The following is a 100,962-nucleotide window of genomic DNA, read 5'->3' as shown; positions in this document are numbered from 1 at the left end:
TCGACACCCGCGAATTATAAAGCCCATGAGTTATACAGCCCACACACTACTAAAAAGCAAATAAGGCCCATGAGTCAAACGGGTGCTGTTCGTTATTCCGAAGGTTCGCTATTCCGAAGGTTCGTTATTCCGAAGGTTCGTAAATCCGAAACACACAAATTCCCTATCTAGAGGTTCGTTAATCCGAAAATGAAAAGGGGTTCGTTAATCCGAACATCTGTGGCGTTATTCCGAAGGTTCCTTATTCCGGAGATTCGTTAATCCGAAAAAGAAATTCGGAACAACGAACCTTCGGAATAACGAATCTTCGGACTAAAGAGCCTTCGAAATAGCGAACCTTCGGAATAACGAGCTGTAGGCTTCTAACCGAGTCAAACACTAGGCAATCAAAAGGTCCACAAAGGAAGTCCGACAAGGCACACGAGACCGACACAATAAGCCCCGTGAATATCGGTCTTGTGGGCCGTGTTCGCCTGGTGTGGAACTCGTCTATGGGTGTTTTTTGCTTATATAGTGTCAAACACGTGGGCTTTGTTTGCCTAGTGAGTCAAACTCGTGGGACTTGTTGGCCTTGTGTCGGACTCTTGGGCCTTATTTGCCTATTAAGTGTCGAACTCGGGATGAGCTGTAGTGCCCCGATGACTCTTGCGGGACTGTATGACTCTTGAACTTTTTTTCAGTGTCGACTTCGTGGGCCGTATCGTCGCGCCAGTCTCTCGTGGGATGACCCCGTTGTAATCCATCATTGTATAGGTCCTACATGACCATATGAGATGTGGCATAATCAAATCTGACTAAGACCAGGTAAATTATCAAAATACAAAAAAAAAAAGACTTCATAGAAAATCGATATGCATCAGACCTACAATTATTTTGGTGTGACCTAGTAATTTGAAAAGAAAATGAATACTTTTTGGCTACTCAGCCATTTTCCAATGTACGAAAAGCAGCAGTGCAGATCGACGGTATGCGAAAGGATAATTCCATATATGCCAAGTTAAAAAAATAATAATAAATATGTTACATGACTCGGCATCTCCGCGCGCGTGCATGGTGCGTGAGCGAGGGAGCGAAGCGACTGAGCGAGGGGAGGGTATGGGAGGGGGGTGTCCGCCCTCCCACGGTAGGGAGCTTTTTCTCGTGCATACTTAAGTGACTATTTCTTACTTATTTTGAAAGACAAAAGGGAAATACGCCTTCAATTGCAACTCTCACTTTAAATCTTTAAGCTATGCTCCCAATGCGAGAGAAGAATGGGTGTCATGCGTGAGATCGTGAGACAAACCCTTAATGCTTGAGTCTCACTCACAAAGCGTGAGACTTGGTAGCTCTGTAATTCAGATAGCTTAACACAAGGGAAAATGGAAATAAATACTTATCAATATGGACGTATGGACGTATAAATGCGGATGGACGTAATATGGACGTAACAGGCCTACTTACTAGTATGTCCATGTAACAATCGTAATACTTGAGATGTATTAAATACTAACATAATAAATTATCAAAAACACAAATAAATACGATATTTGAGATTGCATGTATACGTCAGGCACACTCTACAATCGAAATCGAAATAAAGAAGAATAAAAACAAAGAACAATATTGGACACCATAGGAACAGAATATTTTAAATCCCTCTCCCCTTTTCAGCGCATTTCCCTTATCTATGATGCAGAATATACATTACACCCAATGTTACAGTTTTCATGGGAGCAGGTGATACATAGTCCACGACCAGTTAGCCGCCATAGCAGCATTTTAAGATGTCGCTGTGATGATGCATGTCAATGACAAATCTCTCTCTTTACAAAACAACAGCAACGACGAGGACGACGACGACGACAACAACAACAACATAGGCCTATATAACTACATTGCTTGATAAGGGAAGCAAAGCGTCCTCATTCCATAACATAGACATGCAACACGAGAATGTCAACGACAAGGGCACGGGAGAAATGCGTTTAACCAAAATGTTACATCGCAGGAATGTGAAAGAACGCGTTTGTGAACGAGTATGCGCGTGTTGCGCGCGCCGGATATTTGCCAGGCCAGCTACATTATTCATGACAATGCTCACTGAATGGAACCAGTCACCGGAAGGTTATACCAGGGGCCCGTTGCATAAAACTCCAACCGGATTTTTTTCCGGTTGAAATCACAAAATTCCGGTTGGAAGCTCCCAACCAGAGTTTTTATGCAACGGATTTTACATTCTTAGGTTAGCAACCTTAAAAAATTCAGGTTGGGCAAATCCCAACCTGAATTTTTTAAGGTTGTGAAAAAAGTTTTATGCAACGGGACCCAGGTGTGATGGTGTCGCCATGTACAGAGGTATTTGCTTCAGCTCTTATACATACAGGGAGAAACATTTTTTTTTTTTTTTTTTGGCGTGTTAGATGGTGGTGGAAATGGAAAAGCAGGATAGTCAGCAACACAAAACAAAGTTTTCATAGCTCTACAAATTACAGCACTACTTTGCTACCATATAGGTTGATGATTATTATAAACGTTGCACAAGAGCGCGATAGGTATTAAGATTAATATTTTACGAATTGAGGAGGTCCCTTGAATCAAAAGTTCAATTCAATTCGATTCGATTCAAATTTATTTCACATATCTTAGATATAAAAATGACATCGCAAAGTCTAACGCCATACAAACAAGGGCAATGGCAAACAAACAAATAAAGAAACAAAGTAACAAAGCACAACCCAAAGGCCCTCGACCTGTGTCAAGGCTTTTATAATCCCCGGTAAAACTACAGTTATATGTCAATACAAAATAGCACATAACAGACTTGAAATATGAGATTATATTATACATAAATGAGTCCATCACAGACTTAGCATGATTACTAGATGCAAAATAAGCCTACATTACAGGCTCTTATAGATAACAACACAGGCTATAAATGACTAGTTTAACAAAAAAAAAATATGTAAAATTTCTTCGAAAAAGATCCATACAGATTTACTTTGTTTAAACGTTATAAAACGCATCCCAAAGTTTTGGCCCAAGGAATATAGTATTGAAGTTATAGAAAATTATGGTACTTACAGAATGTTGTTTGTTACTTTATACTATGATTTAGGCCTACTTTGTAAAAATGTAGAAATCAAATCAAATCAAATCAAAATATTACAGGATCGGGTTTCATGGCTTATTATTATATTGATGCCCCTATAACTATACTTATAAAACCATCAATCAAAATGTTATAGGTAAAATATCTTTTGAATATGAATACATGAAAATGCAATTTGAAATTGATGGATATCATGATATATTCAATAAATTTAACGTCAAAAACAACTTTTGTATATGAGCTAAATAATGAGATTGCACGTTTTTGTAGTACAGATTTTGCACTAAATCAGTTGCACATACCCCATGCCAGATTAAAATACATTAGGCCTACATGTTACACAATAATCAAAATATAAAGTCACCTAAAATCTTAATGAAATAAATGTTTCATAATCATCTAAAGTCCAATACACTTTGAAACCTTCCTATGCAATTATATTCGACGTGTTCTTTCCACTTCAAATTTTCGTCACTTATGCATTACTCAAAGAAAAGATAGTAGTCACCTACTTTTCACTTGTCTTATGAAAACTGCATTGATCTGTAATTTCACATTATTTCCGGTGTCATTAAATACATATTAATCTATATATCATGCAATATAACAAGTTTTTGACAAATTGATTTGTAATTCATTAGCTTGTATAGACCATAAATGAACTATCTCCCCTTCAGAATTGATAAACCTCCCTTAAAACCGTAATATCTTCATGAGATAAGAAAACTGGTATATAACATCAGCAAATAAAACATAGACATGTAAACCTGCCTTACTGCAAATCATTAATGAAACGCAAAAAAAAAGAGAGGAATAGTCCAAGTTTGGATCTTTGAGGTACACCTAAAGAGATACTTTCACATTGCGACTTAAAATGGGGTCATCCAACGAGTCATTATACGACCCACGATTTCGCATTGAAAAAAAAAAGTCCGCGAGTCATACAGCCCATAAACTTGACATTCGGCAAATAAGGCCCGTTAGTCTGACCAGGGAGGTGTGAAGAATCTCTTGGTCTGACGCTAGGCAAAACAAGGACAACGAGTCCTTATACCGTAGCAAAAAGACTCACGGGGACTCATGGGCCTTATTTGACTATACTCAGTATGTCACTATAGGGTGTAGAGCTCGTGGATTGTCTGACCATGGAGCCGATAATCATAGCTCTAGGGGCTGTATGACTCGTAGGCTGTATGACTCGTGGGTTGTATGACTCGTGGGTGTCAAGGTATTAATCTATACACACGTATATATTGCTGCCAATTACCTAGATAACTTTATATATATTACAATGCACTTCCCCGTATAGGAGACTATTCCGCATCATTGTAATTATTTTATCTAGTATTAAGACTAAATGATCGATACAATAATGAGTAAGTCATTTATGCATCTGCTGAAAGGAAAATTGGGACGTTATGTAAAACTGTAAGAAACCTTGTTTTATGTTTTCATTGCCATTGGGGGTCGATCAGTTTTAAAGATTTAAAAAAGTAGATGAAAGTGTTGTGCTGGTATTCTTCATTATAGTGTAATCCATACTGTATTCTTTTCATCATGTCCACGAAGGGACTGTTCGAGAAATTAAAACAAACAAAGAAGCACTCCCTCCCCCCCCCCCAAAAAAAGGGGGGGGGGGGACAGAGGGAGGGGAGCAAAGTGTTCGTTGTCATAAATGTCTATGCTCAGTAGTCCAAATCCACTCCCAAAATGCCCTGGTGCGCGACGCCGCATGCAACGCGTCGTCCGTACTTGTGATATTGAAATTAAAAAGAAAAAAAAATAGCAACTTGATGTCTAATAGTAACATACCATCGAATAAACTTAATTGCTAAAATTGTCTCTTCTTGGATTATCGCTTATTATTGCAAACGAATACATTATATCTCTCTTGATTGCGGTTTCTATCCTGTTCATTGTAAGAGAATCGGTCGTGTTAGGTCTCATCATTGTCCTTTCTGATTCCCTCACATGCTATGCATGTATAATATTTTTGTCTCTGTCTTCTTTTTTTCTCTGTAAACGCGATATGCAATATGTGTATGTGAATTTGAGTATTCTTTTCACGTGGAATAATGAATTGAATAGAATTTAATTATTGCTTGCCTGGTTTTGTTAGACGTATATAAACTGTCTGTATACTAGTAGTCCCGAGTGAGAAACACTACACCGCAGAGTTTTCATGAGAGCGACCTCACACTGACCAAAATGCGGAACTCACTGCCACAAGAACCACGCATGCGCCTGGACTGAAAGAGAGTGCAATGCATTTGGGCAAAGGAATCGCATTCTACGTACGTACTAGTACGTGTGTACAAAGTGTGTGTATGCATAGTGAGTGGACTGTGTAGGCTAGGCCTTGGATATTGTTTCTCACTTGACTCGTAATTGTCATTGACGAAGCCATGGAAGCCAGCCTAAAATCTGTGCTCCTTACAGTCCACTGAAATTCGTTGAATTTAGCGTTCCCTGCTGTTGATGGTTGAACAACAACCTCATACATTTATGCCAAGATTAGTTCGCTTCGAGCTATTTCTCGCGATAATTTCTCATGAAGAAGCAGACCGGAGTGGAGCTGTTTAGTGTACGAGTCGAGTCTTTCACAATGATCGAGTGTGGATTAGCACTGACAACTTCGCAGGTTATCAACACAGCGACATGAATGCCATGCAAAAACTCATCCCGTTGTTTGCGAGGACAGTCTGCGATTATCTAAATTGTTCGATTGTTTTGTTAGGTTTACAAGAATCAGTTAGCTGTGGTAGGGCACCGATACACGCGTGTGATCGTTTGGGACATTTTTCGAGTAGATTGAGCTGAGCGGAGCTCGTCCAACTCCGGTCAGAAATGGCCACCGTCGACTTTGAATCAGAAGACTACAAGAAATGGAGGGGCTTGTTTGTGAATGCCTTGCGGAAGGTAAGCATGATCAGTGACTAGGGTCTACTAGTACTAGTAGTGGCTGAAAAGGTCTCCAATATCCCCAGTGGAGGCCACAAGAATTTGCATGATGTGGTTGCAAGTGTTATTCATTGCATATCATTGTGAGTGGTTGTGTTGTTCACTGCCTACACTGGTTTTGCTTTTGACACCCATAAAAGTCACAGTGTAGAGCTGGAGACCTTGAGAGGGATCACTTTGTCTTCATAGACATGCAATGCAGTGTGTGTGATCCTAGCTCCAGCCAGGTCACAGTGCAGTAGTCATGCTAGCTCCACTGAAGCTTACTAACTTTGTGTAATGTCATTGTTATGTGAAAAATTTGCTCTCAAACTGCTGTTTTGCACATCTGTCCCTAACTCTTCATCCCTTGAGTTTTTATCAATTTAAGTTTTATTTACTTTTGACAGAGACCTGGCACTATCACATGTAACGTTAGGTGACTTTTTCTGATGTCATGTGATGTAGTGAAGTCCAAGGGTCACAAAACACGAGTGATGAGGTAGAATGATGATAATGATTTGCAAGGACAGAATTGGAGAACTGCAATGTCAAATTTTACATGTTGAACATAGTGTAGATCGTTACATACTTACGCACTACATCATCTGTACTGTCAAGAATCCATGTGTAGCTGGATCTAAACCAAATGTTGCAGGTATAGGTAGGAATGTCTAAATGTGATGCTTAACAGATCAAGGCAGTTGCGAGACGGACTAACAACTCAACAGGACAACAGCAGGGAGAAATTCATACACTTTATAGTTGGCTGTTTTTCACTTTATTATTATTGTTATTATTCGACAATTCAACATACAGTACAAGTGGACATAGAATAGTGTATACGCTGTAATTTTCGCGAACAGATATTTTCGTGACTGATGAGGTCATAGACATTTTCGCGAGATGTTTTTTTCGCGAATCGACGCCAATGCTTACGTTAATGCTCTATGAACACAGCACGTGGAGTCATTTTTGCGTGTTGTTAAATTCGCGATCCAACTGTGATTCGTGAAATTCGCAAAAATAACAGCTTATAAAGTACAAACAGAAAATTGTATTACACGATATAAAAATTGTGGTGATTCCAGGTGTATGATGATGGTTGCCATTGTGATGACTTCTAACAAGAGTTTGCTCCACAGCTTTAATTTGATTGAAACTACACTTGTACCTCTGCTAGCAAAGGGTACACAAATAAAGCTTAGCAATGTGAATCCTTGGACGAGAATGCCTTTCCAAAAACCCTTTGCAGACTTAAAAAAAATCCATTGTATGTGGAATCAAATGATATGAATGTTTTATTCAATAAATTTGCAAAAAATGAGCTTACAAATGTCACATTCTATACAGTTTTCCTACATTGTGATACCTTATAAGTTAGAGAAACCTACTATAATTAGACTGTGTCTGGCAAGTTCATGTATTACTCCAAAGTTATGGAAATGACAGTGCTTCACAGACAATGTGCATACTACATTTATTTAGCCAATCATTCTGGAAAATATCCAGCATTATCAGGATGTCCCCACAGTCTGCAGTGGTTGATGTTTCTTTCTTGGTTTGTGTTGGTTTTAAGGGTGTTTCTTTCAAACAAGGTTGGTTTATTTTATGATCATGATGACCTACCTTCACCTTGAGCTTGGATCAGATTTTTTTTTTTTTTTTCAAGTAGGCCTATGTGCAACAAAACATTTATCCGAAGTCATCTGTTAGTCAGCAGATAGTCTTGGTCTAGCATATTCGAGTAAACTTCTTTTATATCCTCCCACAAGTCCCCACTTTCAGCCATACTGGGATTCTTATGTGATATTAATGTCAAGCTCCACTATCAAAACAAGGAATTACTTCTGTTATCATGTTACTAACTTGTGTCAAATAATATTTTCTGATGAAGCACTGTCCATAGAGTGCAACTGTTCAGAAATTTGCAGGTGATGTAGGTTTATACCTCAATTTTTGTTTTATTTGAATTTAATTTGTGTTATGATTCAGCACACCATATACTAGGGTACCGTCATACCCTTGGTTGCGGCTTTGAGTAGTGCCATTTTGTGTTAAGATGTACAGCTTTACACATTTATCATGGCAGCCAAATTTTAGCAACTGGTGATATTGATCCTGATGCCAATTCACCCCTGTTATAACATGTGTAACATAAATGTACGATAGTAATAATAATTGATTTTTGATCATTTCTCATAAAAATGCTTGTACATGTATAATTTTGGACAATCATTCAATTCAATTACCTACATGTAATAAGTTACAGTATATCCATCCAGCAGAAGATATTACATAATATAGAGTGTACATTAAAAAAATTATATTGTTTTGTAATCAATTCAGAATAAATTATATTACTCTTGATTAAAAGTGATATAAAGATATGATAAAAACAAATGAAGGGGATGGCTAGTAACTGATCAGTGGGAATCAGTGGAAGTGCTTGAGGATGATTGTTCCAATCCTTGTGGGATTCATTGAAGAGTACATTATACATTTGTTGTGTGAAAATTATTTGCTTCAGAATGGTCTCATATTCAAGTAATGTGCAATTTAATGTTTCCAGGTTAGCATGCCTGGTCAGTGGCGGGGCATTAATCTGCACATTACTTGAATATGAGACCGTTCTGAAGCAAATAATTTTCACACAACAGTAGATATTCTTAATGTACTCTTAAATGAATCCCACAAGGATTGGAACAATCATCCCTCAGCATTCCCACTGATTCCCACTGATCGGTTACTAGCCATCCCTTTCAGGAAAATCGGACAATCCATTCAATAGTTATGAATTTTTGAAGTTTTTGTGCAGTCACTGCTGGATGAGAAGACTACTGCAATGTATGATGTAACATGCGTACAACAATATAAGGAAAATATAAAGAGAATTTAACAAAATTTCATCTTTTGAAAAAAGTACACATTCCCTTGACTCGTTACTGACATGTGGGCAATATTATTCCCATTGCCTTTAGAAAGAGGCAAGTCAAGTGCTCTTTTATTATGCGAAAAAAAGTGAAAATATGTTGAATTTTCTTTACATTTTCTTTGTACTGTTGTACTCACGTGACATCACGAGCCTTAGTAGTCTCCTCATCCAGGGGTTCCAACACAAAAATTTTACAAATTCATAACTTTTGCATCGATTGTCCAATTTTCCTCAAACTTTCACTAATGTGTTCTACTAATATTGCTGCATTCTCTCAAACCTTATGTTTATGAAGGTGAACTTGTCCTTTAAAAAAACACCTGAAATTGAAATTGAAACACCAAATGCTTAGTTAGTAATGTGAAAATAGCATGGAAATCAGAGGTCCAAAATGAGTGTGTCAGCCATGTAGGCAAACATATTTTTGTAATCATGTCATCATTACCTGGTAGTTTGGCTGACTTGGTATTGGACAATGAGATACAGGAGTTGGGTATTATTCATATTGATATGTTCAATATTGTTTGATTTGAAGACATGCAGTCAGCAGAAATTAAATTTTTTTAGGTTAATAGGTCATGTGAATATAGAAATGAAATAATGTCTGATCTTCTGGTAATATGCTATGAAATACTGCATTTGTTGTTAGAAGTAGAAAAAAAAATGTAGATTTAATGTACGTGCATCTTCAGGCTCTAGTATGGAATGCCTCGGGGCTGAAATGGATCTTGCTGCGCTGGAGCTATTGTTCTCCTGCATTGATAACTGCATCATGTAGAAGTATAACTTTTAGGTCCTTTGTTATGAAGAATAATGGTGGGTCACCTTTCTCCAAGCAAAAGGTGTTTCACTACGCGGTGCTTTTATTCATTGCCTTGCTTGCAGAATTGCACAACAAAAGAGTGCAGAGGACAAGGCTACCTGGTCAAGGAGGTAGGATGGAAGAGGGGATAAACAGACAGAAAATAATAATGTACTTGCAGGCAGTCCTATTGTATGTTTGTATCAGACAGTGGGGATTTACTGAATCAGTGAGCTGTTTGATGCATCGAGGTGCCCTACATTTATAAGAATAAAAGAGTCTGTAAATGGAAGGGTGAGTGTGACCTGTTCACTTGCTTTGTGCTTTCTGCTGTGGCCTTGCTTTTAGAGGATGCTGTAGAGCAAGACCCCATGCGTTCTACTTATACAGTATGCCTGTTTCAAGTAATTTCAGGTAATTACAGGTGGTACATTATGCTTGAATGAATCCTATTACTATTGATAAGACATAGTCCAGTATACACTTGTATCTACCAGTACCAAAGGCCACGTACTGTAGCTCACCAAAAAGCCAGTGTGTGTAGATACAACATGTATCATGGTAGAAAAACAATTGAAGAAAGAAAAAAATGTGTGAGTGCAGAACAATACTGTATACGCTATAATTTTCGCGTACATAAACTTTCGCGAATTACCGCTGTCACACATTTTCGCGAGTGGTTAAATTCGTGATTGGGGGACCAGAGAAAATATGAAGTGGCAAAGAAAGTGTGAATTTTCAACTTACGCGCAAATAAGAATGATACTAGTTATACACTGCATGAAAAAAACTTACCAAACTCTGCGAACTAGTAAGTTAGAATTCAACATTTTTGAAGTGGTTAAGTCCATCGCGCTAGATTTCTGACGAGTGGTACGAGGGGTACGAGTACTCAATACTTTAGTATTCGTAAGTAGACGTGGACTAGCCCGACCACCCTCAGACACTGTTAATACGCTGTACACGTGTATGTTGTGCGAATGCTACTTACAGTGACTGGACTGTGTATACTAGTAGGTAGACGTGGACGTGCTATATGTACGTAAACAAGCTTAGCCAGTATACAAATGATGCACAGGTCTGAGTGTGTCAGTCGGAATTGTGTGCATAAGGTGACTATGGAATGTTTAGGCTAAATTCCATAGTTACTGCATGCACACTATATTCCGACTGACGCACGAAAAGACATGTGCATCATCTGATTTATAAAATGGGTAATTTTCTTGCCAAAAACCCCTTTTTCTATCGTGTTACCCGATGACAAAATTACTGGATGCATTTCCTTTTGGCTAGGCATACACATACCATGCATCAGTTTTTACTGGACGCACGGCCAGCCATGCATCAGTAAATATTATATACCTCATACTTTTATGTAGAATCCTCTGATCTGATTGGTTAAAAGCGGAGTCATGAAAATAGCTGTGCCCCATTTTTGATCTGTGCCCGGCACAGTAAATCAACTGTGCCCTGTAAATAGGTTTGGAGACAGTCGCGACCCCGTACACATAGTTCGCTCATATGTACGCACCAATGATACGACCGCCGCGCATTCGATCAGCGTGCTGTAAAAGAGACTAGCGGTCACTGTGCCCTGTAAATACGTTTGGTTATGACTGTGGTTATAATCATTATTTTTATTACTATTGATAATACCATAATTATTGTTAGTATTATCATCATCATTGTTGTTACTAACTTTTTTTTTAACTAGCCAGGCGGACTACGTAGAATTAATTTTGACACTGAAGCAATATTTTGGCTAGCCAAAGGGACTAGTTACTACAGAATTTTATGATTTTTAGCTAGACCGACGTGATTTTGGGTGGCCAATGGCCAGTGGACCATCGCCAATTTCGAACCCTGTAATACCAATAATTTCTTGTCACTCTTAGACTTGTGTAGGAGTAGCAATGACAAAAAGTGTTCTGGTTTGTAATTTGTATTTTAGAGTTGTTTTTATTCATGTAGACCTAATCAGAATAAGTACATACTGTAAAGGAAAGCTGACCAGGTGCACAAAGAGCTTTGCAATCATTGTAATTTGCAATAATTGCAGTACCAATGTCAACAGCCAGAAAATAAACAATAAAAAGTACAAGAATACACTGTTGTGATTACTGTAAAACACTATTTTCACAGCATGAAATTTTGGCGAATGGGAGCCGTTGGCCTTATTCGTAACATGAAATTTTCACGAGTTGCCTCTAACATTCAATGCATACATAGTGTAGACAAGATCTTTAGGGTGCATTTTAATTTCGCAAAACTTGGCTCGCGATATTTGCGAAATTAAAATGCACGCGAACATTCCTCGTTTTACAGTAATGTAGTCAGCGTAATTAATATGCCACAAGCAATGTGTTTTTGAGATGCATTTGTATTCTTCAGGATCCCCAGTGCCACTTCCCAGTATGTACAGTATATTCCAAGAGAGCCAAGATTTGCGAAATTGAAATACATGCGAAGGCTCTTGTCTACGCTACACGCATTGAATGCCAGAGGCACTATGCGAAAATTTAATGCTGTGAAAAAGGCTGTCGTCTCCAGATACCATATTAGTGTTTTTGCTCAAAATTTAAGCCACTTAATTCCATTTAATGGGAAATTTACCCACTTGATGTATATTGTACATATTGCTCATAATTTTGTAGGATGTTAATACATGTGTACATCATTCTGTGTGCCCCTAAATATCAGATTGTAGGCTACTAAAAGCTCATTTTCTCAAACTGCTTCCAGTGTGCAGTATGCTGAAACCAAGACTGAGATAGCTTAAACAGTCTCAAAAACCTCTTCCCAGAGGCAGTTAAAATTGGGAGAATGGACTGGGCCGACCACTTCTTACAATTCAAATCTGGAATAACTATGATACACAAGACCAATCTGAACTAGTTGGAAGGGACCCTAAAAAACAGACTTTGAATGATTTACATTCGTATGAAAGGGATGTTATTTCTTCCTGCAATCTTATGGAATTGTGTAATGAGAGGGGGGAGGGGGAGTTTGGGAAAAGAGAGGATGAGTACAATATTGTGTGTGTGTGTGTGTGTGTGTGTGTGTGTGTGTGTGTGTGTATGTGTGTGCATGTATTGAGTCAGAGGTGTGTGTTACTGAAATGATGGGCATTCTCTGCCCACCGTCTATCTGTCTTCTGCTGTGGAGGAGGGATGAGTAACATGATTTATTCCCCTTAAGAACACCACATCATTCTTGGTAACAAGGATGAGCAAAACAATGGAGGAGAAAGAGAGGTCTAGAAAAAGAAAATAGAGACAGACAGACAGATACATGTAAGAGAGGGAGGGAAGAGGAGAAAGGCTCTTCTGTACATTGGCATGGTAATGATGTCACTCATTTATTATAATTATGATTATGATTTTGTTGTGGAAGGTGGTGTCTACAGTACCTCTTCTTCAAGCTAAGTTTCCAAATGTTTATATTCAATTTTATATCATGGAAATTTACTTCTTTGTTGAGCTGTCTTGGTACAATATATTTTTCTCATATTCCATTGCAGTTTAAATGGTACAACGTAGCATGAGAAAAGTAAAAATGAGATTCATCCAGAATTTTTCCTCAAAGACTGTTCAAGCAATTGAAGTCTAAATTATGCTAGATCAAGACTCATCTATATTTCACTCACACACTTTGGCACTGTTGTCACATGACTCATCAGTGCCATGGTAGCCTATGGAGTAAATGGTTTCCTGTGAACTCTAGTTACATTTGTATGTTTGTTTACTAAATTTGTTTATCAGCTCACATACTACGACAATAGAACTACAGTAACGTATGTAAATTAATGTTTGACCAGTTATTTTTGACACAGTTATGCTAAACTCCTAAGTAATAATAATAACAATAATAACTGAGCGTCATCGTACAATGTAGGTACAATAGGTATTGTATATAAAGTAAATGCACTTAGAACTGTATGTTAATATTGATATTGATATCCATATTATAGTAATGATTTTACAGGTAACTTGTGTGGAATTTGGTACCAGAATGTGTAACAACAATGCCAGATCAGTGATTTTTTTTTTTTTTTCTGACAGACAATTTATGTATATCATGTTTCATTCTGTGCATTCTAAGTATAATTTGATTCTACAAAGAACATCTCATTTGTCATTTAACCAGATATTATCTCCTATTATGTATACTTGTAAGCTCTCTTTAGATTCAAGTGTCAGGTAGATGTGGATATCAAGCATCATTGCTACCTTTGAATACTGCAGCATTTTGTCCACAAACGTAGAACGTAATGACTGTAATCACCATTAGCTGCAATAGCCCTGTAATGGCTATATCTCGTGCCAGCAGCATGTAGACATTGCCGCTGCTGGGCATATTGCTGCATTTCCTCTCTTACCCAGTAGCACGTGCACTCCCCCACACTCAAGGTTGTTTACAGCAAATCTCCACAAACTGTCACTGGAGCAAAGAGACGCAGATGACATCAATGTTGTCATGGCAACAGTCGGGCAATTTAGAAAGTTTTCTGGAGGGATGCAGAAGGAAACAGCCGCATATATCGCTTGTGGAAAAACATCTTATTCCCACTTGAAATGGTTTCTATGTTTACACTAGTGTTCAGCTGGTAGCCCCCCCCCCCCCCATGCCTTGCATCCATTTAAAGGTGTGATGGGCTACTGTTGTGATGCTAGACTCTTACATTGTATGTACCAGGGGTAGTATTTACCGACTAAGATCATAATTAGCTGATACAGCGTATGCATGAAGGCTTATTGGGGAAAGAAGCAGTCAAGCTGTTAGTTGCTCCCTTGAAATTTGCATGATGGCTAATATTTGATACAGCTGCTTCACGTTGTGGTGAGGAAAATTGTGTAGCAAATTACTGTACGAGCTGAAATTTTTGCGTACAGATATTTTCGCAAATTGCTACTTTGAGGAAATTTTCGCGTGTTGTTAATTTCGCGGTTGCGAGGGTCTAACTGAACTTAGTTATTCGCGTGTTGTTATTTTCTCGTGTTGTTATTTTCGCGGTTCAAAGGCGATTCGCGAAATTCACGAAAATAAAACCACTGCGAAAATTTCAGCTCGTACAATACATCATCTTTCAAACACAGTGTTCTGTAGTGCTGGCAGAACTTGCTAATTTGTTCTGTTTGCCATAAACAGAATTACTAACAATCATTAGAGTTGAATCTATAGGTACTTGTATACTGATAATGCTATGTGTACACATAGCGGACTATCAAAAGGAAATTTGAAATGCATCTAGGTTGCATCTGAAATGTATCAATCTTGTTTCCAGAAAGAGAAGTTTATCCCTCTAATCGTATTAATGTAAGGTTTAACTCTCTTCTGCTGTCAAACATTTGCGGCATGAGTAAATGGAGTAACTCATAAACTTTGATCATCATTTTCCCATTTATTGTATAAAAAACAAGAAGACTTGAACCATTTCTTCCATGATTTTATGTCAACAGTGGTCTAGAGTCTGAGGACCGCTAAATTTTGATGTTGGGCCACCAAATTTCCAAAAAGGCTTTCTTTTGGTGGCCTGACTGAACACTTAAGATTCAAATTGGATTGTCATGTTTCTTTTTATTTGAGGCCAGTACAGTTTTATTTTCGGCTACCAAAATTTCAAATTTAAAGATTATAGTGGTCCAAATGGGCCACCACAGACACCCTGTCTTTACTGCCCTTTCCCTTTGTGCATAATGTTTTGCCAGTGATGAAATGTGCAGCCCTATACAAATGTACATTCACTATTTATAGTAACTATGTATGGTCTTTTTAGGGTGGGATATTGCCCAAGGACACTTTCCTTGCGGAAAAGAAAAGTATTTACAACACATTTAAAACACGTATGAAATAAGGTCATCAAGTCCTGCAAATTTGTAATGCAGCTTTAATAGTGTTCCTTCAGTGCTTGGCAGCATTTTGAACTCGCATAGCAAGAAGGTAATTAAATCACTTCATACGAGCTCTCCCAGGGCAGTTCCAGACAGAATTTGTCCCACACGCACGAACATGCAACTTTACTTGCAGGCAAGTCTTCTCTATGCTTATAAAAATACAGACAGACAGACACATACACAAGCAAATGCACAATTATTGCACATGATGTACAAATGTAATATCTACATGCTGATACATACATTTGTATCTTACTCGTTATACTCATATACTGATAATGAACTAAAATCTTAATCTCATTTTCTGTAGCTACATTGTACTGTAATGCATTTTCCATTGCAAAGTAATATCTTGACATTGTATACAGTGTAGTTAATTGGTCAGTGAAAATAACTGAATTGTCATGAAAACATGACTGTACTTAAAAGGGCAATCATTTTATGTGTTTTATGATTATATGATTGAAAGATTCAGAAGTTATGAAAATCACACAACTTATTCGTTATTTTCTTTTTTCATTTTCTTTATTTTCTGCATGTGACACTTATGAGTGTTTAAGTTGCATCAGATGCATAGTAATGTGATGTTCCAGGATGCTTTGGGGCTGTCCCAGTTCTACTGAATCTACATAATGTTGTGCTGAGTTGAGAATCCTGAGAATCCCAGCATCTTGACAAGTACCTCCCCCTTTGTCTCTGTGTGCAGACTAGTCTTATTCAAGACTGAAGGCAGTTTTACTCCTCCCTTCTCCTGGTCGGCTTGGTACAAGTAGCTGGAGTGGACATGCTTGATATAATAGAGCCGTGCAGAATATTGATGTGAAACCAGATTTGGTTCGGGTCTTATCCAAATAGTGATTCACAATATATTTAGAAGAAACACATTTTCCATTTAGTAAAGAGTTAGAGTCTGTTTTATCAATTAATTAATTCTTTTTTAATAAAAATGATATGTTTGGAGGAACAAGTGCATGATCAACATTATACAGTGCTGGAAAGAGCTGGAGTTGTGTACTTTATCTTTTGTGCAGTCTGCAAAATACAAGTATGTATACTGCATTGAAAGCAGAGAACTAGGTTCTACTGGCTTGATGATTATCCACAGAAATATCATGAAAGACCACAGTTTTGCAACCAGACAGAGACTTGTGTGCGTGATTTATGATCCCAAGAATCAACAATAGACACAATGATTTCATTCAATAACAGCAGAGGAAAGGAATGTACATGTGTAATGGTAGGCACCGAGTGCAAAGCCTCTGTTTGCTGGATCTGATGATCCTTGTCTTTTTTTCAGGGGCATTTCTTGTCATTATTTTTGGTTTAAGATAAAATGCAAGGGATTTTGTCTTGTTCTGGTTGACCAACTTTGAAATCAGATTACCCAAATATTTTTAGGTGACATGTTAGTACAAGTGCATCAGATGTTATGATATACCTTCATACTGTAAACATCTTTCACTATTCTTCCAAGTCTAATATGTATTCACAGAATGATCATAGAGCTAATATGTGGCTGCTGACCCATGCCACGTACACGTACAGTATGAATGTGGGACAGTCTGAAAATGTCAATGGCTGATTATGCAGACTGTAGCCTGTGAGACATTCATAAGGCCGAGTTAGAGTGCAGGTTGAGAATTTGCGTGTCTTGATTAGGCAAACATAAAAAGAATGTCAAATTATTCACCAGAAGCCACATCAATCTGACAAACATAAACAACATTAGTGTGTACAGTGTATATGTACAAATACATCACTATGCAAATCTTGTTTGATGTCAGAATGCATTCATTCAATCTACTATGTGCATAGTCCATATTCCTGATAAAAGATGAAAGATGAGTATTATACATGTCTAACATGAAATCAAGTGCTGTAATAGTGTGTGAAACAGGTAGTTGGGACTCTTAGTTTTAATACATACTGTTTAGGTTTGTAGTTGATGCACTGTTTAAAGCAAACTCCAGAAGTCATATATGTTTGTTTGTGATGCCAGCTCAAGTATATGCTCTAACTCCTCTATACAGCTATTATGTACATGTACATGTTATGTATACATATTTACTGTGAATAGGGAGAGTTATATGTATGCATGAATGCATGTATGGTTTATAAATGTACAATTGTGTATGCATGTGTGTCTGTGGGGGGGGGGGGTATTCTTTGTGTACGGTATGTGTTTGATTTATAAGGGTGTTTCCAGGTCTGCTCTCAACCATTGCAAGATGCTACCAGCCAGCATGCATGCTTACTAAGGGCATGGACCTTGTAGGTCCATGCTAAGGGCAACCGAAAGTCACTGCTTGGGTGTCTTGTATACTTCAGCAGTTACCAATTTGAGGCAAGTGTGAAGATATGTTTCTTCAGCTCTGCCTGTAATGGGTACCTAAGAACAGACCTTTTGAACTTCAACATTTTTAAATATGTACCGCCACTCATTGACATTTTTCTTGTAAGGATACATGTAATGAATGCAGGAATGTTGTTAAAGAAGAAAGTTGCAGACTCAACATGAGATATGAGAAAAAAAAAAAAACCCTTTTCTCAAGAGACTTCTCTCTGAAATTATGAATTACACAGAAATACTTCTTTGAAGTGTAAAAAAAAAAAATGACAAAAACAGTATTGTACATTGTATTTTACCAGTGGGTTGATGTGCTTTGTCTGTTGAAGCCTGTAGTCGAAAGCCTATCCTTTCTGTGTATAATGTATCTTTTTTCATTTTTTTTTTATTTGACATTTTGTATAACAAGTTATTAGATAAGCCAAGATAAGTACTCTTCCAGGAATCTTGTTAAAACATTTTGCTTTGCTCACCTCTGTCTGTCTGTCTGTCTGTCTGTCTGTCTCTCTTGCTCTCTTTGTTCCTTCTTTCCATTTCTGTTTGATCGTGAATCCATTGGAATAGCGGTATGTGCAGTGCCACTCCTTCTGTAGTGAACCGTCGTTGCAGTCTAGTTGTAAATCTACCAGGAAGACAAACCTGGCACGTAGGCCTACTAGGAAATGCATTGGACACCCCATTTATCCTGAGCAAAAAGAGGGTTCTGAATTTTTCCGGTCTCCATGAATTTATTTCCCTTGTTTTGTATTGTTTATTGACTACTATGTATAAAATATCTGATATAAAGAACAAATTGTCTTGGTCCCATGGATCTCATTATACTGAGTTTCCACTGTATAGCAGGCCTTGAGCAGCCTTTCAGCTCAGTATGAACAGACAGAATTCAGAAACGGAGATCTGATCAGGTCAGGTTCTCAAACCACCTCCAAGGGGTGGTTTCATAGCTGCCTACAGCAGCCTCAAAGAGCCTCAGCTGCAGTGTAAATGCTAGGGAGTTCGAGAAGTGGCTTTTTTGCCGACCCGGAAGGTCTCACTGAAGGTCATCACCTAAAATGTAAACAAACCAGCCGTCTTGTCCAGTCGCCACTGATGAAAGTTGCACTTTTGCGCTCAGTCACTTTTACGATTATGTAAGAAATTCAAAAGCCCATGCCATATATCATAGGGGAACTCAGTTACCATGGAAACGGAGCCAGTCGGACCTACTTGGGCAAAACTAGGTGGAGCAATATAAACAGACAAGAGACCACTTTTTTGAGTGGGCTTTCAAACCTCGAGGAGGCTCTGAAACCGACCCGCAGGGTAAACGGGGTACACATTTGCTTCTGACAATGGGCGCTACTGATACCAAGCTGTGTTTGATTTTGCACATGTCTTTGTTTTTCCATGCTGAATATTCACTCTTTGCAGTTATTGTGCTCTTTATATCTAAACTCTCCTGTGGTACTTCAGGAGTCAGTAAATTTCCTCCCCCCCCCCCCCAGCATTTAGCAAAATAGACTAGGCTTTGTTTTGATCCCATAATAAGTCTTGCTCACGATTATGGATTTACTCAATTTTCCAACAGGTGCAGCAACAGGTCCATGCCAATCTGCAGGCAGACGAAGATTCATTAGAATACATCGAGAGTCTCATCATTTGCCTTCTCAACATGCTGTGTGCCGGTCAACCCCACAGCGTCCACGATGTGGAGGACCGCGTCAAGAAGACCTTCCCCAACCCCATTGACCAGTGGGCCATCAACGATGCTCGCTCCGCCCTTGAGAAGGGGCGCAAGAAGGCACCCCTGGTGCTGCCCGTCGACAAGATTCATCAGTTGTTGAGGGTGAGCCACGCAGTGTCATTCTATCATGGCTTATGAATCCCTCTTATTTCCACCTTTCTCTTTGTTTCATGACAGTGTGCTACAGGTGCCAGGACAGCTAGGGAGGGGGAGGGGGTTGGGGGGGGGGAGGGGTTGAGACTACTGCAGTAGATTACATGTGAAGAGGTTTGAAGGCTGATACTGATTGAGATATGCAGGGAATGGCAAATTAAAAGCCAGAAAACTGCATCATTTGTTGCTTGCCACACTGCAGCTTGCCACACAGCACATTGCCACCATCCCTAGGTCCATAACTAAACTTGACAACCACAGGTATGGAAGCAAGAGGAGTGGGTTGTCGCAGTGATCAGTATGATAAGAACAAAAACAGAGATATAGGAATGCTGTACAGGTGCTGTGGTCTGTTACAGCCAAATAATTTGTTTATAGCTTTAAAGGGGAAATTCCCCCCTCCCCCCCCCCAAAAAAAAAAGCAAGGTCGATGTGATAGAATAGCTATACAAATGGACACCATGCCCCCTGGAGGTGCCCCCAAAGCCCCTCAAGGTTGCTATGTTCTTCTGCAAGAATGTGTTGAATATGAACTTGCAGCATTTGAGTGAGTGCGAGGCCCACAGGGTCTCTTGTTTTTATTTGCTGATTTTTTTTTTTCCCTCACACTTTCACTGATCTACTTTTTTTTTTTACATTTCCATGTTCATACAAAGCAACATAATATCAGGATTTACTTTCCTTTTGAATGTGACCCCCTCCCCCCCCCCCCCCAAAAAAAAAAAGGGCCTATGAGAGAAAGCACTATGCTTTGTCTGGGGAAGTTTTCATTCAGGGCAGTATTTACTGGGCTGTGCAAGTGACAAACAATCTGCAGATGTGACTATACTGGCAAACACCTAGATACCCACTGTGGTAGTGATTCTGGGAACTGCAGCAGTCCGAGTCTGGGCCAGCAGGACCTGGAGGCAGAAGCCATGTATATCATATAGATTGTCTCTTCAGTGGAAAAACACGTTCTTCTAAACAGCGTCATTTAGAGGGAGGGCTTTGGCAGTTCCAAGTAATGTTGCTGCCTCGACTCACGAACACAGATGTAAATGATTGCATGTACATTGTATGTATTTGTGATCAAAGCTGAACTTGATAAAACCTGGGAATTATACATGTGCATGTCATTTATCAAATTGCATCTTCTGAATGCCAAAATTTTAAAGAAAGAACCTCAAACACACCTGCCATACTCGGAAATGTGGAAATACTGAGGCATGTGTTCAGTCTTTCATACCTTAGAAGAAAAAGGATAAGGGAAGAAAACCAGCATGCACATTAAAGTGCTGGGATCCACACCTGGGCACATCGTTTGTGTTTTATCATTAAGATTGCAAAGTCTTCGCAATCTTTTGTCGTCTGGTCACACTGGAAGTTGTGTCATAACTTCTTGATCTTTGGATCAAGAAGTTTGGGTCATTAGTGCGCATGTGCAAGAAAGAAGAAAGAGCGCCATCTGATGTCTCGTGATTGTGACGTAACAATGAACACCTGTACAACACAATAGCAATGCGCTTCTGAGGCACCGCCTGCAAACAGGTGGTGGACTGGTAGCATGACAAAGATCGTGAAGTTTCAGTTTCTAGCGGTCACACTGGCAAAAGATCGAGAAGTTTGGCAGGGATGGGGGAAAATATCCCTTGGTGGATTGGGAAGTTTCGCGGGAAGTTTGTGGTCACACTGCCAAAACTTCGAGATTCTAACGATCGTGATCTTGAACTTCTAGATCTTTTGCCAGTCTGACCGTGCCTATTATGACTTCAGAAAAGATTTCTCCCCGAACTTTGTATGCAGCTAATTTCAAATGTTTTGAAACTGCACATCAATGTCTTCTCTGAACTGATTGTGTGAAATATACATAAATCTCAAATATGCTACATGCAAGATCATTCCAGTATAATGAGAATGATATTATATAATGTATATAATTTCAGCAAATTTGTATTCTTGATATTGGGCAAATCTTGTTGGCATGACAATGGCATGTAATGGTTCGAAAGGAAACTGTACATAGGTGAGAGTATTGCTGTGACTAAAAAGAATGACAAATGACCAGCTGATCTGTGAAAGTCTGAGTGAAAGTATATAGTGGTAATAAAGAAAATATATGGTAACCACTTTATTTGCGATATGTCAGCCAACCCCAATGTGTCATATGCCATTCCAAGCAGTCCTCGTGATGGCGTGATGATGACTTCTCTGGTGCATTGTGTAGGGAGTTCATTTGAAGGATGGCATCGATGTATTGTGCTATGGTAGGGTTTCCAGCAGAGTTTACAAGTCTCCCGGATTCCGCAGGATGTAATACAGAAGCATCATCGTAATTCCCCTTTAGAATCTTCCGAAGTTTGATGTGGGAACATTGGCAGCCCAGTTAACTTTGTTTTGGTTGTGACACCAAGTCAGATTCTGCAACTGATTGACAAATTGCCCTACATCGACGCAAATCTGACTAATTAGAGGGGAACTACATAGGAGAATATTCCAAATGCCAACTTTCTGACCAAATGCACTACATGCACCTAGAGAGAGAAAGCATGTGGCTATGATGCCAAATCACATGGCAACCCTCAAAACATTAAAATTCACTGACTTTAACTACTCTTGAGGAAGCCTTCTGAAACACTGATCAATTCAGTGCTTATTTGCGTCGATGTAGGGCAATTTGTCAATCAGTTGCAATGAAAACATCTCGACGGAAGAAAATCATGAATTTGAATAACAAAGCAGTACCCGCTGCATGCTATAAGGATTAGAACCAACACTTGCTTTCGGGCGAAAGCTCGGTGGTCTAGTGGAGGTGACGCCTGTCCGGTGATCAGGAGGTCGTAGGTTCGAATCCTGCTCGAGTATGTACGCCCATGATTTTTTATCATGGCTACTACTAAAACACTGATCAATTCAGTGCTTATTTGCGTCGATGTAGGGCAATTTGTCAATCAGTTGCAATGAAAACATCTCGACGGAAGAAAATCATGAATTTGAATAACAAAGCAGTACCCGCTGCATGCTATAAGGATTAGAACCAACACTTGCTTTCGGGCGAAAGCTCGGTGGTCTAGTGGAGATGACGCCTGTCCGGTGATCAGGAGGTCGTAGGTTCGAATCCTGCTCGAGTATGTACGCCCATGATTCTTTATCATGGCTACTACTAAAACACTGATCAATTCAGTGCTTATTTGCGTCGATGTAGGGCAATTTGTCAATCAGTTGCAATGAAAACATCTCGACGGAAGAAAATCATGAATTGGAAAAGTCAGATTCTGTTCAGAAGGCTTCCTCAAGAGTAGTTAAAGTCAGTGAATTTTAATGTTTTGAGGGTTGCCATGTGATTTGGCATCATAGCCACATGCTTTCTCTCTCTAGGCTTTCTCTCCCTAGGTGCATTTGGTCAGAAAGTTGGCATTTGGAATATTCTCCTATGTAGTTCCCCTCTAATTAGTCAGATTGTGTGCAGTAGGTGACAGCCTGGGATTCGTCCCCACCTCATTCTCTGCCATGTGTCGGTGAACTTATTTTTGGAAATTTTCTTAGAATATCACCTGATCATCGCAGCTATTTCTGAGACATATCAAGCCTCTATGACAAGTACCCTCTCATTGAGACATTATAAATAGGCTGCTGGCAGAACTGTCTCCGTGCCAATCATTTCATAGTGACCATACAGAGAAAGCTTATTTCTCAGAAGCACAGTTCCCCCCCCCCCCCACCACTTACCATACATCCATGCTTGTATCCCAAGTCACACAGGCTCCTTCCCTTAGTCAGTGTAAGCATTTTGTTTTTGTTTTTGTTTGTTTCTTTGGGTTTTATTTCCGGGGGGGGGGGGGGGGGGGGGGGAAAGGGGTTTATTGTTTTTCATCCAGGTCATGGATTTTCCCAGTGCTTTCCCCGTTATACTACAGGATTCTAGGAAAGAAACTGAAACCAGCCCCTGGCTTTGTTTGGTGCTGTACCTGGGAATCCCTGGGGCTGATCATTCTCATTCTCTTATAATTAGTAAGGAAAGCCTGCTGACTGCCTTTAGTGGCTGGCATTCCACCAGCCTCAAGTACTATTTTTCTTACGTACATGCTATTCAGGGCTGCACACAAACTATATTTTTTCTCTACTGGTCTGACCTGTCCCTGTCCCTTGCGTCAAATTGATTAACACAGGCTAATTCGGTGCTTATTTACGTCAATACAGGACAATTGGTCAATCAGTTGCAGTAGAAGAAGTTATTGGTCCTGATCTTTGGTCGCCTAGCCCGACCATGTTATTTTGTTTGACTAGTCATGTTGGACTAGCAAATTTGGCAATTGCCCAAAACTTACTGGCCCAACAGTGATTTTTACTGGTCTGGGACCGTAGGACCAGTGCCAGTGTGAAGTGTTGTGCTGTGTATACACCATGTTCCTTCCGGCCCTGTTTGCCTGAAACGTAGTACGCCATCAGTAGGTGCGATATTCTCCTTTTTTCCCTTCGGTATTCTAGTCTTGTTCATTCGAGTCCTCGCTCCAGTGAACATGTAGCTATCAGACGCCATTCTCACGTCTTGTCAGGCTAGACAACACAATCCCGTCGCGTCCTACTATGGAGCACCTCCAAGTTACGTTACGGCTTATTACGTGCTGTCACGTTTTGTTGCGTTCACCCCATTGTAGCTCACCCGAGCCAAAGGCTCAAGTTAGCTATTGTGATCATTCGTCGTTGGTCGTCCAAAGTGAGTAAACTTTTCACATTTTCATCTTCTTCTTGAAAACCCCATGATGGATTTTTACCAAACTTGGCAGGGAACATCCCTAGGGGGGCAGGATCTTGTTCAAATGGGCAATGTGCCAAATTTTCACAATTTGGGCCCTGATTTTCAGATTTTAGATGCTTAAATTTGTCTTCAAACTTGGCATGCATAGTCACATGTACAAATACAATTGGGCACAAATAACAAACAAAACACTGTTGAACTTCTGCATCTATAAAAAGTTGCATTTTCTGCAGGATTTTAGCAGTTTGTCAATTTTTGACATGATGTGAAGAATGTTGCACAAGTAAGCTAAATCCCTTTGAAGACAAGCCTTACACAGTCACTGCATTGTCAAGGTGTAGGTACTTGAATTGGATATCTTGAATACGTGTCTTATTTAGTCAAAAGAAAAAAAGTCCTGTCCCTACCACCACCTTCGAGCTGCTCCTGGCCTTCTTTTCTATTAGTCCATGACGGTAAAAATTGATGACATACATTTTTCCCATACATGTGGATGTGACTGTTTTGTAGCGGGGTTCAGTGAATGGACTAGTATTACTGTAGAAATGGTAGGGAAACATCCCCAAATCTTACTGCAGTGAACATGTAATGGCTTTTTGCTACCATGACAATGTTTGAGAAGCACATCAAATGGGTGTAGCCTTAGTTTTGACCTGGAAATAAAAAAAAAAAAAATGCAGTCTGTGGCAGTCAGCTTTAATGATTGCTGTTGATCAGCACTGCCATGGTTCTGCCTCTCTCAGTGATCTTGACCTACATCACCATGAAAGAATTGTGAAAATCTTCAACAATTGAAATGGAGAAGAAAAGAAAAAAAGATTTTCGGGTCAGCGAAATTGGTGCCACTACCCATGATATTGCAAGTGGCCCAGATTTAATACACTATGCAAGTGACTTTTTGGTACCATATCTGTTCCTGCATAGTGCAGGAACTGAGCGCACAAGGTTGTTGTATATTGCTTTTAAATTTGAGCCTTTCATTTTGATTGTTTATTTCTTGGCATATACCTAGAAGTTACATACTCATTGTCTAATTTTTTCCCAAGCTGTTGTTAGAATTCCACAGAGCGAGACAGAACAACAAAATGTTACTCATGGGAGCATGCATATTGCAAAATAGTGATTCTTTCTAGATAAGAATGAATGTACATAGTATGTGGGAAGTATAATTGATTTTCCACATGATGGCGATGAACCAGGATATATCTATGTATGTGTGAGAGTTAATTCTCACCCCACATCCAGAAACTAACATGAGGATGACGACTGCTGGAGGGACTTGTTATGTCCAGAGACTTGAGTCATCGATTGCGAGCTGTCCGGTGTTTGGATGCCCTGATATTCCGGGAAAAGTGAGGATGACTCGTCGTGTGCCATCACTCGGCTTGCATCATTACCCGAAATAACTCTCATTCAAAATGAAATGATGGGAGTGGAGTTACCAGCGACATCATTGGTTGATCAAAGCGTTTGATCTCTGTTAATTCAAATTGCATTGTATTTTGGGTGATAAGTGTGCCTGTGTATTGTGGATGGAAACCCTTGATCTGCTTATGATTAGGTGATCCGAGTATCCTCTCGGATCACCTTCTGTATCTGTACGGATTCTTTGTTGGGTCTTCTTCTTCTTCTTCTTTCTTTATTTCTGGACAAAATTTGTGTATCGATTAGCTCAGAAAGTGTTCTTCCTATCAATGTCAAAATTATACCATATATGTATCATGTCCCAAAGACGACGGGTCAAATAAAATCATAGTGATCAGTCGACCGTGACGTCACTATGACGTCATTATATGAAAACACATTTTCATTCATATCTCATTAATGGAATGGAGTTTTTCAATGAAATTTACGTCACATATATTTCAAGTTATGCGGATTCTACTCATATTCTCAAAATTCATATTTTCTCTTAAAACGTGCGCGTACGCGCGCGTAGAAATATTTGTATGCTCAAATCGAGCTCAAAATTTTTTTGCACACGTTTCAGACCATTTGGAGCATTTTTTGAAAAATTGAAAAAATTGGACGGACGCGTACGCGCGCGCATATATACGCACGCACAGCTCATATGCAATAGAAATTTCCCGTTTTTTCACACTTATCGGATGCCTGAAATGTCAAGGAATATTTCTACCAAGTTTCAAGTCAATCCGACTCAATATGACGTCATACAGACCCGTCAAAGTTGAAATTCCGCGCGCGCGTCAATGGCGATATACAGTCCAACAATGCCAAAAAACCGCCAATTTCAAATCCGATTTTACTCGTCAGGATGGACGGTGACCCCCCATTTTCTTTACATATTCTGAAAGCTGATGAGTTGTACATGTCATTTCATGGGTTGACGATGCTGAAAAAATGATTAAAAGATATCAAATTTCTTAATAAAGTAAAAAAAGTAAATTTTCAAAATGACGTCATCAAATTTTAAGTTCATTCGAGCGTATCTCACTAATCCTTTGCCAATTTTCACCTAGATTTCAGTATGTTGTAGCTTATTAAATGCTCTTTCGGTAATATAATAACAACATTTTGATTGGATGACGGCATCATCTCGTAAAAATGGATTAAAAGTAACATTATTAAATTTGACCAGTTTACGTGTTATCTCTATGGGAGTGCAGTTTTTCTGGAAATGAAAACTGACATGACTATCTTTATCGAGCACTAGCTCACTTATGCTTCGGTGAATTTCTCCCATATTTTAGTATGTTGTAGCTGAGACTTTGGGCTATCGTAAGTGTGCCCTTCGTTTTTTCATACGGAGTCGGCATCATGCCCAAAAACTTGGTTGAAATTAAAGCTTATCTTCCATGTATTTTCATATTCCTTTCTTTCTGCAACTTTCTTTGCAATAACTCAAGAAAAACAAGCTCTATCAGCCCAATATTTTGCACATGTTTAGTTTATGTCACGTACATTATTTCATAAAATAACAACTACTTGATCGGACACCTTCTTGGGTATGTAAATTAGGGTCAAAGGTCAAAAATGTTTCATCCTGTATCTTGGTGAATACATGTCTTATCTTTCCCATATTTTGCATACGTAAAGAACATGTTACAAGAATCATTTCACAAAATAACCACTTTTTGCTCAGACGTCATCTTGTCTGTGCAAAGTAGGGTCAAAGGTCATATGTACTTCTTTCTTTATCTTCATTATCACGTGTTATCTCTATGGGAGGGAATTTTTCTAGATGTGAAAATTGACATGATTGTCTTTATCGACGACTAACTCAATTACCCTTTGGTGAATTTCTTCCAGATTTTAGTATGTTGTAGCCAATGTAATACTCTTTAAGTTTTGTTCAATCAAAGTTTTAATCGGATGATGTCTTCACCTCGTGAAATTAGATATAATGTAACCTTGTCAAATTTAACCAGTTTACGTGTTATCTCTATGGGAGGGAATTTTTCTGGAAATGAAAATTGACATGACGGTCTTTATCGAACACTAACTCACTTACTCTTCTGTGAATTTCTCCCAGATTTTAATATGTTGTAGCTCAGACTTTGGGCTATCGTGACTATACCCTCCATTTTTTCATACGACGCCGAGATCACGTCAAGAAACTTGGTTGAAATCAAACTTATCTTCGATGTATTGAGATATTTCTTTCTTTCTACAACTTTCTTTGCAATAACTCAAGAAAAACAGCCCCTATCACGCCCATATTTTGCACATGTTTAGTTCATGTCACGTACATTATTTCATAAAATAACAACTACTTGATCAGACACCATCTTGGGTATGTAAATTAGGGTCAAAGGTCATAAATGTTTCAACCTGTATCTTGGTGAATACATGTCCTATCTTTCCCATATTTTGCACACGTAAAGACCATGTTACAAGGATCATTTCACAAAATAACCACTTTTTGCTCAGATGCCATCTTGGCTGTGCAAAGTTGGGTCAATGGTCAAATGTACTTCATTCTGTATCTTCGTTATAGTTTATACCAGGGAGGTACCTCCCTGGTTTATACCGAATTTGGTACCAAAGATGGTAGACCTCACTCTCTTTTCTAAATGAGAATCCAAATATCACACGGCCAATGTCTCTAAACACAGATAAAATCTATATGGTCATGCCTATTGCGATCAGGACTCGAATCATTGATTAAAAAAAAAAATCGGATCACCTAATTTGTCAGTCTTGACAAATTCCGAGTCTAGTTAATCTTTGTATACATTCTGTGATATAAGCCCACAGTAGGCAGGTCTTTTCGCCTGTCATCACTTGCAAATATGCACATGAACAGGCATCTTCAGACAGTCTAGATGAAGATGCTTAGAAGCCCAAATTTTAATGTCCATGGTTATGTGGAATCGGGAGAGAGACATTGTTGTGCACATATTATCAGTAATGTCACCAGCATGCTAGGTTATATGAAGGGGATAGATGATGCAGCGGGAGGGACAGGCAGAGAAAGAGAGGGAGAGAGAGAGGGGGAGAGGCCGGGAGCATCCTACGGCAGAGCATCCTACGATGAATCATCCTCACCGCGACTGCATTCCGCCCCCACATGTCACCACCGTTATGTCGGAGGCTCTTGTCTCCTCTGAGGTCACTAGCCTTCCATGTGTATGTGTATGTGTGAGTGTGTGCGCTGATCAGCGAGCGAGTAAGCCAAGTGAGTCAAACTGGGGGATGGATATTTATGAAAAGCAGATATCTGATTGCAGAAAAACCTAAACGGATATTAGAAGCCAAAAATAGAGGGTATCATGTACCTTGTCTGTGGCTAGTGGGAGCCTACCATAGTGACCCACACTCAGCCAAGACTGGGTATCATCATGTATCCAGTCTGTGGTGCAAGTTTCTTTGTTTGGAGTCCTAATGGCTTTCTTGTGTGGGTCTGGTGAGTGTTCAAATGAATGATTGTGATGTTTTTGTTCTACAGGGGAATTCAAATGCATGTGTGTTGTGGATCAGACATCGGAAGTGAACAAATTTGTACGTGGCTGTCTTTGTGTAAGAAATTGAGGCAAGTGAGAGGCATGAAAAAATGCTAGAATTATGAGTCTGTGAGGTAACATATTCTGTAATGAAATGTAATTAATGAGTGTGCCTATGTGTAGGAAGAGGCTAGTCATATGTGGTTTATGAAATTAAATATAACACTGATGAACAATACCCATTTGTGGGAATTATCAGACATAAACAATTCTCTATGTAAACATTGCTTTATTCCATTGATACTGCATTTGTTAACATTCACTTGCAGCATTTAAGTTGTGTGTATTGTGTGTACTTTTCTGAAGCTCATATTTCCTTGTCAAACAAATAAGATAGGGGGCTTCAGGGTATGACCACGAAGAAAATGTAAGAGAGGTTTTGTATGATTTCTTGAAGAATACACACACACACTAAAAGATTGACATAGATTCAGTCCGCAAACAAGAAATGTTGTTGCCTGTTTGGTTACTTTCTAGTTCTACTGTTCTGTGCGAGTCTGGATACAGTGTGAAACTTGCCCAACGTGGACAGAAAGAACAATGACACTGCCAGTGTAGTGAAAGTACCACACATCCTAGGCTTCACAGAATTAATCTTCAAAACAAAGAAAAAGATAGACAAGAGAATTTAGCAGCAATCTGAAACTTCTCCAGGGACCCCATTAACACAGGCTCCCAGCTCTTGAAGTTGACACATGAGTTCTATTTTTAGCTGCTGAATTTGCTAATGATTGATCTTTGACATACAGGCACAATAGACCTTACACAACTCATTTGCTAATGTGTACCTACCAGAAATAACCTGCCTCGTTTATTATGTGTATAGAATTCAGTCTTGTCTTGTGCTTTCCACCCACAGTTGGTTTCAAAGTATCTTCTCTATAGAACTTTTTTTCCTTTCCTGAAACTGGAGTGAGCAGTATGGATTATGACACACCATGAGTCTGTAACATTCTAATGTTTATCCATTAGGAATAGTCTTAGGATACACATTCAAAACACAGAGCCCGTTTACAGTGCGGAGCTGGGCCAAGCCGCGGCCGAGCCCCGCAATTTTGTCCGTTTACACTGCCGGGCTCGGCCGCGCTTTTAATTCAAACCTTTCAATATTGTGTCGTAGTGGCACTCTGCTGGTAAACAAACACAATTCGGTATAGTCTGGTTTTCAGACCCTTTTCCAACTGAATTCTGTGGCGACGACGTCGCCGTTCGGGCAAAGGCCTTTGCCGAAGGAAAAATCCTTTGCAGGACAAAACCACCTTAAACTATACTAGTTTTCGATGTTGAGGGGGTTAATATCCTGAATAGCGAAATAGTACGGGCAGAGGGTTTTGAAGCCAGACTAAAATTGGCTGTAAATTTGGCCCAGTTTGCGTTTACACTGAGAAAAAGTGGGGCTCGGCCGCGGCTCGGCCACGGTCGAGACCACCTCCAGAGCGAGGCCAAATGCGCGGCCAATTTTGGCCCCGCATTTGGCCTTTTGCGCGTTTCCACCGAAATGAAGGCGGGCTCGGCCGCGGCTCAGCCGTGGCCTCGCCTCGCACTGTAAACGGGGCCAAAGTTCCCAGGGAGTAGAAAAAAAAAACCTGATTAACCACGTAGATGTGACGTTGAATGCATCACTATACAACTAGCAGGAAAGTGGTAGCCTGAACTTGAGCAGGAAAAAGTGTTTCTTTTATGGGCCATTCTCTGCTAAAGCGTTCAAAAACTGAAAATATGTGTCGCCAACGTTCCCACGATTATTTCCATTGCCAAAGGCCTGGTTTGAATTGCCAAAATTGTCTATGTAACACTTGAGGGTTTGAGGAGAAAAGTAAAAAAGAAAATATTGTTGTCGCTTGCGTAATTTTTGAAATATCCACTGGTAAAGTTGGAGAAGTATCCCAAAACCCAATGTCGCCGCAATCATGTACTTTTTGTATTATGCTAAAAAATTATATAAAATGAGCTTGAACCCAACATGATATTGGTAAATATAATTAACGTCTGATATATTTATGCATAAACAAGCCAAAATTTGAAATTTGAAAATTTGAAATCCCTCCGGAGCTCGCTGAAGGTGTGTCGCCAAAATTCATGTCAGATACGTTACCAAAACATTTTGATTGATAAATTAGTGAAAATAGCAGACGTGAGATACGACAATACATGTTTAATATCAGAAGGATATACTTTATCAAATACAGTTAAGTTTGATTTTCTGTTTCTAAATTTCGGTTTTCAAAATCAGACCATTATCTCCGAAAAAGCATTTTCCACATTTTTTTCGCAACAGATACGTTACCTATAAATCACGACCTCCTACAAAAGTGTTTGATGTAATATTGTTTAATTGTACATTGATTAAGACCTTTTGAGATTATGCATCATCACAAAAAATAATTACCCATTCTTTGCAAATGTTTAACAGTTATTGCGCTTTGAAAAAACGTGCGATCAGATACGTTACGTCAGATACGTTACGTCAGATACGTTACTGAAATATGCGCACTCTGTGAGCGTAATTCTCCGCTCATGATTACGAAAATTTAGCAAAGAGACCGTCTCGTTTATCATGTGCTGCAGTCACTTTTTTCATGGCTACCCTGTGTGGAGCGCTCGGTAGTCGTTTCGATGGAGCATTTACAGTAAATTTTCATCGTTCTTCGCAAGACATCTCGTAAATGCGTTTGTCAAAATAATCTTTAGATAATAACGGTACATTTGGCATGTTTATGATATCAATAGTTTACGTTTAATGCTAATTTAGTACAAGTGCACCACCTATGCTATACATTTATCCAGTTGTCAGTGACTCGATTATGAATCTAACATTGTGTGTTGTGCCACAAAAAGCTGGTAACGTATCTGACAGGTGCGGTAACGTATCTGTCGGTTAGGATCTGGTGGTTTTCTAATAAGTTATTGTGCCGGTAGACGAATTATTTCTTCCCTAACTGCTTTGAAATGAAGCATAATGATACTTATAATTATTATTATTATTATCACCAGTAGTAGTAGTATTACTAGGTCTATCTTTAATAATACATTATTATTGGTCGACATCGCACAGAACTTAATGCTGATCCACCCATCTCTGTCCTTCATATACATACATACATACATACATACAGTGTGTGCGTGTATGTTTGTATATATATCTTCTTTATATGCAGGTTCCTTGTAAAGTAGAGCCCTGCATTTTCAGATATTTCACTTACCACTTTGCACTCCTTCTCTTACCTTAAAATGTACAGTATATTTATGTTTACTTGTCACCTGTTTAGTCTCATTGTTTATAGTTAGGTTAGATCTCATTAAGTTTTTGATTCCAGATTCTTTAATGTAGGCAGTATTCATCTTACATATAGGCTAGTTATGACTAGTTGATTCCTTTTTTACACTACTATGATGAACATAATTATTTTGATAATCATTTTCTTGGTTTCATTTCTTCTTCGGAATATGGGGAAAACACGAGCACAAATACAAAAGGCCTATACAGGGAAAGGAAGAAATTAAATGACCCATCCTTCCTACAAAATGAAAGATATCGCCAGGCGCGATTATCGTAAACCTGTAGCAGATTTGTCAAACTCAGCTCAATTCAAAAGACGGGCATTAAACAGGATTCACACTCGAAAGTACAGGTATAGGCGTATACATCATGATGATCATATTTTCATTTTTGCTTAATATTAATTGTTTGTTTAGAAGTAAAACAAAGGTCCATAACAACAAAATTATTTTATTCAATTTGATAATCTAATAAATAGAAATTACAAAATTTGCAACTATACAGAGAAAACCGTTTTCTGCATGGTGATAATACGTCATGAATAAATTAATAAACTTGTATGAATTAGAACTCAATAAATGAATATATAAATAAATGAATATATATATATATATGTATATATATATATATATACATATATATAAACTCATATATATATAATATATAGGATATATGATGTGCTGTCATTACAGGGCAAAGAGAAAGAGCGCTACAGTACAAACAATAAGGCATTATTTCACATTTTCTTTAACCCATCAAGTACGTGCTGCACTGCAGTACATGGAAGTCATTTCCAATTTGCTCAAATAAATTGACAACCATTTGAAAATCGAAATCTCACTTTTTCTCATCCAAATTGGCACCTTTAATTTCCAGCAGCATGACCTTTGAAATATTTGACTTTGCGTAAAAAACTTTCAAATATCGCATTTTAAAGGGATCTTCTGTAAAATAAAGAATTCTATGTTGCAAATTTAATGTTGTAATATGAAAATTCTCTCCTTAAAACTCAAATTAAGTTTTCGACCTTGATGGGTTAACATGTGTAATTATGGATGTGGAATTATATTTACATGATTTTACATATATGGCAAATCGTGTAAAATGCTATTGTATATGTGTTAATTACATAACTTTTTCATAAAAATTATATCTTAAGCGTACAATGTTAGGACATTGCTTGAAAATACTTAGACTGCCTGCTTGAATATCAATTGAATCTTCATGCGGGCACTGTTGAAATGTAGCCGACGAATATGCATTATACTATCATGCATCCTTCTTATGGAGATAGATCTCCTCAAATGTTAATATTGAATGCGTATCAAAAAGGGATTTTCTATGGTATGTGATCAGAACAGGCTACTAAAATGTGTCACCTTAGATATGAATAATGACGACAGCCACACAAATACTGCATTTTATCATTTATTCCACACAGGAATTACACAAGATACACTTACAATGATGTTTCGATTCTGCCAGGTGCCAGAGAAGTTTAGGCAGAAAATGGATAATTATCTTTTTGTCAGATACGTTACCATGACTTTTACCGTGAAAATAATATGTTAATGAAGAAGCATGTGAGTTCACTGATTCGCATATTCAGTCTTTTTACACTTTTGCAATGAGCGCAAGTAATACAAAACATGAAAAAGTCTGATGTGATTTACACGGATATACGACAAGTTGTATACTATTGCAACAGATACGTTACCATGATAAGAAATTATCAAAAAACGTCCTTTGGTGATTCAGTCATTTACTAAAGTTTGTAACCGTGCAAAATAATATAATTGTAACATTGTTTTAAATCTATTTGTGTGCCTTTACAATTTGAGTTCTTCACAACACATGGTTGAGAATTTACGGAAAATTAACGATTAGATTATTGGATAAATGTACAGTTCTGATATACAGATACTCACAATTTACCTTTGAATTTTGATATATACCGTCAAATTTGATAGTAATTGAAGACAGAAAGTGTTACTCTTCCTGCTCTGAGCTCAAAATTCAAAAACAGATAGAGCACATTCATTAAAAGAGCTATCAATATCAATAACAGCTACGAAAAAGATGCAGAAACAGATACGTTACCATGGACATGTGGTCATTTGCGAGATTGTTGTTCCAAAAGTGTACAATAAAGCCTTTTGGAAGATGGTCAGTTTTGGTCGTGTTGGCCATCCATGTAGTTTAAACCAATTTAATCAAATATATTGGCATTTTTGTTATTGGCATGTCTAACTGAAATCAAGTGAAAAAAAAAGTTAGGAAATATATACAAATTTTTGCGTGAACTCCTTATCAATGCAGCGAAAAGACAAATTATATAATGAGTTTGTCTTTATTCTTACTTTAAAAAGGCAATTCGTGTTGTTGTACGGGATCAGACGCCATTCTTGGGTGAAATTCGGTTTCAAATAGTCCGATGTATTGATCTAAACCTGTTTTATATCATGCTGTGTCCTATCGGTAACGTATCTGTCATAGAGTTATATAGAGAAATGTATGCCCAACTTTGTGCCATTATACATTGTAAATGCGTTCCTTTGGGAATTTACTGTGTTTTGTTTCTTATCCAGCAAGTGTTGTTGTTTAAATAAAGACAAGTTTTGAACGAATATTTCGTGGTTGATTTTTGGGTTTTACTCTGACTGAAATTGAACACTTTATGTGAGAATGGCCCTTATGCCTCCGCCACGAAGTGGTGCCGGAGGCATTATGTTTTCGGGTTGTCCGTCCGTCCGTCCTTCCGTCCGTCTGTAATGAATTTTGTGGACAAGGTAACTATCAAAACCTGTTGAGGTATCCTAATGAAACTTGTCATGTATGTGTATTAGGGGGTGAAGTTGTGCCTATCAACTTTTGGGTGCACATGCTCAAGGTCAAAGGTCAAAAGGTCAAGGTCAAATACATAAAATTTCACTATTTCCACCATATCTATTGAACGCCTGAAGATATTTTCTTGAAACTTAGTGTATACATGTATTACCCAATTAAGATTCTCTGGTGAAAGTTTGGGTCATGAGGTCAAAGGTCAAAGGTCAAAAGGTCAGAGTCAAATACATAAAATTTCACTATTTCCACCATATCTATTGAATGTCTGAAGATATTTTCTTGAAACTTAGTGTATACATGTATTACCCAATTAAGATTCTCTGGTGAAAGTTTGGGTCATGAGGTCAAAGGTCAAAAGGTCAAGTAAAAATATTAAAACTTCTTTTTTTCTCCTTACCTTGGAAAATTGTTCAAGGTATCTTCATGGAACATAATATTTACATACTGACTGGAAGTGATTATCTAGAGAATGTAGGGTTCATGGGGTCAAAGGTCAGGGGTCAAAGGTCAAGTGCAACACTTCAAAATTTTACTTTTTCCCTCCTATCATGCAATGCCAGCAGGGTTATTTTTTTTTTTTTTTTACACTTGGTGTATGCATACATGTGTAACCTAATCGAAATTCTCTGGAAAGTTTTTTTTTTCTTCTTTTTTTGCCTCAAAGGTCAAAAGGTCAAAGATCAAGTGAAAGTGCTGAAGTAACTTTTTCCTCCATATCTCGGAAGTGGCTCAAGTTATCTTGAAACTTAGTACATATTATGCATGTTCTACCTGAAAGTGATTATCTTATGAATTTTAGGTCAAGGGCCAGATGAAAATGGTAACAATTTACTATTCAATTCAGAAATTGCACTTTTTCTCCACACCTGTACCTTGAAAATTACTCAATGCCTAAATGTATGAATGGGTCAAAGTCGAGTTAAAGTCCTTAAATCCCTAGATACATGCTCTCCTATTCATCCAATTAAACCTAGGTCAAGGAAGCTGAACATTCAACACAAGTGACAGACTTGTCATTTCAATATTTTGCCAATTTTGTGAAAATGTAATCACACATTGTCCACATGTACTATCTAGACCTATTGGGAAAATCATGCATTATGGCAGAGGCATACCAATTTCTAGTTTAATCTATGTTTCTTGGGAATTGGTCAAGGTTACCTGGAGCAATGTTTGGAAATGTCATCAATAGTTGCAGAAGGCCATAAGAGTGACGCATGAGCATGTTTTCACTCAAGAGTCTGCTTAGGGGCCCTTCTTCAAACTGTATGGCAGTTTCTGACATGAGCAGGAAATTTTGTAAGCTTATTTCTCTGGGAATGTTCATCCATGTTATGAACGCTGGTGTTCTTTGCACATTGCATCTTGCATTTTCAGTGCACTTTTGTCTAGGTATTTTACATTATACAATGAGTATGAAGTTGATGACTATTGTCGCATCATGACTTAAAGGATATATATATTTTTTTCTTTTTTTTTTCTTCTTCTTTTTTTTTTTTAAAGCCTCATACTGTTTGCATGTATTTCACAAGCCGGTTATTACGCTTTATAGAAATGGTTCATACCTGTTTAACTGTATGTTGTTTTGCAGCAAACCAAATTAGTTAATTACATGCTTCACTTTTAGACAGGTGTTATACTTCTGATGTTCAAAATGCTCGTTGCTGTCCATCATGGATTTATGTGGTCAAATTCCCTATAGTCTTGTGAATAATATATTTCTGTTAATTTCTGTTTGTATTTAAAGACATTTTCACTTTTGTTTAGGATGAAAACTTGCTCCATTGTAGTTGGGATTACAGAAAACAAATGTGACTCCATACAAGAAGATTTGAACTAAGAGAGCAGGGATCCAGTCACCTGATCTATTTGTTTGTCTGCTTGTGTTTCACTACTACTAGGAGGTGCTTGGTTACCGTGTCGACTACCAGGTGTCTCTCTATCTTGTAGCTGTCCTGGAATATATTGCTGCTGACATCCTGAAGGTGAGACTCAGCTTTGGCATGTTCTAACTGAAAGGAGGAGTGATCATTCTCTCTTCACACAAAAGATACCTCTTCTCAAAAGTTCTGCATATGTGTTAGGAGGGGTGAAGGTTGAGGTTTGAATTATCTTCAATTTGTCTCCCTCTACAAATGAAATTTGTAAGATCACATATGCTGATCTATATTTTAACTAGCATGTCAGAAAAGGACTTGAACTTGTGAAGCAGAACTGTCATCCATTTGTTTGAATTTTTCCCCCACTGATTTTGTTTGCAGAAGAATTTCGAGGTTGCTACCAGAGAATAGAGCTTACAAAAGCCCATGTCTTATTTTGTATTTCGTTGTATGTAAAATTATGTTGATATCCGGTGTAAGAAATTGATTGGGGCTGTTATTGAGAAAGCTGCTTTGCTTTAAATGCATCCAGCAGAGATTTTAAAAGCTAAACCTTGTACAAGTCATTGTTAGTGGCTTAGGAAGATGCCTGTACCCCACATGTGTTTCAGCACATCTACCAGTATGTGGAGATGCTTGACCCCTCAGATATGTTTGATAGACTATGTGTAGCCATCTAGGTATTATATAGAGGGCAACCTGCCTAGAGTAAGCTAGTCTAACTCTAAACAAATATGTACCATACCTGTAGGATCTATAGTTGAACTTGCCTTTTGCTCCGTTTATGGGACACATTTGGTGGTCTTCTTAGATAGTTATTGTAGATGGATTAATGGCCAGTTTTCTTTTGTTTTTGTTTCATGTCAATAATCTACTATATATATAGTTGTGTAGAAAAGGTAGCATCATGTTGCTATTTGTATCTCAGAAGCATAGTAATAGGGGAAAATGTATCTTCTTTGGGTCTGATTAAAAGGGCTTTTACAGGAGATGCAGCTTCTTTGGCAGAAAGTAACACAGAACTTGAAAGGTGGTGGCTACTAAATGCTGCAAAATATCGTTCACCTGTATCAGACAGGTGGCCACCATACAAGTTTTCTTGAAGGGGAAGGAGGGGGGCATGAGGGTTTGAGTGGCCTCATAATGCAGGTGGCTTGTATAGACAGGTAACCTCTAAAGCCGTGTTTTAACAGACCTTACTGTGGCAACATCGTGACAATGTTGGGAGAACAAAATTCCTGTAAAATTCCAATAAAATTGCAGGAGAGATCGAGGGGTACCATTTTCACAGACTTATACCCCTTTCAGTAACCTTCCTGGCACGGGCCAGGCCCGAGCTAAGTGGTAACATTTTGAGTTTATGAATGGGTTGGGCCAAAGTGGCAGACTATTTTTGCGCTGCTGCAGCCTAGCACCAGGCGCGGGCCAGGCTCAAGCCTGGCGCTGATCGAAGAGTTTATGAACGGTAGCAGCGCCAGGCTCGGGCCAAAATTCTTTGCACGGTCAAAGGTCACAATTACTGGCCGTGCCTCCGCCGCAGCGCGTGTTCAGTTACCGTGGTAGCTATCCCTTACATGGTGGAGTTCGTGAATGGGTCATTGTAAAAGTAGCGCTGCTCTGCTATGGTTAATGAACGCAATTTTTTACTGCTTGGCGTGGGCCAATTTAACTCAGGCCAGGAGCTGGCCAAAAATGCACGAGTTACTGAAAGGGGTAACTCACCGAAAACCTTACCCAGGTAGGTTTCCATGAAGGGGATGTGTCCACTGATGTAACTAGCACGCCTACCGGCCAGTAGCGCCTATTGTTCTAGATTGTGCACATACAATCACTGATCTCAACTACGTAGAGATTAGTAGTTACAGTCTATGCACGTGATTGGCACGTGGTGTGTCAGTCATTCTCTGTCTGCAATGTTGTCCATGTGGGTTGAGTGTATCAAAGCTATGTTACCGCGGTTGCGTTCTAACAGAAGGGTTGCCGGGAGAGTATCACAGTAATGTTAGGGCAATGCTAGGGTAGAATTTGGCCAAAGTTACCGCGACAATGTCTGAGCAACATTTTGCGGGGACTGCTTTAAAATGCAGGGTGAAAAAAGATTACCCTGCTGTTGCCATGGTAACTTTAGTGTGAAAGACTGTTAAAACGGGGCTTGAAACAGGGTTGACTATATGCTGCTACAGGCGTGGGGGGGGGGGGGGGGGCAGAATTCTTCAGTCGGCAGGTGACATGTTTCCAGGTCCCTCTCTATATGGATCCAGAGCATCTATAATTAAGGTCCAGGGTCTGGTTTGGTATCCTGGAACTATCCATGGTTCTGACCTTGAATGCCCACCATTGTTGTGTGATCCATTTTCATAATGCCCACACAAACTTTCTTTCTGGGGTCATCTGGTTGTTGAAGGTTGTAAAAATTACAGTGAGTTTGACCTTGTGAGTTCTTTGTCATGTTATCTGCATAAAGGGTATAATTTTTTATTGGATGTTAGTTTATGAAGCGTCGGCATAGAAGTTAAATGAAGTTACAGAGTCAAAATCTCATGATTTTAATTCATTTTTATTTTCTTTGTGAACTGGGAAAGCAATAACACTTAAGATTTTTGTATGTACAATACCCATATGATCTTTCGTTAGTCAGTTTGTTTGTTTGTGTTTCTTTATTTAAAAGGGTAATCATTGTTAATCCAGGGCTGCACACTAACTTATTTTTTCTGCCTAGTCCAACCTATTTGTCAGACCAGTAGATACCCAGTTTTTCTATTTTGTACAGGTCTAATCATCACACTTCAATCTATTGCTGCAGAGTTCTCATTAAAAAATTACTGTAATTGGGCTGTATGGAAAATTTTACAAATTTTAGCCTTGTTTCTGTGCAGAAAAGAAGGATAATTCTTAAACTGACACATATCTCAGGAGGGTGCAAGCAATAGGAATATGTTTGATCTTATGAGGGTGATATGAATATGCATGAATTTATCTTGACAGTGTATGTTCATTCTTCACACCATGACCAAAAATGGTGATACAGTATTCATCGCATAATCAGGCATCTGATAATCAGGAACCTCGCTTAAATGACATACGCTTCCCAGAAACATTTCCAATGCATGTTATTTTCATTGGATAATCGGGCGGGGACCTCTGATAAACGGGACAATTTTTCTTCAAGCGATCTTTGATTTTGTTGATATTTTACACAAAAAATCTACCAAAATACCACAACAATATTTCAAAGATTCCCTATCAGTTGTCGTTTACATCGAACTTACAAAGCAAGCTTCGGACTGGTGTGTTTTGACCTCCGTCCATCCAGTACACGTACATGCATAGCCAAGAAAGCGCCGTGTGTTAGTATCCATGCCATTGCGAAACACATGCTTTTGCAAACATTTTTCTCCCCTACATTATAAGCAAAGCCATGTGCAGGGAGAGCTAGAGGGTCGCGCCGAGGGGTAGCATGGTTGTGTATTCATGTACATGTACAGTACGTCAGTATGCATGTGTGTGTGTGTGTGTGTGTGCACTACATGTACATGTCGTATGCCGTTAGTGTATGGTGAGTGCTCATCGCGAAATCGGCACCCCGCTTAAAGGGGCCGTGTTTGCTACTCCCAACCTGTCCCGATTATGCGATGAATACTGTACTACAAATAGCATATTTGCAGTGCAATTACAGTAAGCCCAAACCATGCCCCATTTATACTCTTCTTGCTGTGTGTCACTTCTGACATTTGCAGTCCTAAAATCTGACAGCTAAAATTGGCTAATGATGAGCATGTCATAACTAGTTAAATAACCAGAAAAAAGTAAAAAAATAAAATAAATAAAATGAAATAAAAAAGAGCAAAAAATTTTTCAGTCAACACATGTGCAGATGTCATTCCAAATGCCATTTCTAGGTTCTTATGAAATGCATGTTTATGTAAACAAAGCTACTGGCTGATGGTGTGGGCACATGACCTATAATTCAGTTCTAGAAAAGGACCTCATTTCTTTCATCATATCATGGAAATGAGACAAAACAGTATTTAGTTTGCACAAGACTTAAGTCATTCTACTATCCTGGTTTATGCCTCATGTCTTGATGTCCCCCTTTCCATCAACTATCCTTCCAGTCATAACAGTTTGATTTATCTTCTGTTCATTGTAGGGCAAAGCAAGTTCTACAGTCAACCTCGCAAAAGTTGAATAACCGTCTAAGTCAAAGGTCTTTTCAATTCCTCTTCTCTTAATATTCTATCGATTTTAACCCCTCATAAGTCGAATTATCTCTAAGTCAAAGCTATTTCTTCAGTCCAAAAAGATTCGACTTAGGCAAGGTTGACTCTAGTTGTAATTTCAGTTGCTGATCTTGACTGTCCGCCAAATCAATTGATGTTAATGATGTATTTGATTGCAAACCAGCTAGAGGGGTATAAAAGGTAATGACACCTTCTCCTCAACTTATTTAGATACAGGTTTGTGACCACTGTCACTATTTGGTGAAAACATGAAAATGTGGAATTCTGTGACATTCTTGCCTTACGTCCAATTTTTATAAAACCTCTCCCATTCTAATCATGATATAGTCAAACCTGTCAATAGCGGTCACCCAAGGGAAACGAAAAAAGTGGCCACTATAGACAGGTGGCCACTAAGACAAGTTTGACTGTAGCTTTTTTCATAAAAGTCTCCTGGAACATGTTGTGGAGTTGCCTTCTGTTACCCAACTGCTGTGTCTTCCTTTGATTTTTAGCCTTTAATCCCAAGCTAAATCATTACTTATTGACTTCAATCAGAAAGGGGGGGGGGAAGGAAATTGTAGATATTCGCAGTTCCACTAGCCATGTTTAGGGTTTGACTTGACCCATGAGAGGTAAAAAAAAGCAGTTACAAAATTGTGTTTACCATTTTGTTTCGTATACCAATACCTTGACTTTGTGTTTCCTACATGCCAATGACAGCTGGCAGGCAACTACGTGAAGAATATCTGCCACACCAACATCAGCCTCCAGGACATTAAAGTTGCAATGTGTGCCGACAAGGTGAGTTCAGCCCTGAATATTGATTCTTAAAGATATAACCCTGTTTGTACACTTGCATCTTCAAAAGACCCCAAAACATAGCCATGAAATGCATTCTTCATAGCATTGAAATGTACTCTTCATAGACCGTAATTTTTAATACATGAAGGATTTGTGATACAAAGGGATAGCTTGTTACTGTTTTCATCATTTTTTCTTCATAGTATTTCAAGTTTTGAAAGTTTGCCAACATCTTTATGAAGATATTGATGGTTATACTACCCAATATGGGTGATCAGAATATTACCAAAGATGTTCACTTGGCAATAGCAGTGGAGGCTGTTCATCTGTATATATCTGCACTGTGTGTATTAATGCATCACATTTACAGGAGTTTAAAGATACAAAGTTTTCACAGTGGGATCATCCCGAAGATGCAAAGTCTTGACGAAGAGTTATGTTCCCCCTCCCCCCCCCCCCCACGCACACACAGGTGCTGATGGAGATGTTCTACCAAGACGAGGATGATGCTGCGGCGATGTCGTCTCTGAGCGTGGAGGACGAGCTGCAAGACAGCCGCACGGGGACGCTGACCTACGACGAGGTGGTGAAAGATCTCATCATGGAGGAGACACAGTATCTGCGAGACCTCAACCTCATCATCAAGGTCTTCAGGAACTTCTTCGTTGATGCACCTCAGTACTTTACGCAAGAGGTACGGTTACTTCCTCAGCTTTTCAAGATGCTGCACAATGAAAAGATAGACCAGAGAGAGGGCAAGCATTCTTTGCTTTCTTAGAACTGACTCCCATGTTTGATGTCTAAAGATACTGACTTGTCTAAAAACAACAACAACAACAACAAACAAACAAAGTGTTTCACAATCTCTTTTCATCATGGCACTTGTCAGAGTATTGAATTGGACTAAGGTGGATGTGTAGGTTAAATTAGTTAGTCATCGATTTATTTTGCTTTGAATTTGGATTGAGCAGTTTTGTTTTGTAGAAGTTCTATTCTTTTTCTCTGAGCGTGCGTTTTTTTTAATGTTTCATCAGTCAGTAAAGTCTTTATATAAGGAGAATTAACTACTAATTTGAAGGGGGCATGGCTCTACGTTGATATTGGTTTTTGAAGAAACATTAATCCTGTGATCACACTTTATCATTGTATGGGTGAAAGTGCATTTAAAGTGTATAGATAATGTATGGATTTGGGGATGAGTTGAGATCATCTTGTCAAGGTTGCATTACTCTCAATCCATCTATATTTCCTTTCATCCCCTCCACTCTTCTTACCAGGATGTGAACGCCATCTTTGGCAACATCCTGGACATCCACCAGCTGACTGTCTCCTTCCTGGGTCTCCTGGAGGACGCCATGGAGATGATGGACGACAGCGACAGCAACTCCTTCGTTGGCATCGGCGAGTGCTTTGAGGAGATGGCTGAGGTGAGTTTGCTATCTCAGGGAGAGAGAGGAATGCTTCTGTGACGGTACTTAGTTACCGTATATGCCAGGTGACTAGCAATAATCAGCAAACGGTATCAACCAGGAACACTGTGCCATATACTTTAGTGAATGCATGTATGCCATATATTTAGCAAGTCTAATTCTTCACGATTCGGGAACTCACGACAATTTCGTGAATGTTTAACTTTGTGATTGTGGAATACAAAAATGATTGCAGAAATTTACATGAACATGTCACATTCATGTCGGGATGAGAGTAGATTTTTTTTTCGCGCATTGTTAAAATAGATTCACAAAAAGCACTGGACTTGTGCAATTTGTGAGAATAAAAACCTCACAAAATGTATGATGGATACAGTACTTTGTACACTACACAACACCCTGTTGTGCCCCCTTTCTATTTCTCAATAGTTATCTGTGTCTCTCTTTGAAATTATTATATATCTATATATATATATATATATATATATATATATATATATCATAAACCTGAAATAATTCTTCAGTGTTTAAATACAATTTACAAATCAAAAACATTTATTGTAGTTTTGCCATAAAATCAACTACCAGTATTACTTTTAAAAGTTACGGCAGAGCTACTTATGTGTGATATAATCGGTGTTGCATAAATTTATCATTATTCTTTTTGGTTCATCGAACATATACTGGTATATTTCTGTGTGTATACATGTATGTATTTGATAGCGTAGACACACATGTGCTTGTGTTAGTAATATATAATTGAGTGATGTACAATAGGCATTTCATAACGCTCTAATGATCTCCTATGTGTGTCGTATTCATATTTGTTCTGTTATGTGAGCATCCAAGTGGAAATTTTTTTTTTCCCTTATGAGGTCCCCTTTTGATCATCATTCCTTTTAGTCCTTTAAAACATTTCCTGGTATATTACGTGATTTTGACTGAAATTGGTTTAGTCAGAAATTTCTCCATGTGTGTGTGTATGTGTGTGGTGGCTGGACATGTGTATATAATATATTATAATATATTTCAGTAAAAAAAATATTACATGGATTTGTTTACGCAAAGGAAAATCTTCACAACTTTGGCTTTGTTGATAATAGTTGATGTCCTTTGTGTAGGTGAAATGGTAAAAACATAACATTTATTCTGGGATTGTGTGTTCACTGTATGTAAAGCCTTTGTGGCAGAAAGTGATAGGTAGGTTTGAGTTAATAGATCTTGGAAATATAGAGTGGAAAGACATCCATATTGGGGTTATGTGAAGGGATCCTAACATAAATGTAATACCATAATTTTTATTTTGAAATATATATATTATAATTTTGATCCAGGTGGGACGGTGAAATTCCTACTCCTGAGGAAATTTATAAGAAGATAATAGGATATTGGGATGAGGAAAAAGAAATAGCTTTAAAAAGAAATAAGTCAGGATTACATATGTTAAAATAGGAAAATATTTTTGAAACAAGGGCCAAAGCATTTTCTTTTTTTTTTTTGGACATATTTATTACTGCTGTAGACATGATGATGTGTTAGTGAGCCATGTGCATTGGGATAATGGTAGCTTGTGCTTGCCTTTTGCTTGGATCTGTTTGCATGAGGGTACGCAGTTACTTGTGAGCGAAAACAACTGCTGGTATTACATTTAGAAGATAGCATAAACCTACTTCTGTGTGATATAATCTGTATTGCGTAAATTGATCATTATTCCTATTGGTACATTAAAAGATATACTGATATATTACATGATTTTGACTAAGATTGATTTAGTCAGGAAGTCATTCATGTGTGTTTGTTGTGTGTATGTGGTAGGTATGCATGTTTGAGTGATACAAAATAGGTATTACATGAGCTTCCATGTGTTTCATAATCCTATTTGTTATGTCATATGAGCTCCCATATGGAGATTTTTTTTTTTTTCCTATGAGCTCCCATATGGGAACATTATGAGCTCCCGTCTGGAGACTTTTTATTCACCAGACATCAAAATAATTATGATATTTGATCTGCTTTTACAATTGATTGATTTGATATCAGTATCGCCTTGGGCAATTTTTTTTTTTACAATAGGGCCCCATTTATTCACTTTTTCCCATAAACAACAACAGTAATAGCGAAAGGACTTCTTCTCCTTTTCTTCAATGAGATTGTAACAACAGCACAAACTTCCATTTATCTTTTACTCCCCCTGAACAGGCTGAAGAGTTTGGGGTGTACAGCCGGTACGCTGAGCAGATCCTGAGTGACGAGTGCAGGGGCGCCATACGCAGACTAGTGGCCCAGCCAGAGGTGTCCGAGTACCTCCAGGTGAGGCATGCAACGTGCACACAGATTTGCCAGTAGATAACTTGTTGAAGTATGCAAACATTCAGTTCATTGTGTCTCCATTTTGGCAAACTTTCCTACATGGCATGGAGATGTGGGCCTTTGCCATGTGATGATAAGGCAACAGAGTGGACATATCGGAATTCTATACATTTGCATTTCAGTGGTACCACTTGGGGACCATTCACACTTGTAATTACACTGAGAAATTAAAGTTTCTTAGGTATTCCAAGTATTCACTCTTGTTCACACATTCTCTCACAACAGAGGGAACTATTGGATGTCATGTGACCATAAGCTCACAAGATTTCACACTACTAAATTTCAGTTTACAACGCGAGAGTGGATTATTCTTGAGAAATGACAAGATGAGCACTTATCTCCAGTCCGATGATTCTAGACGCAAGCTTTTCATTGGCGTTTGTGTCCATGTCAGAAAAAAAAAAATGTGAAGAAAACTTTGTGCGAAGTTTGATACCCTGAACTATTTCACTCTGAGTGGGACTGGACTGTGTGTCTTCAATTTGTGTTGCTTTCAATCGACTACAAACAAACTTCCCCCATACCCAGTTCCTCCGCCCCCTCCCATATCATCCCGTTAGTCGTCTCATCCAATATCCCTCAGGAACCTAACGTCACAATGCCAGAAGTGGAACGCCAAAGTTCCCTCTCTAGCAGGGCCAGAGAGGGGGAATTCCGGCACCACCTTCTGCCCTTTGTGTCCGTCGAGACTGTCTCTTTTGCAGGGAATGGTCGACTTGAAAAGGAACCATCCAGAGCCTGTGGACATGCAATAAATGTTATCAATGTGCTATCATTCTTTGCATTCATCATTTTACTCTTTTGACTGGTGTCATGTCTCTCCTGGAGGTGATAGGGAACTTGCCATATGATGTCTAGAATTTCTGGCTGCCAGTATCCCCCCCCCCCCCCCCTGCACAATGTGAGTGGGTGGTGGCCATGTGTAGGTGACTGCCTTTGTCAATCCTTGCATTGAATGGCATTAAATTCCTCTTTTCCTGTAAGGGGTAGATGTCTTAAACCCACACAAGGTATTGAAGAGAACATTCATGTGTGATGTGAGACACCTTCATATATAGCCTCCCACCATATTTTTGTTTGTGTGTATGTGTGGGTGTAATTGGCTATATCTTTTTATGTAGAGTCATGCTATGACACAGTTTTAGTTGTGCTGGTAGAATGAATGGAGCTTTGCAGCCACATGAACTTGGTGTGAAACATTAAATGGAAGTGTGCATTCTGTCATCTTGGTTGATTGAACAAGACTAATTGGTCTTTGTATGGACAAAAAGTGATCACCCATTGTGTATGTGGTATGCATTCATCATGATGTACTTAATCCAGTTTATGTGAAAAGCAGCAATATTACACTTTGGTCTATCAAAGAATAATGCAAATAATAATGCTCAGTGTATCAATCTCTTCTTTTTTTCCACAAATTGCAGGAACATAATATCCAAGATGCAGTCACATATGTACTTCCAAAGCTTCTCCTGGAACCAATCTACCACTGTATACACTACTTTGACTCTCTAAAGGTAAAGGTAACCTCCATCGTATCACATGTACTCCTTTGCATGTCAACACAGGTGAATAGATGAGTGTGATGATGATGTTGATATGCTGGTATCAGCATGGTATTGGTGTTGTCAAGGTGATGTGGATGACAGCCGGTGATAATTGAGCTGAGTTGAATTTGGATATATTCTACATGGCCAATGAGGTAGCAATCGAATACTAAAAGGCGATCAATCACTTGACCAGTGGGTTTAGAGTGCAGCTCCACACCATACTCCAGTTGGCTTGAATGAAATGAATAAAGTCATATGCAGAATGGCAGAGACTTCCACCCAAGTTATTCCATTCCAAGTTATGGAATTCTAACTATCCATTATTTTCATAAATCAGTGTTATCAGTCACAACCACATAATTGTCCCCGCCGAACGAGTTCGAGCAGGGGACTATGAAACGGGCTCCGTACGTGTGTGTGTCTGTGCGTCCGTCCGTACGTCTGTCTGTCCGTCCGTCTGTCTGCGTGTACGTCCGTGTGTGATCAAAATGTTTAATTTGCTACTTCTCTGTCATTTATGAGCCAATTTTGATTCTGTTTGCTTCATATGATAGCAGTACATGGGAGCTTTGAAACTTCTATACAGAATTTCAGTTGTGACCTTTGACCTTGACCTTTGACCTATATTGTACATTTTGCTACAAAATGCTACTCCTGCGCCATTTCTAACCCGATTTCGATTCCGTTTGCTTTAAGTGATGGCACTAGGTGAGAGCTTCCAAACTTCTTCACAGAATTTTGACCTTTGACTTCTTTGACCTTTGACCTTGATTTTTGACGTATATTGTACATTGGCTACAAAATGCTACTCCTTCGCCATTTCTACCCCGATTTCGATTCCGTTTACTTTATGTGATGGCTCTAGGTGAGGGCTTCAAAACTTCTACACAGAATTTTGACCTTTGACCTTTGACCTTGATTTTTGACCTGTATTGTACATTTTGCTACAAAATGCTACTCCTTCGCCATTTCTAACCCGATTTCTATTCCGTTTGCTTTATGTGATGACACTAGGTGAGGGCTTCAAAACTTCTACACAGAATTTTGACCTTTGACTTCTTTGACCTTTGACCTTGTTTTTTGAACTATATTGTACATTGGCTACAAAATGCTACTCCTTCGCCATTTCTAACCCGATTTCGATTGTGTTTGCTTTATGTGATGGCACTAGGTGAGGGCTTCAAAACGTCTACACAGAATTTTTTTCCTTTGACTTCTTTGACCTTTGACCTTGATTTCTGACCTGTATTGTACATTTTGCTACCAAATGCTACTCCTTCACCATTTCTAACCCGATTTCGATTCCGTTTGCTTAATGTGATGGCACTAGGTGAGGGCTTCAAAGCTTCTGCACAGAATTTTGACCTTTGACTTCTTTGACCTTTGACCTTGATTTTTGACTTATATTGTACATTGGCTACAAAATGCTACTCCTTCGCCATTTCTAACCCGATTTCAATTGTGTTTGCTTTATGTGATGGCACTAGGTGAGGGCTTCAAAACTTCTACACAGAATTTTGACCTTTGACTTCTTTGACCTTTGACCTTGATTTTTGACCTATATTGTACATTTTGCTACAAAATGCTACTTCCGGCGGGGACATATATTACGCACCGCGTAATTTCTACTTTTCCTTGTTCAAAATGGCAAAGGTGATGATGTCATCACCCCGTAAATTTCCAGTTAAATTGTAGACAAATTTTCTCAAAATTCCCCATGTAGACATGATGTCAACAAATTTAAAGGGATTGTATAGTTTTGGTTGAGACCTAATTTCAGGTTTCTGACATTTTTTGGTGAGATAATGCGAAACCTCTTATGAAATATGAAAGAGCATGTAATTCTATGAGGAATTCAACGTTTATTTGATAAAAATTGGTTATGAAATGGCTGAGATTTCCAAAAAAGAGCGATTCTAATAAAATATGGGACCCACACTTTATTACAATCGCTTTGTTTTACTTTGTTTTTGGATGTTTCAGTCATTCCAAACCCGATTTTCATTAAATAAACTTTGAATTGCTCTTAAAACGGTATGCTCTGTACTATATCATAACAGTTTTCTTGGTATCTCGCAAAAAGTTAAAAGCCCAATTCTCATCTCCACCTATACTGTACTATCCCTTTAAGATGTGTCGTTTGCATCAAAGTATTGTGGCCTTGTATTAGCCTAGGAAGTATGCCCTGGAGTATGCCCTGCACCAAAAGAGGTTGTGCTCTTTGCTGAATCAACCAAGAACAAAAGTTTTTATGGAACAAAGAACAAACCATTGGGTGGGTTGTAAGGTGATACCATTGTAGCTTCATCCTTTTTTTGGATGTATGCATTAAAAACATGTAATGCTTTCAAAGGCAAGAACCTTCTTATTTGATGTCTGATTGTGATGTAACTGCTGTCATTCTGTTCATTTGACTTAACTCTTATTTGATTATTTGATTATTTATTTTAAAGTCATATTGAAAAATAAGCTGGTATTGCACAATCAAGTACTCCTGAAGAGAGGGCTTGGGAAGGAGAGTGAAGTGTCTTGCCATATGGTGCAACTAGTTCTGCCAGCAGACTCAAACCAAGGACAACACGGTTGAGGGTTCATGGTTGTATTCATTGAATCACAACAGCTAGTGATGGTGGTGATGGTGATGATGATGTTTGATGGTAATGGTAATAATGATGGTGAAGGTGATGGTTGATGGTAATGGTGATGGTTGATAGTAATGGTAATGGTTGATGGTAATGGTAATGATGATTGTGTATGGTTGTAGGTACGTAATGGTAATGATGATAATGATGATGATGATCATGATCATGGTGGTGGGGATGATAATGGTGATGATGATGGTAATTAAAAACACCATAGTTGCATTGATCAATACAGAAAAGGAAAACATCAACTCATCTTGCTTAATTGTTGTGAGTTCAGCTTGCATAGGAAATGAATATATGTAATCCTTTTTTGTTGTTGTTGTAATCTTCACATATATGGCTATTGCTGTTTTTGCCATTTCATTCAAAACTATCTTTCTCTGTGGTGTAAATTTTTTTCCTGACATAATGTTGGAAATACATGCAGCACTCTAATATTTGTGAGTGATGTAACTGTATATTTAAGTGTCCTTATGTTGAAGTAGTCAAATATTTTAAGTATTCCGTGAAATGTACATTTCCACTGCGACTTGTCTGACTTAGTTTATGTTTCATTTTTCATTTGTTTTCTGACCATTCAGTTATTACTAAAGACATCACCAAATGAAGAAGAACGGGATAGGTTCAAACAAGTGAGTTCATGTACTGATCAAAATTCATTTTCTCTAAGAATTTGTAGCATGCATTATATTGAACTGAATGTTTTGCTCAAAAGCACGCCTCTGAGAAGGTGCAAGTCCCTTTTCCTGTGAACTCATAGATGCTGTTGGAACAAGTGCGTAAATTTGTAACTCTTGATTTGTTTGTATAATTTCACCATGGAATAGTTCAAGAGACATAATCTGTTGTCAGGTTGACCATCTGTCCATGTTTACCTCATTTCACATTGCAACCACAGCTTAGGACAAGAAATATTGTTGTGAAATTTGACATACTAATGAATCTGAGACAATAACAAAACAAAGGGTTGGGTTCATCAGGGCAGAGGTCAACAGGTCAATGTTAAAGGGACTGTACATATTGGTTGAGGTGGGGATTCATGTTTTGAACATTCCTAAGTGAGATAATGAGAAACCTCTTATGAAATATGAAAGAGCATGTAATTCTAAGAAGGATTCAATGTTTATTTGATGAAAATTGGTTTTCAAATGGCAGAGATATAAAAAAAAGTGATCATAATAAAGGGCGACAGGCCACGCCTTTTATTAGGATCTCTTTGTTTCACATTGTTTTTGGATATCTCAGCCATATCAAAAATGATTTTCATCAAATAAACTTTTGATACCCCTTAGAATTGCATGCTCTTTGACATCTCATAGAGTGGTTTCTGAATATCTCACAAAACATTAAAAGCTAAATCTTCGCCTCAACCAGAACTGTACACACCCTTTAATAACCACCATTACATGTCTAAGTAATTCAAGAAGCATCTGTATGTGACCTGTCACTACAAAATTGATAAGGTTGCAAATATAAATAAAGTTGGGGAAAAAAAATGTATAGCTTATTTGATTTGCTGAAGTGTGTATTGCTACATCCTGTCCAATTTTAAGAGTTTGCTTGTGCTTTGAAATTGTTTGTTTATTTGTTTGTTTTGTTTTTTGTTACTGAATGAATGTGTGTTCATGTGGGTAAGGATGTGTTATATAGGAAGCCATAGCCAATGGGAGTACCTTGTGACTTGCATGTTTCTTATCACAGGCTTCTGGGCTTCTTAAGAAAATCCAGGCAGCGCTAGAAAGAGTGTGTGCTGGCCACCTCCCTAAGAGGAAAGCAGGGTGAGTGTCACATCAGTTGATTGCTATTTATATCACAGTGTTTGTGCAATTATGGAGTTCATTTTAGTTATTGAAAGGATTCATCTTTCATCGGCAGGATTTCCCCTACCTGAGGCACTCTATTAATTTTATTTGTTGTATTAATGGGATTCAGTGCTCATCATTGCTTACTTTTTGTTTCTTTCTTTTTTTTATAGTGTCTCCTTAAATACACCTGCTGTGTAATGGTGTGATTTACACACACTGTGATAAAAGAGCATGAAATCTGAAGGGATTATCATTTGTTAGTTTTTTTAAGTATTTGATATTATTCTTGTTGGATATGGGTTCAAATTCATTAGATGTTGGATGGACAGAAAAGTTCCAAAGAAAAATGTAAAAGCAGTATTTTGCTATAGTGGGAAAAGTAAACCCATGTTAGGAAGGTCTTCAGCACTATTGTTATGCCATTTATTGTTGCAGATGGCAAGTTACAGTATGCATTTGTTTTTCCTCAGTAATACTGGTTAGATAGATTAGCCAAACATAGAACATTTATTTCTCTATCATTTTCACTAAATCTGTGGTAAGTTATTTCTGAGAAGCAGGAGGGTGACGGCTTTATTTTGTAATATTGTCCATTCACATTCTCTTTGATGTAGGGAATCCTCGCTGAGATTTCACCGCCGCCTGGCGTCGAGACAGATGTGCATCAAACGTATGAATGAGATCCAGAAGAACATTGAGGGATGGGAGGGGCGGGACATCAGCCAATTGTGCAATGAGTTCATCATGGGTGGTACTGTGGGCAAGGTTCACACAGGCAAGAACAAGAAGGTAGGTGATGATCACCCAACAGCTTTCTCTAGGTTTTTTTTTTTTGGGGGGGGGGGGGTGGTATAGCAATGCTTGGCAGAGATGCCAATTGTTACTTTTTTGCAGTATTTTGTTTTGTTTTTTGCTAAAATTACTGCTGGTTTCATGGAAATTACAGATTTTCCCAAATTGTGTTACTGCACATGTCTATTGCAGGAAAGGTGAAACTGCTGTTTTGTTTTGGGGCTTTTTTTCCCCCTCCAAAAGTATGCCTTGAAGAAGATATGAAGATGGAGGTGAATGCCAAATCAGAATGATTCAATTCTTGCATTGCCTGATAAAAAAGAAAAAGAATGAAAAAAAAAAAGAAAGAATGCGATACTTGTGGTTGTTGTAGATAGATATTGGTGAAAACAGTTAGCACATGTGGTGATGATCTTCATAACTCAGTGCTTCAGCAGCTTTACAGTATTCCTGTGGAAAATGGTTTCTTATCTTCTAATCTTAGTCGGGTGTCTCTCTGTTTTCTCATTTCCTGAAACAAGAACTTCATCTGTGTTCATTGCATGAATGATTTGTGAATCCACACCTTTGTATCTTCCCTATCCCAGGCTATTTTGATTCATGCATAGGTTTACCAGTAATGAGGATTGTGTATTGTCATTGAAAGACAGTCACAAAATTAATTGTGTAGACCTTGTACAGAGTTTACTCTCCTCTTTTCAAAATGATGAGGAACTCTTCAAGCAGCTGTAGGTCATTCACTTCACAGATTTTATACTCCGCAACTTACGGTGTATTGTGATTGCAGGAAAGCATATTTTACTATCAAATTTCATAACATGTTACCAATCGCCCTACATCGACGTAAATGAGCACTGAATTGATCAGTGTTTTAGTAGTAGCCATGATAAAAAAATCATGGGTGTACATACTCCAGTAGGATTCGAACCTATGACCTCCTTCTCACCGGACAGGCGTCATCTCCACTAGACCACCGAGCTTTCACCCGACAGCAAGTGTTGCTTCTAGTCCTTATAGCATGCAGCGGTTACTGCTTAGATATTCAAATTCACAAATTCATGACATTCTTCCGTCGAGATGTTTTCATTGAAACTGATTGACAAAAACATCTTAAGGGAAGAATTTCATGAATTTGGATGTTACCAATGTCGCTTTTCTTTTATTATTTCACATAGCAAAACACAGAGAGACACATATTCCTATTCGATAGCATGATTGTCTGCTGCAAGCTGAACACGAGAAGATCCGTCTCCAGCTCGTCTCCGGAGTACCGCTTCAAGGAGAGGTACAACCTGAGGAAGGTCAACGTGGTTGACAGACAGGATGCAGAGGGTAAGATCTTGGGTCTTTTTCACCAAGAACTTTGTGGATCTTATGCCTACGAGCATTAAGATGTTATATACCTAGACCAAAATTGTTGCCCATTGCATGGAATTGTCAGGAATATATCATACCAGTGCAGTCAGAAAAGGAGACTACTTGGGAAAGAGATGGATGAGAGATACTGTATTAGCTGTTATCATCATGATTGTTATCACGAATATCGTGAATCTCTGTTGGACCGTGATTTTAACAATACAGGAAAATGTCGCCGTGCGCGAGGGTTATAGTGCACTTACGATAGTATCATTGTCAATTTGCGAAAACAAACATCTCGCGAACATGTCTTTGATCTCCTCATTCTCCTCACATATCTGTACGAAAAATAACAGCGTATACAGTAGAGCAATGATGTAATGTTCCAGTCATCTGATTTTGATTAATATGAGCCTGTCTCTATGACATTCCAGATTATTCATATTTTTGTTTTGCATTTTATCTCCTGCAGATGTCAAGCACGCGTACGAAATAGTGGTCAAGGACCCCCCACAGACCATCATTTTCTTTGCCAAAAATGCAGAAGACAAGACGAATTGGATGGAGGCACTGACCACACTCCTACATAGAAGGTAATCATCCACTCGGTCTAACACTTACAGCAATAACACTATTATACTGTAGCAGCGGTGATGCATATGTCAGATGTAGATATGAATGTGATGATAGAGAATAAAAAAGGTGATAGTCTATTTCTATCTGAAATATTGGCTCACCTAATAATCACACTGATTGGCAAGAGCACATGTCTTCAGGACAAACATACGGTTGCCAAAGTAAAACTGGGCACCTTTAGGTGTTCTCATAGTGTTTTTGGAGCATTACAGATCACTTCGTGAAAGTAATAAGTTTGATTGTTGATGAAGTCACAAAAACAAAAGGAGGACATAATGCCACTGAGACACATATCAGCCTGAGACACTGCAGGGTTGCTTGACATTAGCTTGCCTCTGTCTAGAATCCTTGTAATAAATCTTCAGTGTCCTTGTGACAAACCTGTAGAGTCCACGTGACGAACCCTATGAGTTCCTGTGACATACTTCAATTAAGAATCTCAGAGGTAAACCTTTACAAAGGTGTGACCAGTGATTTGACCATCGTTTTCCATACTTTGATGTCATTCCATCCTCAGCACGTTAGAGCGTATGCTGGACAGCATCCTACAGAAGGAGGAGGAGAACCAACCTCTCCGATTGCCTTCAGCTGAGGACTACTGGTAAGCTGGTGTGGTGTTCAGATTGCCACTTTCTTCTCTCTGAACTATGAAAGTCTGAAACCGCTGAACATATCAAACTGCCCTGGAGAGTAGAAGCTGGGGGCTTCAGTTTGTTGATTTAAGCTCATGTTACCCACACAGCCCTGTTTTGTTTTCTTTCTTCAACAAAATCAAATTTCACTGTTTGCCTTCTTTATGTAAAAATGAAACATGTCGTGCATTTCATTAGAGCTGTCCAACTGAATTCCGCTCATAAGTTTTTGTCTGTGTGATGTTTGCTACTTCGCACAGCTTTGTAGAAGAGGACTCACCCGACAACATAGTGTTTGAGGAAGGGCAGAAGTCGATTGGCGGTGTACCGCTGATCAAAGGGGGCACACTGCTGAAACTGATTGAGCGGCTGACCTACCACAAGTACGCTGACCCCTCCTTTGTCCGCACCTTCCTCACCACCTACCGGTCCTTCTGCAAGCCTCAGGACCTCCTCTCTCTGCTCATCAAGAGATATCCTTTTTAAACTGCGCTTGCGCGGTCTTGTGTGTGATGGGCTCCGACAAGAAAGAATTCATCTGGAACCTGTAAGCATCGTAAGAGTTTGTGGGCACAGTCATCTGGACTTAGTATCTTAGGCTTTAATTTTCCAGGCACAAAACCCATGATGATAGCTAGAGATCTTCAGTAGTCCCCATCCGATGCATGATAGGCTGTTTATATATTTTATGGCTTATGTAGAGGGTGTTATTTCCTTGATGATGTGCTCAGACTTGTTGTTGACAGATAGAGTGCACTGGAATGCCGATAACATTATTACACACATTTCTTGTCCCCGCCGAACGAGTTCGAGCAGGGGACTATGAAACGGGCTCCGTACGTGTGTGTGTCCGTGTGTCCGTCCGTGTGTGCGTCCGTGTGTGATCAAAATGTTCAAAATGCTTCTCCTTCGCCATTTCTAACCCGATTTTGATTCTGTTTGCTTTATATGATAGCACTACATGGGAGCTTTGAAACTTCTATACAGAATTTCAGTTGTGACCTTTGACCTTGACCTTTGACCTATATTGTACATTTTGCTTCAAAATGCTACTCCTTCGCCATTTCTAACCCGATTTTGATTCCGTTTGCTTTATATGATGGCACTAGGTGAGGGCTTCAAAACTGCTACACAGAATTTTGACCTTTGACTTCTTTGACCTTTGACCTTGATTTTTGACCTATATTGTACATTGCCTACAAAATGCTACTCCTTCACCATTTGTAACCCGATTACAATTCCGTTTGCTTTAAGTGATGGCACTAGGTGAGGGCTTCAAAACTTATACACAGAATTTTGACCTTTGACTTCTTTGACCTTTGACCTTGATTTTTGACCTGTATTGTACATTTTGCTACCAAATGCTACTCCTTCACCATTTCTAACCCGATTTCGATTCTGTTTGCTTTATGTGATGGCACTAGGTGAGGGCTTCAAAACTTCTACATAGAATTTTGACCTTTGACTTCTTTGACCTTTGACCTTCATCTTTTTACCTATATTGTACATTTTGCTACTAAATGCTACTTCCAGCGGGGACATTTATTAGGCACCGCGTAATTTCTACTTTTCCTTGTTTCCTGTAGTGTTTCATCATTTGTAGATATTATCACTCTACATTTTCTGTAAAAATGATGCCTTCCTCCCCTTGGTTAGTTGTGAAGAAAAGCATGAAATGTTTTCAAGCACCTAGTCTTGTCAATATGGACTTTCTGCTATGAAACTATTTACATTACAATACTGTATAAGCTGTTATTTTCACGAGGGTATAATTTTCGTGAATTTTGCGAATCACAGTTGGACCTCAAATTTAACAACACGCGAAAATGTCACCATGCACTAAGGTAGTTTTGCGCTTATGAAGGCCTCTGTGTCAATTCGCGAAAACAACATCTCGCGAAAATGTTTGTGACCTTCTCACACGCGAAAATATCTGTACGCGAAAATAACAGTGATACAGTAAGCAATCCGTCTTTGCTACTTTGAAGCATGTCTTTGAAAGAGACTAAATTCCTTGACGGACCCCCTGTCTACGTTCGAGATCCCAGACCCTCCGCCCACAGAAGAGGACCAAGCTGCCCTGGACAGAGGTGTCAGCGTAGTGCGAGAGGACTTGAAGAGATTCAGGAAGGAGTATGCACAGCCCATTCAACTCAGGTGGGACTCCCGTTACCTTTACCCGACAGTTTGTGTGTGTGTGTGTGTGTGTGTGTGTGTGTGTGTGTGTGGATGGGGGGAATGTTTCCCCCTTTATATCCACGGCAATATCGCCGCATACCCCACTACCAGGGAGATCGGTCAACAGTCCATTTGAAACTCAACATCACCACTTGTGTATGATAGTTCTGCAGCATCATTCATTTCACATATTTCTCATCATTTTGTTTCAAACTGCTTTGTTTTGTTTTGTGTCCACTGACACCTGTCCAGATGTGAATCAGGTCAGGTTGATAGCAATAAAGTTGGTTGAAGTGATATAATGAAATGGTCAATCATGTAAGGCTGATAGCATCATACATATGACTTATGTAACAAGAAAAGAAGTAATTAAGACAAATAATTTGTAAATTATGCATATTCTTTGTTGTTGTCATTGTTGACATTTTGCTTGTTTGTTTTGTTTGTTTGTTTGTTTTTGCTGTACAGGTATATGATCATAGTATACAAATATACCAGGCCTGAGAGGCTCTGGTTGAAACTATGCGCATGAGGTGACTTCAGTAGCACTATTTTCTGAGGGGCGCAGCCCCGAAGAAAATAGTGCTACTGAAGTCACCGAAGGCACATAGTTTCAACCGGTGCCTCGAAAAATTGGCCTGGTATATTTGTTTTATATCCCTCCCAATGAATTTAAGAGTATTCGACTGCTGGTATTCTGTAATTTACCTCTTTTTTAAGGGCATCTTGCATTACTTTTCAAGAAGATGGACTTTACCGTCGGGAAAGCAGCTCAGAAGCAAAGGAGGGCAGCGCGTACGCGTACTATGAAGAGACAACTGCGCGCTCAGCCGCTGAAGTGTACTCGGTGCATTGCTGTTACTGGTAAACATGCGCAAACTGCAAACTCACTACGCGCTTCATACATGCAATACGCCTATATCCGATCTGTCAACAAGTACGTTCGGTTGCGCCAGTGCGGTGATGTGCGTGCTCGAGCTGATCAACGATGTGACTGTGAGCTGCAGTTGATTGTGTTTTCTGTCGTCTTTCTACCTAGCTGTCTGTACATGAATATGGGCTATCATTTCCTGTTAAAATGCAAGTACATGGTATACATTGTACATTTGGGTAGCATTCAGTAACAGCGTATAAGGTTAGATTAGGCACTGGAAAAATTCTAGCAATTAAAGCATCGAGTGCCACTGTAAATTCGTGTGATTCGTACGGTTCGTACGGTAACTAACTCGTTAGACACTCTAAAAAATAATTGTTAGGAATGAGATTACGGGAAATAGGGCCTACTGTTAGACAGGTAGAACTAACGTTAGGCTTAACTAGCGCTAACGTTAAAGCAGGCCTACTATCTACTGCAGTTTCGTTTGTCAACATCTTTTGGGTGGGTCGCTCGAGTTAGTGAACTGCGAGACCAACTTTCAAACGGCGAAACATGAACTCCCCAAAGGCCTACAGTACGTCGAAGAACCCTAGCTTGCTTATTGTTGTCTAATTATAGATCTACGATATCGCCTACTCTGTTGTAACGTAATACAATTTTTTCTTTTTAGGTAGAATGAGGGCTTTATAAGAGTCTCTGAGTCTCTCTAACGTAACCCGTGTCGCTTTGAGTGTATGCGTGCCTTGTGGTTCTCGAGAAGTGCAGTGATCTAAGGCGCCGCGATACCCATTCATTTGTACATGAAATCTCTCGCGAAGCAAAGGTGCTGCGATACCCATTCATTTACACGTGAAATATTTCGCGTCGCGACGCGAAGCAAAAAAGGCGCGAAAATCACCAGCGTGGTATAGTTTTTACCATTTTCCCTAGGGAGAATAGTCATACGCGTATTTGTATGGTAGAATTATGTTTTGTTGTTTACAGTGCTCTCGACCAATCAGAGGACGAGAAGCAATTTGTGAGGGATATAATAAAGCTTGACCACAATGTACCAAATTAATCAGCATTATCAGTTAAAGTTAAGTGTTATGCAGCATGCACCATAGCCCTTTATTTTACTAAACCATTTGCTCCAATTCCACCATTCCACTGCCCGTGTCTGCAGGGTACTGAATGTGTTCCGGCACTGGGTGGACCAGCACTTCTATGACTTCGACCGCGACGAGCAGCTCCTGATGCGGCTGGAGAAGTTCATCGAAGAGTCGGTGCGGGGGAAAGGGATGAGGAAGTGGGTGGAGTCCATCAAGAAGATCATCACAAGAAGGGTAAGCTGTTAGTGGATCATCACTCTCTTTGATAAGGTTGGACAACCTTGGTCAGGTTGGAGAACAGAAAACAAGCATATATTTTACAAGGTACACAAAAATCTGATTCTCAGTAGAGTATTTATGTCGTCAAACTGATACTATGTGACAATTTTTCTTGTTAGGCGCACCTGGTAAACTAGAGACGGAGAGCGACGCGGTGCGACGCTCGCGGAAATTTCTTTCAATTTCCGACGTCAAAGGACACCCAGCGACGGTTACCGACGGTGTACAGTCACGAGTTTACACTGCGTGTCGGCGGGGGTCGCCGAGCGTCGCAAAGCGTCGGCTAACTCTTAGGTACATTTTGAAAAAGACGAGCTCACAATTAACCGTTGCATGTACGAAAAGGCGCTTACCTCATGGCCGTCGCGCTACGTCCGCAAAATAAGCTCCGAGTTCGTATCTACCCTCCCAATGCGTCCCGATGCGTCTCGAGGCGTCCCTCCTTGAATGGCCACTATTGTTTTGTAATGAATAGAAAACTAAGTGTTACTAGCAAACAAAGCGGAGAAGCCATCGGCAATCCAAGGTTTGGGGCCATGCGCTCTTTGTACCTGAAATTACTGATACTGTAGGTTACAGAAATGAATTGTAAAATGATTCAGCTCTTCAGCAAAGCAACTGCGAACCAAATTCAGCAATTAGCAATGCCATAACTATTGCCTGATGCTAACAAAAATCGCGCATTTACCGATTCGCGCTACTCGCTAGCTATGAGACTCCAGATCGGAATCCCGGACACACGTTGCGCAATGTAGTATAGCTAGCGTACGAGTACTACTAGTACTTCTACGCTACGTACGCACGAGCTTGAGATGAATTTTTATGAAGCACACGCTAGTTGTGAGAGCTCAAACATCAAATGCAAGTCCCCGAACCGTAAGCAAATTTGCATTTAAACGCAAGCAAGTTCACGCTTGATTCCGTAGGCAAATATCGAACGCAACATTGACCTATCAAATGGAATAGAAACTGCTACTAGCAAACAAAGCGGAGAAGCCATCGGCAATAGGACAGAGTTTGGGGCCACGCACTGATGAAAAATTTACTGATATTTTAGGTTTACAAAAATGAATTGTGACATAATTCAGCTCCGCAGCAGTGAAATTTGCGAACCAAATTCGGCATTTTGTATCAAGGAAGAAATGCCATAAACATTGCCTGATGGTTACAAAAATCGTTAATTTACCGTTTCGCGCTGCTCACTTGCTACAGCGATCGGGGGGGGGGGGGGGGAGGGGCATTTCATGAAGGAACTTGTCGGATAAAATGTCCGACAAGTCAATTATATCCGACGAGTTCAGAGAAATCAGGCAATCAGACTAAAGAATTTTTCAAAACTTGTCGGATATAACTATGGCTACAGGAAAGCTTCAACACTCTGCAACGCACTTGTCCGCTGTGGTGTTGAGGCCCAAATTGTGAGAGCTAAACAGAAATGCAAGTCCCCAAATCTGCATTTAAACGCAAACAGTTCATTGCCGAACGGATGCTTGATTTCGTAGTCATAATATCGAACGTAACCATAACTAATCAAAGACAACTTTGCGTCTGTTTTTTGATTCAACGCAAAGTTTCAGGTAAAACATGCTTGCACTCGCGCAAGTCCAATTTCTCACAGGGTGGTGGTCCCATCATCTTGAAGTCAGCATTCATTCATAGGATCACAATTTACGTGTATTTTGCTTTCTACACAATGTGCGTCCCGATGCGTCCCAAGGCGTCCCTCTCTGAATGGCGACTGCTGTTTTTTAATGAATAGAAAGCGCTTCATTGTACTAGCAAACAAAGAGGAGAAGATTTATCATTACCTTAATGAAGTGTGAAGTTATTCTAAATACTACCTACAGCAAACACGTGGATTTAGAAGTACAACGTGATTTGTTTTCTTCTCTTCGTATGCGTTCCTTGGGACCTTGTACAGCAAATTGTGTTAATCCCTTTCGTGCTACTACTTAATGTCATTATCATGAAGCATACTTATCTTCCAGCGTTGGTGCGTTGTCTGTTCTTGGTAAATAAAAAAACCACGTTGTTTTTAAAGAGAGAACATCTTGCTGATATGGACCTGCGTACATATAGCTGTCACATTCATGACAGTAGGCTCCTAGAGTTTTAACGTCTGTAGAAAATTATTTCATTCAACTTTTCGCCTAGATTTCGTCTATATACCCACTAATTCAAGACGAACGTTTGCCAACAGGTCGTTAACAGTTGCAATCGAATTCGTTAGTTTTTTGCAATACCGAGTTTGCCGACTGTTTTCATTGTCGTGAACATTTTTTCTTGTTGAAATGAAATTTTGATCATGTTCAAAATTTCTTATCGACAAGAAAAACTGCGGTGAGAACAGTTTGTGAATGTGATTGCAGTTGTTTGCTAATTTCATTGCAACTAACGAACCGTAGCGAAAAAAAAAAAAAAAAAAAAAATTCCCTCGTAATCACTACGCTCGCCGCTAAGTGAGACGGCTCTCTTCAGATCATTTGTCTTCTGTCAAAGTTGTTCACGAACTTCATACTCCGGCGGCGCGATCTGCTGGCGAAGGACATTCACGTCATTGATTTCAAAAAGTCGTCATACCCACGAGGCTAGGTAGGTGGGTCAATCCGTGAACACTGGTGCCAATATGCACTCAACCACAACCGCACCATGTTAATGCGTGTTTCATGAGAGAAATTAATAAAATGTGATGGAATTACGAAAAAATATCATAACAGCATTTCATTTACATTTCTTCATCATTTCATCCCATTAATACTGTACATCTCATCCACACGTAGTGTCTTTAGGTCCATCGTTTTATCCTCAGACCTTCCTGACTTCAGACCCCACGAGATGGCTTTGGGACATTCCTTTCTTGCAAGGGGTTTATTTTGCAACGTCGTCATGTACGCGTGTTCTTACGAGGGCAAATAAATTTCCGATCCGTTCCATGTACGTTTGATCTATCTTTAGATCGCATTCTTTGAGTGTGCAAGAATCAGACGAAAAATTCTATTCATTGTCATACGATCGACCACTCACTCATACCCTGTGATGAAATACTCATGTCCACCCCAAACGCGTTACAGCCAGTTTTGCCACTCTCAACATAAGAAAATCACCAAAAAGCATGTAAAGAAGAAAATATTACCGAACGTCATCAAAAATCATAAAAGCTGCCAGCAGGTGAGTCGAGTGGCGACTTGCTTCGCGTGATCTACATCGTACATGGATTGTGTAAAGCACAGTGCATGAAGAGTGAACAACAAGATCACCCAGAAAAAAAAAAAGAAGAAAATTCCTACGATGCCACGGTGCCAGACTGGGGAATGGGGGAGGGGTGGAGAGAGAGAGAGACCATTCAACTGAAGAAACCGCGCGTACTGGCGCATTCTTGGAGGTCATGAACTGTCTGGGGTCTTTGAGATAACGGGGAAAGAATGTTTAGTAAAAAAAATAGCTCAAGTGGAAGACCCAGGATGACAAACGTAATAATTCTTTATCTCTTCCATTTAATGCGCTTATCAATGTAATGACGCACCCATAGATGCTCATGCATTTGTGACGCACCCCACTTCCCCGGACATCGGTGCGTCATGGTCATTTTTTTGACTGACCACACGCGGTTTCTGACGCACACCACAGTCACTTTTTTGACGGACAACACGTTGAAAGTGACAAACACCTCGGTCACTTCCTTGACGGACATATCCCTGGTACATTTGACGCACATCCGTAACTATATACTGAAACGATGTTTGCATACGTTTTGTTCAAGCAATTTCATTTTCTTTTGGTTCGTAAAAATAATTTGTAATAGTTTCGGCAAGTTTCCCTTACCCTGTAGGCTGTAAGTACCGTCATTCACTGTTTAAATCACTCTGACACGATATTCCGTATAACCAAGGAGGTACTTTGCCTAACTCCTACCTCCTTACCGCGATTCGCTGTGTGTGCGGCAATTTTGAGTGCAACACAATGGTCATGGACGACGTAGTTTCCGTTCGATGAGGAATCATCGTGTCTTTTACAAGCAGAAAACAATTATCGACTGTTGATCATAAAATATACTAAACTAGCAACCAGAGCAACTTCACCGTTCGTGGTGCACAGCTATTCTGTTTTATGGTGTTCTTTCAAGCCAAAATAAAGACAAAATAAAATAGTACTAATCTATGTTTGCATTATACTCAACCGCCTGTTCCCACGCCACATACTCCGGCCCCAATTTACATGCGCGCTCAAATTCCTTTGCCCTGTGGTTTTAAGTTTCCCTCTGGCTACTATCAACATTGTTTTTCATGTCGTTGTTCAACGAGGTATAGGACCACCTCCCTGCTTCATCTGTGAACATTTTACTTGGAAACTACCTCACAAGAGATACTGAAGTGTTGTCATATTTGCTGCTAGTTGTTTGCTGTTTGTTTTGTTGCTGTTTTTATCACTCTTGTGATCGTGGTGGCCATGGTGCCAGAAAAGAGTAGGGGTGACCGTGAGCCGAGTACGAGTAAGAGTGAACAGGGAGGGGGAAATCGAAAGACGGGGGATCCTCTGCTCGCGATTTGTCTCTTAAAACATAAATTGCCAACGTTTTTTTTTTTTTTTCAGTTATTACGGGTGTTTTGTTGGGTGTGTCAATGTGTTGATTTTTGTGCCATAAAAAAGAAGGAATAAATATCGTAGAATGCCGACCAAAAGGGAAATGGTTTCACCAACATTGCGTGTACATTCGACCAAGTATTTAAAAGAAAGTTACCCCCCCCCCCCCCAAAAAAAAGGATTTGTTCTCCGTATTTGATTGTTCAACACATTTTCTTTCTTCAGCATGTCAGTTGCGCGTTACATTGCCTGTTTTGGCTCTCTTTTTTTTTATACTAAATCAGAAAAGGAAAAAATGAAAAAAAAAAGAAGAGGGATATTCAAAGCAAGACAATAAAGTTTAATTCTTAGTTTGACATCGTTCATTTCTTAATTGGGCAGCGAGAGACAAATTAGATGGTGATACGTGACATTTTCAAAGCGGTTCACACTAATTTTTTCCTTGGATCTTTTCTTCTTCTTCTTCTTTTTTGTGGAGGAGGTCATGTTCGTTGTACCCAGCACCGAAGATCGTTAATACGAAAATGAAATATTCCGAAATACGCGAATTCCCTACACCTTTCACAGACTGTAAGATGTTCGTAAATAAATGTGAAAGTCATGATCTAAAAATGCAAAATGTTTGTGATTCCATGGATTTATTTCATGGATTTCATGATTTTATTTTAATTCATTTTCGGATTAGCAAACCTTCGGAGTATCGAACCTTGTATTTTTTTTTTCTCGGATAAACGAACTCTTGGAATGAAAAACTTTATATTCAAATCAATAGGTTTAATTTTGATCGATAGTTTGACATCGTTTATTTCTTAGTTGGGCAGCAAGAGATAATCATAGTTCAGCAAAGAAAGACAGACGGAAACGTGAAATATTTAATGCAACTAAATAAGATTAAATCTTAGTATGTTTGTTTGTTGTTTGTCTGTTTGTTTGTTTGTTGTTGGGTAGTCTTCGTAGTACCCACGTAAGGTTCGCTGATGCGAAAATGATATTCCGAAACACGCACATTTCCTATAGATGTTCGTATTTAGTGTGAAAATAATCCGAAAGAGTACGAATGTTGTGATAGCGTTTACGGACGTGAAATCAAGTTGGTTCGTCTGGAAACGGATTACAAAACTTATCATTGCTGATTATGATTATTACTATTTGATTAACGAGCATTGGGTTTCTTTTTTTCCGTTGTCGGATTAGCAAACCTTCGGAGTGCCAACCCTTGTTTTGTTTTCGGAAAAACGAACTTTCAGAACAACGAAATTTCAAAGCAACAAACTGTAATCATTTCATTTGGGCATTGGGGATAGTTAAGAAAAGAAATATATAGACGGGAGGAAAATCTTAAGGCAAGAAATATGTTAGATTCTTAGTTTGACACATTTTCGTAGCGTTCATTATTCAGAAAAAGAAAATTACACGGTTCGCTATTCCGATGGGTCCGTATGTACGAAACACGCATAAATTCCATTATGCCTATAAGCCTATATAAATTCGTTGGGCATTCGCTGTAGTGTGACGGGGCCTTTAGGCCTACTTATTTCGTTTTCGGATAAACGAACATTCAGATCAATAAATCTTCTGTGTGTTTTTTTTTTTGTGAAAAACCCTTTGAAAGAACTTTTTTTTTCATTTTCTTTTTTTTTTCCGATTTACGAACCTTTGGAATCGCGAATCTTCTTTTTTTCCCCCTTTTTTTGAATAAACGAAAGTTCAGAGTATCGAACTTTTAAACGACCAGTACATAACATATTTTTCTAGAAGAGAGTGATTCTTTTGAAAGGCAAGAAATAAGTAAAATTCATGTTTTTACATCAATTCCTCTTTTTTATCGGGAGTGAGTAAATTAGCAGGGCCGGCGGAACCACGTGCTCGGTCCCCAGTTATGTTATTCTGTTATATATATATATATATATTTTTTTTTTTTTTTTTGTGCACCCGTACCCGTAAGGCCTACTAGTGGGCTTTTGAAAACGTGGCGCCGGATGATAGGATATACCTCAGAAGGAGATATATAGACGGGAGGTATTTTGTTCAAGAATTAGATTCATTTCTTAGTGTGGTTTGTTTCTTGTGTGCACGGTATTTATCAGTGCCAGAATAAAAAAGGGGTTCGTATGCTGATAATTTATTACGAACTTGAAAGAGCAAAATCCATGTGCCGATCTTTTTCTTCCGAAACTGTTAGTTGCAGCATTCATAATCTTAAAAAAAAAGAAGTTTTGTAAATCTGAAAACGAATGTTTGTGACCTCTGCGAATTAGAATGCACCAGTAAGCGTGGTTTCTTTCATTTTTTCAATAAAACCTTGACATGCAGACTATTTTTTTTTTGGGCATTATTTATATTTTCTGATTTTTTTTTTCGGGCAAGTGATTAAGAAAAATTACATAGCATCCAAATATATAAATATATATATATAATATATATATATTATATATATATATATATATAATATATATATATATTATATATATATATATAATATATTATATATATATATATATAATATATATATTATATATATATATATAATATATATATATATATACATATATATATATATAGCAACGAATAGCCTCTCATATATGGGATATGTTCACACACACACAAACACACACACAAACATTGAATTGGAAACCACCCAGAACCATGCAGACTCAGTCACTGCTTACATATTGTTACCAAATGAGACATTTAACTGAGAATGTAATATGTGTTTATTGCACTAGTTTTGACACATACCTGCCTTTATTTATGCTTAAAAGATACAATCTCATTGATATGCACTGATAACACACAGAAGTGCAATGATAAAATCACAATGACTTGGTAAACACACAGAAGTGCAATGATAAAATCACAATGACTTGGTAAATAGCTGTAAAAGTCACATTCTACTTAATCCTATTACCAGGAAACTGTCTTTGCAAAGATTTTGGTCTAAATCCATGTTACTTTGAATGCTCCACACTGAAGGTGGAATCGTTATCAAATGATATTTGCATATAATTAATCTTTTTTTTTTTTTTTTTTTTTTTTTTTTATTGATTTTCAAAAACAAATCATACATAACATTAAAACAATCAAAGCAAAAAATAAAAATAAAAATAAAAATAAAACAAAACAAAACAAAACAAAACAAATAATTAATCTTGAGAAAAGTGCATTGTTTTCGTATGGTTTTGCAGAATAGATACAAGACTACTAAAGGCATGTATTATGGTCTGGTATTACCCACTCAAACTGCAAAACATAAATATTCCTGATATGATAATGCAAGGTTAATTATCTGATAATTGAAGTGAGGGTTGTCTAGTGTATTCAATATGCTTATTAATTATCATAATCCAGCACTTTCAAATCATCACCTGCAAAATATGTCTTGCTACTGTACAAGGTAGAACATGCTTAGCAGTACGACCAAGACCAACACTACAAGGGAAATTCCCTGCACACATATGTGCGTTTGTGTTCGTTACAATTTTGTCGGCATAAACGCATTGCACAAAGTATAATACATCATGCAAGTCAAAACATACAGTACATACAATGTATATGAACATTGTATTATATGGCCAGATATGGTCAGCGTGTATGAAAGAACCTTTAAGGCACAGAAACTGGTAAACAGAAAGTACCTTAACACCTTAGCTCTATTTAAAGAGCAATGTTACGTCTTAGTACCAATGTATTGATATCCTATATTGCCTGTGGATAATGGATTTTGTGTGCATTTGAAGCTTGCTCCATAATCATTTGTTGTCTAGATTGCTACACCAAAACTATGTGCGTTTGTTGGATTATCAGCATCATCGACGCATTTGGATTCTACACATGCATCACAGTGTATTTCATGTTTTGGAGTACCTACTTACCAAAACATATGGCATTGCTATCACCTATAAAAATGAACCACATTAGCATTTACTCATAGTTTCATTTTCTGCTTTGTTTGTCTGTCCTGTTTTGTTTTTTTTTTTGATCGATGACAATCAATATGACCTCGGCTAGTAACTATCGATGGTGCACATACTTTCTGCGGTGGTCATCTCGATCTTTTTTACTACCAAACACATAGCGGCAGGACCCCTCGCTACATCGTCCAAGCTGCTTCGCTGTGAATGCTGGCATGTGTTGACAGGGAAGACTTCTGGTACCCTCGTGAGACTCGATGAAGGTCTTGAAATGACCTTCGTGTGTCAAGCTGGGTGCTGGAGAAGGGAACTTTCGAAGATGGTCCATTTCCTCGGCCGAGAGTGAAGGTGGGTGGTCTCGACAATGACCGCACGAGGGTTTCTTGCACTTGGTGAATATGGCCATTCCAATCCTCTTGTCCATATGGCCCACTACGAACTGGTACTCGTCATTAAGTCCACTGCTTCTCAGCTGACGGGCAGACCCTCCAAGAGCTTGCTTCACCTCCTGGTAATCTGCTCCATAGCGTCCATGTCCAGCGCCACTCTCCTCCACGACGACTGTCACTGGGTTGCCAGCAAATGTCAGGTCCTTCCAGTAGGAGTTCTTAATCCGGTCCATGGCCAGGTTGAAGACCCTGTGCTCTTTCAGAAGTCTGTCTTCTGGCTCAAGCCGCTGCTGAGAGGGAGGGAGCATTTCACCAGGCAGAGATGATGGTAGGGCAACGCCGGTCAACCGCCTAGTGCAAGGAGCCCAAAGATGCTCAATCGGGTTCATCGCCGAATCTCCTGGACAAAATGATGTCACCACCAGGGCATCCAAGTTCATCTCCCGGAAAAATCTGCCGTAGAAGAACCAGTTCGTAGCATGATTTACGTTGAAATCCGGTCCGCCATCTGCTACCAGAAAGAGAGCATGTTTCCCCCTGGTCACTTGGCCTCCAACGTCAAGATGATCAGCCATGTCATGGAGATGGGACGATACGTTGATCGTTGAATGGGGGCCACGCAAGACAATCGTTGAAGTACTCTTCTCTGGGATCCTGTGACGAAATGAAAATGCAGTTGGACAATACAATAATTAGGAAGACATGGAGGGCATATTCCGTATATGGTAATTTGTCATCTAGGTGTTACCTGATGCAAGGGACATTAAGAAATCACAAATGTGTTACAATCTTTGTTGATATGAGCATGACCTCAAACTTCTATTTGAGATGCACAATATAGGCAGCATATAGGAATGGAGACAATGGTATCATTGAAATTATTTGGGACACTTTGAAGGCTCTATACACTTGAGCTAACTTATGTGAGAAGCATGTTTTCTTTATAACACACTTTTTGTTATTATATAGGCTTAATGTACCATGAAGTGACGCAAAATTACATAGCTTGTGATTTAACAGTAAAAGCAGGTAAAAAATTTTGCTCAAATGTGGCGTTTACTGAATTGACATTTGTCACAATGTTCCAAACAATTGCAGTCTGGTATCACTGATACCAAAGTAATGTATGTACATAGAATGCTGTTGGGTGGTTGCATGCTTGTTTGTTTTTGGAGAGAAATATATGTCTGATGTTAGGAAATTAAATGTAAAATGAAAATACACAGGTTGTATGATCTGTTTTGCAATTGTTCATACATAATAAAATTTGACATCTCATGGATAAGAAAACATTTCCTTGGTTACAAGCACAAGCTCGATATTTGTACAAACTGATTAAGAAAAATTTGATAAGGGTCTTATCCTCACCTGTAATGTTGTCTTCCCAACTGATCAAGTGCTGTCTCTGGATGGCTGATAGGAAGGAGCTGTAAGTAGCCGCATGGTGTGATGTGGTATCCCGGCACAGGAAAATCGTGATCCAGGTACTGGGGCCGGTCATCGATGGGAAATACTCGCTGAATCTGGATGCGTCGATCCACGGCCAGGACATCATCACCTACTCTAATCTTATTTTTATTGTCCACAGAGTAGATGAGCGCCCGGCTGCCTAGTGTAGCTGCCATCTCCAAACAGTACTTGACACGTGACGAGTAGAAATGACTGTTGTCATTTCCCTTGCGGCCCGAATTATCCTTAGATGGAACCCTGGCGTCGATTAAGCTCTTGTATCTGTCTGCCGATGTTGAAGACCTGTTGTGAGGGTGCATCAGACGTGCCAAAGTGGTGTTGTCTGGATAAAAAAGGAAAGAAACAAGATCAGAAACGATTATACTACATTAATTTGTAATTGACAAGTATAAATAAGTACAACAGTATTTTAAGTATGGCTAATATATCATGTCACAAATCAAACTTTCCATTCAAATTAATCTGACATTTATTTTTGTATCGGCTGGATGTCCAGTATATCACATCAACTGCATCTGTATTTGTCAAGTAAATCATTGAAATAAAAATGTGAACAATAAAATCTTCAAATGCCATGCTCTGTTTTTAGCCGTTTTTAGATGGCTTGTATACAGCCAGTGGCAGAAGTGTGTCTCTACCAGTGCCACCCAGGCCCACACGAGTGTGGTTGTATGATCACAGGCATGGCATGAAGTGACTAAACTTACATTATACTGACTAGTACTGTACACGATGTAATAGACACGAGATACGAAGCCACATCATTACCCACAGCATGCGGGGTACTGATGTGTTTTAACTGGGTGGTACGTGTTTCATAAAGTTAGTTGTGTTGACTACATTGATAAAATGCCCCCCCCCCCCCCGTTTTGTGTATAGCCTATAGGTACGTGTACTCATATCTCGATGAACTTTAGTACAATGCTGCTACCACCCGTAGCTGTGAGACCCGTAGAAATTGTTCTGTACTGTGGCAGAGGACTAGGAATCTGGATCGCAAATTAGTACTCATGAAACGAATTTCAGAAAAATATTCGTACTAACATTAGATAGTACAACACGAGAACATTTTTCCCACTGTATTAGTAGGCCCCAACAATTGGTACATACCGGCTGTACGTAAAACAGGTGCTTGGCTATTTTTAGCTTTCTCAGAAAGTTGTTGAGTTGTAGTGTAAACGTTAGCTAGTAACTGTTAGTCGCAGCACAGTGTAGACAGGCTCTAGCTAGGACCAACGAAATATGCCTATAGCCTAAAAGGACCATATTTTTAAGGTTATTCTGTAAAGATGAATAGTAGCATCTATCTTTAATAGTTATAACAAGTTAGGGTCTCAGAATATATCGGTAGAAAGTCTACTCCTGATTGAGCCCTGTTCAACAAGATTCTAGTTAGGTTACTAATCAAGAGAGCTTAGAGCGTAACCTGGGCTGTAACTATACGTTAACACTAACATCACATTACAGGTTATCCTCACACTTCTTTCTTTTTACTTTCTTCATTCTGACGTTAAGTTTCTAGCCAACTGTTTTCACAGGAAAGAGAAAAAAATACATCTATATTTACCCAGGTTAGGATGGGCTTCTTGAAGACCCGGCACTGCACGAAACACATACTGCTTCAGTTCACCCAAGGTTACACCACAGGTACCAATCTCTTCTTGCCGACGCCGATGGGCCCGGAAGCCATTGCTGTTGACAAACTCCTTGACTGCAGGTACAAGCTGTGGGAACTCGTCCTCTATGGCAGGACGGCCGACCTTACTCCTTTTCACTCTCGAAGTCGACTCCGATGCTGATGATGGTGCCGTCCTCTTCGGCTCCTTGGTCATGCAGTCAAGATTAACGCTCGGTCGCTTGGACATGATCTCGGCTAACTTTTCTGCACTAATAATACCATTTGCAACGGCAGAAGAGATGCTGCAAGAGTTCATGGTGATACTGATAATCCACAAGCAATCGTTGGTAGAGTCTATACTAGAACACTCTATTAGAATTAGAAATATCTACTACTGCACGTCGCGTCCTAGCTAGCAATTTAGTACGGCGGCACGAACTGGAGTCGAGTAGATCGAGAATACTAAACGTTAGAATGAACGGTTTGGATTGTAGGTCTGCTTCACACGAAAGATCGAGGATGAATGAATGGACCTGGCCGCTGGAGCGTCCGTCGTCGTCTAGTCTAAAGATCCTAAACAAAGCGCCTTAGCATAGCGCATGCGCAGCAGCCACATGCGCACAGCACGCTAGCTAGATCGGCCAACCGTGGCCGTGAATGCGTTTCGGTTACGTAATACTACTTAGTACTAGTAAGCGTAGCCACTCACGATCTCCGCTTTAATCCGTGTTCAATTCAAGTTTGCTCGCTACTCGCTAGCATTGTCTTTCACGACTCACGAGCAGAAAACAAATTAATGTTGAGAGCTAAAACCTCTTCGTTGTATCGTAATTAATCAGCTGAATTTCGCAGTACAAAGGTGAGACCGTACCACAAGAAGCGTTCACCTAAGAGTATTGAGAAGCTAATGGCTTCTCTCTGTGGTCATGTCAGGCAGACTCGTACTGGTTCCATGAAGTACCTGTATGACTACGGTACAGCATTATACTGTACTTCGCCAAATCCTAACACGTGTGTTGCGATTTCTGCATGATAGTGGTACAGTGAAACCCCATCACGTGCGTTTTAGCGAGGTCCGTGGGACCGGCAATATCACCTTGATAACCGGTACTCGTTCTAAACCGTACGCTTCAAAAACATAGTCATGAACAAAGAAAAACATCAGCTCGACGTCTTCTACCTTGCAATCAAGCTGAATGAAATCCTTTGCATTGTTATTACACAATTAAAGGGGTCAGTGCAATATAGTGCTAACCCACACTTCTGTCAAAATTGAGTTACATGCATTTTCATAATCCTTATCCTTCACTCTAACCTCCGTGAAAATATCATAATATTTGAATTCAACTAATATGGTAAAAATGCACACATTCATGTTTTATAATGTACAATGTATGGACTTTCAAAACATTCAACAGCGATTATTTCAAAATGACTATTGTGTGGGTTAGCACTATATTGCGCCGACCCCTTCAATTATGGAGCGTTATTATTGAGACAATTAAGGGAATTACTTGTTAATAAAGATACATAAAAAGAGGGGAAAAGTATGGGTTGAAATGCGTTAATTAATTCTTCATTTTTTCCTCCATTTTTTTCTTCGCATAATTCATGTAGTTGCACATTATATTCTTGAGAAGTGGGCCTTCTCGGCAGGATCATATTCGTGATTCTTCATACACCTATCTCCTCCTGTATCGAACCATTCTGAAAGATTTTTTTTTTCCGTTTGTGAAATACAGTGTACAATGATAACATGACAATGAACAAAATCAGATTGTATAAAGTGCGTTTATTTTTTTTTTTCTAAACGCCAGTGCAAGTAGAGTCACATACATGCGTTGTTTATCGTAACTTGCGAGATGTGTAACGCTGTTGGTGCCAAGCGTGAATGCGATGATTTCATAATCATAATTTATATGCTTTAAAGGGGTCGTATACTAGTAGTTTTGGTTGAGGTTTCTTAAATGTATTGGTGAGATAATGAGAAACCTCTTATGAAACATGAAAGAGCATGTAATTAGACGATGAATTCAACGTTTATTCGATGAAAATTGGTTTTGAAGTGGCTGAGATATCCAAAACGGAGAGCTCCTAGGTGGTTGTTCAATATCATTTTATTTCCAATTTTCAATTACATGTGTATTCAGTTAAGTCTATTTTATATACGTGTACTGTATATGAGTTCTTGCTTGTCGACGTTTCTTTCAGCTTCACTTATCCCATTAGTATACGTGTAACTGTAAGGGAATGACTAGTGTATTCCCATAGCACTCATAGTATAATACACTGTATTTCAATTCATTTCCCACGCTACAGCTGATCTCCGTGTCCATAAGTTACAACAATCAGCCCAGCTGTACATTCTGTTTAACCCAGTGATTTCGCTAGTGATAATCTTGCTTATGGTTGAATACCTCACCAACAATAATCTGTCGGTGAGGGTCTACATCTGAGATATTCCTATCTGTATCTTCTCTACATCAGCGTTAAAGTCCGGATCTCATGAATGAAAGGCACATACACGAGCTATATTGGCTATGTTAACGTATAGTTCATTTATTCAAATAAATGAACAAAAACAATACAAGGAATATAGCCTATAAAGAACAACGCAAAAAGACTGCTCGTGATATTGTGTGCTTTAAATTAATACCGCGTACAAAGCAAGAGATGGAGGTATAGAAGGCAATTTTTCGTAACAAACAAGACAAGAGCAAGTGTGATCATCGCACAATAGGACTCTCCCTATATCTACGCACAATGAAGGATCGTTTAGATACTCGGGGAAAATAGGTATTGAGCAGCTTCAGCTACACTATCCCGACATTGTACCGGGATTAAGGTACCGTCAGGTCAGCCGACGGACGCACGCTACCTATTGTTTGTTTCAACCACGCCGAAGTCCATTGATCTATTAAAAACTCAGTAAACTTAGTTCCTTGTTCAAAGTTAACGATCGACTGTGATATGTAACTAACTTCAGCAATAATAATGAACTACTTCGCCAATCAGCTTTGAGCACTTTGCTAGGGAGCCGTGCTAAAGAGCTCGCTGCGCGAAGCCCTCGCTTGACGACTTGCGCAACCGAAATGGACAAAGTAACCGAAGAAAGAAAAATGCGTAATATATACATGTATAATTAATAATCGTGTACTCACACTTTTCTGTTTGCCCATCCAGCAGAGCTTCATTTAAGTTAAAAGGAGAAGAACAACAGCAACAATATTTCTGGTGATCACTATAATACTTATAGGCTCCTATTTTCATAGCCTTTTCCCGGCCAATTTCGTCAGGTTTTCATTTGGAATTCATGAGAATGCGTTGATTTTGATTCTGTGAACTTCAATTTCGTTTTAAATGTTGTTCTTTATAGATTCTAATTTCGTCAATTTTGCGAGATATTCGTTCAATGTAAAGACTCAAAGTTGGCATTTCGCACCAGCTGGATAGAAGTGCAATTTCGTCCATATAGTACCACATTCAATCTCATTAAACCTAGGAACGTAATTTCGCACTTTGAACTTTCGTATTCAATCAACATAACATAGTTACCAAGCGTTTTATTTACACATTTTGATTTCTTCTCTGTGATATTATTACGTGGTTAGTTGATATCATTTTATTTCAAAGTTTCATTTTTTTTCTGTTAGTCAATTTTATACTAAATCGTTCTTGACTGTCGACCTTTCTTTTATCGTCATTTATCTCATTTTGTACTTTGTTCATGTTCATTTTGTACATTAACGATCTTCCTAGTTCCTCGCCAATTCTTTCCTTTATATGTTTTGCTGACGACTCCAATCTTGGATATGCGCCAACAAATTGTCACTTAATATCGATAAAACTCATTGTATGCTTTTTAGCAACAGTCTTAAAACCCTTCCTTGTAACATTAAGTTTAATGAAACTGAATTATATCAAGTTATAGTATAAAATTTCTAGGGCTTTTTATTGACAGTGATTTGTCTTGGAAATCCCACGTCAGTTATTTAAGTAATATTCTTTCCAAATATACGGGTATTCTTAATAAACTGAAGAATATTTTTCCAAGTCAAATCCTGCCTAATCTTTATTCTACTTTGATAACTCCGTACCTTAATTACGGTATTCTTGTTTGGGGGAATGCACCTAGAAAACTCAATTCTTGACATAATGTTCCGTGTTCAAAAACGCGCCATTAGAAATATCAACCATGTTGGATATTTGTCCCACACGAATGATTTATTTTTCAAGAATAAGATACTGAAAACTTCAGATTTATTTAGTTACAACGTCGGCATATTTATGTACAAATTTTCTGCCGAGAAGTTACCGGATGTTTTCACTCGCATGTTCAGGAAAAACTATTTGATTCATAATTATCCTACCTGCCAAAGTGACGCATCTCACCTTCCACGTATACTCGAACAATTTTCGCTAAAAAAACGATAATGTATACGGGCCCTATATAGATATTGGAATGACCTCTCCCCCGAAATAACAAGCTGCTCGTCTTTATATTCCTTTAAACGCAAATTAAAAGAGTCTTTATTGAGTGCATATCTTGCAGAAACTGAATAATTGTAATGTCTTATATAATATTGTGGTATGTTATTGTCCGATCAAACATTCTTGTCAACACGCTGCAGATTCCATTTTGGGTCTTGCTGTCAGGCTCTCTGAATTCATCATTATCAATTCCACACTCAACTTCGCTTCCCTCTCTTCCTCTTTCCCTCTTCCTCTCTCTAACTTTCTATACAGAGCTTGACGGCGGACACCAAATGGCTTGATAGCTGTACATGTTATTTCTTGTGTCTTACTGATCATATCCTGGCGATAGCTTTAATGCAACAACAGTTTATAGTGTATATACCAAAGTAGGCTTTATGATTATGCAAATCATGTTGTACTCCTGAAACCAATGATAGCTCGGTCACAGTGATAGTTCACATTTTAGTTTTTTTTTTTTTTTTTTCTTATTTGGCACCCTTACATCATCTGGTCTACTATCCGTTCTCCGTTTGTTTTTCACAAACACTGATTACTCGGGGCTTACAGCCAAACAAGCTTATACTTTCATGTAGGTCCCGTCATACTTTTCTTTGATCAACCCATCTCGATTTCGAATTTGAGCAGTTATTACATTATAATTACAATGTTATCACCATGTATATTGTTTGTGTTTTGCACATTGTGTACAAGGTGAAAGAACTTGTTTGATTTCTGTTATAATGTCCATCATGGTAATGAGAAGTGTGGAAATAAAATGAATTGAATTGAATTGAATTAGTATAAGTGTCACAGTATAAGGGAATGATCATTTCGCTGAATTCTGTCTTCATTCACAGTATATTTCAATTCTCTTCCCACCTTCTCCGTATCCATATCATAATAGTTACATTATACATTCTGTTTAACCCACTGATATCGCCAGTGTAATTTCACCAACAATTCTGTCTGTAGGGTCTATCCGAGATATTCGTGTATACTCTTCTCTAGATCAACGTTTGTTCGTTCATTTCCATCTGAGAAAAAGGCTGGATAGCCGAGATTCAGCTATACGCTTTAAAGCTGGTCTTCTTGGGGTCCAGTGTTATGTGAGGTGGGACCACTTGGTTAAACACCCTGCTCTTTGCGATGAGTGAACGAAACGGGATCTTATACGTGTATGAGTTGTTACTCTCTCATAGAAACACGACCCTCATTATTTTTATGTCCTATCCGAGGGACAGGGTTTTGTCTCTTATCTTGCTACAGGGGACGGTATGATGTCAATTGCTCAGTCCAGACTCGGGTTCGAACCCAGTTCCTTAGGATTGAATTGAATTGAATTGAATTTATCTATTTGTAAATAAAAAATAAAAAACGGATAAAGACATTGATTAACGAACTACCTTATAATTCTCACAACATGACCCTCATTATTTTTATGTCCTATCCGAGGGACAGTGTGTTTTGCCTCTTGCCAGAGGGGACGGTATGATGACTATATTGCTCAGTCCAGACTCGGGTTCGAACCCAGTTCCTTAGGATTGAATTGAATTGAATGTATGTATCTGTTCAGCATAAAAACAATAACGGAGAAAGACATTGATTAACGAACATGGCAAGCACAGAGTTAAGACGGATCTTTGGAATACATAAAGATGAAGAGAAGCAGCCAACGAGGAAAAGTTTCCTTAAAATCTGACCGACCGAGATGATCGCATCGTTCGATCGCATACAAATCTGATGCAATTGCGTGGGCAGGGAATATGTATCAAAATAATATTGTAGCTCTAGAAAAATGCCATCTGATCTTTAGAAAAAAAGCACTTAAAAAACAACACGCAGTTTAAATCAAGACAGCACTGACTTATAGACTCAAATAGATGAGCAAATTGTTTTGTTCGTGATATTTTACGCGTATTCAAAGTAAAGGATAGAGGAATACTAGAAGGCAGTTGTTCGTATAGCAAGACAAGAGCAAGTGTGATCATCGCACAATAGGACTCTCCCTATATCTACGCACAATGAAGGATCGTTTAGATACTCGGGGAAAATAGGTATTGAGCAGCTTCAGCTACACTATCCCGACATTGTACCGGGATTAAGGTACCGTCAGGTCAGCCGACGGACGCACGCTACCTATTGTTTGTTTCAACCACGCCGAAGTCCACTGATCTATTCAAAAGTCAGTAAACTCAGTTCATTGTTCAAAGTTAACAATCGACCGTGGTATGTAACTTCAGCAACGAATGAACTATACTTCGCCAATCAGCTTTGAGCAGTTTGTTAGGGAGCCGTGCTAAAGAGCTCACTGCGCGAAGCCCTCGCTTGACGACTTGCGCAACCGAAATGGACAAACCGAAGAAAGAAAAACGCGTAATATATTCATGTACATGTATAATTAATAATCGTGTACTCACATTTTTCTGCTCGCCCGTCCGTTAATTCAAAAGAACAACAAAAACAACAACAAAGTTTCTGGCGAACGTAACATCTCGATATTTCTGCTAAAATAGGTTAGGCAAAACCCTGTAGTCAGCCAATATGCAAGAGAGAGAGAGAAAGAAAAAAAAAAATCAACAACTGGAAATGCCGCTTTGGCGACTGGAATGCCTCCGTCATAATGCATGATTCTCTTATTGTAGTTCTCCAGCCTTGATAATGTGTGATGACACTTTCACATAAAATTGGCAAAATATTTAAAGGACATGTTTGTCACAAATGTGTCGAATGTTCACTTTCCTTGAACTAAGTTTCGTTGGATGAATGACTGATACTGTAATTCTAAGAAAGCATACATTTAAGAATTTGAGGATTTTTACGCGACTTTTATGTCAAGTGGTCCTATCTGAAAGCTGAGTCCCTCATATCGTATCAAGTACCTATTGTGTAACTATGTGTGTGTGTGTGTGTGTGTGTGTGTGTGTGTGTTTGCATTTGTATGTGGGAGTGTTTTAATGTCGCTGTCAGTGCAATTCAACAGATATTTTATTTCTTTTCTTTCTGCTCTTAAAACCAATTTATACACTGCTACAAAGGAATTTATCATCAATACTTATAACAATTGCGATACTACATAGCACATCACCGTTTGATTATTGAACTCGTTTACCTTTGGTATATTATCATAGGGCCTAATTAGGGCCTACTGTTTTCAGAGTGTAGTGGATGATTTCCGTTTGGAATCATAAACCTTACTGCAGGGATACCACATATACGTTGATATACTATAGTATAGTCAAGTCAATTTTTACTGACCCCTATATACTCAATATTCTAGTGAAAATACAATATTTTGCCCGATTTTTCTTGACGCATCAGCTGTTCACTTTGTATTTTGTGATTTAAAGCTAGTGGTATCTCATTGGGGCGAATGCCTGTATAATTATAATTATGTACAAGTGTGACGCATTGTGGATTCGCCAGCTGTTCTGACGAATGAATGCGAAAATCAGGGTTCGCCTCTGCCATTTACAGGGAGATTTAGCAGCTTTTAGCGATGCTGGCAACAGCTAGCAACATTTGAATAAATGTTCGGGAAAATGCTTCCGAAAGACAGATCGCGACTTTAAGCGACCGTAGGCAAATGCTAGCGACAGTTTTTTTTGCAAAGATTAGCACCGATTTGCCAATCCTTCCAATCTGTGAACGTTTGGAATCTTTTACTCACTCCTGGAAAAGCACTAGGCGAATCTGTGGACCCGACCATAATAAAGATGAGAAAAATAATGGCAAAAATAACTTTATTTTGATACATTCCGCAATCTTCTGCGTCCGTAGGTGGGACTAAAAGAAATCTGCGCGTTGAGACAAAAAACAAAACAAAAACAAAAACAAAAACAAACAAACAACAACAAACAAACAAACCAACAAGCAAAACAACAACCACAGAACAACTTGACGATAATGACCCTAGTGGCGCTGAACAAAATATGTATATATGATTTCGTCATCAAACTATGGCACCGTGCACGCATATTGAGAAACAACTAAAAAGAAATGTGGTCATGTACAATGTATATGATTTTTTTATCACTGCGTTGTTGTGGTTTAGGCTATTTACATTTATGCTATGTCCAGTGCCATAGGTGGCAGAAGAGTTTGAAAGAAGATGCAGAAGAGATAGAAAGAGAGAGAGAGAGGGAGAGGGAGAGAGAGAGAGGACAACTGAGTTCCCATGAAGCCGTTTGGATTAAAACTTTGACCACCAAAGGAAAGATAACCTTTTCTAATGGCTAAAGATTTCATGCTTGCGTGCAGGCACGCGGACGTTCATAGTCTCTCAGAAAGACAATAGGATGCAGGATTTTGACCGCCATAAGAAAAGATCGCCCTTTCGCAGGAACAGCCCATCATGAATGAGCAGCTAGAGTCTTTAACGGCAGGCGGACAATAGTATTTCAGTCGCTCAGCAGACAATAGGATGAAAGGCTTGGAGAGAGTCTGTCCCAAACGCGAGAACGCCCAACGGAATCCAACCCAACCCAACTCAAGGTTGAGTATAACACTATGGGGTAACAAATACAAACCGGCCATTTCGTTGAATTATTATTGCTTTTTGTTTATCTTTTGTGGTTTTTCAATACATGTCACCGTGCCCCGTGTCTGCAAACCAACCCTACAGTGTATAGGTAGTACAAACAACATTAAAAACTACGAGTATATGATTCAATTCCTATAGTTGTCGATGTATGTTAATGATTGGGGAATAATCAGTGCAAGCAGTTACTGGCGGGGGGGGGGGGATGACTCGAACAAATCACGTATAATAGAATACAATTCTTTATCATAAATGAAGTACAATGAATACTATTTTCACTTAGTATAATTTGTAATGAATCATTATCAAGACATAAAGTAGAGACGTAGAAATGCTGCCTTTTAATAATTTAGGATGTAAATCTTACATTAACGGTAACAGGCCTTCATACCAATACCAAAGGCCGAGAAGTTCTGAATGAAACTATTTACACGAGGTGACTTCATATAACACTATATTCTGAGGAGGACCGTAAACTGTTGACATAAACGAAGGCACTCGGTTTGAGCAGTGTCTGGTATCTTTGTATATTACTATATAGTGGTATTGTTATCCACCACAGATTGCAAGAGACGAATCACTGTTTACAGTATATATAAGGTTCTAGTTTGACCAATCACCCAGGTCTTTGTCATCTAATTACGCACAATATTATGTAAAAATGTTCTTCTCGCGAAGCGAAGACGCTATATGGTGCAGAAACCCATAGTGTATTCGTGTCAATGCAATGAGTGAGATTCGATAGTCTATACTTCTCCACTAAATTGAATGCGTTTCTGACGTTTTTGCATATACGTTTAGACAGTCATCAGCGGGATATTTATTGTCATCATCTTTTTTGTGTGTTCTGAACTTTGACACATAGGATTTTCGTGGTGGAAAGATGCCTTGTCACTTTCACTGCCCTGACCAACCACAGGACTAGAAGTAATTTATGAAGGATATAATTTCAAATAGAGGCAACGCGTGTGTGCAGCTCTCCTTTCTTTCTCAAAAGAGTGGTTGTTACGTAATACAAAGGCACCATTCATTAAGCCGCCAAGTTGTATCTAAAGAATCCGGCCGCTCCTTGATTGGCCATTGAGTGACCATTCAGAGCAAGCGTGATGGTGGATAAATGTCCGGTATGAACACGATGTTCTGATTGGCCAGAATAGTAACAATGAAGTAGCCCGCGTAACTCAATAAAATGTCACATCTCAAGGACACGATTCTCATATCTGAATCAGACCCTTCTACGTAGCGATATCGTCTTTTTTCATCATCATCTACAAGTGATTTCAGCACTACCCGACGGCATGGTGCGTGTGACCATCCGATGGCTGGAGAAGAGATGGGAGGGAATAGAGGAGACTGTCGTTAGAAGCAGAATCAAGACGCCTGGTGACTTGCGAGTCGGCATGAACGTACTAGTTGGTTACAAAGCCGGCAAGTACAGAGCAACCATACTCGACGCTGGTAGAACACCCAAGAAGAGACAGCAGACGCCACCACCATCTCCACCTTCGTCCCCATCCTCAGTGCTGTACGTCGGACATGAACCATTGTCCCAAGAATCAGCATACGAAAGCCTGCCGGGGTCGCCCTGTTCGTCACCCGCCGCTGACATAGCACCAGAGTCGCCATTCAGTTTCCCATCATCGCCCGTGGGTCCAACTTTGCCTATCACCGAAACATCAGAGTCAGAGTCACCGTCCCCGCCGTCATCCCCAGGGCTGTACGTCGGACGTGCATCATTGATGGCGCAGGATTCCGCGTATGAAAGCCTGCTCGAGTCGCCTCGTTCGTCGTCCGCCGCTGTCGTAGCACCAGAGTTGCCTGTTGGCCCCCCTTCGCCTCCAATTGTTGCACCAGCGTCACCCATTGGCCCGCCATCGCCTGTCATCGAAGCACCAGAGTCGCCGGCAGGCCCCCCTTCGCCTCCAGTCGTTGCACCAGCGTCGCCCGTTGGCCCGCCTTCGCCTGTCATCGAAGCGCCAGTGTCCCCGGCAGTCGTTGCACCAGCGTCGCCCAACGGCCCGCCTTCGCCTGTCACCGACGCATCAAACTTGCTCGTCGGTTCCTCTTCAGACGAACTTCTTCGGTTTGCACGAGAACTTATGAAACACAACAACGAGCTGAAAGCAGAGAACCAAGCCCTTCGCCATGAGAATGCCGTGCTTCGTAGGGAAGTGGAGAAGGAGACATGGATGAAAGGCGAGCCAAATGTTGTTGCGCTGGACAACACAAATGTTCTCATCGGCGGAACAGCGGACGCGCACATCTTGACCAACTCTGAATACATGGATTGTTACTTACGGAGCGAGAACCCCAAGGACTTCGTGCTGCGACTTCTTGGAAAAGTGTTCACCGACGAGGAGCTCGCCCGCTGCAACTACCACGGGGGGATGGTCGGCAGCAAGGACGCAAGAACTGTCAAAGAGGGTTTGAGCACAAAGATCTCATTCAAGGCCATCCTAGCACAGGCTGAACTTGTCTTCCCGGGATGCACGTCATCGGCCAAATTTCAGAAGTTGCTGAGGCCTGCCATCAACTCTAAATGCAGACGGGCACTCTTCGCTTTGAGGCACTGATAGGCGGTGCATCTATCCATTGAGAGAGACAATGAATCTTCAACGCTAACTGTCTGCGTCAATACATTCAGTCATGGATTTGGACATTAATTGTGATTGTTAATGATATTCTGACAACTTTGATAAGTTATTCTTTCAAGTATTATGCGGGTATTCCTGTTTCATAATCAGTCATAATTATTGTACATGCTGGCAGATTTGTAAATACTTCAAATTAAATTCATTTCAGCCTCGACATCTGACGTATACATTGAATTTGTTTTCCTTCCCCCCCCCCGTATGAATTTTCTCAAAGCTTTATGAGGTGTGTGGAGAGATGTGAGAGACGCGCATTGCACTAGTGAGTCACACATACACACGCACACAAATACCTTGGGATTTTCGCTGTTGACATGCCCCTAATCTTTTAATGTATTGGAGTTCATACTGAACATGTAAACATTTCTGAAAATGGTAGTTCAACATTTTATTGGCAAATCTACTACTGGAGAAGCATGAATATGTGTATATATAATATTATATATATATATATATATATATATATATATATATATATATATATATATATATATATATATATATATATTACACATTCATTACATACATTCATTAGGTGTGTCGAGAGATGTGAGAGATGCGCATTGCACTAGTGAGCTACACATACACATGCACACACAAATACATGTACATTGGTATCTGTCATTTTTCGTTGACATGCCCCAAATCTTTCAATGCATTGGATTTGATACTGAACGTGTTGAATTTACTATTTCTGAAAAATGGTACTTCAACATTTTAGTAGCAAATCTACTATCATACTGGAGAAGTATAAATATAATATATATATATATATATATATATACATACATATACATACATACATAATACGGTGAACACAAAAATGCACGCTATACATCCAAACACACACACATAGGTGCATGTATTAATACTGTGGTACACTGGTGATTATACATAAACAAAAAAACAACAGGAAATTGTATTTCAAATTTTGACATGCCTCCAACTTTTTTTTCCATACTAGATTTAATATTGAAAAAAAAAAAAACCCATGAAAACTGGAACTAATGACAGTTGCGTCGCGTTGTCAACGTTGTGTTAATCGCTGGAAATTAGATGACGTAAACTCTCCTGAATCATTATGTTATCTTATGATATATTGCTGATACTTATCACGTAAGCCTGTATATATATATATATATATATATATATATATATATATATACATATACATATAACATATTACTTACATGCTTATCTCGCTTTTTATTCTTATTTCGCCCTCTTTCATTTCGGGGATCTCCCTTGGTAGAACATTGAAAGAAAATGAAGAATAGGTAGTAGTGCACTAACGCTGCGTTGCTGTGAAATTACGAAGACCCTAAGTTTCCGTAAAATCTAAATTGATAATTACCACGCTACTATTTTCATTGCATTTATCCCATCTTTTGCGTTTATTAAATACTTTGTGTGCTTATAACTACGGAGTACGAAGCGTTGTAAATCTGAATCACAGATATCTGGTATTCCTGTTAACGGAGAATAAGATGTGCAGCATCGTTGCGGTGTTTCATTTATACGATAATGAATTTACGGTTCGCTATTCCGCATGTTCGTTAACTTAAAAATGAAATAGCGTCTGTTAGTACAAAGAAGAAAAAAAAACGTAATAAATTTACGAATTTACCGAACCTTCGCAGTATTAAGGCACGCTATTAGGGCCTATATAGGACAATTACCCCCTGGGCAATTACCCCGCACCCTTCCCATGGCCCTTATCCTATATACCTCAGTATATACGTCAGTATGAAGCGCCATATAAATGCAATTATTATTATTATTATTATTACCTTATTCTGAACCTAAAAAGCCTAACCAAAACTCCTATTCCCTAAGCATGACCCTACCCCTAATCTTTAATCAAACCTTACCACTTATCAGTATTTAACGTGGGGGGGGGGGCGAATCTAATTTCATTATCGCGCCGACGGACCTTCGAAATCATGAAACGCAGCTGAATGTTCCTGTTATTCATTTCGAAATGTAATAGCAAATATCCGGCATTTAAATTAGCATCGTGTGGAGTAGAATGTTACTTCTATTCACTTCAGAACGTAAAAGCAATCATCTGACATTTATTTTAGCATCTTCCGGAGCCGAATGTCATTGCTATTTACTTTCGAAAGTAAAAGCAAACATCCGACATCAGGCATGAGACAGAGAAATGACACTTCCAAATTCTAAAGGAAGGAATATGCCTAACTGTTATACCTACTCAAATGCGAGGCCATAATCACATCACATAATGTACACCCAGGTGACGTCTTGCTGGATTCAGTTCATACGGGTACAAAAAAAAAAAAGTGTTATAAATCACAACGTTGTTGGCTGTCTTTACTAAGGCAATAGTTTACAGTGCGCGAGGGTCTTCGTTTTCTCGTTGAAGAAAAAATACTCTCACATTGTAATCCAGTTAATCATGCCGTGTGACACTTGTGTATCACTATCAAAGCCTGCATGGCCTGCAGTATCAACAACTATCATTACCGGTATGTCCTCTTTCTTGACTTGCTAGTCAAGTGACTTACTACTGTCTAGTCAAGTCTTTTTATTCCTTCAGAAGGTCTAAACAGATTTAATAATTCAGCACTAAAGGAACAATCAATTCATCTTCCTTTAGTCATAATCCAGACAAGAAACAAGCACTCATTTCACTCTGATCTTTCCCCACTCTGGCCTCAGTCTCTTCCCCCCCCCCCCCCCCCCTCAAAAAACCAAAAAAACAAACAAAAAAACAAAAACAAAACAAAACAAAACAAAAGAGAGAAAAAACCCGAGGGGAAAAAATACGCACACACACACACACACATAGCAACACAACAAAACCCTCTCCCCTACACCTTCCCGATTTCCGTGTATCTGTCAGGTGAAACTACATGTTCAAGTACAAGAATAAAACAATAGTATACAAATAGATACTGATTGAAACTCGACACCCATTCATGCCAGCCAGGCCAGGTTGCCATGAAACTTCAAAGCACATTCCGACAGCTGGCTGGCAAACCACATGGCAGAGGAATTTGCGTGTAAATTGCTCGACTGGAGAGAGGGCCTGGGAACAGCCCATTGGCGATTAGTCTGTAGTTATCACTTGCAGACCTTTTGAACAGTTGCAAACGTCATGATACTATTTTGTCTTCCTTTTGGACTGAAAGAAAACCATCAAAAAGACGAGTTGAGTGTCACAAATTTTTATGTGGATGATCATCCACATAGATTTGCATCCTCTAAATTTGACCGATATTTCAAATGCATTAATTTAGACAATATTTCAGTAATTTATGTTACACTGTTGATGCTGCAGTAAAAACATCAGAAATTTCATGTGAACTTGGAAGTATTTAGGATGAAGACAAAAAAAAAAATCTCGGCAGAAAACAAATACGTCTTTTTTATTGTCACTGGTAACGTTAGTCACATTTGTGGTTTACAGATTGATAAATCAATAGGTATATAGTATTGTATTACACATAGTTACAATCTCATGAAAAATTTGACATTCTAACACCTAAATTAAGCTCATCAAATATTGTAGGAGAGTGATTTTAAGGAGCTTACATCAAAGAAATATAAAATCATTACATTTGTAATCCTGGGTCTTCGCCCTGCATGGGGCTTCGACTTAGGCTATCTTTACTCAGTTAAATTAACAGACAGTTCATGACCTCCAAGAATGCGCCAGTACGCGCGGTTTCTTCTGTTGATTGGTCTCTCTCTCTCCACCCCTCCCCATTCCCAGTCTGGCACCTTGGCATCGTGGGATTTTTCTTCTTTTTTTTTCTGCGTGAACTTGGTGCGTGCGCTGTGTTGGTGCTCTACATCTACACACGTATACTAGTACATGTGAAGCAGGCAGGCATAGCAAGTCACCACTCGACTCACCTGCTGGCAGCTTACCGCGAGCAGAAAACAGCAGAGTTTCTTCTGTTGCCGCTACTTTTACTGCCAAAATACTGGCTTTATCATCACATATTATTCGACACGCATTGTGTTTTGGAATATAAAAGGACTTTCTTCGGTTATGGTTATGATTGTTGGTGTTGGATTGAGTAAGTGTTCGACAGTTATTGAAATTGTGACATCGCTAGATCTAGACAGAAAGATCCGTCTGTCCGGAGGACTCTTTTATAGTTTGCCATTAACGCTGTCTACGCAGTCTCCGCGGAACATTCCTCGACGGACAGATACAGACCGATCGTTCGGTCAACGCTAGATCTAGACATCGCTAGACATATACTCGTCATAGTACGGCGAGATATGGGGGCTGAAAAAAAAAAAAAAGGAAAGAAAAAGAAAAAGAGGAAAATCACGGAAAGTTTCCCGACTTGGTATCCCCCCCCCCCCCCAGAATTTCAAAATCCGCGGATCCGCAGAGAAATCTCATGCCTGGCTCACATTCATTTAACCATCGTACGGAGTTGAATATTATTGTTATTCATTTCCGAACGTCAAAGGGATCATTCGACATTTATTTTAGCTTTTTTCCGGAGTTGAGTGTTATTGCTATTTACTTTCGAACGTAAAAGCAAACATCCGGCATTTATTTTACCATCGTACTTCCGAACGTACAAGAGATCATTCGACATTTACTTTAGCATTCCTGTCTTCCGGAGCTGAATGTTATTGCTAATTGACTTTCGAACGTTACAGCAAACATCCGGCATTAATTTCAGCATCTTCCGGAGCTGAATGTTATTGCTGTTATTACTTTCAAACAGAAAAGCAAACATCAGACAGTTGCTTTATCATCATACGGAGTTGAATATAATTGTTATTCATTTCCAAACGTCAAAGCAAACGTAAAACATTTTTTTTTTTTTACCAGAGAACGCAGCTGAATGTTACTGTTTTTCATTTCGAAAAAAAAAAAAAACAGACATCCGACAGTTATTTTAGCATCATATGGAGCAGAATATAATACTGCTATTCGCTTCCGAACGTAAAAGCAATTATGTGATATTTATTTCAGCATCTTCCGGAGAAGAATGTTGCTATTTACTTTCGAAAGTAAAAGCAAACATCCGGCGTGTATTTTGTCATCGTACGGAGTTGAATATTATTGTTATTTTTCCGAAAGTTTTCCGAAAGTCAAAGCCAACATTAGACAGTTATTTCAGCATCTTCCCGAGCCAAATGCTATCCTCGTGCATTTCCGAACGCAAAATCAAATATCTGACATCAATTTTAGCATCGTATGGAGCTGAATCTTAACGTATTAAAATTAAAATGAAACAGCTGACTTTTTCCTACGGGAGAAATAGGACGACTTCGAAATACACTGTATTTAATTCTCGAGTCGCTTGACAGATTAAAAAAAAAAAAACAAAGATCTCACCTCATGCACGCAAAATTCTACATGTAGGCATATACATTCACGTATTCTCGCAGTAGACCTACTTGTGTTTTCACAATCCCTCTTCGATCGCTACTTTCAAAGTGTTCCCCGTTCAGTGAGATATGTCTCCCCATGAAACTACGTTTTCTCTTTCGCATAGTCACCATCTGATAGCCAAACGAAACGCAAATCAAAAAATCAAAACGCAGTGTTGAGACAAAGGAAAGCGTCGGGACAAGTCGCTCAACGTCGGGCTATCACGAACATCATTTGTAATCAGGAGAGGTGCGTCTGGACACGTCGCTCGCTATTCATTTTGAGCACTGGCCGTGACGATTCAAAAATCTCGCTACATCTCAAGCGCCATGCTGTCCCGAAACGTCGGCACTATTGATACGAACACTTGCGTGAGCGGAGGTCACGCAACATAGAAATAATCAACAGCTTCTTTCGAGGGTGTCGGCAAGTGTCAGCAAGCGTCGGCAAGCGTCGCGGTATCATCAAAATGATGGCGCGTGATGCTTTGACCGACGCTTAGCGACGGAGTAAAAACATACTGCGACGCACTTCATTGTTCTCGCAAGAAGTCCCCGTCGTTGGGTGTCGCTCTCCGTCGCTCGCAGTCCCTAATTTACCAGGTGCGCCTTACTAGAATATGCTCTGTTACTGGTGTTGCAAAGTAGCATTTTTCACCTAAGCCAAGAAAGATGACAAACAAAAGTTGTGATTTTTTTCTGTGCTCGTTTGAGCTTGCTGGTTTCACTACGTTGTTGTACCTCCCTCCCCCCCCCCCCCCCAGGTGACCTCACAAAGTAGTATATTCTCTAAACCCCATGCTGTTACCACTGATTAAACATATGGTAGTACATATATGATCTGTGTTCTCTTTGTTTGCCATCTCCAGTGGGAATCTGAGGAGCAGAGACACATTCTAACCTTCGAGAGGGACCCACCGCCCGTGGAACACCACATAGCCAAGACCCCCGATGAGTTTGACCTCATGACAGTGAGCAAGGGATTTGTGCATGTTTGGTGAACGTCGGGGGGGGGGGGGGGGGATCACTGGCATGAAGTGTGTGTGTGAGATGAGAGCAAGAACAATTTGATTATTATATAGATGTATTCAAATGTATGAATAGTGGCTAATTGATTAACCCTTTGAAGACTAGTCCCCAAGTATACTCGGGCAGGTGTCTATGGGAAATGCATGTCGTAGAAAATCAGCCCGTCCTCAACAGGTTACGGAGTAAAGGCCATGCCTGAAAGGGTTAGAGTAAAAGCAAAAAGGAACACACAAGAGAGCAAATAGAGGAAAGTGTTAATGAATGCTCAGTAATGGCTGAAAGCTGTGCTTGTCATAAGGCAAAGTTACAATGGGCATTCACTGTAACCGAGGATATGTCTGTTATTGGATATGTTGTTATTGGAATAAGTCATAATGACCATTGTATTTCCTGGATGGCCATATCTTATCTCTCTGTCCAGCTCCATCCCATTGAGATAGCCAGACAGCTGACCCTGCTGGAGTCTGATCTGTACAGGGCGGTCAAACCCTCCGAACTTGTGGGCAGTGTGTGGACGAAGAAGGACAAGAACATCACTTCGCCAAATCTCCTGAAGATGATTCATCATTCCAACATGGTGATTATCATCTCCTGCCACATAAAATGATCTGTCTCACTGTCTCCAAAGATCCTAACTCCTTCCAGTAGTGTTTCATCTGACAATTGTATATGCCATATATGTAGCGAGTCTAATCTATCTTGAATTGGGACTCCTTGACAATTTTCCAACTGGTCTAATATGCGATCTTAGAGGACAGTAATGAATGGAGGAATGTACGCATGCTTGTAGCATTTATGTCAGGTTCAGAGTTGATATTTTTTATTCCATGACATTTGCTCCTGCGACAATTGCTCCCATTAAATATCTGCACGGTAAGCCAAATATATATCTTACCCACAAACATAACCCTAACCTTAATCCTAATCCTTACATCAAACTAAACCTAAAACCCTATCACAACCCTAACCCTAGTCCTTGGAGAAAATGAGATTGGAGCTATTGTCGCAGGAGCAGATGTTGTATCACTGATATTTTACATGTTGTTAAAGTCTTGAATAGCACCCGACAAAAAAAAAACAACACAAAAACTCTAGATATGGCAAAATTATACAGTATACCCTTTCAGGATTCTCTGATTGCCTTTATGGTGCCACATTTTTGTCCTCTACCATCTCAAAGATTGTTGTAGTCATTGCAACCATCTAATGTGAGTGAACATCTGCAGAAGTTAATTTTGATGTCTCACTTGGGTTTTCGCTGCTTCCCCTGTCTTGTGTGTTACCACAGTTCATCTTATGGCTTGAGAAGTGCATAGTGGAGACGTCGAATCTGGAGGAGAGGATAGCAGTGGTCTCAAGGATCGTAGAAATCATGATGGTAAGGCAGAGATATGATCTGTTACTTTTTGCAGTATTGTATTTTTTTGCCAGAAATTCTTCAGGTTTGATGGAAAGTACTCTTTCTCCCTAATTGTATTACTACACATGTCTATAGCAGGAAAGGTAAAAATACTGCTTTTCCACCAAAATTATGTTTTTCAACCCTCGGAGTACTGCAATGATCCTTACAGGGTTGTTATCATTGGTAAGGATTTTTTGCTTTGCCTCAAAGAGATAACCAGTGTGTCTCAAGAAAATGAGACGTCTGTGGGCACCATGATCTGTTAACAACTTAACCTCTTTATTGGATGCTATGGTCCTACAGACATTGTTCATTGTGGCTTGCAGATTGCGTAAGCCCTGTTTCCTAGGATAAACTTTGATTTTGTTATTTATTTCTTGGTGATGAGTGCACATTTTAAATGCTGAGACTATTCAGTATCCAGCGAATGTGCATGGAACCGTACAATTTGGTTTTTGTTTGTTTGTTTGTTTTTGGTGCCTTTGTTTGGTAAATATTTGGACTGTGTGTTATGGATGCTGTCACCAGAGGTATCCATTAAGTTGAAATTCTTGTGCAAATCGGATGCTCTGAAGCTCGTAGCTGGATATGTCAAGTCTTTAGTGTGTGAATTTTGTCTCAACAGGTTTTTCAAGAGTACAACAACTTCAATGGAGTTCTGGAAATAGTAAGTGCAATCAACTCATCAGCCATCCACAGACTGGAGCACACTTTCAGGGTGAGATTCTGATTCATTCCCTTCTGTGTACATTTTGTGTTTGCACAATTACTATGTCAGAATATGTACACCTTTACAGTGGAAGATAGATTTCAAGTTCCCCATGGATTTCCAAACACAAGCACAGTGTAATGAAAGAATGTATCTATACACTCTGTTTGCACAGCACACTGGTGAGAAGTTTCTCAAAAGTTCTATGTGTAAAATAGCTTTGCTTGTATGTGCTGTCAGTAAAACTGTCTAGAAATCAGAAAACCAACACTCTGGCCCAAATTCATGAAGGTGGTACAGTTAAAACCATGGTTTAAACCATGGTTTATGAAAACTTCAGCATAAATACAATTGACAGATTGTGTACGCCTACAGACGTCCAGTAGCAAATGCGCGTTGATAGGTGCATGTCGAAGGTATGCCTATTTCCTGTTTATTTTAGACCATGGTCTAAATTCGTACCATTGTCTAAGGTTAAACCACCTTTGTTAATTTGGGCCTTTGGGATTAGATAACACGTGTAAACTGAAGCAAGGTTGTCATGCTGTGAGTGAAATAGCACCCTGAATTTGATGCTGGTTACTCTCGTCTTGCAGGATTTGAGGAAGAAGCAGGCACTGGAGGAGGCTAAGGAGCTTGGGACAGACCACTACAAGAAGTACCAAGAGAAGCTTCGCTCCATCAACCCACCCTGTGTGCCTTTCCTGGGTAAGGTTTTCCCAACCAACTGAATGGCTAACTATCTACATAACTTCTCATTGATCAGTTCCAAAACATGGGATTATGATGATAATTCATTTCTATCATGGATTGTCCATCTACTACACTATCTTATTGATGGAGAGGGGACACACATACACACACACACACACACACACACACACACACACACACACACACACACACACAAAATGCCAAAATGATGGAGAAAAATGACTTTTCCACAAATATGTTTTTATAGAGACTCTGTTTTCCCTTCAGTGACTGGCAGAGAGTTCAGTGAACATTTAGCAATCCTAAATATGAAAAGGTGTGTTTTTATACCATTTTGAGAGAAATGTTTGTGATATCTTTATTGAAGTATTACTTTGCAAGCATTCACCCTTGTAAGTTTTCCTGTTTGCAACTTTAAAGCTTGGTACAGAGTTTGCAAAGTTCCCCCAGAGGGAAGCAACTACACAAGCAGCCATCCATTCATATCTACATCATTCTCTCTCGCCTTTCCCCACCCACAGGAATGTACCTGACAAACATTCTCTTCATCGAGCAAGGCAACCCGGACTTCCTGGCCAACTGCTCCGAGGGCTTGATCAACTTCAGCAAGAGGCGGAGAGTGGCGGAGATCACGGGAGAGATCCAGCAGTATCAGCACCAGCCGTACTGTCTGTCGCAAGAACAAGACATACGGGTGAGAGGACAACTTGTCCCTTTTTGTTTTAATTGCTGCTGCTATTGTGTTGGTAGTTGTAGAAGTGTATGTTGCAAAATCTTCAACAGAGGCAACTTCCGTTAAAACAGAGTCGTCGGGACTTTCAGTTATCTTTCGTTACATTGAAATTTCATTCTAACTAAACAGTATAGTATATAAAGAGATATGAATGATAATATTTGGACCTGAATTTTTCTGTTTTAAGAATATATGGACTGAGGTAAGAAATGTTGTCTATGAACAAAGTTTTCAACATTCATCTTTGTTTCTCATCCGGACAGAAATTCTTCGAGGAGCTCAATCCCCTCGCGGAGATGACGGAGAAGGAATTCCAGGACTACCTCTACAAGACGTCGCTGGAAATTGAGCCCAGAAACTGCAAGCAGCTGCCCAAATATGTAAGTTGCAGCTGCTGGACAAGATTGTAATACAGAGCCATGTTTGGCCACCATGGTAGCGCAATGCGCACTTAACAAGACATTTTCAAAAGTCTTGAGCAACATTCTGTGCAAAGATAAAGCTTATGATTTCTAATAAGTGGTTTGTCCGAAATAATGATATGGCTATGAACACGTATGTCATTACTATTATCTTTTATGACAGAGCCTCCACTTGTCAATTTTTCTTCTTTCCTCCTCCAGCCCAAAAAGTATGAGTACTCCTTGAAGTCTCCAGGCATCAAGCCATCAAGCAGTAGACACATGTCACTGGTCGGTACGTCGCGCCTGACCAGTGACCTACGATCTCCAAGCTTCCAGGTGGGTGGTAGTGGCTCACCCCTTGTAGCTGACAAGCTCCCTGTGGAATGAGCCTAGGCTCTCTTTCCCTCAAACTGCTCGTGACTAACAGAACAGGAGAAGATCATGTAGTATTTTGTACTTGTCCCCCTTTGACATTGCTGATCATTTGTGGTGATGATGAGGCATGATCATGATTCAGAGAGGAAAATCTGGCTGGAGTCTGATGTTCCTGATAGGTCTGTGTGTGCCCTTACTAAATGCAGTCGGTCAGTTTATTTTGGGACTTTGATATTCTAGTAAATTAATCATGTGGGACTAAATTAATTTTTTTTTTTTTGCGTGTGTGTAACTGCGTCATTAAACATGAATGGGGAAGGATATGGAAATTTAGAGAGAGATGAAAAAAAAGAACAACAAAAATGCAGTTGCATTCTGATCAGTGCATTTACCAAGACAAAGTAAGTATGCAAGGTGCTACAAACCCACTTGTGCACTTGCCCGTGGTGACTAGAACTGGCTGTTGGGCAAGTAATATGAAAGAGGGCCTGTCTGTTCCATGTATGGGGCCTTTGCTCATTTGGGCAAGTTGGTGAGATATTTCTTGCAATGCCCTGATGTCGTGCTTGTTTACCTCCACAGAGGATGCATGACGAAGAAGCCACCTCACCCAAGGCAACGTGTGCCACGCCTCCTTCGCCAAGGACACCAACCATCACGTCCACTCAGTCTATCTTTGACAGCAGTGTCTTTTCCAGTGTCGATTTAGGAAGTGAGTATTCACCTCCAGGAATAACCATCTGCACACACACACACACACACACACACATTGTCTGTATACACTGCACATTCTGCTTTACTTTGCCTTCATTGCCAGGGTAATTTAGGTTATAATGGAACAGGAATTAGGACTCCAGTGTACTTGAGAAAAGCAGTCACAGTAGATGGGTATTTTTAACCAATGTTGCAGTATGCATTGTGCAGGAACACCATTTCAACGTTGCAACTTGAATATGCAGTTGAATATTTTGAATTGTTTACTACATTATATCTCTTATCAGAAAAAAAAAAGATCACAGTTGTTTCCAATTTGGATGATAATGTATCATCATCATTATGCAAGTTTGAGATAAACCCTGTACCAGGCATTGATCATGCGGTGTATTTTCAGCAGGCCATGGGTTTTTATACTCACATTTGATGTCAAAATATGGTTACAAAGTTTGGGGGAACTGAAAAAGTAGAAATTTTCTCGTAAGTAACTTTTCGCACTCCATTGGGCAAGATGAGTTTCACCAGTTTTTAATTATGCATAATCAAGATATGCACTACTGGAGTATATGGCAAGCAAAAATAATTGCATTCTTTTATTTTTGCGCTAGTTTGCAGTTGCACGAAATGAACAAATATTTCAACAGTACTTTTTGTCACTCTTGTTTTTGTCTGAAGGCAACTCAAATACACCGTCCTTCACACAAGAGGAGCCTGCAGAGCCACCCCCTCCTCCCCGACCGCCTCGCTCTCGTCTCAGCTCCACACCAAATCCTCATGAGCCACCTAGTCTCCCCCCAAAGAACACCGGTCCCCCCATACCCCCTCGGAACTCTCAAAACTTGAATGGGGGTATCCCTTTGGTTCCCCCGAGGACTTACCGCAATCCGAACTCACTAGGGCGCAACTCATCACTCCAGCGCAAAGTGTCGGGCTCGCTGCCGGGCCCACTGACGGGCGTGTCTTCCGTTGCAGCGCCTTCCATCCCACGGAGGGAACCTCCACCCCCCATACCACCATCCAGTGACAATCCCTGGGTGCCCCGCACCCCTCAGCACCTTCAGCACAACCACGCCTTCTTGTTGAGTCAGACAGGACATGTGCCCTCCTTTCCCGCCAACAATGCAGACCACCATCACCTCCACCACCACCACCACCAGCAACAACAACACCAGCACCAACAACACCAGCACCACCCCCAGCTGGGCTTCACACAGACTCTCATGCCCCCGCCAAGGCGGCGCATTAAGGAGAAACGCGAGGAGCCTGTCCGACCCCCCAGGACTCCTCCCAGAGACATGCAGCTGTCACCAGAGGAGCTGAAGTTCTTTGAAAGCTCGTACTGAAGATTCCCCTTTCCTTTTTTGCTACAGTGTGAAAGACTCGCGAACAAGTGCTTGTGATTCCTGCATGTGGCAGGGGCCGGCCGCTGATTATCTGGAGTGAGGGCATGAATGAGTGCAGCAACAGTACTTGGAGTCCATCCAGGGTCCCCTTGTCTCCACAGAGACTTTCATCAAGCCTGTGTGAGGCAATGGAGTGGTGAAGGATAGATGAGATGGGTCGTTCTACTCTCTCATGGGAGATATCTACTTACTTTAAAGTGATCATCAGCAGTGTCCAACAACTATGCATTTGATAATGCAAAGCATGAACCAAAAAAGAAAGAAAAAGAAAAAGCGTCATTTCACATCAAGTCAACTTGTGTCTCATTATCACTCTTAGCAGTAGACACATTACAAGAGTTATTACAGCCCCAAAAGCAGGTGTCGGTGGGGAAGTACTTTTCAGACAGACATACAAAGCGTAACATTGGAAATCTCTTGACTTCATTTGCTTTGCTGTATTGCAGACTCTCATCATTAATGCCGTTTGCGCTTTAGTCATCATCTTCTTCTTTTTTGCTTTATCTTTTTCATTATGACATCTATTACAAACCACAGAGGCATTCTCAATTGTAATGCCTGCCCCATTGTTGGTCATTACGAGTAGTAATCACAGGTACTTCATCCCAGCACTTACATATCTTGCATAGCTGGATATATCAGGCGTTCTTTACTTCAATAATGAATCTATTTTATCCTTTCCTGTTCAGTGTGCCAGTACTGTAGGAATATAAGATACAGTTCTCCCCCCCCCCCCCCCAATAGGAAAAACAGATTCTGTTCCCTGATGGAAGAACACTCAACTTGGGCCAAGTTGGTTATGCTTGAGTTCAGTGCTCACCTAACACAATGCTCTGTACTCAAAGTTGCAATAGTATCAATTCCAAGGAGATTTGATACATTGATATTTGATACTAAGTGGTTCAAATCCCAATATACCGAATATGTAGTAATCTTTATAAAGTAATCTTGCTGGAAATGACAAAACATACTGTAAAAGTGGATATTTTGGCTTCGGCTAGATATGATGAATTTCACATGTTTTTAATTCTCCAGAATCGAGATATTAATTACTGGAACATATAACAAGCGAATTTATTCACATGATTTTATTTCCGTGCTAGTTTCTGGTTGCAGAAAATTTTGGTTTGCAAAATTTCCACTTTTACATATATCTATGTAATTATGCTTGTCGTTTCCAGAAGGTTTACTTCCACACTAATAATGCCAATACTAGATCCAAGGAGATACTGAGGAGATTTGAGATTTGTTCCCAGTTCATGACAGCCAACAGGAAGTCTAGCAAGATTGAACGTGTTTAGAATGGATGTGGTCTAGCATCATGCATTGAATTACTCTCACTTAAATATTCCAGAGCAATATGCCTGAATTTTGTCTTATTTTGTTTTCCTACTGTGAAATCCTAAACCCAGTTGTAAGTCTGGCTTTGAAATTCACAACCGCACTTGTAATCTCAATCATGTTTGAAAATCCTTCCCATCCACGTACCTGCTCCTATTGCAGAACCCTTCAATAAATTGTTATGCTACTCAACCGGATAGACGTTTAATCAACTTGCAACATACCAATATGCACACCACCATTGATGACAACTCATAGAAAGAATAAACTGTTCAACAAGTCTTCTTGTCAGTGAGCATGCTATGTAAAGTTCATACATCAGATATATTACTAAGCCTTGCTTTGATGACTTTTAATGATGTTGAAATGCAACATAATGTATGAGAACTCCCTATTGATGAGAAAATATTTTGCCAATCTCTCAAATTTAATATTTTGGATGGATGTATTGAGGATGTAAACTGGCCATACACTTTGTCTCAAAGTCTGACAAATCATTATTCTTCTTGAGATGAAGGCAGTTCAGTTCTTATGCTGAATTCATCAGTGTCTGCCATGAGTTGTGGACGGATGTGATGAAACAGATGGTATCTGAATGAAGCATCCCGGTCGGTGTACGATAACAATGACTGGTTGCAGGAGATACGTGCTTTTAGTCCAGGCATGATAGTGTCTGTGTGCAGGCCATACTTCATAAAGCTTCTGTAATGTCATCACACCGATCCTACTGGTTACCCCCTCCCCCATCAAATATTCGTTGTGTTACTGAGTTTCATATACATTTCACCTGTAGAATATGGACAATTGATTTATGTTACAAGACAGTATACCATGAGCAAAGCATTATGTGTCTACTTCCCTAGCCCATATTTCGGCTCTGCAAGCGTTTTCTATAACTCGAGTAACTGCAGTAAAAGCTCACTGTGGCATAGTCTTCTTCCATGGAACTCTTCATGATACCTTGTGCAGAGTGCTTGGAACGAACTAGAGATGGTAGACAAAAGAACAACATAATCATGTTTTCTTTCATGATATACTATCAAGCAAAAATGAAGGCACTTGTAAAACGTTGTTTAGATTTTGTCACACTGATATGTAGAGTCTGGCAAGTTGAGAGAACTAAGTCTCAAAAGAAATTTAAGTTTTGCTCTTCCAAGACACAAGGCACAAAAGCAAGAAGAATGTGAGCTTATCCTTTTCTTAAAGTTAGCACATTCAAGTACAATGGTTGCTGTCAAATGCTGAAAGTTTGAGTGAATGCATCTTTATGCTTTTCCTGCTGTATCATTCTACAGAGTAATTTAATCAATTCTGTATGATTTTTCTAACAACATTTTCTGATATTAAGGTCTCGTGCTGTTTTGAGGTGATGTACTACAAGCAACCAGTTTGACTGTACTGCATTTGTGATGAAATGACACATGGTACAAATATTGGCATACGCTTGATGAAATGTAATCATGTTTTGTGTAATGTGAAAACAGGCGACTGTTTTATTATTTTTATTATCATTATTACTAATGAGAGTCTACCACTCCATATTATAGCTGATTGGAAGATTTATTTTGTACCAGATAACAAAGTGTCCTCCATCCGTGGGAGTTTTAACGCCTGCCTCCTGGGAGACTTTCAATAAAAAATTGTTGTTGTATAGAACCTACCAGTTGCATGTGACTGCTTCTTGAGCTTTAAAGGGACTGTACAGTACTGGCTGAGGTGGGGATTCATGTTTTGAACATTCCTAAGTAAGATAATGAGAAACCTCTTATGAAATATGAAAGAGCATGTAATTTTAAGAAGGATTCAACATTTATTTGATGAAAATTGGTTTTCAAATGGCTGAGATATCCAAAAAAAGTGATTATAATAAAAGGCGACAGGCCACGCCTTTTATTAGGATCTCTTTGTTTCACCTTGTTTTTGGATATCTCGGCCATTTCAAAACCGATTTTCATCAAATAAACTTTTGATACCCATTAGAATTGCATGCTCTCTGACATCTCATAGAGTGGTTTCTGAATATCTCGCAAAGCGTTAAAGGTGCATAGTCCCGGTAGTGTAGAGGGCGCTGTTGATGATACTGCCGATCACCGTTAGCATTGATATGAAGATTGCCGAGGTTGAGCTGTCGTCAAGAGTAAAGCGCGTAGGTGTTGCTAAGTAACGTTGCCTTCGTTGTCTTCTCTGCGCATCACGCAATCTGCAGTAATGCCAGGGTGCGTGCATATGTGCTTCTTATTATGACATCACAAAAGAAGTTTGCTAAAGCTGTCATCCCCCTCAGCTGAATCATGAACCGAACTGTGATCGGACCACTGACTACAGTGGATCAGACTTCTTCGGACTCGGGGAAGTGGGCCAAAGCGTAAGCACCAAAGAGGAGTCGATAGCATAGGTCTCTATAGGAAACTTGCGTCGTGTGCCCGCGTACGCATTTGACTAAAACACCGGGACCATGCACCTTTAAAAGCTAAATCCTCACCTCAACCAGAAAAGTAGATCCACAGAGAGAGAGAGAGAGAAGACATGGTACATCTACAGTCAATGTCACTTCACTTCACTTCAAATCAGTCAGGACTGAAGAAAATGGCTCAACGTACGGAAAAATTAAACCCAAATTTATAATTATGTGGATTGAGTGAATGCAGCAACCTAGTAGAACACATCACTGGAAGTTTGAGGAAAATTAGACAATCTGTTCAGAATTTATGATTTTTTTAATGTTCTGGTGCAGCCGTTGCTAGATGAGAAGACTGCAAAATTTTTTATTTTTTTTATGTCGCATATGGACAATGATATAAGGAAAATATGCAGAAAATTCAACATATTTTCACGTCCTTAGCATAATGAAAGAGCACTTGACTTGCCTCTTTCAGAAA

The 100,962-nt window shown here is 39.4% G+C and overlaps 2 protein-coding genes across 2 annotated transcripts; one reads left to right on the top strand and one right to left on the bottom strand.

The window, feature by feature from the left end:
* The first annotated feature begins 5,482 nt into the window (after positions 1–5,482).
* Positions 5,483–99,739, top strand: LOC140235414 (son of sevenless homolog 2-like). Its single transcript, XM_072315443.1, has 27 exons — positions 5,483–6,010; positions 19,577–19,834; positions 37,613–37,696; positions 42,535–42,615; positions 43,088–43,309; positions 43,893–44,042; positions 46,245–46,355; positions 47,840–47,932; positions 51,192–51,242; positions 52,312–52,388; positions 53,030–53,204; positions 54,383–54,539; positions 55,036–55,156; positions 55,717–55,800; positions 56,092–56,304; positions 57,866–57,988; positions 60,052–60,211; positions 90,129–90,230; positions 90,710–90,865; positions 91,577–91,666; positions 92,316–92,408; positions 92,996–93,107; positions 93,635–93,807; positions 94,110–94,226; positions 94,470–94,586; positions 95,208–95,337; positions 96,015–99,739. Exons 1-27 carry the CDS (start codon positions 5,939–5,941, stop codon positions 96,680–96,682), a joined length of 3,990 nt encoding a protein of 1,329 aa, XP_072171544.1. The 5' UTR covers positions 5,483–5,938; the 3' UTR covers positions 96,683–99,739.
* Positions 68,849–70,915, bottom strand: LOC140232457 (uncharacterized). The gene is made up of 2 exons (XM_072312556.1): positions 70,506–70,915; positions 68,849–69,791 (listed from the first exon to the last, which is right to left on the bottom strand). Exons 1-2 carry the CDS (start codon positions 70,904–70,906, stop codon positions 68,849–68,851), a joined length of 1,344 nt encoding a protein of 447 aa, XP_072168657.1. The 5' UTR covers positions 70,907–70,915.
* Positions 99,740–100,962: the final 1,223 nt, after the last annotated feature.

This window comes from Diadema setosum, chromosome 1 (assembly GCF_964275005.1).
Source record: "Diadema setosum chromosome 1, eeDiaSeto1, whole genome shotgun sequence".
Taxonomy (NCBI): domain Eukaryota; kingdom Metazoa; phylum Echinodermata; class Echinoidea; order Diadematoida; family Diadematidae; genus Diadema; species Diadema setosum.
Note: the sequence above shows the minus strand (reverse complement) of the source record. Positions and strands in the feature narration are given on the sequence as shown.

Excerpts from the sequence above, each read along its gene's own strand:
- LOC140235414 (XM_072315443.1), top strand. The coding sequence starts at position 5,939 with ATGGCCACCGTCGACTTTGAATCAGAAGACTACAAGAAATGGAGGGGC. Across the intron at positions 46,356-47,839 it reads AGGTGTCCGAGTACCTCCAG|GAACATAATATCCAAGATGC; the intron begins GTGAGGCATGCA and ends CACAAATTGCAG. Across the intron at positions 51,243-52,311 it reads AACGGGATAGGTTCAAACAA|GCTTCTGGGCTTCTTAAGAA; the intron begins GTGAGTTCATGT and ends TTCTTATCACAG.
- LOC140232457 (XM_072312556.1), bottom strand. The coding sequence starts at position 70,906 with ATGCACCCTCACAACAGGTCTTCAACATCGGCAGACAGATACAAGAGC. Across the intron at positions 69,792-70,505 it reads TTGGGAAGACAACATTACAG|GATCCCAGAGAAGAGTACTT; the intron begins GTGAGGATAAGA and ends ATTTCGTCACAG.